This window comes from Lepisosteus oculatus, chromosome 14 (assembly GCF_040954835.1).
Source record: "Lepisosteus oculatus isolate fLepOcu1 chromosome 14, fLepOcu1.hap2, whole genome shotgun sequence".
Classification (NCBI taxonomy): Eukaryota; Metazoa; Chordata; class Actinopteri; order Semionotiformes; family Lepisosteidae; genus Lepisosteus; species Lepisosteus oculatus.
Window position 1 is genome coordinate 56,745,552 of NC_090709.1, and position 144,179 is coordinate 56,889,730.

The 144,179-nt window shown below is 41.5% G+C and overlaps 3 protein-coding genes and 6 non-coding genes across 9 annotated transcripts; 3 read left to right on the forward strand and 6 right to left on the reverse strand.

The window, feature by feature from the left end:
• Nucleotides 1-14,778: 14,778 nt before the first annotated feature.
• trnak-uuu (transfer RNA lysine (anticodon UUU)) lies at nucleotides 14,779-14,851 on the reverse strand. The gene has a single exon. It is a non-coding gene; the product is annotated as a tRNA-Lys (tRNA).
• Nucleotides 14,852-16,402: 1,551 nt separating this feature from the next.
• trnaa-cgc (transfer RNA alanine (anticodon CGC)) lies at nucleotides 16,403-16,474 on the forward strand. Its single transcript has one exon. It is a non-coding gene; the product is annotated as a tRNA-Ala (tRNA).
• A 1,287-nt stretch (nucleotides 16,475-17,761) lies between these two features.
• On the forward strand, nucleotides 17,762-17,834 carry trnak-uuu (transfer RNA lysine (anticodon UUU)). The gene has a single exon. It is a non-coding gene; the product is annotated as a tRNA-Lys (tRNA).
• Nucleotides 17,835-25,183: 7,349 nt separating this feature from the next.
• On the reverse strand, nucleotides 25,184-25,265 carry trnas-gcu (transfer RNA serine (anticodon GCU)). The gene has a single exon. It is a non-coding gene; the product is annotated as a tRNA-Ser (tRNA).
• Nucleotides 25,266-27,801: 2,536 nt separating this feature from the next.
• trnal-caa (transfer RNA leucine (anticodon CAA)) lies at nucleotides 27,802-27,912 on the reverse strand. The gene is made up of 2 exons: nucleotides 27,875-27,912; nucleotides 27,802-27,847 (listed from the first exon to the last, which is right to left on the reverse strand). It is a non-coding gene; the product is annotated as a tRNA-Leu (tRNA).
• A 16,683-nt stretch (nucleotides 27,913-44,595) lies between these two features.
• trnar-ucu (transfer RNA arginine (anticodon UCU)) lies at nucleotides 44,596-44,688 on the reverse strand. The gene is made up of 2 exons: nucleotides 44,652-44,688; nucleotides 44,596-44,631 (listed from the first exon to the last, which is right to left on the reverse strand). It is a non-coding gene; the product is annotated as a tRNA-Arg (tRNA).
• A 15,176-nt stretch (nucleotides 44,689-59,864) lies between these two features.
• On the reverse strand, nucleotides 59,865-84,041 carry LOC102696098 (antigen WC1.1-like). Its single transcript, XM_069198226.1, has 15 exons — nucleotides 83,901-84,041; nucleotides 82,176-82,526; nucleotides 81,170-81,484; nucleotides 79,544-79,858; nucleotides 78,004-78,225; nucleotides 77,769-77,855; nucleotides 76,663-76,977; nucleotides 75,579-75,881; nucleotides 74,758-74,811; nucleotides 74,278-74,583; nucleotides 73,467-73,613; nucleotides 72,833-72,922; nucleotides 72,016-72,087; nucleotides 63,460-63,531; nucleotides 59,865-61,095 (listed from the first exon to the last, which is right to left on the reverse strand). The coding sequence occupies exons 1-15, from the start codon at nucleotides 83,965-83,967 to the stop codon at nucleotides 60,935-60,937; spliced, it is 2,877 nt and encodes a 958-aa protein (XP_069054327.1). The 5' UTR covers nucleotides 83,968-84,041; the 3' UTR covers nucleotides 59,865-60,934.
• Nucleotides 84,042-101,209: 17,168 nt separating this feature from the next.
• On the forward strand, nucleotides 101,210-105,752 carry LOC138242671 (uncharacterized). The gene is made up of 9 exons (XM_069198227.1): nucleotides 101,210-101,332; nucleotides 102,320-102,387; nucleotides 102,718-102,804; nucleotides 103,036-103,098; nucleotides 103,746-103,838; nucleotides 104,127-104,207; nucleotides 104,766-104,912; nucleotides 104,966-105,121; nucleotides 105,567-105,752. Exons 2-9 carry the CDS (start codon nucleotides 102,346-102,348, stop codon nucleotides 105,750-105,752), a joined length of 855 nt encoding a protein of 284 aa, XP_069054328.1. The 5' UTR covers nucleotides 101,210-101,332; nucleotides 102,320-102,345.
• Nucleotides 105,753-136,609: 30,857 nt separating this feature from the next.
• Nucleotides 136,610-140,427, reverse strand: LOC138242672 (zinc finger protein 551-like). The gene has a single exon (XM_069198228.1). It carries the CDS (start codon nucleotides 140,425-140,427, stop codon nucleotides 139,441-139,443), a length of 987 nt encoding a protein of 328 aa, XP_069054329.1. The 3' UTR covers nucleotides 136,610-139,440.
• Nucleotides 140,428-144,179: the final 3,752 nt, after the last annotated feature.

Consider the following 144,179-nt stretch of genomic DNA (forward strand, 5'->3'; position numbering starts at 1 on the left):
ACTTTTGTGTAACATTTTCCTTTGATAGGGCGGAGTTGTTTTTAAAATCTGGATTAAATAAAAAGGAGTGACGTCAGTGTAAAACAGCTTTCCTTCATGGGGAACAACAGTTGTGTTCCATATTTCTAATTATTTTGGTTTCAAGATAGCAATTTAGTATGAAACATAAAAGCCAGCTGGATAAATCTGTTACACGTCATTTACAATGGTCTTTCAACTAATAGCCCGTGCAGGGATCAAACCCCAACTGTTGTTGCGAGTTGCATAAGGCTCTGCAACATGCAGATGAGAAACTAACCTCCGCTTCTTCATTATATACACAGTGAGCTATATTTGCGAGCCTACTGCCCCCTGCGGGCTCTGTATTTGATTGCGGTACAAGACCGGTCGTGGAGGTAAAGTGAGATGGGTGTGTATATTAAAAGGCTCATAGCGTCCCTGGGAAGGCTCAAACCACCACCCTTTTTGTTAACAACCGAGCCACAAAGACTCATGTACAGCTTAACACTCCTCGGTCTCAGTGAAAGTGATACACTCCGTAAAATTTCTGGAGAATCATTTGTCAGTTTCCCTACGGGATTAATAAAGTATTATCTATCTCTCTTAAAGGAAAATCGCCAACAGTGGCCGATATCTATTGGAGTTTTTTTCATTCTATACTGCAATTTCTGAAGGGTACAGGCTTGGGGAATTGGACCTTATGGTGAAGGCTGCGGGCTCAGCAGCAGCAGAACCTGATCAGTATTGGTTGACTCCGATATACTTTGACAACTTAACTTCTGGATTTAGAGACATTTACCTTAGTGTCGGTATACTAAGATGTTTTGGTAACGAGGAAGGACAGACAAAGCAAATTGGCAGAATGTGTGCTATTTTGTTGACTACAAGTCCTCACATGCCAGAGGGTCAATATTAAAAAAAAAACGTAACAGTACTTTAGAGGGTTCTGCCATTTTAGATGTTATGCTGTTCCTGTCTGATTTATCAAATGTGTCATTTAAATCTCCCGTCATTTCTATATCAGCCTGAAGGCCTTGAAGTAAAGATTGCAATTCATCCAAAAATGCAATTCATCCAAAAAAAGTTTCCCACTGGTGATACATACAAGGAAATTAATGTACATTTTCCCCCAAAATCAACAAATTTAAAATCAAATACCTCCCTCATCTGCAGGTGGAGAGAATAATGTCAGAATAAATACAGGTTTAAAAGTCAGGAGCATTGATCGTCCTATTTTAAAATGACACTAAAATGCTCACAATATATTAAAAAGCTCTGTAAAATAATAAAAAAAAAATAAAACAAGGTAAAAAGAAATAATACACAGTTATAAAGCTCAGGAATTATCAATGGGAAGTTACAATGGGTTGATATGATTTAAAAAATAAAATGTTTGAAAAAATCCACTTACAATATGCTAAAAATGGCAAGAATACTTAAAACAGGTGTGTAAAATTAAAAAAAATAAATAAAACAAGTTAAAAATAAATACTAAATGGGTTTAAAATTCAGGAATGTGATTGGTCAGATGCTTACAATGAGTGTTGCTGGTGTTTCGTGTGATTTACCGAAATGAAAAAAATATTCAATTTAAAAACGGCAAGAGCTCGTATGAAAAAAAAGTTCTTAAGTATCTTTGTTGTAACAGCTGCGCCAGAACTAGTGTATTCATATACATCAGAAAAGTAGCTGAACTTGACTGGTTTATATTCAGTTATATGCATTGGGGACGAAAAGGAGACTTACATGGATTTTATTAGGTTTGAGGAATCAGAAAATTAATTTTTACATGTTTATGCCTACGAGCAGAAATAACTTCCTGCTTTCAGCACTTTTATTGTTTTTGCTTGTAACCTCGAACAGAGAAACCCAGTACTGACTCATAGAAACGCCCCGGAGTTTCTGTGTTTCTGGGATTTAAGAGGGATGTACTGTATGAAGACAGTAAAGGGAGTTTTTTTTTCCCGCTGTAGAGTATGAAGGCGGTTTGATGAGTCTGGAGGGAGGAGACACGCATTCCGCACGGGGAGCGCAGAACAACGAGTTTCACCTGCAGCTCGCCGAGTCCTGTCCTATATAACCGCTGAGCCTGGGACACACTGAGTCTCTAACCAGTGTTCGAGATGTAAAGGGTTGAACCCAGAAGTCGAGAGTGGAGGTTTTGTATAAGTGTAAGATTAATGGAATAGGGTTTTGGTGGGTTTGGTGCACAGATGAGGTTTCGGTTTAGGTTTAGTTTGCTTTTGACACATTTGTAACGGCCATGGCGGCCTGTAGAGTCGGCATGTGCTGTTACTTTTGCGCACGTTTGGTGTATAAGGGTGGTGAGGTTTCGGCTCACTCGGGTGATATTTCATGGTTGGACTTTTCAAGGAAGGTGTTACAGAAAGTCAAATGATGTCAAATGCTTAATCACTTTGCTGAAGGGAATTGGTTTTGACATTAGTTTCAATCGGTGAAGTTACTGGAAGAATTTTGGATGAAAATAGAGGAGGAAAAAAAGATGTGGGCCTGATTAGAATGTTTGAATGGCAGAAGCTGATGGATCTTTCTAATGTGGTGTGAGCCTGGTCAGTACCTGGATGGGAGACCTCCTGGGAAAAACCAAGGTTGCTGCTGGAAGAGGTGTTAGTGGGGCCAGCAGGGGGTGCTCACCCTGTTGTCTGTGTGGGTCCTAATGCCCCAGTATAGTGACGGGGAAACTATACTGTAAACAGGCGCCGTCCTTCGGATGAGACTTAAAACCGAGGTCCTGACTCGCTGTGGTCATTAAAAATCCCAGGGCGTTTCTCGAAAAGAGTAGGGGTGTAACCCCGGCGTCCTGGCCAAATTTCCCATTAGCCCTTACCAATCACGGCCTCCTAATAATTCCCCTCTATGAATTGGCTACATTACTCTGCTCTCCTCCCCACTGAAAGCTGATGTGTGGTGAGCGTTCTGGCGCAGTATGGCTGCCATCACATCATCCAGGTGGATGCTGCACACTGGTGGTGGTGAAGGGGAGTCCCCGTTACCTGTAAAGCGCTTTGAGTGGAGTGTCCAGAAAAGCGCTATATAAGTGTAAGCAATTATTATTAATTAATAGGACTGTGATTGTTCGCATGTTTAATGAGATGGTGATGAAGGAAGATGTTGTGACATGGTTGTCTAAGTATTGTTTAGTGAAAGGTGAGCTTCAGAAAGTCTTGGATGATAATGGCATCTGGAACTGTGCATGGAGAGTACCTGTTTCATTGCATGAAGACAAAAAATGGTTATGGTGGATTTAAACACATTCCTTCTTTGATTGGATTAGGTGAAAATAGAGGCCTTGTGTTCTACCAAGGGCAGCCAAAACCGTGCAAGAGATGTGGGGAGCTGGGTTACTTTGTGGATGCCTGTACAAAGGTGGTGTGTGGTATGTGCAAGGAAATTGGACATGCATATACTGAATGTACAAGCGTGAGGAAATGTAATCTCTGTGAGTGTGAAGGTCATGTGTTTAAAGACTGTCCAAATTCCTTTGCAAATAAAACAAAACTGGGAAGACCAATGCAAAAACGGGAAGAGTTTGAAGAGGCATTTAGGGCTGGAGCAGTGGTTATGGATCATGAACTGGATGTGGTTGATGTTGAAGAAAGTGGTGAAAAAGAGAGCGAGGGTTCAGAATGGAGTGAAGGGGATGAGGGGGAGGTAAAAGAGAATGATGATGTTGCAAAAAGTGAGGTGGAATCTGAATTGATTGGTAGCATCTCTTCCAATAGCCTGCCACCTGTGGAGACTGAAAGTGCTCAAATGAAATGTACAGAACAGAGGGTGCAGTCTAAAAGAGACATTAGATTTAGAAAATGATTTAACTCTGAGCAGAAGAGTGAGGGAAGATCATTTTCCGAGTCCTCAGGTAGGTTCTCCCATGGGTTTAGATGTCTCCAATATATGTGATCTTACTGACCAAGCTTTAGAACCAGAGACTCAAGGAGGGCAGGTGGTGAAATATCCTATGGATTGTGAGGGTGGTGGAGGAGGAGACAATTAAAGCAAAGGGGGGGGAGGCCTGTTGGGTAGGTGTCACCTACTGAATGATTGTAGCCAGAGCTTTTAGTCTCCCCTGGTCCTACTTTAAGTATGGCTCTTAATATTGTGTCAATAAATGTGAGAAGCATTCGCTCCAAGTTAAGGGCAAGGAATATACTATCATTTGTGAGGAAGGTAAATGCTGATATTGTGTTGTTACAGGAGTGTGGGTTACCCTTTAAAAACTGCTATAAGGATATGGATGAACTGTGGACATTGGGCCCATCAATCTGGAGTGGGTCCAAAGAAAATAAATCTGACGGTATAGCTGTTCTAATTTAAAATAAGATGGTAGAGGTACGTCAGCACCTTGTAGTGAAACCAGGGAGAGCACTGGTGGTGTATCTGGGTTTCATGAATGTCTAATTTAAACTCTTAAATATATATTGTCTGAGTTGCTCACATGACAGATATGTCCTAATTCAGGAACTGAGTATATTGATTGGGATGGGATTTTAATTCTCTTTTAGAAAGAGAAGGCAGAATGAGGGGCGAGAGACGGGTCTAATTTGATAAATCATCAATATTATTGCAAACATTATGTTAAGATTTTAAACTGAAAGATGGCTTCAAACTTCATAGTCAGGGGAGGGCAGATTTCACATGGCACTAGTCTAATGGGACCCAAGCCTCACGCATTTTGTTTTGATACGTGATTTTACTTGCACGACCGCAGGCCTAACCCCTGTTTTTTTTTCTCTGACCATTGTCTGCTGTCATGTACAATTTTTATTCCAACAGCTGTTACTGTGGGGAAGGGTGTGTGGAAGCTCGATATTTTGCTTCTGGAAGGTGAGGAAGTGACGCACAGGTTCAGGGAAAGATATAAGGAATGGCGGTCTTTGTATGACCTGTTTGGCACAAGAGCACAGTGGCTGACTCTGCGCTCTGACCCCCAGCTTCTCTCCCTGTCTGTGTGTCTCATGGAGTTAGAAAGACTACAAGCTGTGCAAACTTCCAAATCTGTAACATTTCAAGGGTGTATGATAGATCATTCACAAGATCAAATGGCTGTTTATTATTGTAAGAACTGTAGTTCACTACTGTTCTTTTGACTCTTGAGCTTGCATTATACAGCCGTTGAGTGCATTTTGAACCTAAGAGATGTCCAACTGATTCAACCTGTCTGATGAATGTTAAATGGGTTGTGAGTTTTGGCAAAGTTTTTTGCAACATTATTTGTTTCACGAATACCATTCATCTCTATAACAACTTTCCTGTACCCTGAACATGTTTTAAATTGCTTGATCCCATTTGGTGCAACCTTTCTGTTGTACTCGTAATGTGTTGTTTGCATTAGGAGTGTGTTAAATAAGCAGAAAAGCAGCCCGTTTTTCTACTGCTTCTGATCTTATACAGTGGTCAGAATCTCTCATCCAAAAGCTGATGAGTGGGAGGGGGGGAAATTAGTGCGTAAAAAAACATTAAAGAGCATAAGGGTTTTCATCACATGGACTTGTTTGACTGTTTAGGATTAATGTTTTGGTGCCAGATCAATTAAAGGACAACAACCAAAAACACTGGTTCTCAGACTGAACGCATTCTCCTTCAATAATCTTTTTTACCAACAGGTGAGTGGAGTTGCCATGGGCACCAGAATGGGACCCAGCTATGCCAATATCTTTGTTGGCTGGGTAGAAGAACGCTTCTTCGCTTCCTACACTGGCTATGTCCCTGACCTCTACAAGCGATATATTGATGACTGCGTCAGTGCCACCACATGCTCCAACGATCAGCTTAAGTGCTTCCTGCACCATTTCACCAACTTCCACCTGTCCCTCAAATATATGGTTAACATATCTTCCACTACTCTTCCGTTTCTGGACATCAACTTCTCCATCAACTACCCCAGACTCTCCACTTCTGTTTATTACAAACCCACGGATTCACACAGCTATCTCTTGTTTTCACCCCAAACATACTAAAAATGCTCTCCCTTTTTCACAGTTCCTTCGGCTACAACAAATATGCAGCGACGACATCGACTTCCAGAATCAAACCCTCAAAATCTACTCCTTTTTCATCAACAGAGGATACCCCAGCAGTGTTATTGACAGGGCCTTTGCCCGAGCCAAAAACACCCCTCGGACCATCAACCCAATCAGGAACTCCCACCATAACAACCGCATTCCTTTGGTGCTTCCCTAACACACTTCCTATCCCCAGGACTGTTAACGACAACTTTTCCATCCGACAGGATGATTCCTCCATTGGGGCCCTCTTTTCTGACCGCCCCATCATCTCATATCGCCAATCACCTAATCTGCGCAACCTTCGTGTTCACAGCTCCCTTGACCGCTCTCAGCAACCATCCACACCAGGTACTTTCCCCTGCAACAGAGCTCGCTGTATCGCCTGCAAGTACACATCCAACACCACACTCATTCAAGGCCCCTCAGGACAATTCTGGATCACCCAGATGGCATCTTGTACCTCCAGCAACCTTATTTACTGTATCTCTTGCAGTAAATGCCCAGTTTCTCTCTATATTGGAGAAACAGGAAGGAGACTTGGAGACCGCTTCAGAGAACATGTCAGGGCTGTGAAGATTGAAGATCTCTCCAAAAACCATTGTTTCTCATTTCACCTCTGATGGCCATGACCACTCTAATCTCTCCGTCTGTGTTCTCAAAGATGGTTTTCTGAATTCATACATTAGAAAGACTACCGAAACCAAACTTATCCTGCAGCTAGGATCACACCTTCCCCCATCTCTAAACAACAGACTACTATTCTACTAAATTTTCTCCATTCATTGGAAGTTGTATTTCACACCTCTCAACACCTATTCTGACTTCACACCTCTTGATTGCCCTCTCTTTCTGTCCCCTGCTCCCATCTCTCACTCCTCCTCCCTCCCAGCCTTTGTTCTCCCACTACATTACCTTTGCCTACTGCCTTCTCTCTCTCACACCTGAAGAAGGCTCCACAGCTGAAACATTGTTTTCTCTCTTCTTTTTTTTTCAGCATGGAATAAACCTATTACTTGTTCCTAAACAACCGGAAACAATATCTTCGGACTTTCCAGAGCTGTAAGTAGTCATTCCAAGTTTATTAACTTGTCTCTGTGCTTGTATGTACTCTTCAATAGCCACTGATGTTATTTACAGCAACTATTTTTAAAAATAAATTCGCATTTTTTTGGACTTCCTTTAAAGAATTGGCACATTTGGCAGAGCGGTGGCTCTGTGGCTAAGGATCTGCACCTGTGGCTGGAAGGTTGCTGGTTTACATCCCACAGTCGGCAGAGGAATCCTACTGTCACGGACGTCCAAAGGGACTCACCGTGGGGAGCAGGAGAGCGGAAAAAGACCCATAAGCGTAGTGGCAAGACGGGAAAAAGGCCCGGGCTCATTAGTGCAAAGAGTTCAGGAATGCCGTATAGAAACCTATGCCCTCAGGGAGCGGACGTGGGGCGCCCTGGTGCTAGGCGGGTCTCAGGACATCCGAACATCAATGCTGAGTGAGGACAGAGTGCAAGACCCGGAAATATATAGCCCAAGGGAAAGAGAAAGACCGGAAGGACAGCAGACCGGAAACTAGGGACGGGACAGGGCTGACACCTACTCCATTGGGCTCCTGAACAAGGCCCTTAACCCCAACTGCTCCAGGGGTGCCGTATAAATGGCTGACCCTGTGCTCTGACCCCCAGCTTCTCTCCCTGTATGTGTGTCTCAAGGAGAGCAAGCTGGGGTATGCAAAATAGGAATTCCTAATGCAAGAAATTGTATATGGTCAATACAGTGATCATATCTTATTGGCACATGGTAATCTCCAAGGAACAAGTAATAGGTTTATTCCATGCTGAAAAGAGAAGAAGAAAACACAATGTTTTGACCATGGAGCTTTCTTCAGTTATGATTTGATTTTTTACAATCATACCCACACAAACTTTGCAATTTTTAAAAATCTTGCAAACACAACCCAGATATGTTGACTTTAAAAAAAACAAAAACAATTTGGGGGGTATTTTTTTTTAAGAAACACATACTTCTTTTCTAGTTTTTTATGTGGCTGTGACTGTCAGAAATCCTCAGTGAAAAGGTATGCAGATCCTGTGCTGATGTAAGTAGTTATTGAGACAGGCGAACAATCCAGAACGTCAGGCGAGGTCCAAGGTTGAGAGGCAAAAGAGAGTCCATAACCAGTAAGCGAGATTCAGAGTAAACGCGAGGTAGAGCTCTCAAAGAGAAGACTCAATACCGAGTAGCGGGAAGCGGGTTTGAATGGTTAAAACAGTGCTGCTTGCCGCACAGTAGAGCATGTGCTGGTGGATTAACACATGTTGATCTCCACCAGTTGGCTGGTGGTCTTGACATTGACAGAATGCTGTTTTGTGATTGATGCTATATCAAAATATAGGGTCCCTCAAAAATTAAACACAGAAATAAAAACATTGAATGGATTTGTACATCTGTTGCACTCCTACACTATTAACATCCATTGGGAGTTGAATTTCAATTATGTTTCCACTTCATTCAGATGTGTTCCCTATTTTTCAGATTTTTGGCAATGCCACATGTTAAAGGAGGACAGAGGAGTAGGATGCCAGACCTGTGGCTGGTGGAGTAGGGAATGAGATCAAAGAATTTCTGAAGTTTTTTAAGCTAGAAAAAAAAATTAGGTGGCATGACAATATGTGGTCAACACTGTCAAACAGAGTCCTTGGAGAGGATTGCTCCAGCAACAGGAAATGGTTATCAGTGATTTGGCATGAAGATAGAAAAAAAGTAAGAATCCAAGTGCTTAGGGCGCAGAAGGAGGTGAGTATTGGTAAGGATTCAAAACCAGATGACAGTATACAATCTATAGTCCATATTTCAAGTCAAAGTGAGAGACATAGTTTGGAAGGCAACACAGAGCTCAGAAGTTCATCAGGAGATACAGAAGATGCATGGGCTGCACATGGCAGCACAGACAGTGGTGACATGTTAGAGGGAGAAAAAATCTGTGTAGAATCAGAAAAAAAGCCTGAAGAGCACAGTGAATATTCCCAGGGGGAAAGCTTACCTGGGACATCACCTCAGGATAAAAGGGGATTAAGAAAGATTATGTCTGTGCCTAAAACTTTCCAAGTATGTCTGAAGGCTGAACAATGGAGAATAATACCACCTTTAAAAGGTACATCTAAACTAAGATGATCATGGACCCATATCTTATATAGAGAGTTCAGGAAGATAAATCCTTGCTGCCCAATAGCCTTCAAATACCAATACATCAGGAAAGAGAGCAGCAGAAAAAAAACTTTCTTATAATTAAAGCAGTCTGTACTTTCAGTTCCTACCTTCAGTACCTTCAGTTCAGTACTTTCAGTTCCTGTAATGTAAAATACACAATGACAACAAGACAAACCAATGGGCAATGATGACATCACAACTGATGTACGAGTAGGGCAAATACAACACAGTGAAAGGGAAACACAATTTCGACAGGCACGTCAGCCTTATCGTTGAAAGATTGCCCGTGCCCTCACAAAAGGAATCAGCAATGTGTACTACAGGCAGCTGAGCAGAACTCCGCTTGCTGAAATTGCAGCAGCCAATTTATCTAGGGCTCACAAGCAAGTATTAAACTTGCTTGGCAAGTTCGGCATTTAATTTATTCTGCGGAAACATCGTATCGGAATGAACTGCCCGAGATAAAAGAGTAATTGCGGCTTCAGATCGTTTTTACAGAGCATTGCGTTGTTCTGTTCATGCTGACTACACGCTTTAGATTTGTCATTTACTGCAAGCGTTGCTTTTCCAGGTTTTTCTGAAATTCCTCGCATTTGAGCCAGCACTAAAATATTTCATTCCCGTCGCTGAATACATCGTGGAAACGGTATTTGCAACGGAATGCTGTCACACATGAAACCTCTGTTATTCGGTTCTGAAGTTTGAAAATGAAAATAAAACGGGGGTCACTTCATAGGCTTGAAAGAAGTCCAAGCAGCATAAAAACCCGCGAATTCTCACAAATTGCATTGTGCTGCACCTTTCTTCTGCTGCTGTTATAAATAAGCCTTAAACATTTGAATGCATACCTTACTGCTGCTAATCACATTCACGTGTTTACAAAGCTTTTTTCTGTCTGTTATGTTTTTGCTAAGCAGTTTCTCCGTTTCCCTCGTACTGTGATTGTCAGTGAGCACAACAAGACAACAAGACTGAAACAGTGTAAAGGCAGGTAAAAAAGACAGGGTAAAACGCCTGACTGTCGGGAGTGGGATTTGAACCCGTGCCTCTATTTGGAGAGTGAACACAAAGCTTAAAAGACACGAAGCTGTGAATTTGCTGTTTTAAACCGCTCGACTATCCTGAAAAAATGGGTACTGATTGCACCAGTCGCATCCGATTTTTCGTAACTTTAGGACGATAGATACGACTGGACTAACACAATTTGTGGCGTTTAGCATGACATGGAAAACGGTACCGGAGCATTCGGGTCCGGACTACAAGACTCAGAAACAGTTTTTATCCCCGCACTATCAAACTATTAAACTCCCAGCCTCTCTCACTCTCTCCTCACCTCTCAGCTATGATCTGAACCTCACAGTGCCTTCTTTCTTACCAAAAACCCAAACACACATTGAAAATCTACCTCTCCCATACATGTCAAAAGCTCACTCCCCATCATTTCTATCCCTTTATTTCATTCTTTTGATGCATGTTTTTGCACATAACCTGTTACCTTTTTGTTGTTTTGCACACTGCCTGTTGTTGTTTTTTGCACATCAGCTGTTCTCTCTGCCTTTCTTTTGTTATACAATTGTATTGTTGTTGTGTTTTTTTCTTTGTACTACTTATGTCCGAGAGCTAGCTAAATAGCATTTCGTTATACCATATACCTGCGTATGAGTATAATGACAATAAACTTGAACTTGAACTTGACTTAGTCTTGCAGGCAGTATATTATTTTATATTATTTTATTTACTTGTTTAAAAAAACACGGTCTTCTCGTTCCTAAGTCAGATTCTTAGTGCTTTAGTTACTTCCAACCTGGACTGACAGCTCACCAGATCTGTTTGTGATCAGACAATGGAGTGGGGGGGCTGTACCAAGCGCACGTTCCTTCCCAATGCTGAGGCGATCATTCGGAAGATGGGTGTGAAGAGAGACAAGCTTTGTCGACTAAAAAACAAGGCAGGATATGCAAGAATACTAATTACTGGCGACAGTTATGTTCTCTTACTATTGAGACTCTTACATTGCGAGTTTTTTGAAGACTTTGAAACTAAAGGAAAGCGGAGACAAATGAAACAGCAACTTGGCCACTGCGCCATAAAGTAAACATGGGAATAACGTTGTTCAAATTATTTTTTTCTGAATCTGGTTTACACCGCCTAGAGGCAGCAACAACAAAAAAAGGGATACTTAACAAGGAGATACGCTGTAGCAGTGCGACTCCAACAGATGCTCTTGAAGAGACTGGAGGTTTAAGCCAGCTCCTTAGAGCCCTCGGCCGCGTTACTCTCAACAGCGGCACTTCAGCTCTTGTTGTTTGACCTAGTGGTTTTATAACGCGTGGAAACGACCACAACTTCGTTTTCTGAGATGCTTTCTCTCTCGTGGTGAAATCTCGACCTCTTTGGCATCTCTGGCTATAGTGCTTCTGTAGAGCAGGCTTTCACACCTCTGCTTATAGTGCCCTTGAAGTCATTTTATTTTTACAGGAAGACGCATTCCCTAACGAGCTCTCCTGTTTTAGAAATGCTTCATAAGGCGTGTTTGATTCAGGACAAACAGTATACTAATTGGACAATGCAGATTTATGCGGCATTCGTACTGGATTTGAGTGGGATTCTGAAATACTTCTTGCAAAGGTATTCAGACTTTCTTGAACCTATAATAAAAACACAGACCTGAAACACCCTAGCTTCCAATCTCTGATGTTGCTGTCCTTAAACTCGGACGTGATGTTCTGCAGACGTGTGCATAATGTCCTGTTTTCTTGCAGTGTAGACATCTTGGTGTTCACGCTCCGCATTCATCTGCTTTGTGCATTGTTAGTCCGCACCTGTAACATGTAATGTCAGCCGTCCCCTGTTCTTCTATATCTCTTGCATGACTGCGTCCTGCTGCTCGGCTTTTGTTTGTAAAGTTTGAGCGAGCGCCCCGTTCAGTGTCACTTTGTCACCGTGGTCAGAAAGCATTCTTGATTCTGCTTGAGCTGCTTCATGAATTCTAGCGACTGTAAGAGCTCTTTCTAAAGTCAGCCCTTCCTCCTGCAGCAATTTATAGTCTCTTATGTGCACATTTTTCCACAAGTTGATATCTTAACATGTCAGTTTCCAATACTCCAAAGTCACACGATTTAGCCAGTCCTCTTAGTGCAGTCACAAAAGTATCAACAGATTCGTCCTGAGACTTCTCTGCCTAAATTTATGCCGTTCCAAAACCACATTTCTCCGCGGTGTAAGCGTCTAAGGCAGCTACAGTCTGTTCATATGTACCTTTTTCTCCAGGGAGGTTGGCGAAAATCCGCTGCACGGGAGCCCCGATACAGTGCAGTAATGTAGCATGTCTCACGGCATCCTCAGCTTCTGTAGATCCACTGGCTATTTTAAAAAAAAAACTGTACGGCTCCATCCATATCTTGTATTCCGTATACAAATCCGGTGCTCCGAGGTTCAGTAGAAGCGGTGGAAAAAGCTGGGCATAAGCAAAGCTTCTCGGCACGGCTGCCATATCTGTAACAACCACTAACCAGCCCAGACCAGCTCCGAAGAGGTCTAATCAGTCCCAGCAGGTGGGGGATAATTACAAACGCCGCCGCACGTGTTAATTCTCTTCAGACGTCTTACCGTGCGGCAGGCTGCATTATTTAAGCCGCTCTTACTCGCATATCAATGCTCGGTATTGAGTTCCCTATTTGTGGCTCTACCTAGCGTTTCTTGCACTTTGCCTTCTGGATTTTCTGACCTCATCGTTTTGCCTTCGGACTACGTTTCTTGCCTTGCCCCGTGGATTGTTTACTACCTGTGATTATTTTTGGTATCGACCCTGTTGCTCTTGTCCCGACCACGTATCTGTCTCTCGTTTTGGATTGTTCGCCACCAGTGCTGTTTACTGATCTTGACCTACCTTTCGCCTCCGGATTACGACCCAGCTCCTGGATAGCTCTGTCCGCCTACTCACCGCCCCAGGAATCCTGCATCTGCATTGGATCCTTTCATCACAACCCAGCCATCGTTACAATATCTTCCATGGCGCAAGCTAAACGAAAAGTCCGAAAATTCAAAAGTTCGTTTCTACCAGCAAGAGAACTAAAATCTGCAGTGTTCTACTAGCTTTGAATCCGTCAAGCACTCATCTCTCTTCGCCATAAATGTTGTGTATCTTAATAAAGAGACGTTTTTATATTATTTTAACTATTATATTAACTACACAGATCACACCCTTACACCATATATACCTGCCTTCTACTCTCGTTCTGTTGTCTCGCGATGTCTACTCACTATACTACATTTAGCAGGACTTCTTGTTGCAGTTGAGCTCGAAGCTGGAGATGATCTCCATATTCTACCGCAGTAACTAGTCCGAAACGTAGGACACAGTACACACTTTTTAAGTGAACTCAGGTTGTTAAAAAATTAAACAAGCGATCTGTCACAGAAACGTACCCCGGTCTCCCGCGCAACAAGCGAGAGTACTCAGCACTATACTAAAGAGGAGCGCTTGTCTGCAGCTGAGCGTCAGCTCTGTTTACTGTCAGCAGTCATTTCCTCATTTCCAAAGACTTTTTCACCTGCCCTCAGCTTTTAAAGACGGTCATAAACGCTCAAAAAGTAATTCATGTCAGTTGGAAGTCTGTTTCTGTTGTCTCAGCTCTTGATAAAGAAAAGCCGTGCGTGGGAGACTCCCTCTCTGAAGAAGTGTGCCATCACCCTGCGAGGGAGAAGAGCCATCAATCACCGAGGCAACCACTGAGACAGTTAACATTAAACACGTGAAATGCGAGATGTTGTGATTTTTTTCCCGCTTAAGGCTTCTATCGTTTCTACTCTAACGAGAAAGACCTCTTTATTAGAAGTGAGATTTTAACAAACGTCTCCAGGGTTAACTGCGACCTGAACGCAACGCCTAAGACCACCAGCCATCTTGCCTGTGGTATTTAGAGCAGCGCTCAATAAAAATGATCAGAAACCGAAAGCGCTTCTTATCCGGATCAGTATATTCCGATACCACTGGTTCTACCGAAGAAATAAGAAAAGCCGAACTCAAAGCACTGTGTTGCCATTACGGGTACTCTGTCTGCAGCTGTTTTAAGATCTACTCACACCGTGTTGCCATTAAGGCTACCTAGTTAAAAAAAAACTTATCGTCACCTTTTTGAACGTGATTATTGGACACCCGTTAAATCTCCACCGAGGTTTCTTGAGAGATCGTTCAGCGAGCGAGTAATAAAAAACTACGTCGCTTCCAACCTCTGCTGTCACTGTAAACTCGGACGTGATGTTCTGCAGATGTACAGTGTGCCTTTCCTCTTGTCGTATTCAAGAGTACTCACTGTGTGAGCTCCTCACTGCGTGTTCTGTACTCTACTGTGATTTAATTTAGATGATTACGTGGAGTAGAGTGACAAGATCTACTTGAACATTTTCGGTTTGTGAAATGAAACACTAAATACACTACTGTAATGACGAGTAATGGACATTTAAAATAACCACAGTAAAGCTAGAAGAGTGAAAGATAAAAGACTATTTAGAATGACATTCACAATAGAATTAAAAACGGCACAGCCGCCCGAACAGGGACTTGAACCCTGGGCCCTCAGATTAAAAGTCTGATGCTCTACCGACTGAGCTATCCGGGCTCTGCAAGAAAGCCAACACTGTCGGGATCCTCGCAAGTCACGTGTCTCTTGTGCCGAAGAGCAGTCATACCTGACCCGTCTGGAATGACCACTGACAGACTTTATCCAGAAGCGACGGCACCACTCCCAGTAGAATGAGTGAGAAATACAGCACGACATGGGTAGTTAAGGGGCTCCCACAATCCATCTTTCCTCACATTACTGATTTTTTTCAATAGCATTTTGACCTTTTTTCACATTCAGATTTTTTTCACATTTAACAAAATCTTTTAATCAACAACATTAAAAAGAAAACAAATGGAACATTTTTTGGAACAATAATTAAAAAAAAACTTTCAATGCCTTGGTTGTATATGTGTGCACACGCTTTATAAAGGGAGTTGCAACAGTGCTGAAATGTAAAGAGCATTTCTGTAGAGAAAACAGCATTTTTTCTGCCTCGATGTTAAGCTTAGGGAGCCTGTCTTTTAGAAATTCTATTTCTTAACACCTTGCACAGCCTCCCGGCAGACTAACAAATATTTTTTTGGAGAAATTGGCTCACACACCGGAAGACACTAACGTTTATTTACGTTAGAGTATGTAAAACTCAGGCTTTATCAGATGTTCATGATGTTTCACACGGGGTGTTACCTGTTGTAGTGTTTCAAAAGATGTGTTAGCGGACCACAAATTATCTTGAAAAGATTTGGGTTTGTACAGGCTGGGATTCAAACCCGACTCAATTATTTGGAAGGCGCCTGTACCACCAACGCAGTTCCGAGAAGCACCTGCAAATTATCACAATCCTCTCTCTCACCTATAAAGTTATGGAGACACAGACGTCCAATGAAATCTAATTTTATTCACTCAAGGCTCCACTCTTTTGTTGTGATGTCATTTTAATTAATATTAGCTTTGATAAGGTGTCGTTTTTGCCTCTTAAAGTTAAAGTCTGCTCCTTTCTTCCTGGTATAGAAATAACATGTTCCATCTTTGTTTAAAAACACCACTAAAAGTAAATTATTCAGCTCTAACGCCTGTGTGCATTGACAAGACATCTCAAAAGGACTTATCAAATAAGAACACGATCCTTCCTGTTACCATTCCTGTGGTTGGGGCGTTGTTTCACCCTTTTATTTTCTTCTACAATATTTGCAGACAGGGCTTTATCACTCGAGTTGTACAGAACAAGTGTGCATCGGTCCATGAAAATAATCAGTAGTGCTGTTTTTCTATGCATAGTTTAATCAAGAGCACTTAAAAGATGCAAAAAGCTTTCAAATAAAACAGAATTGAAAGACAGTCGAGTAATGAGGTAGAAAAAAGCACTCCCCCGTCTGGGAATTAACCACCGTCGCACGTGTGACTGGATACAAAAATCATAGATTAATTTGTGCCCAGTCTCTTGAAGCTTCAATGCGATTATTTTTCCTTTCTTATTTCTTCATTCCCATGCATTTACTCTGTAGTAGAGGAAACGCGAAAGTGGGAAACTGCAGGCATTCTTCGTGAGTGGTGGATTGTGATCAGTGAGCATCTGGACAAGTCTGTTCCCTTGCGTTTTTCATCGGGGATGTAGCTCAGTGGTAGAGCGCATGCTTCGCATGTATGAGGTCCCTGGTTCAATCCCTGGCATCTCCAGGTGCTTTATATTACAGTACTCACATCGCAATCTTCTGTTGAGTGAGAACTCTTTGCTTGTGTTCAGAGAGAGCCAGGTTTACACAACTAAATGCAGGCACACTCGACGTGCTGCAGAATTGCGCTGCTGTTTTAAATGTACCTCATTTAGTTCTGTTAAATCCTAAATTATTTGAACTAATCATTTAGTTCAAATTCAGGAAATCCAGAGATTACTTCACACTTGCCGTGGCTGTTGCAGAAAACACCTCTAGGATTCAGCGAGCGAATCCTCCTTCTGAACTCCGCACTAAACTGAAAGCTTCACGAACTCCTCACTGCGTGTCCTGTACTGTTACGAGTGCTCTCGTGTAGATGTGAAGCACAGCCATAAACACACTTTGAACTTTGAACTCCGTTTGTTAATGAAAATGCAAAAGAGCATGACAAGTATTGATCGTATAAAATATCCATGGCACAACTCGAGAAAGTACTGAAGGACTACACATCGACTTTTGATGATTACAAGAGATTCAATAAACACAACCGTCCGCACCTGGGTTTGGATCCTGAACGCTAGAGTTAAAAGAACATAAGCGACGTTTATGACCTATAAACTCTCTAATTTGTCTTATAGTTTATGAAATAAAACAATTTCTTAATAATTACTTACTGATGATAGACGATTTATTGAATTTTAACAAAATCACAATTACAGACTTTTTTGGTTAAACTGTTATTCACATACTCTAACGTAAATAAACGTTAGTGTCTTCCGGTGTGTGAGCCAATTTCTCCCAAAAATATTCGTTAGTCTGTCGGGAGGCTGTGCAGGGTGTTAAGAAATAGAATTTCTAAATGACAGGCTCCCTAAGCTTAACATCAAGGCTGTTTTCTCTACAGAAATGCTCTTTAAATTTCAGCACTGTTGCAACTCCCTTTATAAAGGGTGTGCACACGTATACAACCAAGGCATTGAAAGATTGTTTTAATTATTGTTCCAAAAAATGTTCCATTTGTTTTCTTTTCAATGTTGTTGATTAAAAGATTTTATTAAATGTGAAAAAAATCTGAATGTGAAAAAAGGTCCAAATGCTATTGAAAAAAATCAGTAATGTGAGGAAAGATGGATTGTGGGAGCCCCTTTACTACCCATGTCATGCTGTATTTCTCACTCATTCTACTGGGAGTGGTGCCGTCGCTTCATGATAAAGTCTGTCAGTGGTCATTCCAGACAGGTAAAGTATGACTACTCTTCGGAACAAGAGACACGTGCGAGGATCCCGACAGTGTTGACTTTCGTTCAGAGCCCAGATAGCTCAGTCGGTGGAGCATCAGTCTTTTAATCTGAGGGCCCAGGGTTCAAGTCCCTGTACGGGCGGTTGTGCTGTTCTTAAGTCTGTGAATGTCATTCTAAATAGTCTTTTATCTTTCACTCTTCTAGGTGTACTGTGGTTATTTTAAATGTCCATTACTTGTATTTACAGTAGTGTATTTAGTGTTTCATTTCACAAACCGAAAATGTTCAAGTAGATCTTGTCACTCTACTCCACGTAATCATCTAAATTAAATCACAGTAGAGTACAGAACACGCAGTGAGGAGCTCACACAGTGAGTACTCTTGAATACGACAAGAGGAAAGGCACACTGTACATCTGCAGAACATCACGTCTGAGTTTACAGTGAGAGCAGAGGTTGGAAGCGACGTAGTTTTTTAATACTCGCTCGCTGAACGATCTCTCAAGAAACCTCGGTTGAGATTTAACGGGTGTCTAATAATCACGTTCAAAAAGATGACGATAAGTTTTTTTTTTTTAACTAGGTAGCCTTAATGGCAACACGGTGTGAGTAGATCTTAAAGCAGCTGCAGACAGAGTACCCGTAATGGCAACACAGTGCTTTGAGTTCGGCTTTTCTTATTTCTTCTGCAGAACCAGTGGTATCGGAATATACTGATCCGCATAAGAAGCGCTTTCGGTTTTTGATCATTTTTATTGAGCACTGCTCTAAGTACCACAGGCCAGATGGCTGGTGGTCTAAGGCGTTGCGTTCAGGTCGCAGTTAACCCTGGAGACGTTTGTTAAAATCTCACTTCTAATAAAGAGGTCTTTCTCGTTAGAGTAGAAACGATAGAAGCCTTAAGCGGGAAAAAAATCACAACATCTCGCATTTCACGTGTTTAATGTTAACTGTCTCAGTAGTTGCCTCGGTGATTGATGGCTCTTCTCCCTCGCAGGGTGACGGCAAACTTCTTCAGAGAGGGAGTCTCCCACGCACGGCTTTTCTTTATCAAGAGCTGAGACAACAGAAACAGACTTCCAACTGACATTCATTACTTCTTGAGCGTTTATGACCGTCTTTAAAAGCTGAAAGCAGGTGAAAAAGTATTTGGAAATGAGGAAATGACTGCTGACAGTAAACAGAGCTGACGCTCAGCTGCAGACAAGCGCTCCTCTTTAGTATAGTGCTGAGTACCCCCGCTTGTTGCGCGGGAGACTGGGGTACGTTTCTGTGACAGGGCGCTGGTTTAATTTTTTATCAACCTGAGTTCACTTAAAAAGTGTGTACTGTGTACTACGTTTCGGACTAGTTACGGCGGTAGAATATGGAGATCATCTCCAGCTTTGAGCTCAACTGCAACAAGAAGTCATGCTAAATGTAGTATAGTGAGTAGACATCGCGAGACAACAGAACGAGAGAGTAGAAGGCGGGAATATATGGTGTAAGGGCGTGATCTGTGTAGTTAATAAAATAGTTAAAATAATATGAAAACGTCTCTTTATTAAGATACACAACATTTATGGCGACGAGAGATGAGTGGTTAACGGACTCAAAGCGAGCAGAACACTGCTGATTTTAGTTCTCTTGCTGGTAGAAACGAACTTCTGAATTTTCGGACTTTTCGTTTAGCTTTCGATATGGAAGATATGGTAGCCGCGCCGAGAAGCTTTGCTTATGCTCAGCTTTTTCCACCATTTCTACTGAACCTCGGAGCTCCGTATTTGTATACGGAATACAAGATATGGATGGAGTCGTACAGATTTTTTTAAATAGCCAGTGGATCTACAGAAGTTCAGGATGCCGTGAGACGGGCTACACTACTGCACTGTATCGGGGCTCCCGTGCAGCGGATTTTCGCCAACCTCTCTTGAGCAAAAGGTACATATGAACAGACTGTAGCTGCTTTAGACGCTTACTTTACACCGCGGAGAAAAGTGGTTTTGGAACGGCATAAATTTAGGCAGAGAACTTAGTCTCAGGACGAATCTGTTGTTGCTTTTGTGACTGCACTAAGAGAACTGGCTAAATCTTGTGACTTTGGAGTATTGGAAACTGACATGTTAAGATATCAACTTGTGGAAAAATGTGCACATAAGAGACTATAAATTGCTGCAGGAGGAAGGGCTGACTTTAGAAAGAGCTCTTACAGTCGCTAGAATTCATGAAGCAGCTCAAGCAGAATCAAGAATGCTTTCTGACCACAGTGACAAAGTGACACTGAACGGGGCGCTCGCTCAAACTTTACAAACAAAAGCCGAGCAGCCGGACGAGAAGAACAGGGGACGGCTGACATTACATGTTACAGTTGCGGACTAACAATGCACAAAGCAGATGAATGCGGAGCGTGAACAGCAAAATGTCTACACTGTAAGAAAACAGGACATTATGCACACGTCTGCAGAACATCACGTCCGAGTTTAAGGACAGCAACATCAGAGATTGGAAGTTAGGGAGTTTCAGGTCTGTTTTTTTATTATAGGTTCAAGAAAGTCTGAATACCTTTGCAAGAAGTATTTCAGAATCCCACTCAAATCCAGTACGAATGCTGCATAAATCTGCATTGTACAATTAGTATACTGTTTGTCCGTTGAATCAAACACGCCTTATGAAGCATTTCTAAAACAAGAGAGATCGTTAGGGAATGCGTCTTCCTGTAAAAATAAAATGACTTCAAGGGCACTAAAAGCAGAGGTGTGAAAGCCTGCTCTACAGAAGAACTATAGCCAGAGATGCCAAAGAGGTCGAGATTTCACCACGTGAGAGAAAGCATCTCAGAAAACGAAGCTGCGGTCAATTCCACGCGTTATAAAAACACTAGGTCAAACAACAAGAGCTGAAGAGCCGCTGTTGAGAGTAACGTGGCCGAGTGCTCTAAGGAGCTGGCTTAAACCTCCAGCCTCTTCAGGAGCATCTGTTGGAGTCGCACTGCTACAGCGTATCTCCTTGTTAAGTATCCCTTTTATTGTTGTTGCTGCCTCCAGGCGATGTAAACCAGATTCAGAAAAAAAAAATTTGAACAACATTATTCCCATATTTCCCCGAAGGTGCGGTGGCCAAGTGGTAAGGCGTCGGTTTTGTAAACCGAAGATCGTGGGTTCACCCCACCCGTGCCTGTTTCATTTGTCTCCACTTTCCTTTAGATTCAAAGTCTTCAAAAAAACTCGCAACTCAATAGTAAGAGCGCATAACTGTCGCCAGTGATTAGTATTCTTGCATATCCTGCCTTGTTTTTTAGTCGACAAAGCTTGTCTCTCTTCACAACCATCTTCCGAATGATCGCCTCAGCATTGGGAAGGAACGTGCGCTTGGTACAGCCCCCCACTCCATCGTCTGATCACAAACAGATCGGGTGAGCTGTCAGTCCAGGTTGGAAGTAACGTTCGAAAGCACTAAAAATCTGACTTAGGAACAAGAAGACCATGTTTTTTTAAACGAGTAAACGATAAAATAATATACTGCCTGCAAGACTATGTCAAGTTCAAGTTCAAGTCCAAGTTTATTGTCATTATACTCATACACAGGTATATGGTATAACGAAATGCTATTTAGCTAGCTCTCGGACATAAGTAGTACAAAGAAAAAAACACAACAACAATACAATTGTATAACAAAAGAAAGACAGAGACAACAGCCGATGTGCAAAAAACAACAACGGGCAGTGTGCCAAACAACAAAAAGGTAACAGGTTATGTGCAAAAACACGCATCAAAAGAATGAAATAAAGGGATAGAAATGATGGGGAGTGAGCTTTTTGACATGTAAGGTAGAGGTAGATTTTCAATGTGTGTTTGGGTTTTTGGTAAGAAAGAAGGCACTGTGAGGTTCAGATCATAGGTGAGAGGTCAGGTGAGAGTGAGAGAGGCTGGGAGTTTAATAGTTTGATAGTGCGGGGGTAAAAACTGTTTCTGAGTCTTGTAGTCCGGACCCGAACGCTCCGGTACCGTTTTCCATGTCATGCTAAACGCCACAAATTGTTCGTCCAGTTGTATCAATCGTCCTAAATTTACGGAAAATCGGATGTGACTGATACAATCCGCACCCATTTCTTCAGGATAGTTGAGCGGTTTAAAACAGCAAATTTACAGATTTGTGTCTTTTAAGCTTTGTGTTTCGCTCTCTAAATAGAGGCACGGGTTCAAATCCCACTCCCGACAATCAGGCGTTTTACCCTGACTTTTTTACCTGCCTTTACACTGTTTCAGTCTTGTTGTGCTCGCTGACAATCACAGTACGAGGAAAACTGAGAAACTGCTTAGCAAAAACATAACGGACAGAAAAAAGCTTCGTAAACACGTGAATGTGGTTAGCAGCAGTAAGGTATGCATTCAAATGTTTAAGGCTGATTTATAAAAGCAGCAGAAGAAAGGTGCAGCCTTTGTAAGAATTCGCGGGTTTTTATGCTGCTTGGACTTCTTTCAAGCCTATGAAGTGACCCCCGTTTTATTTTCATTTTCAAACTTCAGAACCGAATAACGAAAATGTTTCATGTGTGACAGCATTCTGTTGCAAATACCGTTTCCACGATGTATTCAGCGACGGGAATGAAATGTTTTATTGCTGGCTCAAATGCGAGGAATTTCAGAAAAACCTGGAAAAGCAACGCTTGCAGTAAATGACATATCCAAAGCGTGTAGTCAGCATGAGCATAACAACGCAATGCTCTGTAAAAACGATCTGAAGCTGTAATTACTCTTTTATCTCAGGCAGTTCATTCCGATACGATGTTTCCGCAGACTAAATGAAATGCCGAACTCCAAACATGTTGTTGCCATTATTGTACTCCTGCTGAAAGAAGAAAGAAAGAAAGGTGTCGTAAATGAACTTTGTCGCCCGTGGGAGATGTCAAGCGCATTGGACATGAAAAGTGCCGGATAAAACCCATTTCTATACGTTTCTCTTAGTGTCGGGGCTCCTATTGAATGTAAAGGAGGCAACGTGCTCAGCCAGCCGACTCAGCGCTTACTGAACGCAGGTGTCTGAGCGGTGTGTCCAAGTCGCAGTAAAAGAGGAGGATTCTGTCGGCGCCGTGTCTTAGTTGGTTAAAGCGCCTGCCTAGTAAACAGGAGATCCTGGGTTCAAATCCTAGCGGTTCCTTTCTTCCTGTCTTCTCGCACCGTTTATTGTTATAGAGAACATGCTTCTGCATTACCTCAGTCAATATCACCGGGAATGTGAATAGAAATGTAAACATCAATATTTCTGCTGTCTCCTGAGAAACACAAGTATAGAGTCAAAACACAATAAATAATGCTAAAAAATTATTCAGTTAACACCCAGATGTGACAAAACACATTTAAGACTTACATCCCCTTTAAATATGTATTTCCTTAATATCAGTTCTCTTCCCTCCCCAGGACACCTGCAAATTCACTAGAGCATATTAAAGGCTGTGTGTAAGTCTTACATGTGTTCTGTCACATCTGGGTGTTAAATTAATAGATGTGTTGTGTCATTTAATATGATTTGACTCCACGCTTGTGTTTCTCGGGAGACAGCAGAAATATCGGGGATTTGCGGCTACAGAAAATAATGTGAACTTTACAGGCAAAAGTAAGGTTAAGTTAAAGAAACAAAAACGTATTGTCACCTTTTTCAACGTGATTTTTTAAGACATTTGTTCGGAATAGTATATCTTCTCGTGTCTGTGGCTATCCTACAATAACGGTGGTGAAATAGCAGGAATGTGCGGAAAGAATCGGAGATTGAACAGAAGACTCATCCAGTCGATAGTAAGGTTGTGTAGGACCGCACACCCTACGATGTCAGTGTTGAGTAGTGAGGTTTAAAGGCTTCTTCACGAACCAGGAAGGAGTACAAACCTAAAGTCTTCTGATCCGTAATCAGACACGTTATCCATTGCGCCATTGGCGTTTGTATTACATTCAGAGCCGCTACTATTCATGTGTCTTGTATGTGTGTCTAGTTACTACGTCTTTCATTATGTCTGGTTTAAAATAATGTATCTTTAAAACAGACAAAGGGTTTATGAGTCTCCCTGAAATTCAAGAATAAAAAATATCGCGTTTAAAAAGAATACAGAGATGCCAGCGATAGAAAACGGAGCGTCTTAAGTGCGCGCTATCACTGAACTAAACTCCCGATCGGTAAGTTTGTCGGCGGCTTTTTAATTGTGTTAGGAAGAGCAAACAGTCCACAGTGTACATTTTAAAGGTCTAAGCAAAACAATCAGACGTGAGGATTAGGATTAGGATCCAGAACAGGAGCCTTTACTTCTTTATATACTGAGGTTTCGGGTGAACGTCAAAGTGAAAGACAAATTCGCAATTTTCACTTTTTGATTAAGGAACAAGAAAACACCATCCTTCAAACTGGATTCAGACCAGGGACATAAGAAATGCCCACTGTTTTTGTCTATAGTCTTAAGATCCAGCAATTGAGCTATCGAGAGGTCGGAAAGCAAACGCTTTGTCACACGTGTAGCCCAATGTAGTGTAGTGTTCCTCTATTTAAATCCCAGTTCGACGTCAAAATACTCACTCCCATAGTCTCGTTCAGAAGAAGAAATGGACCAGGCTTCCACTGTATAAACGTCCAGAGTTCTTATAAAACGTTTGAAGGGACATCAGTGCAGGCTGAAATTGACCCTTTTTCTAGTGGGATCAGGATCATATAAAACCTTTCTTTTGGATTGAGAAGAGGATCATGGAGACACTCAAAATATCCCTGTCTTTGCTTCTTTCAAGGATGAATGGAGTATTGATCTGCAAGCATCGGTTTAAATCAAAACTCTCTGCTACTGCAGTTGCTTGTTTGAGAGTTTCTTCAAATCTTTCAACTGAACGTTGATATCAAGATATATTGACGGTAATATCATAGGGACTTTGGTTTTCTTTTGATCGAAAATTGTATTAAAATACAAGCCTCTTTCACAGTTGTATAATACTTTCCCTTGCATCCTCAGATAAAATTTCTAAATACCACAAAGTTACAACATATGGAATAGCATTTATTTTAAAATGTATTTTAAAATTTGCATTTATTTAGAGCTATATTTAGAGCTTAGTAAAGATAGCATTGCTAATATTGATGGAGTAGAAATGTAAGATGAATTGATAGCTTTTTCTGAACTAAAAAAGTCCTACAACGCCTCCTGTAACAGGTAAGGACTCATAGCAAGACATTGCTATTGCATTGCGCATTTTGCAGATACGACCAGTTTCTGCTTCTGGTGAGTGCATCTTTTCCAAACTGAAATTAACAAGAACATTTTCAAGATGCGCCATGTCCCTAAATCGTTCATCAGGACTACTATTAATATCAGGTGAAAGCAGTACAAAGCATACATTTAACCTAAATATTAAGAGACTATATCTGTCAGCTACTGCTGTAAGCCATGTTCAGCCAACGCTAGAAATATTACTGCTCTACTACAGTAGCTAAAGAAAACAAGTCCGACTTAGAAACGGATCAGAAGTCGAAAACACAAACCGACGAGGATGGGATTCGAACCCACGCGTGCAAAGCACAATGGATTAGCAGTCCATCGCCTTAACCACTCGGCCACCTCGTCACGAAAGCTACCCCCCTCAGAGCGGTGTGTCCAAGAGGCTGTATAAGAATAGGTAATAGGTTTATTCCATGCTGAAAAAAAGAAGAACGAGAACACAACGTTTCGCCCGTGGAGCCTTCTTCAGGTGTGAGAGAGACAGGGCAGTAGGCAAAGGTAAAATAGCGAGAGAACAAAGGTTTGAGGGTGGGTACCCACCTATATAAGAATAGTATTCTGCCAGTGCTGTGGTAAAGCTGGTTAAAAGACCTGTTTCATAAAGAGGAAATCCTGGATCCGAATTCCAGCGGTACCTTTTTTTTCCTGTCTTGTTTTACAGAACATGTAATTTGGGACACTCAAAGAGGTCTTGATTTGGTTTAATGCGTTTATTCATTTCCTTTGCAGAACAACTTGTTTTTTTTAAATCATACAGCTTGCGAAAGATGAAATGCGAGCGATTTTTTTTGTTCACCAAAAGTATGTAAATGAAAAAAAGCAAGGTGTAAGCATTTCTGTGGTGCAATCGGTTAGCGTTTTCGGCTATTAATCCCCAGGTGGGTTTTTTGATCCCACCCAGGGACGCACTTCTTCCTATAGTAAACATCATCACCGCAAAAATTTAATTGTTCCGCAAAACCTGAACTATTTTGATATTTGCAGTAGTAAACAATTGAGTACCAGAGTCAACATTACCGGGAATTTCCAATAATTACCGACATTGGCAACTTGCAAGCAGTTAGTATTCACCCATAGAATTATATGTTCCAGTGAGTGAGGGAGAATTCACTTATGCTCCCGTTGCATCTTCAGCTAAAGTAATTTAAAAAACAATGCAAAATTGTTCGAGAACTTGTCAAGCAAAAACAACAGATCGCCGGAGTTCTATTTTAATATTTTCGTATATTTACCTTAATTTGAATATAAATGTTAACATAAACGCTGTTCAATATAATGTAATGTTGTTGTACTTTTAAAATATTTTAGCTGAGGGTGAGAGGGGGGATATTACGCCTTGCCAAACATCTAAAATAACTGTAAAAGGGGATGGCATTTTAATAAAACTGGCAATCAAAAGAAAGTTACAATTTGTATGGTATTATGCTCAATATCCCTCGATATTGAAGGTCAGATGAGGAATTTGAAGAAATTATCAATGAAACAACGGCAATAGCAGAGGGTGTTGATTTTGAACCAGTGTTTGCACCTCAATAATCCATCAGTCTTCGCTTGACAGGCTTCCTCAAGATATTCGGTGTTCTATACAAAAAATCGACAATTAAGCACAAATGTGACAAGAGGCAAAGACTGCGGCAGAGGAGGAATAAACTCCACACGATGACTGTATGTATACGTCTGTCTAATATTCGGCCCCTGCAGGGGCATCATATTCGCTGAACTGCCTGCCAGCGTGTGTACGGTGTTATAATTCAAGAATATCAATGGTCAGACGCTTACAACGGGTGTTTGTGCTTGTATTATTTAGAGAATTGAAAAAACATTTTCAAAACTACAGCTCGAATGAAATTAAAAAAAGTTTATTTGTCTCTTTGCTGTAACAACTGTGCCAAAACTATTCCGATACATCAAAATAGCATCAGAATGTAACTAGATTTTATTGGATTTTAGGAAATGTATTTTTGCGCATTTCTCTATACGATCAGAATACCTTCCTGTTTTCACCGTGTTTATTGTTTCTGCCTATGATCTCGGAAAGAAAGATCCAGTATCTGTTCACCGAAATATTCCAGGAGTTTGATATGGTTTGAGAGGAGTGTATGAAGGTAATGAAGGAGGGAGGACACGCGCATTCCGCACGGGGAGCGCAGAGCAATGAGCTGCGCCTGCAGCTCTCCGAGTCTTTTCTTAATCAACCTCTGAGTCCGGACACACAGCGTCTCCAGCCAGAGATTTACAGTTCAGAAAACGGCTGTCTCGAGCAGAAACTGATCTTCCTGCTTTAGTTAAGGTTTGGTTATTGTGGGGGTTTAGCGCTTGTATCTCTCTTCTCTTACTAAACACTATCTACTGTAAAGTATATAAATAGAAGCTAAAATGCAGCTAAAATACTTCAGTAAGGCCGAGCAGATAGGAAAGTTTAATAAAAATAATAATAAATGATCTATGTTCTAATTGCCCATATTTTTTTTAACTCTCTGTTCGAGCTCTGATTTAATCCTCTCGGCTCCTGCCGCTGTCACCGGGAGAGTGGCTGCATTCCGTAGGGCTACAGGCTGATTTCACAATGCCACATTTAATGAAATACAGGGGAAACCGCAAGGAAAACAATATGTTTTAATACATCTTCTTCTGGATTTATATTTCGGTCTTTCACCTTTGAATGCATACCTTGACCGTAAATCTTTACTCGATTACAGGCACCCCAAACAGTTCTTAAGGGAGAAATCGAAGCCTATTTGACTTTCTGCTAATCACATTGAAGTGTTCACGAAGCATTTCCCTGCCCATCATGTGCCCGCAAGCCTGTTTCTCCGTTTTCTTCTTTCTGTCGTTGTCAGCGAGTACAAGAAGACAGGAAAAATGCAAGAGAGGGAAAAGCTGTCAGGAGTGGGATTTGAACCCACGCCTCTATTCAGAAACCAGAACACCCAAGCAATGGAAAGACAGGAGTCCTTGAGTCTGGCGCCTTAGACCACTCGGCCATCCTGACGAGTTGTGTAAGTTGGTGTGTTAAAAGCACCAGTAGTTCACAAAACTGAGAAATGCTTTGCTGGAGAAGCGCCACGTTGCCTAATGTTGCCTAAACGGATCGCGGAAATCAAATATTCGGATCGATTTAGAGTGTGCTTTACAGCCTTTGTGTAATATTTTAAATTGTTTTTAAAAAGTGTGTACTGTGTACTACGTTTAGGACTAGTTAGTGTGGTAGAATATGGAGATCATCTCCAGCTCTGAGCTCAACTGCAACAACAAGTCGTGCTGAACAAAGTCAGAGTTCAGCTGAACCTTTGCTCGGTGTGGTGCTCAGGACTCAGGAGTATTGTTGTGGTTCTAATTAGCACGAACTGCAGGGGCTCTGAATCAGAACATTTCAATTTATCTGTTCAGTAAGTTAAAATGCAGGACATGTTAAAATCAGATTATCACTGTGTCTCTGTCCCGTTTGTATATAACCGAATGTTTAAAAGATACCAGTAAGGACACACAACTACTAATGCGGTACTTATTGGAAATAGTCCCAAAACAAGTACGTCCGGCAGCTGGTAGACTCCTGTAATAATTTTGCAGTGACACTTTGAAGATTTACGCTCTATTTAAATATTAATTTACTAAATTTCAGTTCTCTTTTCTCACACTCCCTGGCATAACTGAACTCTCACTCTCGCATACTAAAGGCTTTACATTCATTAGCTGTAATACAGATTCTAATAAAGACAGAATGAAACTGTTTGTTTTGTGTCTCATGGTGATCCTCTTCTCGATCCAAATGAAATGTTTAATATGATCCCTCGAGAAAGAAAAGGAGTCAATTTCCGCCTGGAAAGATTGATGCTCCATCAAACATTTTGTAATATCTCCGGAAGTTTATACAGTAGAATCCTGGTATGTGGCTTAAATTCAAGGTAAACAAGACTAAGGAAACGAGTTGGAAACGATGTCGATCTGGGATTTAAATCATCCGGAACATTTCACTACATCGGACAGTATGTGCCAGAGAGCATCTCCTGACATCTGTTGGTAGCTCAGTTGGTAGAGCGGAGGACTGTAGTGGAAACAAGAGGGAATCCTTAGGTTGCTGGTTTGACACTGGGTCGAAGGAAGGTACCCTTTGTGTATTTCATTCAAACAGTTAAAATAGCCGATCTTTTTCCACTCAGACTTTGATCACAAGCTCAATAAACGACGAAGCAGAGGCTCTTGTTCTGAATTCAGCTCACGTCTGATTGTCTTGTTTTGGCCAAGATCTGATCTTTGAATTCAGGGAATACTCTGTCTGCTTTGTACAGTAATTCAAAAGTAGATACAAATGTCACTTTTTTATTGTAGATATAAAGGTGTTCTCTGTTTTCAAAGGATAGGTACTTAATTGGCTTTATGATTTGGTTTTGATTTTGTATCGTTGTATTATTAAGTTTGTGCTTTTTGTGTTTTTAACATATTGTGAACTTATTTTTGAAACAAATGCTTACAAAAGCAGACATGGCACACATCTGTTTATACCAGCGGTGAATTGTATATTTTATTAAGTAGAAGCTACTGCGCACTTCTGGGAGTATAACAGGTTCGATATAAAGTGGCAAAAATATAAAAGGGGAAAATACCCCAGACTGGGTGTAAAGGCCTCGTTGTGACTGTTGTTTTATTGTTGAATACGGCATACTGTGCACGAAATGTTGCAGAAACACAATCTGATAGTTAAATAATTAGTATGAGGCCACGGATCCAAATATTAATTGCTGATTTTTTTAAGTGATATCTTCCTATCCTCTGGTAGAAGTAACACGATGTGAGCAATTGTTTTTTGTTCTTTTTTTTCACGTTGCGATCCAAAAAGCCTCAGATGCACAGTCTGACAGCAACCAAACCAGAATGGATTCTGCTGGGAGCCGGACTGAGCTCATTCTTGCTCCCTGTGCTGAAAACAGAATTAGCTCTTCCTCGAACATCGTCTACAGCTGCTGGATGGTGCTCTACGTCCTGCTGCTCCAGCAATTATTTGGACGAAAGACAGATCACTTGTGCGCTTTTAACCTTCTCGCAGCTACAGGCGAGACTGAAGCTGGCGATATAAAGGCACGCGCTGGTACACCTTCTCGAACTTTCACAATCATGATAAACATTTTTTAAGACCTTTGAAAAACTAGATATAGATATAGATAAAACTAGATAAAAAACATGAGCTTTATCGGTTTTTACATTAATCGATTTTGAATCAAATTTGATCTTTTTACATTGCATTTTACGTTGAAATGTAGCATGCATACCTAATCCACCAACGGACAGAGCAATATTTTACGTTGCCTTCCAGAGCTTCCAACGTTTGATGGATTTGTATGGGTGTCTGTATGAGACCACTACAGCACTGGCGCAGGTGCAAAATCCACTTTCACAAGACTTTTTCAGTGTCTTCTCTCTCAAATGGACCGAAGCACAGGAGCCAATATAAGAGAAAATGACAGGTGTTTAAACAGAGTATGTCCCAATGTCTGCGACAACGCATTGTGATTTTGTATAAACGCAAATGGTTTATCATTTAAAAGCCAACATCATTCTTTTTATCCCTGGCGCTAATACGCTACCATACATGCGAGCTGTTGTGTGAAAGAAAATTCATATGTGCGTAGGAAGGCAGAATAAAATCCAGAACTGTGTTGGTGACATCGATAAACAGGGCTCATGTTCACAACAAAACTTTACTGTATAAAAAGTTAAAATTCGTAAATATATATTTTTTTAATTATGCAAGGTGTCTGTTAAACCATTCATGAAGGATTTTTAGACAAAAAAACACACCATTATATGAGAAAATATATTTACTATATCTGCATTTAACTCACTTTTTAACAATTTTCAATTTCAAGGCCGATATAAATTGTTGCCTTGCTTTTTTGTCATGAATACACAAGCTTGTTATGTCTTGTGTCAGAAATAAACTGCATGAAATTTGCTAAAGCAACAAAAAGTAAGCGCCACAAAGAAGACAGACATTTGCGTTTATAGTGCAATGTTATCTCGAGCCTTTAAAATTACTTTAAATGCAATTTGTTTTTCTCTGTGGCTCTAAGGCTTTGTCATTTACTGTAGTTATTGAGGAGAACATTATGTTAATCGTATAGATGAAACGTTTAATATATTCAAGTGGGTAGCTACGTCAGCATGCGTATCTGCAAAGGAACAAGTAATATTGTAGGTTTATTCTATGCTGAAAAGAGAAGAGAGAAAACAAACCTGAAGAAGGTTTCACAGCTGAAACGTTGTGTTTTCTCTCTTCTCTTTTCAGCATGGAATAAACCTATTACTTGTTCCTTTAATATATTGTTCGGTTTGACTCAAAATGCTTTACTACTACAAGAGAGAATTATAATATGGAGGATGAGACAAATTTATGATTTCTTGGAAGAAAATGTTTTTTCTTTGCATTCGAAATGAATCGAAACTTTAGCGCGACACACAAACCCTTTGTCATTTTTAAAGATATAATATTTTTAAACAGACAGTATAGAAAACGTTTTTTTTTACTAAGCAATTTTGGCTGGGGGCGACGCATTACTAGGAGTGGCGCTGAGGTCACTATGGTGCAGTTGAGCACCGTAAGATTAGGGCCAGTGACGTAATGTATAACGCATCTGACTGTCTGAAGATCAGCTCCTCCTCTGAGCTCAATAGCAATGCAAAACTGTGCGAAACAAAGCTGGAGAGCAGCTGATCTTGTGCTCAGTAGTCAGTACGGTGCTGAGGGTTCAGTTCTGGCGTTGTTCTAATTAGCACGAACTGCAGTGGCTCTGAATCTGACCATTTCTATGGAAGCCCGTTTCAGCCAGGGAGTAAAAATAAAAACGCGCTATGGTTTCTCAGAATTCCGACTTAGTAACTGAGAATTGCGACTTAAAAACTCAGAATTCCGACTTTATATCTCGTAGTTGCGACTTAATATCTCACATTTGGAACTTCAAAATAACCCATATTTCATTGTCTGTCCTTTTGTTATTGTAACGGATTCGGGTTCAAGGGCTTGTGCCCTCGCCGCTCCCACCCTAGTTCGTGCCTCACTGCATTGGCTTGAACCCAGGCCTTGCCAGCTGAGCTAAAGAAGAGTTTCTTTTTTAAGTAAAAAAGGACATACAATGGAAATATTTAAAAAGTATAAGTTTCAGCTTTTATAATTGTGAATTATTCTGGATGTGAAGTGTCTATTTCTGTATCTTATTTCATATTCTGTCTTTGTTTTTGTATTTCTGGTGTTTAAATAAAAAAAGAATTTAAAAGCCCACCGTCCACTATTCCATCCGTGTACTATGGAAGCCTCACTACCGGAAATGGGATTCCATAAAAATTAGTGGAATTAATTTGATTTTTATCAGGGCACTGTACAAGACAAGTCTTCAGGCTTATAGATCCTATGATCTTGTACGATTCATCAATATAGTGTAACGGAACGGCCGACATACAATTTGTAGTTCAGGTGGGTAGCTGCGTCAGCATGCGTGGGCTGCAAAGGAACAAGTAATAGGTTTATTCCATGCTGAAAAAAAAGAAGAAAGAAAATATGTTTTGGCCGAAACGTACCAGTAAACTTTACATTAACAACACCAGCCAACGATACTATCATTTCACACCGGTTCTACAGGAATCTACAGCAGAGCCCTGAGTTGACTCCCAGAGTCCCACTGAGCCCATAGAATTCCACATCACCCATCACTCCTGCGCACAGTCCGCTGAGAGTGCCTGTCCATAAACTACTGGATTAAGAATGGGATCAAATAATTCCCCATTTTCTTAATTCTACATCAAAGGACTGTTAAAGGTCTATTTGAAGGCATCGATTTGTATTCTTAAACCAGATGAACGCCTGGAATAAGTTAATATTACTTTAAAAAATAAACAGTCGTGCTACAGTACTCCAGTTGAAGGCACGCTTCTAGCTTTGCGGTACTCTGGTGCGTCACAAATTTATGTTTGAATTTCTGTGGATGAACTACTATACAGTAGGTGTACCCTCGCTCACTTTCTTTAGCAACAGTCGTTGCTCCTCATCTGAGTGATGTATTTGCCTTGTTTACAGTTCACTTCCCTGCAAGGAATATTTACCTCAGAGCTCTCTTTCACAGACTGCAGGCGCTGTTTGTTAACAGGTATTATAGTGATGACATCTTTCTGTATGATCAGGACAGGAGCTGCAAGTCCACTGTGTTGTGGCTGCAGTACAATTTTAGCTTATTATTATAATACTTTTTAACAGCGACAGATTCTTAAGATCACGAGGTGTTTACGATATTATTTCAGAATTAAGCTGTTACTACATTCGGAACTGTCCCATAGGATTCAGTGTTCCATTAGTTTGGCACTAAACTGCTTAGTCTATTGCAGAAATTGTACTTAGTCCTGTCCTGTAGTGTCCTCTAGAGAGCAGCAGCTGTTTCCTTGGGCTCATTGCAATTGTGATTACTGAGCAGGGGACTAAAGTCAGCAGACGAGCGAGTTGCAAATCGGTATTAATCTGGCGTACAGAGCTGCATGCTAATCTCTGGAACATCTCCAGTTAATGTGATGCTGTTCTTACCTTGCAATTGACCCAATCTGACTACTGGCACCAACAACCCTGTTATTACAAATAAACTTCTTGTGTACCTACCGTGATACATAAGTTTGCTGGAGAGGTTTGGCAGCCTATATTCAGTCAAAGGTGTGTGTGCAGATCACTGTGATATACAGGCATCAACAAACTGACATACAATATTAAATGTTTAACTGATAAAACCCAAATGAACCAAACCTGAATAAATTAGTGGTGGAAAGGAGTCTTTTTATATAGCAAAAGGTCTCTGAGCCTTTGGTAATAACGATGGGTATATAACCCATTGTCCTCAATATTAGAAATGAATCCTTGAGCACTGCTGTTGTACCAACGGTCCTCAAAAGTGCTGCCATTACCCCCGTCCCATAAAAGCCTAACATTACCCTTTCTTGCATAAACTGTAGAACGTGCCTTCACATTTCAGTTGCAGTTTAATCTATTATCACCCTACTCTCCACTTCATAACCTTCACTCTAATTCTGGTCTCCTAACTGTCCCCCAAGCCCGTCTACAGCGCCTTCTCCTGTTATGCCCCCAAGCTCTGGAACTCTCTGCCCAAGGATAGCAGAGTCAGCTTCCCTAAACTCCTTCAAATTCAGACTCAACACCTTCTTCTGTAGAAGAGCCTTTACTGAACTGGTTCCATTATTTACCCCTCTGCTTCTACTTTTCTCCTCAATCTATTGGAATTGTTTTATCCTGTGTATTCTTATTGTAATTCTTTCAAGTGCTTTGAGAAGCCACCTTCAGAACCATTATATAAAATAGTTTATCCTAAATCCTTGAAGCTTTAATAGGGCACTGCAGTAGGGCTAAGAATTGACAGTGTTAGTGGGCCAGCAGGATTTGTGCAGATTATAGGTAGGCACAAAGGAAGACTAGGATTCACTTGAAATTCATGACATGGGACACTGAAACAGGGGAGAGGCTTTGTGTAGTAAGCGTTCAGTCCCAATCTACACAGTCTGTGCTGCTGGTAGAAGTGGTTGTGAACACCCGCCTTCCCAGTCAAGTACTGGGATGTCCAGTCTCAATCCTAATACTTCCCCATGACTGTCCAATACCACTACTGTGAAACCAACACCCATAAGACAAGATCTCAGATTTTAACTGCACAATTATTCACTGATGTTTGTGCACCAGTATTGTTCCTCTGCTAAGGATGGGAAGGCCTACTTTACACCAAGCCCCTGTTGACAATCCCTTCCTTGCGTTTCTTTTAGTCAGTTTGTGCAGCCTAGAATAGGACACCAGATCTCACTCTTACTGGGCACTACAGTAGCAACTCACACTCCATAAGCACTACCCATCTCGGAAACAGGAGGATTTCCAGTATATTGAACACCTCCGTCTCTCTCACAGTAAAGAAAGTCACACTGCCCTGCCCAAGGAATAGTGCGGCCATCTTCCCCCAGTACAACGCTTTATTACTCCAGCCATTTTCAGTCCTCATTGGCAGCAATACAGGAAGCATTCCTGAAAGGGGAACCCCCACAAATACTTCCATTGAATTCCTCCACCCCATTCAAACCATAAAGAAACAAGGGCAGGCAGAAAGGTCTTTCACAGCTTTATTGAGATGTTGCCATTACAAGGCAAGTGGAGGCAGGAGAGTCACAAGGGCCAGGCTGTAGCCTTCATTCAGGCACCTGGGGAGAAAGAAGGAGAACAATCCAGCTGAACTGCAGGACACCACACCTACAGGAGCTCCTCCTGCCAGACCCTACCTGTCCACTGGCCAACATCTCCAAAGTCCTCTGTTCCCTCCACATCCTCACTGGTGCTCTCTGCATCTTCACTGGAGCTCTGAGGGTCTCCCTCCTCATCCTCAGTCCAGTCAGCTCCCACATCCAGAGGAGCTTCTACTGGTGCCACAGCCATCCGACTGCTGGTCACCAGGCTCCTGGTACCTGTGGACAAGCAGCACCCAGGAGTGAGGGATCCACTATACCCAGAGACCCACAGTCTACTCATCTAAACAGTCCCTTTGTCCAGCATGGGATCATTCCTCAGTTGTCCAAGCATGGTTGTCTCTTGAGCAGAGATGCATCCACAAGGGATAGAGAACCAGACCCACCTTCATTCCAACTGCCAGCACACCTGGACTCACAGCAGGCACAGACCTCATGGTCACCATACAGCTCCTCCCACCTGGAGGAGAGGAAGACAGGTGAGGCCTCCACCTGGCATGTCCCAGAGCACCCTCAGCAGGCTCCTTGCAGAAGTACCTCTTCGCCTCCCTGTTGTAGGTGCAGGACTTGGTCCCTGGTGTTGCTTTAGCAGGAGCCACAGCCATGACACAGTGCATGTACAGCTCAGTCACTTCATGCTGCAAGAGGGAAAGTCACAGCATTAAGGGATCAAGGCCAATAGAGGGACAGAGAAGGACCTTCTGCCATCAGTGAAGGCAAGCTGGCAGCTCTAGGCACTACAGCTGCCACAGTCTGGTTCACATCTAGATCATGGATGTGAAAGCAGACCATGGATCAGTAGAGCAAGAAGGCTGAGCAGCCTTTGAGAGCAGCACCTTCCTGGACAGCTTCTTCTGGAAGAGGAAGGCATCAATTGTGAAGCGGAGCACAGCCTTCTGCTTGGAGGGGACAAACCTGGACAGGCAGCCATCTGCCTTGCTGTCCACCATGCACCTGGGGACAAGGACAAGGATGAACCCCTGCAGGCTCTCGGGGCTCCTGCCCACCTCTCCTCCCAGAAGGGGCCGTACCCCAAGTTGTCGATCACAGGGAAACGGGGCTGGGAGTGCTGGTCTGGTTTCTCCGTTACGTAACACGAGTGGATGTACAGCCTCTGCTCTGCTGTGGCAAAGTAGGCAGTGGCCTGGAAGTACATGGGCTGACCCAGGAAGTACTCATCCTTGGGAGAGAGCCAGACCCAGCGGGCTGGAGAGAGAGAGGCAGCATTACACCTGCACACAGCACCCCCTGCAGGCAGGAGGAGCCACTCACTCAAGGAGCTTACAGTTGGTGGTGAGTAGCACAAAGCTGTGTTTGTTCTTCAGGTCCTTGAAGAAAGTCCTTCTCCTGGCCCACGTGGGGACATAGCCAACCTTGTAGGAGTAGTGGAACCTGCAGGACAGAGGGGATGAGGGGCATCTGGACACTTTCCTAGCGGCTTCTCAGCAGCAGAGCCCTGCCTACCTGTTGTAGGAGCACTTGACCGGCACAGAGAAGGGAATGAAGCGAAGCACAGGTGCACTGGAGGAGGGCGGGGCATAGCGGAGAGTGTTGGAGTACACCAGGCGGCCCTGGACAACCTGCAGGGTCACAGAGGAAGGGATATTCCCAGGAAAGGCAACCCCGACACTGGCCCTACAGCTCACGTCGATACACTGCCTGTAGATGAAGACCTGCTTACCGATCGCTCGGTGCCGCACTCGTGAAGCCCGTAGATGAAGTAGAAGTAACTGCGTGTGGTTCGGCTGACGCTGCAGTTGCCCAAGGTCACCTCCTATGGCCGACAGCTGAAGCCGAACAGGAGCCGACTGACCCTCACATACATCCTGCTGGAGTCACACCACAAAGCCACTCCTCGGGTGCCCCCGATGGCCGGGCGAGCCGGCTGCCGCCCTCGCTGGGGAGGAAACAGGACGCTCTTGATATAGGCGGGTAAGGGGCGGCTGCCGGCTTCGGGCTTCATCTTCTCCTTGTCGAAGTAGGGCGAGTACGCGTCTCTGGACACGGGAAGGCGGCGAAAGTCGGGAGCCAAGGACTGCGAGTCGTTCTCGCTTGCAGACAGGTCTTCGGAGGGCGCATCTGCCAGGTTCAAGTCCTCCAACTGGGCTGCGTCTCCAGGAGCCGGGAGGTCGGCCTGGAGCGCCAATTCCCGAGAGTCCCAGCCAGCCGGCCCGGCGGAAACCAGTGCGGGGAGCCCGGCCCCTGTGCACAGGCACAGCATAAAGAGAAACGAGCGCATCACCAAATTAACGTCCCGCTCAATTGCTACAGGAGTAAAATAAGTAAACCACAAAACTGTTGAAGCAAGAAAGCATAAAGTGTGAACGCGGTGACTAGGTTTTTATACTGGCAGGACCTGCTACCGCACACCTGGTCACACTACCGCTCAATCAACACAATCAATTACATACAGAGATCCGGATTGTTCTCAGCGTCTAATTAGAACCTGATTTCAGTCTGAGGCGGGACTCCGTGAAGCCGCCTGAACATTTTCCCGTGTGTATCTGACCTCAGCGGAGGAGTTCCACGCAATTTCGACAGAATTAAATCACCCACACGTGTAAAATTTGCTCAGATTCATTTATTGTTCAATTAGTTTCTAATTTCCGAGGACAGTGTGTTAAACTCGCTGTCAGACAGAGTACGGAACATGCGACACGTCCGTCCACACTTTCTTTTATCGAGGGGGCTGTTCTATCAACACGTACCGCAATGAAAATAATTTTACTATTTTTCATGTGTAATTGCATGTCATATTAAAATGTGTAATACAAGCATTTCTTTGCTTCCCAGTTAAGAAATACTGATCAGCTTTTGACATGATCTGATAATAATTTGTCTGATTTTCCAGAGATTGCTTTTGCTTCGCAGCACTGAGAACCTATGGAAACCCGTTTCCGCCAGGGAGTAAAAAAAACGCACTATGGTATCTCAGAATTGTGACTTAGAATCATATAATTGCGACCTAAAAACTCAGAATTTTGACTTTATCTCTCACATTTGCGACTTCGAAAAGCCCATATTTCATTGTCTGACCTTTTGTTATTGTAACGAATTCGGGTTCTAGGGCTTGTGCCCTCGCCGCTCCCACCCTACTTCGTGCCTCACTCTATTGGCTCAAACCCAGGTCTTGCTAGCTAGAATCCGAATCCGTTACAATAACAAAAGGACAGACAATGAAATATGGGCTATTTCGAAGTTGCAAATGTGAGATATAAAGTCGGAGTTGTGAGTTACTAAGTCGCAATTCTGAGTTACTTAGTCGGAATTCTGCCATACCATAGCGCGTTTTTTTGTAACTCCCTGGCGGAAACGGGCTTTCATACATTTCAATTAGTCTGATCAGTGCAGGACAAGTTAATGTAGAATCATTACTATGTCTGTCTCTTGTTTGTATATAAATGAATGTCTTTGACAACTTAATGTTAGTTTTTAATTTAGTTTTACGATGTAGGTCATGTGTTAACATATGCACGAGCATACGAAATGTCTCACTCCTGATTCAGCTCATGCTCCATAGGAGAGAAGAGATTCCTCCTGCTTCTCGTACAATCATATCAGAACAGAAGCCCGTGTCGCCCAGCTCTGATTCAAGAGCGACTCGCATCTTCAGCCCTTTTTTATTCGTGATCCTAATTTTCTTTAGTTATGATCAATATTGAACTTTTTCTAAATAAAACGACAATAATCAAACATGCAGGCAGACTTTTAAAAAGTATTAGGAGCTGACAGGGTGCCCCTTTGGAATAGTTGTCAGAAAATGTGAGAAAAGGAAAGGTACGTAAGCTCTCACACACAGCATTAGAGATTGGCATCTGATGGAAAAAAAAAACTACCTGTCTCCCCAGCATTTAACGGTGCTGTTGTTTTGATTTTACATATTGTTAGCATTTTAATGAATTGTTAAAAGATTGATACACAAATCGCTAAATAAGAAAACGTAAAAACCCTAGCTGTAAGCAATTGGCCATTCATATTCCTGAATTTTAAATCCCTGTGTTCTTCTGTATCCGAATGCCTGGTGCAGCTCATTTGAAAGCAGAGTCTACCATTTACAGAAGCGTATTGTTGCCACCAAGGAAAAAAAGTCCTGAGTTTACAGGAGTAAAGAGGAAACAAATGCAAACACCGTTTAGAAAAAACACACACGTCTCAGGCCTTAACCATGACAAGGATAGGATTTGAACCTAGACGAGCAGAGCACAATGAATTAGCAATCCAAAAAGTGACTCCTGTTTAATTTTCTTTTCGCTTGCTCGATTTGTAGTACGCTCCTCAATCCTTACAACCGATAAACAAAACGGCTTCATGTGCCACAGCATTCTGCTGCAGGTACGGTTTGCACCGTGTATTAGGCGAACCCGAATTAAATATTTCAAATATGTGAAGAATTTCATGAAACCTGAAAAAAGATCACAGCCAATGTCAGCAATTCAGAGCCTGTAGGCAGCTTCAACAGAACAAAACGATCTTAAGCCGCAATAATTTCATAGAGTGTATTGTGACACTCTAACCACGTTGTTGCTATTACTGCTACTTCTGCTGCCGTTGCTTTAAACTCTACTCAGCGGGCAAGTAAAGTTGCGTGCTCAGAAACCTTACTTATTAGCTTATGAAGCAATAGTGTTTCGACAATTTGCGGTCTTCAAAAAGTAAACGCTGAAGTTTTTATACTTCCTTGTGAGCAGATCACCTTTGATTTAGAAAAGGAAAACTTACTCCCCTGTTGCTTTCATTGCAATATCTGAATCGAGACCCAAGCGCTAAGAAAGCTGAAAAACGCAGAAGTCATAAACCCGATTTTAATTTAGACACACATTTTCTAATGCAGCCTTCATTACAAGACAGTCTATTTCTCGAAAGCGTGTTATGTAAAAAAGAGAAAAACGAAAATATATGGATGACAATATTTAAAAGCTGAAGATTTTACTTTTGAGAAACTGTCATTTTATGTATCTAAACGCTTTTCAACCACTGCTTTTAGAACTTTGCTGTGCTTCCTGAATCATTTTCAGCGTTATAAACTGGGTGTGGAAGTAGCGATCACTTTGTAGAGCAGTTGATAGACTGGAGCTGTTCAGACTACTCTTGTTATTTCTCAAATGCTTCCATCATTTTTCTTTCAGGCTAGGACGCGAGTGTGTACATGTGTTTTGTTTTCGTTTCACTGATTCCCATTGAAGATTTGTGAATTAACAAGGAAAGAATCAGTTGCCTCGGAAAGCAGAAGGTTTGGTTCTCAACGATCTTGAAGACACGCCCATGTAGAGCAGCGTGTGATGATTCGTACTATAAAAGACCAAGTGCTCAAAGTGACGTCTGTGTTTGCCGTTGAAACTTTTCATCTCGGGCGCACTTTTAGAAAGCAAAGATAGAGCAGTTGTGTTGAATCACACTATGACAGCTGTCAGCAGAGTGGCGCAGCAGAAGCGTGCTGGGCCCATAACGCAGAGGTCGATGTGTCGGAACCATCCATTGCTATACACACCGTCAGTCTAATGAAGTGAATTTAAACTGATCTTTTTCTCTCGTGTATGTGCAAGCTTCACACTTACTGTATTCGTTAATCTTTACCAATAGCAGATGCCCAAATGTATCTTTGGTTGTTCTGCGATCCTTCATGGTTTCCTCAATTCCTTCAAATGAACATCCATATCAAAGCAATTATATATATATATTACAATTAAGGTACATATTAAAAATATCAACGCACATTTCTATAATGCTCATTTAATAATGATTGTCAAGGATTGTCAAGTTCTCCAACAAATCTGTGTTCTAATTTTAAAATATTTTTGCTAAGGATACAACGGGTGTATAAATGAATTCTCCCAACAGCCAGTTAAAGAAAAATTCCACACGTGAGGATGGTTTTCTTGGACATTGACTTAGGTACTGAATTGTTTACTTGTTTTAGTTGCACACGAGTAAAACACGAAGATTTCCTGCAACATTCAAGAGGGTTTGCGAAGAAATCCCTTCAATTTTTAGCAGAGATTATGTTTACATCATCACAATCTGAAGCGCGTCCCTGAGTGCGTTTGACCCACCAGCCCTTTGTTTAACAGCTGCACAGGGACACATTCCCGTTGCTTTTCACAAATCACTGGCATTTTTTTGCAGCATTTCTTCTGTCCTGAGAAGCAAGATTTGTATTTTATCTTTCAGAAGTTGTATGAATTTCTTGAAGTTCAAAAACAACTTGTTCCTGAAAAGAAATGAACACTTGCTTCAAAGTAAATCAAGACGTATGTGTCTCTTGCTGTGTGTGCTCTTATCTGTCCATCTCTCGCTCCTCTTCTCTCTGGCAGTCTGTGTAGAGTATCTGAAGGGGATGTAACACCACTTGGAAAAGAAGAAAAATTATCAGGAAAAATTATCAGGAAAATTCTCAGGCAGAATAAAAAATCATTATTCTTTTCTCAGTCAGATTCATTGCTCAGACTCACACTCAGACAGAAGCTCAACTCCGTACTGCTCTCTATCCTCACAATCCAGAACCAGAAGATATTCAGACAATCAGTGCTGCTACATGAACAATATCAGACAGAACAGCCTGGACTCATGTCACATTTCCCCCTTTTATACTTCCTCCCAGCCCTCTTAGAGACATAGAAGAGCCCCTGGTTCTCCTCTCTGTGAACTGGGCTCAGGGGTCACTGATCTGGCAGTTGTGGGCTCTGTTCCAGGTCGAAAGCAAGAAGGTTCTATTAACGCTTTCCAGGACTTCCAGCCCTTCAGTATTACTTTCTTTACTGTATGTCAGCCTCCCAAAATGTTTATAAATGTTTTATAACACACATGAGTGTGGAATTATCTTATTATTTATATATAGTATTTATGTAATAAACACCAGTAGTGACAATATGATCAGTATATTGATTATTTGTAGCCGATTGTCCGATGGTCGTGTCTACAATAGTGACCATTTGACCAGTCTGTAGCTCTGGGCAGTGGGATTCAGATCACACAGAAGACCTGTCTGTGTGTGATTCCACACCAGCCCTGGGATTCAGCTACTCTCACAAATGTCTCACAGACTGTCTTATAAATTTACAATTAGATGAAGTCATGTTACAGTTTTACAGATAATTTAAATAATCAGACAGCAGTTTTGGCAGTGGATACATCTCCACATGGGGGAAAGGGACAGTAAAATAGTAAGGAAAATACAAAAGAAGAAACTGAAATATATGCGCTCACTGTAAAGTACGAAGAGGTGGTCAGACAAGCAAAACAGCTTTGCGGATAATGTGAAGTGACATTGTTTTGTGTCAATCAGCTCACGGATTCAGCTTCATGTGCCTTAAGCTGTGCATGCCTTCATGAAGACTCTCTTTAAGATGATTGCACCTTTCATTGTCAAATCGCCTTCTTTGCATACAAAAGTTGCACCAATACTAAGAGAAAGGATGAGGAATGGCTTTTATCAAGCGATTGCAGTGTTTGTTTGACTGAGGATCCTTGTGTGCTGAACTGGCCTCTGGAGAAGTGTAGTGCAGTAAAACAGAAGGTTTGTGTCACTCAAGATTGTTACAGAACAGAACAATACAATTACAATACTTTTGTGAGAGTAAATATTACTGGTGCATCACAGTTCTTATAATGGTGAAAACAGGAGCACCTTCTCTACATTTTTGACTGAAGTATTTAAACGGAAAGAAATACTATCACTATGCAATTCATAAATGCAATTGAGCTCCTATAAAAGTTCTAGTCTGATGAAACAATGTATAGAATTAGGTGACAATATCGGAATTCATTCAAATACACAAGATTAATTTTCAGCAACAAAAAAAGTGCTCGGAAATATTTTACAAGAATGAAACCTTACATTCACCTAAATAAGCATTCACCCTCTACATTAGCAGAGAACAGTAGGACAGAAGGTTAGTGTCACTGGACACTGCATCAGAGAGGCTGATCTCTTCTCCCTCATTATGCAGGCTTACCCACTCATGATGAACTGTCCTCCAGCGATACTCAGCTGCCATCATCGACTCAGACATGACGTTCATGTACATATTATACCTTAATATGGCACTGCGTTACAATAATTTGATCAAAACAACTGGTGAATAAATAATAATCAAATATTTTTTTCCTTTCTTTTAGTAGCTAAAGACCAAAAAAGAAGCATTTATTCTTTTCCTCTCCTACCAGCCCTTACAAGTCACCCAGTTTTTAGTTTAGAGCTGGATTAAAGCTCCAGTCTCTTTGAGGGTTGAGTTGGAATCCCACAGCTGCCAAATATCTCCAACTATCTCAGTGTTAAGAAGCAAAAAAACTCACATTTGCTGCAGAAGGAACAGGAGAATTCGTGCCATTCAGCCTTATAGCGTGATGTCATTTTCTCATTCTCGTTTTTAGATGCTTGTGATCGAATCTATGATCCTTATGAGTGTGGTCACCCTCCGTAAAGGTAGCACAGATACAACGTGCCACGTTTTCAGAGAATCACATTAATTACAGGTCAGAAGAAGGCGACAAAGTGTCCGCTAGGCAGTCCAGCGATTTCAATGGTGTTCTCTGTTGTTTAGGTCCAGAATGACACCCGTTACAACCAGGAAACACACAGTGTCAGGCATCAAAAAGACTTCCCAAAACCCTGATCCTCTCCTTGATCCGGTGATGGCATCCAGACATTTCCTGCAACACAGCCAGGATACGGTCTTCAACAACACGAGTGAAAAGCTAATTCCCAACCTTTGCAATCCTTTGCAAAGAAGGACCACATGTGCTCAGTGTTAAATGCACTGTTCATTATTAATAATAATAATAATCTTGACATTATATAGCGCTTTTAAAGGTGGCTTTTCAAAGCACTTTACAGAATGACAATAATAAAGTTAAAAAAATACACAAGATAAGCAGGATGAGAATACACAGTTAGAGGAGACAATAGATGGTGGTATTAAATACAGTAGGAACAGAGGGGTAAAGAATAGTGCATTAAAAGCTCTTCTAAAGAAGAGGGTTTTGAGTCTGGATTTGAAGGAGTTCAGAGAAGGTGACTGATATCCTTGGGGATAAAGATCCAGAGCTTTGGGGCAAAACAGGAGAAGGCCCTGTCACCCATAGAGTGTAGTCCAGATGGACTGGGGGACAGATAGGAAAACACAATTAGAAGAGCGAAGGTTGTGAGGTGGGGAGTAGGGCGATAACCCAGACAGGTACTGAGGTGCCAAGCCATGGAGAGCCTTATAGCTGAGCTTGAGGATTTTGAAGTTGACAGGAAGCCAGTGCAAGGACTCCAGGACAGGAGTGATGTGATCACAGTCCAGTGCTAATTTCTTTCTTGTGGCTGCTGGTTCATTTTCAATTGTGGACTCTTAAGAAGTCCTGTATTTGACTTGATCAACACCAATCCCTAGGGGATTTCGAAAGGTTCAATAAAAATGATACATGACTCTGGTGGGACTCGAACCCACAACCTTTGAATGACTTCATTTTATCAAGGCCTAGAAGTCCAACGCGCTCTCCATTGCGCCACAGAGCCAGCTGTATGAAAAGGTGTTTGCCCCCTTCCTGATTTCTAATTTTTTGCATGTTTGTCACACTGAAAGTTTTAGATCATCAAACAAATTGAAATATTAGACAAAGATAACACAAGTAAACACAAAATGCAGTTTTTAAATGAAGGTTTTTATTATTAAGGGAAAAATTAAACCTACATGGCCCTGTCTGAAAAAGTGATTGAGATTTATCAGTCTGGAAAAGTTTATAAAGCCAGTTCTAAAGACCAAAATTACCCCAAGAGCACAGCGAAGACTCATCCAAGAGGTCACAAAAAACCCCACAACAACATCCAAAGAAATGCAGGCTTCACTTGCCTCAGTTAAGGTCAGTGTTCATGACTCCACCATAAGAAAGAGACTGGGCAAAAATGGCCTGCATGGCAGAATTCCAAGACGAAAACCACTGATGAGCCAGAAAACATCTTGATGACCCCCAAGACTTTTGGGAAAATACTCTGTGGACTGACGAGACAAAAGTTGAACTTTTTGGAAGGTGTGTGTCCCATTACATCTGGCGTAAAAGTAACACAGCATTTCAGAAAAGGAACATCATACCAACAGTAAAATATGGTGGTGGTAGTGTGATGGTCTGGGGCTGTTTTGCTGCTTCAGGACCTGGAAGACTTGCTGTGGTAAATGGAACCATGAATTCTGCCGTCTACCAAAAAATCCTGAAGGAGAATGTCCGGCCATCTGTTCGTGACCTCAAGCTGAAGCGCACTTGGGTTCTTCAGCAGGACAATGATCCAAAGCGGGCAAACTTCTATGCCCACTTTGATGCTCTGAACATGGGCAATGCTGAGAAGACCCCAAGTGTGCAGGGTGAGTTTGTTCTGAAACTCTCAGAGCAGGACGTGCAGAAGACTCTGAGCAGGGTGAAAATCCGTAAGGCTGCAGGGCCTGATGGGATACCACCTCACGTCCTGAGGACATGTGCAGCCCAGCTGACCACAGTGTTTACTGACATCTTTAACTCCTCCCTGTCACAGTCCATGGTCCCCACCTGCTTTAAAAAAAACACTATTGTTCCAAACCCCCAAAAAGACAAAAGTGACATGCCTGAATGATTACTGCCCAGTAGCATTAACATCTGTGGTGATGAAATGTCTGGAGAAGCTGGTGTTGTCACACATCAACTCCTCCATCACAGAGTCCCTGGACCCCTTGCAGTTCGCCTACCAAAACAACAGATCAGTGGATGATGCTGTCTCCCTGGCTCTGCATACAACCTTGGAACACCTGGACACTAAGAACTCGTATGTGAAAAATGCTGTTTGTGGACTACTGTTCAGCATTCAATTCCATCATACCCAGTCAACTGGTGACAAAGCTCAGGGGATTAGGTCTGTGCAACTCTGTCTGCAACTGGCTGCTGGACTTTCTTATTGAGAGACAACAGGTGGTGCAGATAGGCAATAAAACATCAACACCACTCACCCTGAGCACTGGAACCCCACAAGGCTGCTGTCTGAGTCCAAGGTTGTACTCCCTATTTACTCACGACTGCACAGCAAGACACAGCAACAACCGCATCATTAAGTTTGCCGATGACACCACTATAATAGGACTGATCAGTGATGATGACAAGTCCACTTACAGGGATGAAGTTGTACAGCTGCTTAGGTGGTGTCATAGCAATAACCTGGACTTGAACATAAAGAAAACGAAAGAGCTAATAGTGGACTTTCGGAGACACAGGCCATACACTCACAGCCCACTCAGTATTGATGGAACGGAAGTGGAAACAGTCACCAGCTTTAGGTTTTTGGGAATTCACATCTCTAAAGATCTAACCTGGACTGTGAACACTGACTCTATCATGAAGAAGGCTCAGCAGCGCCTTTATTTCTTGAGGTGCCTCAAGTGATGGGGGATGCCAGTACATGTGTTGGTGAACTTCTACTGCTGCACCATCGAGAGCATCCTCACCAACGGGATCACTGTGTGGTATGGTAACACCTCTTCGCGAGAAAGAAAGGCACTACAGAGAATGGTCAATATGGCCCAGAAGATCATCGGCTGCGGTCTTAACGAGATTAAACAGCTATATGAGGACCGCTGCCGTGGTAGAATTCTGGCCATCACAGAGGACAGTCACCACCCCGGGCATGAGCTCTTCACCCCACTGCCCTCAGGCAAGAGATATAAGAGCATACGGACACTTAACACTAGATTCTTCAATAGCTTCTATCCACAAGCAGTGAGACTGGCGAACAAATTTAGCCATCCCCCTCGGACCACGCCTACACCATCACCATCTACCTCTTTATGATTTCTTATCTATTGCACATCTCCAGTCATTGTTTACACGTCTGTATTGTTTACATTCAAACTGTCTACATGTTTACTTGCACATTGTTTATTGTTTGTTTGTACATTGTCTTGATGCACTGTTTGCACTTTGTCTTGTTTTTTACACTTGTTTTACAATCGAGAGACTTTCTGTAAGTAAGAATTCCATTGTACCAGTACCGGTTACATATGGCAATAAAGTTCAAGTTCAAGTTCAAAACACACCAGCAAGTCCACCTCTGAATGGCTTAAGAAAAACAAAATGAAGACTTTGGAGTGGCCTAGTCAAAGTCCTGACCTGAATCCGATTGAGATGTTGTGGCATGACCTTAAAAAAGCGGTTAAGGCTCGAAAACCCTCCAATGTGGCTGAATTACAACAATTCTGCAAAGATGAGTGGGCCAAAATTCCTCCACAGCATTGTAAAAGACTCATTGCCAGTTATCCCAAACGCTTGATTGCAGTTGTTGCTTCTAAGGGTGGCCCAACCAGTTATTAGGTTTAACTAAATGTTATCCACAACTTCAAACACCTGTGAGAAATGGGCAACTGCAGTGTTACGCCTGCTGGCTCCACAGATAATCCTTTTTTGAAGTTTAAGGAGAGGATTTCTTTGTCAATTCAATTAAACGTTTCAGAAATGCTGAACTATTGATGTGTTTCACACGCAGCACGGGCTCTCCTTTGCTTACAAATATTTTTTTTACACCAATTTACTCAACTACGATTTTGCTGAGCATTTTGTTTGCTTGCTTCCTATTGTATACTGCTCTGATTTCTGTATTGTTCAATTTCCCTGTTGATTTTAATTTCTTGTTTTCTAAGACAATCAGACCAGCTGTTCTGACCTTACCCTGCACTGGAGCCACTCTTTTCTGTCCAAAGGCGTGGAGAGAGATACTACTGCAGGTAACACCCCATGAGAAACATCATGAGTTTCTGGAAAAGCTCTCTACCTGCCCGCTCCCCACACCGACGTGTGTGAGCAGGGATTTAAAGGGACATTCTGAAGTGTAGAAACATTTTATCGTTACATACTTTTTCTGCCAGTTAGTTCTCCTTCAACTCCGCCCGACAACAGAGGTCATTTTTAATACAGGAGTAAAAGCACACTGCACATCTGCAAAACATCACGTTAAGGTTTAGGGAGTGCGACATCAGTGATTGGAAGGTACAGATGCAGCCATTCAAAGTGCGCAGTACAGACACATACCGGAGGTAATTGGCTACGGCGTCGCGCATTGTGACGCGCGATGACGCAAAATACCGCGGTATGTGATTGGTTGACCAACAGGGGCACTCGTAGTCCGTTGGTCAGTCGTAGAAAGATTTACAGTAAATGTCTTTACTGTGCCCATTTTAGCATTGAATATTCATATGTAATTTTACCACTGAAGGGAAATCTTAGTACCTGAGCATAAAAAGAATAGGAGCATACTGTAACGCGTGTGAAGGCCATAAACGATATTAATTTTGGAACATAAACATACAGTATATGGCTGGTCTCTGTACTTTAAATAAAAAATACACACCAGTATTCCATTACTCCCTAAACATTTTAAGCTTCGAAGTCTTTAACTAATGTGATACGGGAGTCAACAAGCATACTTTTAGAATTTGATTAAAAGGGAATATAATATGGAATCGCGTATCTAAAGAAATTAATAACGATATAATTATATTCATGTACCGCAACACAAGAATAGTACACGCTGTACATTGTCTGTTGATAATGTTTCTGTAGTGCTTTTTCAGCACTCTGCATGTGACCTTGCTGGTGGCACTGTGGGTTAGGTTCCTGACTCCTACCTCACATGCTGTGTGTTTGAATCCCACTGGAGTCATAACTCTTTTTTCAACAAACATTTCTTTGAAAAAATAAAACATTTCCCTGGGTCAGAGATTAAATAAAACCTCACTCGCACCAAACAAATTTATATTTCTAAATATCACAACATGATCGAATTTAAGTCATTTTAATAACAATGAATAGTCACCTATGCGTTACAATATAAACATTTATAATGATTTAAATCGCGTTTTGATTTAAATCGCAAATGCGGGTTTAAATATATGTGTTTTTTGATTCACAATCAGACAAATGCAACATAAATTGATATCTTTGTCTTCTAAGTATCTTAATAAACTTTCAGCATAGCTTTCTCCCCGTTTAGATGTATTTTTCTTGGGATCTTGGGATCAAACATGGAAAGATTTGAGCTCTGGTTGAATGATAAGTGTCGCAGTTTAAATCATTTTCGTAGTTAGAAATTATGAAACGCCCTGTTAAAAGCAAGGGAGTTTTTATGTCCGTTGCAGTAAAAGAGAATGCCTGACAAAGTAGGGCTTGGACAGATTCCAAGTGCATTTTTGCAATTTACGTTGCATTGTGCTGCTGTAATACAGTTTAAAATAATTAAAAGTCTAAACAGTATCAGCTTTATTTATGGGTTGCAATTTAAAAAAAGTCAAAAACCGCACTCAAAATGCAATTTAGAGCTTTCTGGCAAGAGGAGACACCCAAATTAATAATGTAACATGCCACTGCATGAACAAGGTTATACTGCTATTTCCTGAGTCTGAGTTCTTGTGTCCGTCCTATCCGAGCCCGAAAGTATTACAATATGTATCTTTATAGCAAGGTGGTGTACAGCTTTTTAGTATAGATTACACTTTTCTAAAATGGATTTAAAAAATAAAAACGATTACAATCTAATCTTTCCACGTTTGATCCCAAGATCCCAAGAAAAATAAATCTAAACAGGGAGAAAGCTATGCTGAAAGTTTATTAAGATACCTAGAAGATAAATATATCAATTTATGTTGCATTTGTCTGATTGTGAATCAAAAAACACATATATTTAAACACGCGTTTGCGATTTAAATCAAAACGCGATTTAAATCAATATAAATGTTTATATTGTAACACATAGGTGACTGTTCATTGTTATCAAAATGACTTAAATTCGATCATGTTGTGATATTTAGAAATATAAAAGTCAATTAATTGTCCATAATATTGCTATTCTATTTTTTCAAAGAAATCGCAGTACACGAATATAATCATATCGTTATTAATTTCTTTAGATACGCGATTCCATATTATATTAGCAGAAAAGCTTAAAACTACCACTTTTTAACACGCTATTTCACATGTTAGTTAAAGACTTCGATGCTGAAAATATTAAGGGAGAAATGGAATACCGGTATGTATTTTTTCTTTAAAGTACCGATTCCTGGAATCTGGCTGGCTGACATCCTACTGAAGTGGTTCCATAATATCTGGTATACGGAAAAGAAAGCGTTGATAAAAAAGCCTGGATTCTCATGTATCTGATACAAGTATCTTTTAATACAGTCTTTGCTGTGCTCTTGAGGATCCTTGTGATATTTTGAGCTCTGGTTGAATGATAAGTGTCGCAGTTTAAATAATTTTCGTAGTTAGAAATTATGAAACGCTCTGTTAAAAGCAAGGGAGTTTTTATGTCCATTGCAGTAAAAGAGAATGCCTGACAAAGTAGGGCTTGGACAGATTCCAAGTGCTTGTACAAATGTGCTAAAGAAATTATACTTTGAGTTTACAGCTTGTCCAAAGTCATTCATTATTAATACTATTAGTAATATCTTCGGTAAAGGCTTTAATGCATAAATATTTCTGATAAAGGTAGGTTGTGTACTTTTGTCCAACTGAGCAATCTTGCTTTCATAAAATATACCAGCTTTTTAATGACTGATGATTAACATGCTGTAATACACAGTTTAAATTTAAAAGCTCAAAATTTATACCACGAAATACCCCACCCATTTTGAATGGCTGAATCTGTAGGAAGTTTCGGGTCACTTTTTTTGTTATAGATTCAAGCAACCCTAAATACCTTTTCAAGAAACATTTCAGAATCCATGTCACATCCAGTACGATTGCTACACAGGTCTACAGAATACAATCAGAATACTGTTATTCTGAATACAATCAGAATACTATATAAAACACACCACCCAAATATTTCTAAAACAGGAATTACATGTTTAGGAATGCGCCCTCCTTTATACATTAAATAAAAGGTCTGAAGCCTGCTCCAAAGAAGAACTATATTCAGAGCTGACAAAGAAGTGATAGGAAACATCTCGGAAAACGAAGGTGCTGTCGTTTTTCAAGCGTCGGACACCAAGAGCTGAACCTGGCGTTCTCTGATAAAAGTAAGGTGTTGGGAGTGTGGCTGGGTGGTCTAAGGTGCTGGGTTTGTGCTCCAATTTCTTCGCAGGGGTAGGTTTGAATTTCACTGCTGCTAAGTGTTTGTGGGTTAAGACCATCCTTCTATTGCAAGTTCAATGAGTAATAAACTTTGCTTGATAGTCTGTTGAGAGACTGAATTAGGTGTTTCAAGATAGTCTTTGTTAGCTTAACATCAAGGCAGAAAAAAGCCTCATTTTGTCTTCCCAACAGCAAAGCTCTTTGGTCCCTTCAGCGTTATGCAGGGAACAACATCTGCCGTGATCACTTTTCAGAGTCAGTGCGAATCGTAGTGTGCCGTAGTTGTTTTTAAAATTGGTTTTGTTGGCATGCTGCATTTGTTTGTGAAACTTTAATGCTGTGTTTTTTCGTGCCGAATCGTTGGCAGGAGCAAAGCTTATTCAACCTTTGCACTCAGCGCTCAATCAGAAATACAGTATGTATTACTATTAGTGGCACTGAGGTCACTATGGTGCAATTGAGCGATGTAAGACCAATGGCATAATGGATAACGCATCTGACTTCAGATCAGGAAATTGTATGTTTGGCCCTTCCTGGCTTTTGTTGCGTTAAAACGATTTACCTTCCTTTATATAAATTAACTGCACCTGAAAGCTATAGAAAACACTTTGGGTAAATTGTCGAAATTTGCATGAGGCTGCAGACAACTTAACACTACTGTCTGGAGATCAGCTCCTTCTCTGAGCTCCATTGGAATGAAATCCCGTGGGTAGCAAAGTTGGAGAGCAGCTCAACTTGTGCTCAGTAGGGTGCTGAGGGTTCAGTACTGGTGTCGTTCTAATTAGCACGAACTGCACAGGCTCTGAATCAGACCATTTCAATTAGTTTGGTCAGTGTAGGACACTTAATGGAGAATTATTACTTTGCCTGTCTCTTGTTTGTATATAATTTAATGTCTCTGATAACTTAATGTTAGTTTTTAATTTAGTTTCAGTTTTGCGAAATGTCTCACTCCTGATTCAGCTCATGCTCCATAGGAGAGAAGCGATTCCTCTTGCTTCTCGTACAACCATATCAGAACAGAAGCCCGTGTCACCCAGCTCTAATTCAAGAGTGACTCGCATCTTCAGGCCTTTTTTTGGTTCGTGATCATTAATTTCTTTAGTTATGATCAATATTGAACTTTTTAAAAATAAAAATAATCAAACATGCAGGCATGTTTTTGAAAAGTATTAGGAGTTGACAGGGCGCCCATTTGGAATAGTCGTCAGAAAATGTGAGAAAAGCAAAGTTACGTAAACTCTCACACACAGCATTAGAGATTGGAATCTGATTGTAAAAAAGCTACCTGTCTCCCCGTCGGTAATCAAACCCCAGTTTCCCGCATGACAGGCAGGGATACACACCATGACACTAAATAGGAGTGCTTGCTAGCTGTTAGGAGGCATTTACTCTTATGGCTACTACTAATTCGGGTTTCGACTTTTATTTTCATTCCTTCCAGAGGAGCGCATGAAAACGAGTTTCCATCTGCGCCATCCTCACTCCTGCTCTGCTATTGTCACAGCTCCTCCTTGTGCACGACCAACACCCATGGAGTCGGTTCTTTCAGCTTTTCTAATTAGGTTTTCAAGGGCTGGAAGTAGGGCACAAGACACACGAACACTAAAAGCATCCTTCTCTGCTTTCAGCTGCAAAATGTCATTCATGGACGCTGAAGAATTTGTTTCCAAGGCAGCGGTTTCAAGCAATTTTGCACTTTAAAAGTAGAGCAGTGTGTTTCCATTTTTATGCAGGCACACGATGACATAAGGAGATTGTCGTAGTCAGCAGGACTTGAACCTGCGCGGGGAGACCCCGATGGACTTCAAGTCCATCGCCTTAACCACAAAAACACAGCAGAACTCTTCAAACCAATTGAAGTCCGATTGAACCGGTCCACCAACCTGTCGTTCTGGGGATCCAGCGGGGTGGTCCGCGTCTTAGAGATCCCCAGGCGCTGGCACACTCTGGCGAAGACCTGGGATTCGAAGTTACGCCCCTGGTCACTGTGTAATTCCTCCGGCACCCCTAGCCTGGCAAACATCCCCTCCAGCAGTGCATCGGCCACGGTGGGGGCACTATAGGCCCCCGGCCACTTTGTAAAATAGTCCACCACCACCAGGACATAGCAGTTTCCAGCCTCAGTGCGCGGAAACTGGCCCAAAACGTCAACCCCCACCTGCTCCATAGGAGTCCCCACCTGGTGTTGTTGGAGGGGGGCTCCTTCTGGGCCACGCGCACCGCACACGTTTGGTAATACTGCTCCATGTCCCGGTGGCAAAGACCCCAATAAGAAGTTTTTTTTCCAGCCGAAATGCCCCACGCCCGGCTGGCCGTGCACCACTCGTGCAGGACCTCCATCTATCACACCATCTGCCCCTCTGGCTCCTTAAAGTGGAGCAGCCAGGTGAGGGACACATGGTCGGTCCTCAACCGGAATCGGGTCCTGAACAGGCACGGACCGCCACCATCACCGCCAGCAGCTCACGACGGGTCACGCAGTAGTTCCGTTCAGCCTTATTCAAAACCCGACTGTAGTAGGCAACTACCCGCTCCCCATCTGGCCCCTCCTGCGCCAACACCGCGTCCAACTCCGAGACACTCGCGTCGGTATCCAGGATATACGGTAACCACGGATCGGGGTATGCCAGCAAGGGGACCCCCACCAGAGCTTCACGTAACCGGCTGAAACCCTGGGCATGAACCAGCAGATTGTCCAGATACAGCACACACTGGTTCCACGGGACCGATGCCAGCACCCTCTCCATCAGCCTCTTGAAAGTCGCCGGGGCATTGCACAGGCCAAAGGCAGTAAACTGCCAGAGGCTTCGAGCGAGTGGTACCTGCCAGTAGCCACAGCTGAGGTCAAAAGAGCTGAACCAGGTCGACCCGGTGATGTAGTCCTTGGCATCGTCTATCCTCGTCAGGGGGTAGGAATCCTTCCAGGTGACCTCGTTCAGCTTGCGGTAGTTTACGCAGAACCTCCACGAGCCTTCTTTTTTTTGGACCAGTACAGCTGGCGCCGAGGGCTCGCGGAGGGCTTAATCACTCCTGCTGCGGCCATCTCCCGGATCTTTTCCTCGGCGGCGGTCCGCTTGGCGTGAGCCATGCGTCCCGGTGGGATGCGGATGGCAGAGGGTCACCAGTCTCGATGTCATGTTGGTAGAGGTCCTCAACGCCGCGCCTCGCTTCCACGCAACCGCCACCGCCTTGTCTGGCCCCCCAGCCGACTCGGGGGCAGTATCCGGCACGCTCGCTCCCCGGCTCACAGGCCCGGTCTCCCGCCGCCGCCACTGACTCTTTTTCCCCCGGCTCCGGCAAGCCCGCGTCCCTCAGCCTTCGCCGGGCCTGCCCTCCACCAGGTGAAGTTGCTCCCCCTGCCACACCAACTCCTGCCGGCCCAAGTCCAAACTGGCCCCCACTCGCTGCAGTAGGTCCAGCCCCAGAATGCAGTCCTCCTGGATGGGTGCGAGGTAGCAAGGATGGCGCACCATCGCTGCACCTAGACGAAAGGCAAGCACCTGTTTCCCCCGCACTGCGGCGAGCTGTCCCATCACAGTCCTTAGCCGCAGTAGGGCCAGGCAGGGTTGTTCCTCGATTCGATTGGCACTGGAGGTACAGGCTACCTCCACTGGAGGTAGCCGACTCGCCCCACAGTGGTGTGAGGGGTGCCGGTCTTCACAGCGCTCTCCGGAGAGGGGGTTGAGGTGTTCAAGGGCGGCCGTCCCCGCGCTGAGTCGACCCGTTCCGGTTTCCCGACACTGATCGCGGAGTGCGAGGTTTGGGTGCCCAGCAGAACCGGGCTCGGTGTCGTCTCTTCCCGCTGCGGTCGCAAAACAGCGTGCGGGGCTGTTCCGCGGGGGTTGCTGCACGGGCTGGCTTCTCTTCCCCTTGCTGGACTCCTCCGTCGGTGTGGGAATCGCTGGTCAGCTCCGGCAGGGAGGGTATCTTCTCTTTGGGGCATCCACTGGGCGGGAGTAGCAGGCAGTCGCCCCAATTCTACCGGCAGGACCACTACTGGATAGCCCTGGTAAGGGCTGTGGCCACCTGTCGCACCCAGGAGTTGCTCAGGCTCCCTATGTGCGCTGCCGATGGGTTCTGTCTCTTTTAGAGTCGGACAGCACTTGACAGAATCGGCTAATGTCTGCCAAGATTTGTCCATCCTGCCCGCTCTGACACCAATGTAGCATTTACAGGTTTTTCTCAGAACAAAGGACCAGTGGAGACGCGATTAACAAACCAAGCAACAGCTTTATTCTTTAACAACCACAAAACCAAACACAGCATATACACGCACATGAGGAGACTGACGGAACACGTACACATCTTTAGGGTGGTAATTACTTAACAACACGCTATATACTTATAAGACTACACAGGACACTAGAACTATGATATTATTAACACAGGTAGGGTCAGCCGCTGGTCACCGTGCTGAACCTCAGACTCTCCCTGGCTACAACTCCCAGCATGCCAAGCTGTACTATGAGCTCCTAGGGGCGCTTCCTCCTAACCACCAGGTGAGGGCGTTACAATATATATTTTTTTTTCTCTGGTTCTCAGCAGTATCATTGGGCTGAACTCAAATGCTTGTCTTAGAAAGATCAAAAGTGAGCGAGGGAAGATGGGTGGAGATTAATGGAAGTTACAAAAGCAATGGGTTGGCTCTGCTTAAGCTTCATTCAGACCTTATTAGGGCAAACTCTATGGGTCAATTGCATCGAACGGAAAGTAGCATACTAACAGGAGTTCAACCCGTGCTTAGAACGCAGATGCCGTCTAAACTTGTGCTCCACCTTAAGTCCAATTGCAACGAACTTTGATGCTGTGCTTAGTCCGCAGTGCCAAACTTAACCTGTTCTCAATTGCAATGAACACAAAGTAACAACTGCAGCACTCCAGAGTAACTAAAGTAGCGGACTAATTTAAACTATGTCTTCATATGGCTTAGTACCGTACTCGGTGTAACGCAGGATTGCATTAGAAGGCTCCCAAATATAGTGGAAATAATCCGTTGCTTGGAAATGTATTGGAATATTAATTAAAATTGCTTTACACTCATACCATATTTATTAATAATGAAGTTTATTAATGTGTGTATTTACAGAAGTGTCATTTACTATTTATGTTTAACGTCAATCATTACTAGTAGCTGTGAGTTTTAAGATATGCTAGGAAGTGAAGAGAACAGAACAGAGCAAATGGTTATATAAATGGAGTGGGAGCCTTTAATATGTTCTATAAAATTTGGGAGTCAACTGAATAGATTTGCTAAGTATTTTATTATGATGGGTCTCTGTATTTGTGGTTATCAGTGGAAAGCAGGGATAATAAGGAAATGGGTGGCACCCAAGCACATGTTAAAGAAAAAAACTTGGCTTCTTAAAAGTGATTATGATAGCCACAGGACAGAAGAGACAGTGCACTGTGGTCCAATAATGACTGTGTTGAAACAGCCAGAGTGTGCTGCATGCCATGGAGATGGAAAATTTAGCTCATTCCAGTCAATCGCAAGGTTGTGTAGGACTGCACATGACCTGATGATGATGGTGCTGGCTCTTGATGGACTGGTATACAAACCAAATGACACCCAAGCAAAGCGTTAGTTGTTTTACAATTCCGAATGATTGTTCAATGTGGCCTCTTGCACTTTTATGACTCCTGTTATAGCGCTTCTCTTGTAATGTTGTAGGATTGTGCACAAGTGTCAGAAGATATAGTCATAACGAATACCCACAGGCAAAACAACACGCCAGCTTGCTCCTCCCTACTTTGAAAGGAAGATATTAGAACTGATTAAAGAACTTAATTTGAAATGTAAGTTCCTACTGACACAGGAGAGAGAGAAAATCAAAGTTCTGAAAAGTAAGCACAAGGCACACCGTGGATAAATAAATTTATTAATTTAAAAAAATGCTGAGAAGGTCATAATTGTTGTATTTATTTGCTCAGGTAATTTTATAAGTTTAACTTTCAGTAAAGTTCTGTTAAAAATAAAACTGGTCATTAGTTGGCGTCTTTTGTAACGATTTAGCAATAGTGACATGTCTGCTTGTTTGACTGGAGTGTTAAAATTAATACGATGGCATCCTGTCTCAAGTGCACAGCTGCAGTTCTCATTTGTTTCGTGACAAATTCCAATTGCATTAGTCTGTGTAAAAAGAGACTTCTGCAGCTCCGGTGGTGTGATTGAACTCATGCTGAGATTGAGTTCAAGCCTCACCTGGAGCAGTGTGGCCTGTATCTTCAACTATTTAAACTAACTGACCAGTTTAGGTCCTGTTAAGTATTTGCTGGAGATCAGGTCTAAATTAACATCAAAGGAACAAGTAAAGGTTTGTTCCTTGTCAGACCTGAAGAAGGCTCCAAAGCTCAAACGTTGTTTGCTTCTCTTTTCAGCATGGAATAAAATTTTACTTGTTCCTATGTAGTCCACACATGGTGACACAGCTCCCTACTTAAATTACCATCAGCAATGGACCTCCAGCTGACCAATACACAAATATATGAGAGAGGTCTACTGAGACGAGAGGAGCACAATGGAGTACTGAAGACTTGAAAAGCTCTCGCATTAGATTCTGTGTTTTTGTTGTTCCCCATATTTGTTTTTAATGTTCTTTTTCTCTTTGTTTTGAAGTTGTTCTGTTTTTTTTTTCTTTTTTGGAGTTGTTAGACTACTACAGGGATTTACCTAGGTTCTATGAAGACTTCTTTTATCAAAACATATTTTATTAATAAAAGCGTAATTTCTTAATAATCAACTTTAATGTTATCTTTATTAGTAGCTGTATTACAGGTAATGCATGCACAGCCTTTATTATGCTATAGTGAATTTTCAGGTATCCCATGGAGGGAAGAGAACTGAAATTAAGGAAATACTTATTTAAAGGGGTATAAGTCTTAAAAGTGTTCTGTCACATCTGGGTGTTAATTGAATAGATTTGTTGTATTATTTCATATGATTTGACTCTACACTTGTGTTTCTCAGGAGACAGCAGTAATATTGGGGATTTGCGGGTACAGATAATAAATTATACTATACAAGCAAATGTAAGGTTACCTTAATAAAAGAAACTGTTATCATTACCCTTTTCAGCGTTACTATTTAAGACAGTCTTTTGGAACAGTATTCTCATATTAGGGGCCATAGTCTAATGATAACGGTGGTGAAACAGGCGATATGTGCAGAAAGAATTGGAGATGGAACAGGAGACTCATCCAGTCTATAGAAAGGGCTGCACACGTTACAGTGATGCGAGGCATGTGCTCTACCACTGAACTAAACTCCCGATAGGTACTGTTACCTGCAGCTCTTTGTGTTAGGAAGAGTGAGCAGTCGACATTTTAAAGGTCAAAACTAGACGTGATGAGAATTCAGAACAAGAGGCTGTGCTTCACTCAGCTTTTGATGAATGTTTAAGTGAATGACAAATTTGCTATTTTCACTTTTTGATTAAAGAACATAAAAAGCACCTTTCTTCCAGCCAGATTCAAACCAGAGGCCTGAGCATTCCCAGCTGTTTCTACTACGGTCTTCCACTCTAACAGCTGAGTTATCAAAAACACAGAAAGCACAACTTTTGTCATACAGAAAGCACAATGAAGTGCAGTGTTCCGATTTATTTCAATCCCAGTTCGACATCAAATCTCATTCCAATAGTCTTGTTTAGTTTGAATTTAAGCATTTAACCAGGCTTCTACTGTACAAACTTCCAGAGATATTACAAAATGTTTGAGGGGACATCATTTCAGATGGAATTTGACTTTTTTTCTAGCGGGATCACATTAAACCTTTCTTTTGGTTTGAGAACAGGATCTTTGTGAGACTCAAAACATTTCTGTCTTTGCTTCTCTCGAGGACGAATGGATTATTGAGATGCAAACAATGGTTCAAATCAAAACACAATTGCGCTATACAGTACTTATGTTTTGATTTTTCGCTACCAAAATTTAGCCTTAGTTGTAAAATGTCATATTAATATTCAATATTAAATGGATTTAAACATGCACATTAGAGAAACAGATTGAATGAAGTAATCGTTTTAATAACATCTAAGTGCAACTTATTGATTGTCTTTGGCCAGTGAAATGCATAAGGCACCGCACAACTTTTACCATATCTAGAAGAAATACCATGTGTTCTGAGAAGCTGCATCTGTATATAATGTTATTCAGACATAAATTTAGGTGGAGGTCAAATTCTAATCTGGCACTTCTGCTTCCCTGCTGATAACAGCTCCTTGGCTGCAGAGGGCACTGCGCACCTCTTTTCTATCCCCTCCCTCCACCGCAACACCACTGCAGCAGGATTTTCTCCCTGGAGAGGGGATGTGAAGACACTGATCTCTGACCTGCACATTATTTCTACAGTTCCATCACCATGGAAACATTATTTGTAAAAGTATGTTGTGGAAACACAATGTACTTCCTTTCAAAAGCTCACAGCTGTAGTGCTCTAAAATGTCATTCTAAATCATTGCTAGAGAGAAAAGAAATCTCAGCTTGATACATTGTTGTGCAAGATTCTACTGTCATTTTCACTATTTTATTACTGACCAGGAAAATGACTCTTACCAGATCAATGAAAGTAAAGCTTTATTTAAAATGTTAATCCAAAGTGATACAGTACATTCAATGTGTAGTAAATAATGAAGATTACCAACATATTAAAAATTTCCTCTGCAAATATAGAAAGCTAAACTGTATCAGAACCAGAAAAGTCAATAAGCAGGAATGATACTCCGATTCTGTGTGTTCAGATGCCTGCTCAACAATCATCTTATCAACACTAGTCTAATAGTCATATCCGAGTCATTAAAAACATTTTAAAAAGACATTCAGCAAAAAACAACAACATATAGGTTACATTCAGTCTTCCAAAAGCTCATTAGAAAGGAAGGATCATCAGTTCAGATTGAAAAATCTAGAATTTGAGCCTCGCTGCTGTGTCCTGGGTTGGATGGTGGTAAGACTTATTTTTCTTCATTTTTCTGTGTGTGAGATGCTTTTATTTTTTCTTTTATCTTGAACTATTAATCTTCCACTCATTCTGATTGTTCTTATGCATCTAGGTATACAGATGCACATATAATGTACACAGATTGTTTAACATATGTAGCACTCCGTAAGGGCAGTGTTTATGGCAAGTGCTACATGAAATCAGGCCAGATAAACTGGTCATGAATTGATGTTGTATCTACGTGTTCTGATAATGACACACTTCTGGGAAACAACAATCACAATGTTCAGTTCTGGTCTCAGAATTGCTGGACAGGTAGACCTTCTGTTGCAATGCAGTGTCTCTCAATGTAAAGGTATAAATGTGCAGGTCAGTCTCAGCCTTGTAGACACAGCAGGAGACACAGTAACAAGGTCACACTAGGCCAGTGACTGTGTGATTACTGTACAGGGTCTCAGCTGTACAGTGACTGAATAATCTCAAATCAAACACTTCATAACATACTGCATAGAACTACACACATTAAGGGAAAGTAAACAGTATTTTAACAGTATTTTAATCAGAAACACAAGGCATATCGTTATGGTGTTACTCAGTTAAAAACTCTAATCTGACTTGAGGATGAATCCTCTATAAAACTGCACAAACAGGCTCACAGTGCTCTGACATAATCATACTCAGATCCTTCTTCAGAGGGTGGTGTGGTCAGGAGACTCTGACATCATCATAGTCACATCCTTCTTCAATGGTCTGTGTGGCCAGGAGACTCCAACATCATCATAGTCACATCCTTCTTCAATGGGCCATGTGGCCAGGAGACTCCAACATCATCATAGTCACATCCTTCTTCAATGGGCTGTGTGGCCAGGAGAATCTGCACTCCAGGAGAAATGGGGGAGACACCTGCCAGAGACACACAGTCAGCAGAATAGGTGGACAGGGTACAGAAAACTGTCACGATATTAGTCCCCCCTCCTTAAGGGTGCTCCAGCCCTTTTACTTAAGACTTTATTCTCTGCACCTGTTTCCCATTCCCAGCCCACCTTAAAAGCCAGGCGCTGACGCTCAGCCGGGCTCTGCATCTGATTTCCATATCGTGCGAGTCCGGGACCTGGAAGCGCCTGGTCCCGTTTAGGTTTTAACCCCTGTTCCTGTTCCTTGTCCCCTGTCCGCTGGTTTCGACCCGGCCTTCGTGGTTTTAATTCAGAGTTTTGATGGGTCTCCTGGTTTTGGACTTACTCATGTGTTTTTGGATACTCTAAGGATTACTCTTTGGGATTGTTCGCCTCAGCCACACCTCCCCCTTGCACCAGCGCACCTTGGACATGCCCCCCTGTCTTCAGCCCCGTATTCCTGCATGACATTTCCCCAGTGTTTCCCCACTTCGTCAGATTGTGTTGTCCGCATAGGGTCCGGAAAGAACTGTTCGTTACAAAAACAGAGTCATTCATACAGAAACTGACCATATGTCCATATTTTCTTAACACACTGTAATTTTCTTTTTTAACCATTTACCTTATTCATCAGGATAAATACCAATAGCTATCTCATACTATCTCATACGGGCTGGTTCTGCCTGCTGAGCTGGTGGTAAAGTTTGCTGAGGCAGTGACTTGTGGAATAAAATAAAATGTGTTAGAAAGGCAAATTGAGACAGAAGTTTCCCTTCAATATCTCATTACTCAAAGAAACAAGCTTGTGGAAAATATATAAAATACATGGAGTGTGAAGATACAAAATACATGTGGCACTATCAATGCTAAGAACTTTGCAATGGGAATCCTTCCCATAATGTGAAAATGCAAGTGAAAGAAGTCAATTTAAGTCACTAGAATTTAATAATTATTAATTCTTTACTGAAAGGATATGTAGAAATTTATAGGTATTATTCCAAACAATCACTAGTAATTAGTGGTTGGTAGTGCTGTGCCACAAAAAAGGCCATCAGCTGAGAGTTTGTGTGTTGAAAGTCGTCTTTATTTCATATGCATATGGAAGTCTTGTGTTGTGTGGCACAAGACTTAAATACCAATGTTTACAGTGCTCCTTTATATAGCGAAATAAACAATACAAGATACACTCCCAGATGACTCTCTGTTTGGCTTATGGCTATATATAGTCATTTGAAAAAGCTGACCAGTACATACATATATATATATATTATTTTCTTCCAGCTTATGTGACAAGCAGCCCCTTCTGCTGAATAGACCATTTGTTCCAGCAGAGGTCACTCGGTCATTTCCCTGAGAACTATGCCAGCTATTAGTAAAGACATTATGTAGCTATGTTATCTTTTGAGATGGAGATGGATTTAGTAAAATATAAGTAAAAAGATACATAGTTAACAAGATATAATACAAACTTTTAGTTAATTCCCTCAGTAGTAATTAATTGATCTAGGATATTAAATAACCAGTTCTTCAAAAAGACCAGGGCATTGGCACTGAAACATAGTGTAGTTTGCCTCAGAGCTCATAACCATTTATGCAAAAAGTCCCAGAAATGTGTTAGGGCAAGATTATATTTAAAAAAAATACTGAATATGTGAACAGTGCATCCCACTAAAATAGATAAAAAACATCAAAAACAGATGTATGTCTTCGATGTATTTTGTCATTTTTATAGTACTGTAAATAAAGTCCAGTAGGAGTCATATTACACTTATGGGACGCCTCCTGTAATGGAATATGAGATTGTGGTACTTCTGAGGGGAGATTGTTTGGTGAATAACCTTATATGCAGTCTTCAGAAAGTTCTCTGACTTTATCCATGATGACACATTTGTTGTGTTTAATCCCCTATTTCAGATGAGTATAAGTATTGTTACACATACCTCAGGGTTTTCAAATGCTCAGGTATTACCTGCTGTATTAATTGTGAAAACATCCCAATACATACATTTAAATTTAGAAGAACAGGAAGTGAGATTAGGATCTAATCTTTCTTCCAAACATGTGTTGTAAACTCTATAGGAAACAGAATATATGAATAGGATACACTAATAAACTAATATATGTTTATGCAGAAATGTAATGTTTCTCAGCAGGGATTCCAGGTGGGACTCCAAAAACTGAGTCAGACCCACTGTAAGAAACCCTCTTTCTAAATGTGCTGGGATTTAACCCTGAAGACCCCCTGACAGTTGAACCACAGTTAAGGTCTGGTTCTGGGTCTAGTTGACTTTGGAATGGTTCCCTGTGGACTATCTGAAGACCTGCTGAACCTCCCACGCCCACTGTGAGCTCCCCTGGCTTCCACAGCCCTCACCTGAGTTGGGATCATTCTCATTGTTCTCCACATCATCATATTCAGACTGCAGCTCATCACAGAGGAGTTTTCCTGGGAACATGAGATCAATTACTTACAGTGTTTCACCTAGAAAATTGATGCAATTTTCTTCTTCTGCTTCTTACTTCTTGTGGTTAGATTCTTTATTATAATTCCTTTATTTACTCCTAACTACTTCAAAATAACTATTTCATCCTCTAAAATGAAAAGTTTACTCTTCAGTAGATACAGCTATCTGTTCCCCACTATATCTCAATAGGTTATAGGAAACCAGGAAAAAAAGGTTTGTAGATAAACTGTCCATTATTCAGACTAAAAATATTTTAATATCATTACTTATATGCAAAAAAAGTGTTACACACTTAGTACTGTCTTGACACATATGAAGGCAAGTTGTCATCATTTGTGTGTGTGGCTGTATAATTGTGTGTTTGTGGAATTGTGTCTAGGAAGAGACAAATGAGGAGGATCTGGGGAAAAATGTATTATGTTGACCAAAGAGTGGCACTGTTTCAGTTTGATTTCATAGAAATGAAAATGTTTTAGATTATATTAAACACATAAAAGATGGAATGGTATCAATTTGTTATTTTAGCTGTGTGTGACACTTTTTCATGAGTAGTTATTTAGTTTCTTTGAAATGGACTTTCAAGACCTACAGATGCAGCCATTCAAAATGAGCGGTAAAAACCCGCGGTACAGTAACCTACCCGCAGGGCACCGGAGGGCACCGCGGTAAGTGATTGGCTGGCCAAAACGATCGACAGGGGCACTCGTGGTGCATTGGTTGGTAGTGAAAAGGTTTAATCATTTAATGTCTTGACTGTGCACGTTTCAATCCGCTTAGTTTTGAATATTTATATGGAATTTTACCACTAAAGGGAAATTTTAGTAGCTGAGCATAAAAAGAAGAGGAGCATAACGCATCTGAAGGTCATAAACGATATTAATTTAGGAACATAAACATTACTGTATGTACATAAACTGTACTGTGTATGGCTGGTCTTGATAGTTTAAAAAATAAATACACACCAGTCTTCCATTTCTCCCTAAACATTTTAAGCATGAAAGTTTTATGAAACGGTACCCAAATATGTGATTGCTGTATAGAATTAATTTTAATTTTTAAAAATTATTTAACAAGAAAATTAAGCTGTTTACATCTTCCGCCTGAGAACAGTCACCCGTTGCTACCCAACGCAGAAACACAGCCACTAACTAGCAAAGAGAGGACATTAGCTAGCCAATATGATAAAGAAATAAATGATTATTTTGTTTATTTCTTTTGCACATTTATTTGAACATTTCCATCGATTGTACAAGCACTTGGAAACTGTCCTATCCCTAGTTCATCAGGCATTTTACCGGTCTGGCGCCGGTCTGTGTCTTCTAGGATATAATGCCAGCGAACTCTTGTTTTTATGTCCACTATAACTACGCTGGGCAAACGTTCTGAGGTCAAATTCTTCCAGCACGGGGGAACCTTTAAAGCGGAGACGACGGCATCGAAATTTTTTGGCGCGCCTTCTCTTTAAAGCCCTGGCCAAATATGAAGACAGTACGTACAGTTATAATTCAAACGGAATTAAAAACTACACATCCCAGTTACCATGGTGGTGCTTGTGATCCTTGCGTTTAACCAACGAAACAGGGCGAAAAATCAGTCACATGACTTTGGGGCAGAGTTTCGAAAGCTTAACCTATCAGCAACAAAGTGAAATTTACACGATAGGCTACCTCAAACTGTCAGTTACACGACTGTGTATGTCGCTTAAGCCACTCCTATTTGGCATTTTAGTTATGGAGGCGAGAAGACGCCCCCCCCCCCCCTCTGGGTGTCTGATTTGCCGCCATCTTTAACTGTTCGGTGTCCGAATCGGAGTAGCTACGCGTGCGAAATAAAGTTAATCCCAACTACAAAACATATATTTTTGTGGTAAGAGGGCGTAAAACATCAGTATTTACTGCTATTAATTACTGTACGATTTATAGTTGAAATCTGAGCCTAGATATAAAGTTAGATATAAAGTTAAAATCTCGACAAAGCAATGTAGGAAATACAGAGAAAATAAATCCTTTCTGACATCTAAAATTATTTTCGATCAAGGTCTCTAAAACGAACAAGAAAAAGAGGATTTTCGGAGGGCAATAACACTGTGTTTATATAGAATAACTGATTTATGAGCAATCTAATTTCTTGTTCGTTTAAAACAGTGAAATGTCAGCTGCAAAAGATCGCACCAGAAACAGCACTCTCTCTGCCTGTCATAGACGTTCAGGAAAGGCTGAATGAAGTCATGTCAAGTACAATAATTCGGTGATCAATAATAACAGTTGTAGGACAAGAAACAAATGATAGTGAAAACTTAAGGCTAAAACTCAAATTCATTCTACAAATTAATGCAAATGAAAATTCAGGACGTTAAAGTGCACAAAAATGCACATGGGCAAAAAGTTTTAGAAATGGAGCAGGTGTTGCTTTGAAATAAACAAACAGAAAAAAAGCCATGACTATAGTGCAGAAGAGGGATGCAGGAACACTTGCTTAGATATACAAAAAAATCACAAAAAGGTGTATGTTACAAAAGAACATGCAAACATGTTCATCATGTACATGAACATGTACATCAATTTCCCTTCGCGATCAATAAAGTCTTATCTATAAACATGAAACAGAGTGAGGAATCAGAAAATTATCATGCATAAAAAACAGCAATTCTGTCAGTGAGCCCTAAATGAATTAATAGCAACCATAGTTTCATGGAGAGCTTCTCAGATAGTTGGGCATTCATGTAGATTGGCAGGTGAAAGGATTTGTAAACATATTTTGTTAAAGCAAGTCATTTTTTTCTGCAACACATAAAAGACATTTTTCCAAGAAAGTTTAGCCTTTGTCACTAATGAAACCACTAAATAAAGACATAAATATAGAAATCTTAAGATTTTTTTTATTCAATGTTGGTAGCAGGATGAACTGTCAGGTTGAGCTAAGTGTATATTTTGTCACAGAGTTGCTGCAAGATGTTAATAGTGAAAAAAGTTATTTAGAAATGAGTTATTTCAAGAAGAAAATTTTCAGAATAATTGCAAATCTAGCAGGATAGAGAAAGCACAGAAAACAGGCAGTTAGATTGATCAGATTAGTATGAAAAGTCATTTAGCAAAGGGAATGAGAAGAGTGACAAACTAGTATACTTTAGATATTTTATCTGAACCAGGGCAAATCTGATCATGTTTCTCTATAACAATAATAAAAAACTTTATTTTATATATCACCTTTAAAAGTGGCATCTCAAAGCAATACAGTAGATGTAAAAACAGATAAAAGGACCACAGATTACAAAGTAAATACATATAAGAAAGACAAGCAGTTAGAGGTGCTACCAAAATTAGAAAATGAAGCAGATACAGACACTAAGTCTTCTGAAAAGAAAGGTTCTGAGGTTAGATTTAAATGCACTCAGGGTACGTGACTGATATCACTGGGAATAAAAATTGAGAGCTCTGGGGTGCATCTAGAGAAGACCCTGTCACCCACAGAATGTAGATGTTCTTGAGGACAGCTAGAAGACCAGAGTCAGACGGACAAAGGTGGGGAGTAGACAGATAATAAGCCATATACTGTAGGTACTGAATGAGGATAAGGATTTTGAAGTTGACTCGAAATCTGATAGGTAACCAGTGCAAGGACTTGAAAACAGGTGTAATGCATCCCTGATAGGATTCTTGATGTCATATTCTGAACATATTGAAAATTGCTCAGTGTGGATTTAATTTCCCCAGTGAACAGGATGTGCATTTATTAATTCTAGAACAAAAAGCCTTTCTTGATTTCTCTAGTTCTTAGTTTCTCTAGTTCCCTTTAAAATAAACTATTATTCCACAATGCAGAGTATTACATGGCCAGTATTTACACATTATATTTGTGATTTAAAGAAATTAACACAAGCAGCTTTTGGAGATTTAAGTGTTGGCTGAGTTATTGCAAGATAAAAGACTAGAGATGTTGGCAAGAAGAAGATAATTTGGGGAAAGCTGAGGAATACACTTATAACAAGAACACTTCCTAATGGGGTTAGGCATACTTTTGATGAAGATGATGAAGTTAACAGACTATATGTTTACATAGATATTGAAATAAGGATTGTATTTTAGATTATGTGTAGTTGCTGGCATTGAACTGTGTGTTGGATGCACATGAATTGAAGGAATGGGCAAACATAGCTGATGCGGATCCACAGAGCCAGCATATTAAGATGTTTATAGTTTGTATATAGAGGCAATTTGTTTAAATAACTAGGTATGGATACTGATGTGCAAGAGAGGTGGAAAGGCTGTTTCCTTAAGCCAGCACTATAAAATATTTTATTCTCAGTGAGATGCTGCCATTTCATAGTGGGTTTCTAACACTGTGTATAGTTCCATCCACACAGTGCCTTTACTTCCATCCATTTCTAATCTCTTTATCCAGTACATAGGATTTGGAGCCTATCCCAGCAAGCAACGGACACAAGGCAGAATACACCCTGGACATAGCGCCAGTCCATCACAGGACAGACAGACACAAACACACACACACCAGGGCCAGTTTTCCCATAAACCAATTAACGTACCAGTATGTTCTGGAGGGAGTCATATCACACATATGGAGAAAAACCATGTAACCCAGAGAGAACATGTAAACCCCACACACACAGGATGGCAGGAATTGAACCTAGGACCCCAGTGCTGCAAGATAGCAATGCTAACCACTTCGCCACCATTATAAATCGATGGATATCTTAGTTATCTTTCTAGTTCACAGGTTTGCATGCATAATTTAATTTTGAAAGCCACTGAGACATCAGATACTACTGTTGTATTTATGAAAAAGAAACAAAACAAAAAAAACATACTAACAACTGTGCCATCCTACTCCTTAGTTAATACATTTTATTATTCATAAACAGTTAACATTGTTAGCAAAATATTTTGAATTATATTTAACCCTATTTTTTCTTTAGTTTTGTATTTAACTTATTATATGATAGTCAGACTTAATGTATATTTGAACAATGAAAATATATTTTTACAAGATGCGGGGGAAAGTGCAACAACTTATTACAGTGCTAAATTTAATATTATTGATTGCTAATAGTTTATGCTAACACCTAACTTTCTTAATTAGATGTATTTAAAACAGTGAACTAAGTGTAACATACTATTCAGAAATACAATCGAAAATAGTTTTGTGGTGTTTGTATGGATGAAACGTTTCTAAAATGTATAACGTAACAAAATTAAAGACGATTAAAATCTGTAATCTTTCCACTTGTAATGTCATTAGACAGAACAAAACGTTTCTGGTTTGACTAAGGATGGTATCAAAAAGTAGTCTAAGTGGTGAGAAAGCTGTGCTTAATGATAATTAAGTGACTTAAAAGTAAAAAGAGATGCTTCATATTGCTTGATTAATTTTAAAAACTAAGTTATAAATGCAGACGCGATCGCTGCCATAAGCGCTCCAGGCAGCAGAACATTCGTTCTGTACTGCTGAGCTCCGCGCCTCCTCCCTCTCTCAGTGCAGCGCCCCTCTCTGACGGATCGCAGTGGGCGGTACGCTATTTTCAGAGCCTCCGATTGGGAAAAAAAGACCTGCTGATGAGTTTCACACAACAGGAAGAGAAAAGAATGGGATCAACATAAAGCATTACTGCTTACTGGGTTTTTGAGGGGGGGGAGGTGTCTTTCGCTGGAAATCTCGCCTGCTTCTACTTTACGAGTACAACCTCCTCTCTGCCGGAGTGCTGGCTGTGACGAATTAAACTGGTTTCACAGTTATTTTCAAAGTAGGAAGTACAGTGTTAACTGGTAGCTGGGCTCCTCAATGGAATCGCTTTAACATGCTAATGCGTTGGTTTAACAGTCCAGGAGTGGCAAGCTTCCAATGTCAACTCGACTCGATTGGAAGACAATGAATGTATTTTAGCCCTAAATGAATTAATAGTTTAGAATACAGTTAGTCTAAGCTCTATCAGCTTTATTTATGGGTTGCAATTTAGAAAAAGTCAAAAACCGCACTCAAAATGCACTTTAGAGCTTTCTGGCAAGAGGAGACACCCAAATTATAATGTAACATGCCACTGTTTGTGCATGAACAAAGTTATACTGCAATTTTCCTTAGATACGTGATTAAAAAAATATTTTTTATGAATCCCCGGCGGAACACACTCCATAAGAATCAGCGCTTTTATACAGTATATCGCCTTTAAACACATATATTTAAACACGCATTTACGATTTAAATCAAAACGCGATTAAAATCAATATAAATGTTTATTTTGTAACGCAAAGGTGACTATTCATTGTTATTATAAAGACTTAAATTCGATCATGTTGTGATATTTAGAAATATAAATTTGTTTGGTGCGAGTGAGGTTTTATTTAATCTCTGACCAAGGGAAACGTTTCATTTTTTCAGAGAAATGTTTGTTAAATGTGACATGGGAGTCAGGAAACTAACACACAGCGCCACCAGATTTGACAACACTATAAAAACGCTATAAAATAATGTGACTAGGCACAGAACACGTTTACAACACAGTACAATAATAAATGCTGACCATGACTTTGGAAGCATAAATTACCTTACACTCAATTTAAACACAAGCTGTCTTTAGCCCTCAAAGCTGGTTCATACAGAAATGTAGAGATCCAGGCTCAGAACACACAGCTTCATTAGCGAATACATATGCAAGACAACTAGAGAAGACGTTTTACAGAGAATGGATTTTTAGAAACATCCAATCAGTGACATCACTGAAGTCAACTGCTATGTACTGTAACTGTCGTGTGGATAGTTTCACAAGAATAAGACAAAGGTTTAAGCATCGCTTGTTCTAGATAAAACTGCACAAAAAAAAACAACAACCTATAATGTACTTCTTTGCGGCTCTGTTTGCCCAAATCATATATTCACAACGTGAAATCTAGAAAATAATATTACGTAACCAAAATCCGCAATATGGAAACAGAACCTGTGTAATTGTTGATAGATGATGTACTCGTAACATTTTTACAAGACGAACTACAACATTTAAAAAATGACTTGTATGTACTTGATATCTCTAATCAATCCACGGCGACATTGTTAAAAGCAGAGTCCCAGCACAAAACGAAACTAAAACGCATACCGTTTCGCGCTTCTTATTAGTTGCTCAAAAGTAATTTGACCGTATGAAATGCATAATATAAATCTAGAAACATGTACGTGAGCAGTATTTATGCACTGTAGTATCGGTGTTAAGACATACCTCTCAAATACTGTAAATCAAGTTAAAAATATCCCAAGACCGATTCTGGTCACAATGAAACCATGTTTCGTGTATGTTTTCTTTAAAGTACCGAGACCAGCCATATACTGTATGTTTATGTTCCAAAATTAATATCGTTTATGGACCACACGCGTTGCAGTATGCTCCTATTCTTTTTATGCTCAGCTACTAAGATTTCCCTTCAGTGGTAAAATTAGATATGAATATTCAATACTTAAACGAGCACAGTTAAGACATTAAATATACATACTGTATACAGTACAGTTTTCATACGGTAATATGTTTATGTTCCTAAATCAATCTCTTTTATGAGCATGTAAAAGGCATGGTGATTCGATTCTCTAAAATTACTGTACTTTGCATGATTGGAAACAAATCCGTGATTGCGAAATGCTGTGGTGTTACTTTTACAAAGACGGTCAATGAAAAAAAGAATGTTGACCTTGGCAATACTTTGAGTTTACACTTACAGCTTGTCCAAGGTCATTCATTATTACTACTATTAGTAATATCTTCGTTAAAGACTTTGATGGCCACAGCTCAAACATGAGAGGTTGAGTTTATTAGCTCCACCTTGCGGAAATTCCGGATACTATTATTTTGCTTGTTGTATTATAGGAGAATTTACCGTAACTCGCGGTATTTACCGGTAGCTTGCGGTAGACTGCGTACAGCGTACCAGAAAATAATGCGGTATCGCCCGCGCATTTTAAATGGCTGCATCTGTAAATTATTGATGTTTAGTGCCACTGTACTGTAATGCTTGAAACATTCTCATGGTGTGGGAAAATTTGGAAGACAGTGCATATTGGCCACAGCTGATGGGGACAAGTCATCCCTGTATGACAAATATATGATTCGGTGATATAAGACTCACTAAGCCATGAGTGACCCATATCATGTACTGCAATTTTAAAGAATTGTGACATTGGGGTTGAATGTGGGATTTTGACTCTGACATAGGGTTTTTTATAGCACGGAGTGAAAAACAATTTTTAATATGTGATCAAGTGAAAATGACAGCAAAAATTAACTAACTATTGAAGATGGCATTAATTTACCAACAACATCATACTACCACTGCTCTGACATAACAAGCATGTTATAAAGACATCACTGAGCCTTTTGCATTGCCAAATTGATTTACCGAGATTTCGAACAACAAACGTGATTTCTTCTAAGGGTGTTGATAGAAACACATGTGCAAGGGGGCTATGTTTACCTGGGACTGGGTCTCCCTTACTGTCCTCCAAATCGTCGTATTCAGAGGGCAACTCATCAGAGAGGAATCTCCCTGTGAAAAGGAGGACAGAGCAGAGATACCTGCAGTCAGACAGCAGCCTCACTGCATCTAATGTCTTTTCCCACTGGGGAAAAGCCAGGGTGTGAACACTAACTCAGAGTTTGTGCTTTTAAAAAGTGACAAATGCTGCACTGAATTATTTCTATTCAGTTAAACAATGATAAGAGTAAATTCACTGTTGCTATGAGGTGTGATATTCAAATGTGTTGCATAAAAGTGCTGTGCATCCATTGCTAATCAAGAAATTCACATCCAGTTATTAAAATAGGGAAGATTTTTCTCCAGCTGCTGCGAAGGCTTTGTGGTGGCTCTGTGGCTAAGGATCTGCACCTGTGGCTGGAAGGTTGTTGGTCGAATCCCACGGCTGGCAGAGGAATCCTACTCCATTGGGCCCCTGGGCAAGGCCCTTAACCCCAACTGCTCCAGGGGCGCCATATAAATGGCTGACCCTGCGCTCTGACAACAAGCTTCTCTCCCTGTCTATGTGTCTGTGTGGGGTATGCGAAAAGACAAATTCCTAATACAAGTAATTGTATATGGCCAATAAAATGATCTTATATTATCTTAAAATAATTGGTCCACAGAGTCAGTAATGACAACCTGGGCACACACATTCTGCGGCAGTGTGTTTCTTCATGTGTTGAGACTGTAGTACTGAGTGTTGAGCATGTTCTCTTGCCTCCTATACAAGAGAGGGTGCTGTCATGGTTGATGGCCAATGTGTGTGTCCACTCACCTCTCCTGAGGGCTCCCTCTGCAGTCAGTGTGAAGTCAATTTCCTGGTACAGAGCTTCACTCATGGGCTTGACCTCTGCTTCAGTTAAAGCTTTGGAAAAGAACAGAGAAGTAGACACATTGCTGCATATCTTAAGAAAAAGTTAATTTATTATTATTATTATTATTATTACTATATTTTTATGGGTATTTTTTTATCAGAAGGGAGACAAACTCAAAACCCCGGAACCTTGGCCTGTCACCTCACTAGACTGCAATCCCTGGACCATTGTTTATTGTTTATTGTCAGGTAAGAGCTCTGTGAAGGCCAGCACACATCTCACTGCTTGATCGTGAAATGATGAGAGCTGAATTCTGAATAGCACAGGTCTGGACACCCAGTCTGGAAGTTCTGATTTCCTGACCTCACCTGGGAAGAATCTCTCACCTTGTAAGGTTGATGTATAGTTTGAAATGCAACGTGAATATATTATTTCTCATTAAGATTGAGCATCCTTTAATTATCAGGATATACAGTGGCAAATAAATGGATGTTATAACTCCAGATTGGACATACACAAGCTCTTGCATGAGCTTATCACTGTAATAAACACAAAGCTCTTCTCAGGGTTTTCCCAATTGGACTCACTCCTTACCTTTACGCAGTCTCCTGTTCCATATCAGCTGCCCAACTAGCAGGACCAGCAGCACAAAGACCAGAGCTCCCAGCAGGAAGAAGACCACAGCTGGGACAGTCCAGCCTCCTGGCTCCTGCTTTGGCTGTCTGGGTAATTTAGTGACCCCTGGTAAAGCCAGAAAAGGAGAGGAGCTCAGAAGAGGAGATGTAGTGTTGGTTAAATACAAACACTCGAAGCTTAGATCAGACGTCTCTTACTATCTGTTAAGAAGTTTCAACTGTCTCGGTTTTGTAAGTGTAAGTGATGTCAATAAAACCCAACAGAAGGTCAACCCACGACCTCCACCAGACCAGTAAAACTGTTAGTGTCATGCCAAGAAGAGAGAGAAAAGGTTTCTGCACTGCATATGCGAAGACGCATAAGTATGGAGAATAAGGATTATTTGGAACAGGAAAGCCTTGTAATTTACTTGTTGCTGCTGCTGGAGTAGCTGTTGTAACTGTTGTCAAACCTGGGGAAGAGAAAAGAAAAGATTGTTTTAGAGAAATCAAGCATGTGGTCTAGCTGTCTGTCCAGATTTAAATCCCTTTACATTTGTCAGAGAAGTCAAGAGAATTCACAAATTGAGATCAGAGCAGGAGAACCTAGATAGGCCTGGGCTTGAATCACTTCCTGCAACTAAATTAATTGGCTTAACAAGAGCTGAATGTTGCCCCTGCTTAGAATGATCATGAAATAAAGGAAATGACATGGCAGAATACGAAACTCCTGCAGAGATAAGAATCCCTGTTTGTAATGTATTGAAAATCCTCCATCCCTCCAATCTTACCCGTACAAGTAACCCCTGCATCCTCCTTGTGCTGACAGTCACTGTGATTCAGTCCAGAGTGACAGCAGTCCCACAGGAGAAGCTCACTGCCCCTGCAGTTCACTTCGTCCAGCCAGATGGCACCACTCCCTGGTCCGAATGAGGCCTCTATTGCTGCACTCACTGCGTCCCCACAGCCCAGCTGTCTGCAGACCACCTGGGCATCCTGCAGGTCCCAGGAGTCGTCACAGACTGTCCCCCAGGAGCCCTCATACCGCAGCTCCACCCGGCCAGAGCAGTTAGTGCCTCCAGCCAGGCGCAGAGCCTCTGATGATGAAAAACCAGAACAATGTAAGAACCCCAGAGATCTGATTGGATGCAGACTTTAAAGGAGCGGTGCCTGTTGGTTAATCATGGGGAGTGTTTGCTTTGCAACATTTGATTGAATCATCCCATGCTGAGATGATTACGCTTCTGGAGTCACAGCGGCTGTAAACTAACCTGTGCAGTGCTGCTGAGTGGGGTCCTCAGAGCAGGGCCTGTGGTTGCTGGAGGCTGGAAAAACAGGATTTTGTTGAGGCTGCAGAATGGAGACCTGGAAACTGTACCTGACAAGACCTTTTATAATACTTCAGTTATTACTGTTATACTACATTTCATTACAATACATTACAATGGCAACATGTACATAATAAATGAGGGTTAAACTGCTGCTGACACACACATTAGAATGAAAGTTTTGCTACAGCTACAGGTGACTAGGAAGTGTTTCTTCTTTAGATACACTTTTGTGATATCTGGCAGAGTAAACACTTCTAGTTGAGATGTGGACGATCCCCTGATCAAAAATAATTTCAAATTTTAACTTGGTATACCTAGGTAATTAAGTCATGGGTTGATGATTGTCAATAAGCAGTACAAAAACACACCGTATAAGATCACATGAAGACCACAGGGAGACAACATATTACTATTCAATATGACATATGACTTCTATGTGGTTAATTCTTCTTTGTGGTTAATTTGTTTATCATGATTTCTTGACCCTGGATAGGCTACAGCTCCTGTGTGACTATAAATTGGAAGAAGTGATTAGAAAATGGGTGGATGGAGAGATGATTTATTGAAGTCTGCTTTTGATGAATTATTAAAGCAGAAGGCAAAATTGTTTATTAAATTCTTAACATGTTCTTTGAATTGCAAAGCCTTTATTCCAGTCCCTCATTACCCTCTCATTCCACACAGTTCATATACGTTCTAGCACTCTGGTAGAATCAATATAGACTTCTTTTATGACAAAGAAAAGCATGAGATCTTTTTACCTGAGCAGGTGATCTCAGCCACTTCCCGGTCTTCACACTCATTCTGACCCCAGGGGGAGGAGGGACACTGCCACAGGGTGGAGTCGTGTTTGCGACAGGAGACAAAGTCCAGCCATTTGGGATCTGGGCTCAGCCTGGAGTTTGTCTCTCTGATGGTGCCCTTGTCTCCACAGCTCAGCTGTTTACAGATCACTGCAGCTGTGGTGTCTGTCATGCCGTTGGCACAGATGCTGCCCCAGGTGCCATTGTAGTAAACCTCTGCCTGTCCTGAACAACCTGCAGACAGCCTCAGCTGCTTGTGCTCTGGGAAGAAAGTGAGAAACCAAGAAAGAAATCACTCTTACATAAACAGCTTAACCTTATTTTAATACAACTGTTAAAATTCTCAAAAACAATATTGCTCTACAATATATTTGGGTCTGATCTATAGCATTTTTTTTCAACAAAGAGCACTCAGAGTCAGAAGACTTTTATAGATAAACATTTTCACACCTATGAACATAATGGCAAATGTAATAATATAATATTGTAATAATATTTTTAGTTCTCATAGTGTACATGTCGGTGATTTATTTCATGAAGTGGCACAATCAATTCTTGATATCCAATCCAAAATGTATATATATATATTTGTCACTTAGCACTGACACCAAATATAAATGATCTCCAGAGTGCGTCTGTGCCAAGATTGCCTCCATCATCTGATATTCTCTCCCCACTCACTCCTGTCAGCACTGGTGGCTCCACATTGACCAAGAGTCCACTTTCACACATTACTCTCCACCTCCTCAGCCCCAGAAGCTTCAGTCTGTTTTTCTGAGGCCCAAATGAAATTAGAATTTTTGCCCCAGTTTTAAATCTTCAGCAGATGGAAACATGTTTTCCTCTAGTATTTGTTGTACTTGGCTCTGTCCATTTTTCCTAAGGTCTTAATGATTTCCTCATAGTCCCCGCTGAAGATCTATCTATCTATTAAACTCCAGTTCTTTCAACTTTGATATGTCTATTTTTTAAAGACTAAAAACATATAATAACAATTTACATCTTTGCACAGATTTCAAACAAAAAAATATAGCCCTCTAACCTGAACACAGGATTCTCACATCCTCCTTGTGTCCACAGTCATGCTGTCCCCACCCTGCTGAGGGACACTTCCACAGAGACGACTCGTTCCCCATACAGCCCACCTCGTCCAGCCAGATGGGTCCAGTTCCCTGGGTGAAGGAGGCCGGAACTGGGGCACTGAGGGCCGTCCCACACTGGAGCTGCCTGCACACCACCTGAGAGTCTGCCAGGTCCCAAGAGTCATCGCAGACTGTCCCCCAGGAGCCACTGTGATAAACCTCCAGCCTCCCAGCACAATCATCTCCTCCCCCAACCAGCCTGAGGGAGCGCTGGACTAGGAGCAGAGAGTCAGAGGTTAGGGGTCAGAGATGTCTACTACTAAGACGTGAATATGACCTCTAGAGGGACACAATTTGCTAAGAGATTTATGGTCTAAGAGGATCAGACAGTATTAGCAATAATACCTTTCTTTCCAGTATTAGAATTAATAATAATAAAATTTAAAATGCAATAAAACAGTAAATTACAAATATAATTTTCTAACTACTTGGGAAGGAATGATGATTTTTTATACTGCCGGGTGTGTATTTGGGTGAAATATTAACATCTGTGAAAAATAGACCCTTAATAAAAAAAATATTTTAAAAAGTAACGAAGGCTAGAAGTTATGAAACAGTTGCATCACTGAGAGGAAAGAAAACCGACTGAATTTATTCAATAAACACAAAAAAGGGACTGTAAACATTAAATCTCATTCATTATTAATTGGTTTAAGAATTTATCAACTTTTTATTTCCATCACCTTGTGCAAACTGATGATTAGTAAAGGAAGGATTTAACACACAAAGCCTCATGTGCATTGATATAGTATACTATAAATGCCAAACAACTAAGATCCAATCCAGTGCTACAATCCAATTTGCTTCTAGAACACAGCTTCTAGGAAAAGATTTGCCTCTTCCTTTAAATACTGCAAGTTCATAAGTAATATTAATTAAATGGGATCTCTGATATTTGGATGATTTAAACCAACATTCACAGTCTCAAGCCATTTCAAAGTGTACTGATTAAACTGTTCCCACCTACAGCTCTAGATTGCTAATGAACAATGAGCTTAGCACTCACTAGAGCAGAGCAGGACCACTTCCTGTCCAGGGCTGCAGATGACTGTCTGTGGAGACAGGTCAGACTCATCCCCCGAGCACTGAATGCCTGTCAGACACACAGCACTGTTACAGTCCCAAACAGAGAGGAGTTATAGACTTGTAGTACAGAGCACTGAATACCTGTCAGACACACAGCACTGTCACTGTCCAAAACAGGCAGGAGTTGTAGACTTATACTACAGAGCACTGAATACCTGTCAGACACGGAGCACTGTCGCCTGTCCCATACAGAGAAGAGTTATAGATTTGCACTACAGAGCCACAGCCCAGCTGTCTGCAGACTACAGAAGCCTCCTTGTAGCCCCAAGAGTCCATGAGAATGGTCTTCCAAGTCCTGTTGTATTGAACCTCCACCCTGCCTTCACAGTGACTCCTTCCTCCAGTTAGGCGGACGACCTGGGCTGAAAGCACTGGTCCTGAGATAAAAGATATCAGGTAAAAAAATATTTATTCTCTTAATTCTTGTGATGCTGTAGATATTTAGTTAAAACAAAGTATTTCCTTGTTCTGGAAAAAATATTAAAGGTGATGTATTCTGACAAATTATATTATCGATTCTGCTTCTATTTTTCTAAAAATAAATTCAGTTGTATATCTGTCACGGATCGGAAGGAATGAGCCGTGGAATGGCAGGAGAACAGAAAAAGACCCTATGCGAAGTGGTGGAACGGGGGGTTAGCCCGGGCTCAGCAGTTCAGGAGTTGTATAGAAACCAATGCCCTCAGGCAGCAGATGGAGTGGCGACCTTGTGCTAGGCGGGTCTCTGGAAATCCGAACGTTAATGCTGAGCGAAGGGAAATGAGTGACCCGGAAATATATAGCCCCAGACAGAGAGACACCGGAAGGACAGCGAAGCACAGAAAACTAGGGACAGAACAGAGTAGGAGCACCCTCTTGCTACAGAGGGCGTGACAATATCATTATGTGAGAACCATATTTACATACAGTAAGAATAGATCAGAATAAATCAAAGACCTCTTTAAAATAATAAAAGCATGCTTTGCCATTATGATTTATTTTGCGATTTAATTCTTCTTTTGGGAATAAAATATGTAAATATGTTAATATCTTGTGATGCCACAAGGGGCATAATCCTTGAAGAACAGTACTTCCAGCCCAAAATATCGTCCATTTTAGACAGGCATTTGCCTGTTCTAGGTTGGCCGCAAGTGAACTCAAGCATTCAAAGTGGTGTCTGCTTGCCCATATAAATTAACTTCTGAGGTGGAGAAGGGCTGCTGCTTTGGTAGAAGTGCAGGGTGACAGAAGGCTGCTAAACTGAGAAAGCTAAGGAATTACTTCGGAAACTGTGCAGACCTAATAGAAAACTGGACTGTAGGAAAACAGAAGAGTAAGGACCTGAGGAGAAAACTGAATTGTGGAATGAACATCGCTCATGGACTGAGAGTGTGGAAAAACCTTATTTTGCTCATAAAAGACAATTAAACACACAAGTTAGCAGGATAGCTGCCTGGTGTTTAGTTAGGGAGATCACTAAGTCAGTTAGGAGCTTGAACATGAGCTAGGATTATTTTAGCTTTATTTTATTTTTGATTATTTAATAAATAAATCAAACAATGTTTAAAATAACAGTCTTTCACTGGATGTATCGCTGAGTTTGATCTGCCTATTTTGCATGTCCTGTGATCACTGTGCCACTGCAGAATCACAATCAACATTTATAAACTCTAAAAAGTCTATTCAAATACACAATTGCCACCCTCCTGAACTCACCAGAGCAAACAAGTCCTGCATCGTCCCTGTGAGAGCACAGCACTCCCCCCAAGGCAGATGTTGCACACAGAGATAAGTGAGCCTCACTGCCATCACAGAGGAAATGATCTTTCCACACTGAGCCCTCTCTCTCTCCAAACCAGGCCTGTCCTGGAGCGGCTACAGCCACCCCACAGCCCAGCTGTCGGCAAAGAACACTGGCGTCTCTCGGGTCCCAGTACTGGTCACACACTGTCCCCCACTTGCTGTCGTACTCCAACTCCACTCGGCCAGAGCAGGGGTTCGAGCCATTTGCCAGTCTAAACCCTGTGTATCCTAAAAGGAGAAACAACAGGCAGAGTGAGACTCATTGTGAAGGAAAGGAACTATGTGTGGAACTGGCCACTCCTTTGGGCTCAGTTACAGGTCTGTATAAAAAGCCAGGAGGAAACGGGTCTTGGTTTGTGTGTGGGAAGGAGGGAGAGTGAGAGCTGCATGAGTAATTCTGATTAGTGATTGCTGTTTCAGGAACATGTGAAATGCATTGTTAAAGACCCTGTGTGACAGGTATAATCCGGAAGTGACTGAAGTTAGCCATCACGGAAAACATAGCAAGTAGGAACACAGGGGTGTGATGACGACAGTCCAAAAGGAAGTCCAATGGGGGAAATCAGGGCACAGCCTGAGGTCCAGGTGCAGGGAGATCCATCCGAGACTAACACAGAAAATAGGGAATGAGGAATACGAATAGTTAAAAGCATAACGGGACAAGGTTCTCCGAGCCCTGGACTCAGTAGGTCAGGAACTCCAGAATAAAGGCCATGCACTTGGACTGCTCCTGTGCCTGGTGGATAGGCGGGCTTAAAAAGAGAAAAAGGAATAAGACACAGCTAGGAGAAATAAAACTGGAAACACAACAAAAACGGTAGGAGCGCCCTCTAGAGAAGGGATGACGACCGTGTCAGTGAACTCAGTGTGGCTTGAGAAGATACAGCTTCAACTGCATCACAGGTGCTGGACGGGTGAGCTTTATGGTAGTTTGTTTGCCAAAATCAGTGGGGTTAAATTGAGCTGCCAAGTAACTGTCCAGCTGGACCAGGGCTGTCTGGAGGTTTTGCAAAGTACAGGGTGAGTACTGATTTGAATTGATTCCCTGAACTGTACTGAATCATAGGAATCTTACTGAGAAGGATCAAACTCCTCAGCTCTACCCAGGACAGCAGCTGGTAAACTTCCTGTCCTCTCTTCTGCTGACCTCACTCTTACAGAATCCACACAGAAAACACCCCCCCCCCCCACCCCCAGATTCCAGCTGGGTAAAACTAGAAATATGCAAGAACTCAAATATTGATTCGATGACTCAGGGATCTATAGTGTAATTTGGCATTCGGAGAGACTGGTTATACTTTAGCAAGAACAGCTCCAAGTTGTACTCATTATGTCTTGAGCCTCACCAGTACTCCTGTGCTCCGATTCTAGTGTTTCTCCACTGATCTCCAGGGAAAAATCATCAGAGGCGTTTGGACCAAATCATTGTTTATAATAGAAAAAATTCCAGCAAGCACAAAACCTTGTAGTCTTGAAAATTCTAAATGGCCTCACAAATATTTTTTTATTTCTTCAGCAAGTGTGAAATGATGCTCTCACCTGAACAAACAATGCTCACATCATTTTTGTGGGTGCAGTTCTGGTGCTGTCTGGTGGAGGATGGACAAAAGGTTAGGTGGGTTTCATTGCCCTGGCACTGGATCTCTTCCGAACAGATTGGACCCTGCCCCTCTCCAAAGTAAGCTCCGCCCAAGACAGCTTTGGGAATCCCACAATTCTCTTGTCTACAGATGACCTCTGCATCCTTCCAGTCAAAGTCATTCTCACACACTGTGCCCCAGGTCAGATCAGACATGACCTCAACACGCCCTGAGCAGGGATTACTACCATCCACCAGCCTCACTCTGTAAAGATCTGTATTTACAAGCAGAAACAGAACTGCCATTAACTCTTTACCACTGAAAGATGACAAAAGAAGAATGAGTAACATTTTGAGATAAGAAGCTGCCACAGCAATGGTGAGCAGTGAGATATATGGGTTGTGAAATAAGTTTAAATTGCTGTGTGACCGAGGTGTGTTGGTGTGTGAGGAGGTGAGGTTTGTTAATTAGTGATGAGGTGAGGTGTGTTGGTGTCAGAGGAGGTGAGATGTGTGAGATGTGTTAGTGAGTGATGAAGTGAGGTGAGGTGTGTTGGCGTGTGAGGATGAGAGGTGTGTTGGTGTCAGAGGAGGTGAGGTGTGATGGTGTGTAAGGAGGTGAGTTGTGTTGGTGTGTGAGGAGGGAAGGTGTGTTGGAGTGTAAGGAGGTGAGGTGTGTTGGAGTGTGACAATGAGGGGTGTGTTGGTGTCAGAGAGGGTGAGATGTGTTGGTGAGTGATGAGGTGAGGTGAGGTGTGTTGGTGAGTCAGGAGGTGGGGTGTGTTGGTGAGTGAGAAGGTGAAGTATGTTAGTAAGCAAATGAGTCATGAGCTGGTGATTGATGAGTTGCGGTGGGTTGGTATGTGGGGAGATTAAATGAAATGATTTATTGTTAGATGAGAATTGTAATTATGTTAGCATGTGAATTGAATCTCCGTAATTATTTCAAAAGAACTGTGAACTCACCATCATAGCAGATGAAAGGAGCACGGTAAGTGCAAGTACTATCATCCCATTTTCCCCTTTTACTGTCCTGTAAGTACACAGCACCACAGCTCTGAATTCCATCAAAGTTGTTTGGTTCCCCTGCGTTCCAGTTCTGGAATGAAAAGCTCTCCTGGTCTGACCATTTCCAGTTCCCCCTGTAGAGGCCGATCCATACTTCATTGCCCTTTGCCGTATTTTTGATCTTCTCATTCTCCCTCTGGCTCCTCACACTGACCAGATCTGTGTGCCTCTCTCTACAGAATCTCTGAGCCTGTGGCCAGCTTCTTTGTTCCCGGATCAGAATGTATGTCAGTGCATCGACTGTTTCATCTGAATAGACAAAGGGTATTTGTAAATATTATATTTAATTAGATGTTTAATTACTATTTTTTTAAATTGTGTTACAAAAATCATTTCTCATTTTGTATGTTTGTTTCTTGAATTCTTTTTTAAGTAGCCTTAAACTTTATTTATTAAATCCTTACAAATGTAGAGATTTATGCAGATGCTATCATGGTTAACTCTTCATCTCTCATGTTATTGTCACGCCGTAATGAGGTCAATTGTTTCAAGTGTAACCAGGTGACAAAAAGTGTGTGGTGCATGAGTAGAGTATATTAGCATCATCAAGCAGGCTGGTAGATAGTTCCAAAGTATAAATAATAAGTTGCTGTCTTTGTGTCCTGTGCATTTGGAAACTCTGTGACAATCGCTGACACAAGCACTTCCCTAATTCCAATATGGCCAGCCTGTCACCCTGTCAGGGAAGACCACATGGTCCTCTTCCTCCTTGGCTGTTATTCACTTGATTCTGGTCACACAAGCCACCAACTCTTCAAATTATGTCTTCAATAATCATCAGGCACTGGAATATTCAAACCCATTAACTTTATGTTGAACAATTCTTGACCTACACTTCGCTAATCACTACTCACAGCCAGGCATTCAATAGACTATCCAATTAGATTAGCCATGCCACCCAGTCCCAATCTTCACTTCAACTCAGCTCTTGAGTTCATAGTCTACATCAAGCACCAGTTTTTCACTAAGCAATTAGTAACTTTGCCCATCCTTATTTCTCTCTGCTCATCGTGTTTGGAACACAGCTCTATAACCAGGTTATTTGTTGTTTTCTATCTCACACACTCTGTAATCTCTCAGCTGGCTGCTGATGTCAAGACAGAGTATTCAGGACTCAACCAATGTCATCTAGACTCCTCTCTCTTTTCTGTTGGAGGAAAATGCACTGTCACACTTACATGCAATGCACACTTCTTGATGTCCAGTTTCAGGACCATTTTTCCTCAGGCCTCCCCTGTTTCGTCCCCAAGGTCTATAAACCAACCCAATCCATTCATAATAAAAACTCACTCTTCCTCCTTCCAGCCTGGAATCATATACACAGACTCCCTCCTACCTAGTTTTATAATCCTCTTAGTTAGCACAGAGGAGTGGGTACTTACACACAGTCTTTATCCCAACAGCTCCTGTATCTCACATGGACTAACATTGCTAATGGGAAAATGTATCATCCAGGCAACTCTCAGCTCTATGTGGCAGAGACTTCGAGACAGGTTACCTGGATTGATATGGATGTGTCATATCATATTTTGTAACAGAGGACGAGTCAACCATGACTACAGCTGTGTGAAACATTAATCATTTTTAGGGTCTTAGTAATTTAAAAGAGAAAGGGGTGGTTACCTTGATAGCAGATGAAGTATTTGGTGTAACTGCAGGGCCTATCACTCCATGTACCTTGACTATCCATCGCTGCACAATCTTCATTCTTTGACTGGTGATTGTTTGGTTCCCCACTACGCCAGTTGCGGAAACTAGCCTCACCCTCACTGTAGAAATAATTGCCTGTCAGGGACCACTGCCATTCTACATACAGTCCTATCCAGGCCTTGAATACTGTGTCTGCATTACTGAGAAGCCTGTCTAGCTGTTCCCTGCTTTGGATGGAGGCCAGGTCAATATACTTGTCTCTGCAATAACGCTGAGCATCGGTCCAATTCAGAGGTGTGCTCACAAAGTGATACTGACGTGTGCGACACAAAGAGAGTTTAAGGAGCCCTGGAAACACACAACACACAGAAAGTTTCAGATAAGCATTGCAGCCACACAAAAGTCAGGATGACATCAGTGGATAAGGTTGGTGCAGGGCAGAAATCAACTTTTCCACTTTTCCACCAGTCTAATACTGATTGTTTTCTTTCTAATACTGTGTTTTCTTTCTTCTCTTGTCAGCATGGAATAAACCTATTACTTGTTACTTTGCAGCCTATGCATGCTAACGCAGCTACACACCCGAACTAATACTGAGTCATGTCAATGGGCTTTATATTTGCCTTCCACAGAAAGAAATTTGATATCTGATCTTTTGAAATATTTGTTTAATGTGTTCTTCACAAACACATTGTTTGGTGTATTGTCATAATCTTTTCCAGCTGCAGATGGTTGTCCATTAATGGTATTAGTGCTTTTTCATTGCCAAGTAATTCTAATCTTCCTGCTTTTAACCTTCATGTTGGCTGTTGTTTGTATCTCTTAATTATCTAACAATATTATCTATATTGTATAAAGGGAAATATATTTTTAAGTAATTAAGAATTAATTTTAAATAATGTATTCTGTATTTATATAATTTAATAGTATACTTATTATTTATTCAAATAAATAATCATTATTTTGAAAGTATTATTTAAAGTTAATAAACAGATAATGGAAATCAAGATATGCAGCAGAAAACACTGACCTGAGAACAGCAGGATGAGAAACACACTCTTCTCCATGCTACTGGATTTCCAGTCTGGAAATGTATAAAGCAATAAAGATATGGGGAACATAGAATGAGGGAAAAAAAACAATAACATTTTGACTTCAGAATCTTAACCAAATTCCTTACAGGATTACCCAGGTTAACTGTGTTTGTATCACAACAATACAGGAGATGATGCTGATACCAATAGGCACTGGTATCACTCCAGAGCTGCTAGTCTCCTGCTGTCATGAACACTTGAAGGCAATGTGAGATGTTTATAGTGTTATAAAGTAAAAAAGAGGTTTAGTAAATTCATTTAGCAAAAAAAATATGCATGGTTTGTAAAGATACTATAACAATGGACTGGTTGGATAAAAGTTGCACAACTTAATTGGAACAATGAATATACAGATGTAGCCATTCAGAATGCAGGTAAAACCCTGTGATGTGGGAGTGGGGCAGCAGGTTGCCAAAGCACGTGATTCGCTGGTCAAAGGTGATTGACAGGTGGCACTAATGGTGCATTAGTTGTTAGTGAAACGATTGCTTTATTTAATCTCTCTACTGTGCATGTTTAAATGTGCTTAATATGGAATATTAATATGGAATTTTACAACTAAAGAAAACCTTTGGTAGCTGAGCATAAAAACAACATGAGCATAATGTCTCTGAACATCAAAAACTATATTAATTTAGGAATATAAATATATTACACAAACTGTATATGGCTAGTAGTGTTACCTAAAAAAAGATACACAACAGTATTCCACCTACTTCATAAACATGCATTTTTGCATCAATGTCTTTAACTCAATCACTTACTGTACTTATTTTGAAAAATTTTATGTGTGCTCGTTCAAACTATATTACATTGATATACAGATGCAGCCATTCAAAATGAGCGGGGTACGCTGCAGTAAAACATGGTGGGCATTCTGCATCACAACGCATCATATCGCATCAAACCATACAATACCACAGTTATGATAATAGTATCAGGAATAACCATGATGTTGTGCTAATAAAGCTTAACCTCTCATGTACAGCAGTCGAGCTGTCGCCAGAAAACATGTGGTTTCAAATCCTGGTCACTGCTTAAGGACAGTCTTATCCAATTAAGAATTTAAGTTGTATGCTCTTTAGACTTTTAATAATTTTAAACTGTGTATTACAACATGTTAATCATTAAACATTAAAAAGTTGGTATATTTTATAAAAGCAAGATTGCTCAGTTGGACAAAAGTACACAACCTACCACCTACCAAAGACCTACCAAAAGTCTTTAAGGAAGATATTACTAATAGGTTTAATAATGAATTACCTTGGACATGTTGCAAGCTCAAAGTATTACAGTGGTCCACTTTCTTTGTAACTGTCTTTGTAAACTAAAATACTTTATTTTTTCATTGACAAAAAGTAACACCATGATAAACCACCATAAACAATATTAATTTAGGAACATAAAAATATAATGTAAACTGTAAATGGTTGGTATTGGTAGTTTAAAGAAAAAAATATTCGGAAATGTTTTTTATGTGCTCCTTCTGAGCATATTTAGTTTATATACTTTGTGAAAAGTCATGATGTTTTAACCTTTTCTGTGAATACGCTCATTATCGGAGAAAACAAAAGCATATTTTTAGAATTTAATTAATAGGGAATATAATATGAAATTGCGAAGAAATTAATAACAATATAATTATTTTCATCTACTGTAGCTCAAATAGTAGTATAAAACACTTTCTATGGATATGTGTGCTTCTACGCAACGCAGAAACACAGCCACAAGTAACATTAGCTAGCAAAGAGAGGACATTAGCTAGCCAATATGATAAATATAGTGAAAACAAGCAATTCGGAAAAAAGACCTGCTGATCTGTTCTACATACCAGGAAGAGAACAGAATATTATTTTTGTGTTCTAAATGTGTGTTATCTTTATGAAATTCATATATTTTAATTAAGAAGAAAAAAACGTACCCCGTACACAAAGATTCTAAGCTGATCACGAGGAAGAAAGATCACCCGTTTTTCGCGCATAAAAAGTGGTTATTAAATGGGTGAACTGTTAATAACTGGAGTGAACTGGGTGAAAACCCAGCTGCAGCTGAATCCCCAAATTTAAATCCAATAGAGATGGTATGGCATTCCTTGAAAGACTGTATTCGGAAAACGGCTAAACCCGATTTACAAGTTCTGGGAGGAAGAACTGACAGAACAAAGTTGCAACAATTTTATTAACAGGCTGTTTCGTGTTCTTCCTAAGATTCTTGATTAACGGAGGGGGGACATTCAGGAATGTGAGTTCTGTCGTGCATTGTCATATTGTGAATAAATAAAAGCATTTTAGGAAACACACGTTTGTGATTTTAATCAAGATGGGGTAAATGGGGACTCTCTATTATACTCTTTTATAAAATTAACAAGAAACAAAACAAAAAATAAAAAAAGATACAATCTACAGACATATCACAGATATTTACAACAAAGACATATAAAACATTTACATATACTGTTCATTTATTACTTTAAATATATACTTTAAATTACTGTAAATATATGACAAATATATTACTTTATTTTGTATAGCACCTTTAAAAGTAGCATTTCAAAGCAAAACAGGATTCTGGCTGTCAAATTCTGAACATATTGGAGATTACCAATTGATTACCAATTTTGTGGAGTGGTGTCATCTTAACCATCTCCAGCTTAACATCAGCAAGACCAAAGAAATGATCTTCGACTTTTCGAAGGAATAAGTCTCCGCTGAACCCTGTTTCCATCCAGGGTGAGGACATAGAGGGCGTACATTCCTACAAGTAGTTAGGAGTACACCTGGATGATAAGCTGGAGTGGTCTGGTAACACTGATGCCCTGTACAAGACAGGTCAGAGCCAACTCTATTTTCTTAGGAGACTCAGGTTCTTTGGTGTGCGTGGAACACTGCTACACATTTTTTTTTAATCAGTGGTGGCGGCGGCCATCTTCTACGCTGTTGTGTGCTGGGGCAGCAGCATTATGACAAAAGATGCAAATAGGCTCAATAAACTTATCAAGAAGGCTGGGTCTGTGTTGGGGCTGTGTTGTTGACCCCATGGAGGTGGTGGCTGAGAGGAGAATACTGACCAAGCTCACAGCCATCATGAACAACACCTCTCGTCCGCTTCATGGGACTGTTACTGGGCAGCGGAGCACTTTTAGCAAGACTGCTCCAGCTACGGTGTTCAAGGGAACGTTTCCGCAGGTCTTTCCTCCTGGCGGCTGTCAGGGTGTATAACGCTGCCCTAGGCTAGGACTGTTAGCCCTTCATTTGCTCGTCTATGGAAAGCGTGTTTGCTCCATTGTACTGTTTGGACAATCAGTCTGTATAAACCTATGCACATTTTGCACATATTTTGTTGTTTTTACAGTGACTATGATCAGCACATTTTGCACACACCTATGTATTTATTTATTTTTATTTATTTTGTTCTCTTTTGTTTTATAACTATTCTGATGTCTGTTTTGCTTGTCTTGCACTGGACTGCTGTAACACATCAATTTCCCTACGGGATTAATAAAGTATTATCTATCTATCTATTACTCAGTGTGGATTTAATTACCCTAGTGAACAGGATGTGCATTTATTAATTCCTAGTTTCTCCAATTCCCTTTAAAAGAAACTATTATTCCTCAATGTAGAGTACTACATAGCCGGTATTTGCATGCTGTATGATATTTGTGATTTAAACAAATTAACACAAGCAGCTTTTGGGGATTTAAGTGTTGGCTGAGTTATTGCACGAAGTAAGACTAGAGATGTTGGTAGGAAAAAGATAATTTGGGGAAAGTTGAGGAATACACTATTAACAAGAACACTTCCTAATGATTTTAGGCATAGTTTTGACAAAATGATGGGAGATGTTATAGACTGCAGAGGAAGATGATGAAGTTAACAGACTGTATGTTTACATAGATACTGAAATGAGGATTGTATTTTAGATTTTGTGTCGTTGCTAGTATTGAACTGTGTGTTGGATGCACATGAATTGAAGGAATGGCCAAACATAGCTGATGCTGATCCACAGAGCCAGGATCTTAAGATGTTTATATTTAGAGGCAATTTGTTAAAATAACTAACTAGGTATGGATACTGATGTGCAAGAGAGGTGGAAAGGCTTTCCTTAAGCCAGCACTATAAAATTATTTATCCTGAGTGAGATTCTGCCATCTCATAGTTGGTTTCTAACACTGTGTATAGTTCCATCCACACAGTGCCTTTACTTTCATCCATTTTCTAATCTATTTGGATCCTATCCCAGCAAGCAATGGATGCAAGGCAGAATACACCCTGGACATAGCACCTGTCCATTACAGGACAGACAAACAGACACAAACACACACACACACCAGGGCCAGTTTTCCCATGAGCCAATTAACCTACCAGTATGTTTTGGACTGCAAGAGGAAATCATATCACACATATGGAGAAAACCCACGGAAATCAGAGAGAGCATGCAAACCCCACACACACAGGACGGCAGAAATTGAACCTAGGGCCCCAGTGCTGCAAGATAGCAACACTAACCACATTACCACCATTAGAAATGACTGCATAGCTAAGTTAACATTTTAATTCACAGGTTTGCATGCAAAATTTAATTTTGAAATCCACTGAGACATCTGGTACTATTGTTGTATTTATGAAAAAAAAATACAAAAAGCATGCTAACAACTGTGCCATCCTATTCCTTAGTTAATACATTTTATTTTTTAAGAACATTTTACATTGTTAGCAAAATATTTTGAATTACATTTTACCCTATTTTTTATTTAATTTTGTATTTAACTTATTTTCTGATAGTCTGATTTAATGTATATTTGAACAATGAAAATATATTTTTACCAGATGCAGGGAAAAGTGCAACAATTTATTACAGTGCTAAATTTAATATTATTGATTACTAATAGCAAAACAACCTTCAGTGTACACAAAGATCCCCAATTCAATTGCAGCCTAAATGTTAGGCATAGTTTTTGCCTTATCTGTCTGCTGCTAAAAAATCATGCCCGGCTTTCAATAGCAGCAGACAGCTCAGCTAAACAGGGAAGAAAACAATTATCTTCTGTCTGCTGCTGAGGCTGGGAGAGAAAATCACTCCTGGCTTTTCAATAGAATTGCATTAACTTGCTACTGCGTCTATCACATTTCCTGGCGTATTGTGTTAATTTTCAGTATTTTATATTGTGTTCGATTCAAGTAAAGAAACATTTCCTAGATATTAGCTCATCAGTATAGTAGACATTTATCTGTACGATTGTTGGAACAGACAACTTACTACACTATAGCTTTGGTAAAGAGATGGACTATGGCCAAAATCAAGAAGACTCTCTCACACCAAATAATGAAGATGAAAAGAAATGGGAAGTCAACAAGAGACATTGTACAGCATTTTTCTTCCATGGACATCTTTGTTTGTGAAAGCACAGTGAGACGACATTAAAAGGGGAAAGCAGACAAAGGATCTTTGGATCAAGGCATCGTTTCTTTCGGGACAACGATCCGAAACACACAGCAGCAAAGGTGAGGCTTAACGCAGAGGGAGTAAACTGGGTGAAAACTCCAGCTGAATCCAATAGAGATGGTATGGCATTCCCTGAAAGACTATATTTGAAAAAAAGGCAAAACCTAGCAAAAAGTGAGAACTGATCAATGAGATTTACAAGTTCTGGGAGGAAGAACTGACAGAACAAAGTTGCAACAATTTTATTGACAGACTGTTTCATGTTCTTCCTAAGATTGTTGAGCGCAGTGGAGGACATTCATGAATGTGATTTCATAGATGCTTTTGTAGTGTCTTGCATTGGCAGATTGTGAATCAAGTATTTAATTAAACATGTGCTTGCGGTTTTAATCAAAATGGGGGTAATGGGGACTCTCTGTTATAAACGTAAATGTAAAGCCCAAAAATAAATACACAGTAATAAATAACATGTTCTACATTGACCTTGTTATTAAGTGATAGACAAAAAGCAGGGCAATGACTTTCTCTGCAAGCTAGTCAAAGAAGTAAGTAGGCAACTCAACGCTCGAAGCCCAGCAGCAACAATAATTATTACAGTGTGTATTCTCCTTTCACGGCATAAAATAGTACAATGCAGGGTACATAACATGGTTATGTATCAGGAATGTTTGCAAATGTTGAGATAATTGTGCAGCATATGTTTTTGGGAACACATAAGTTTCCGAACAGTTAATTGCTCACTTCTGCAGCCGTACAGTGGTTTGGAATCTACATGCTCTCCCCTCATCGTTATCGACAATGAAAATGTCTGTGGAATAAGCATAATGTATAAATGATAAATAGGAGTATATGAATATAATTATATCATTATCAATTTCTTTAGATATGTGATTCCATATTATATTCCCTATTAATCAAACTCTAAAAAGTATGCGTTTTTTTTACTGTGATAACGAGCGTAAGCATTCGCAGAAAAGGTTAAAACGTTATAACTTTTTACAAAGTATATAAACTTAGTACAGATGCAACCATTCAAAACAAGTGGGGTATGCTGCGGTATAACTCGGTGGGCGTGTAGCAGTATACCGCATCATACTGTATGCAAATTAGATCATGTTAATAGTATCTGGAATCACCTTGTAAAACTGGCAAGTGGAGCTAATAAAGCTTAACCTCTCCTGTACAGCATTTGAGGTGTCACCAGAAAACATCAATTTCGAATCCCGATCACTCCTGAGGGACAATTTTTATTCAATTAAGAATTTAAGTTGTATACTCTTTAGACTTTTAAATTTAAACTGTGTATTACAGCATGTTCATCATTATACATTAAAAAGTTGGTATATTTTATGAAAGCAATATTGTTCAGTTGGACAAAAGTACACAACCTTCCACCTTCATCATATTACTAATAGTATTAATAATGAATGACCTTGGACAAGCTGTAAACTCAAAGTATTACCCTGGTCCACATTCTTTGTAACCATCTTTGTAAACAGAAATACTTTATTTTTTCATTCACAAACACCACCGCATTTAGTTTATCCGATCACGTATTCGTTTCCAATCATACAAAGTTAGTCTTGAGATTCTCTGATTCACTTTGCCTTTCACATGCTCAGAAACGATAATTTAGGAAATTTAATTTAATTTAGGAACATAAACATATTATGTAAACTGTACTGTATATTGCTGGTCTTGGTAGTTTAAAGAAAAAATACACACCAGTATTCCATTTCTCCCTAAACATTTTAAGCATCAAAGTCTTACATGTGGTTATTTCGGAAATGTTTTTATATGCTCCTTCTGTGCCTGTGGGCACTTTTCCTGTCCGTGGGGGAGGGTGGACTGTCTTTCATTAGAAGGTTAGCCTATTTTACACTGAGAATATAGAGGGGGTGGAGGCAGTCTTTTAATTAGTATTACAATTTGCACTGATTCCCTTGCGAAGATATGGACATAAGAATATTTGTGCATGGTAAAAAAATGGCATTAAGCACTTAAACTTAATATGGTCAGTAACTGTAAACAGTAACATGCTCAGAAGGAGCACGTAAAAACATTTCCGAAATAACCACATTTATTTTTGATTGGTTTATTATTCTGGCTTTGATTTGAATGTGTGATCAGATCAACTAAATGCTGTGGTGTTACTTTTTGTCAATGAAAAAATAAAGTATTTTTGTTTACAAAGATGGTTACAAAGAATGTGGACCAGGGTAATACTTTGAGTTTACAGCTTGTCCAAGGTCATTCATTATTAATACTACTAGTGATATCTTCGGTAAAGACTAACAACAGGAACATTTCTATTCTTTACTCAGCAGCTTATTAAAAACAGGGTGTTCAAACCGTGTTTTTACACAGAAGAGTAACACAGCTTCGCGTTGTGAATCTATTTTTCTGTGTTTACAAAAAAAGTGGAATACAGTAAAACTACCTTCTATATAGATACATATTTTTAGATATTTAGATACTTAAATTAATATCATTAGTAATTTCTTTAGATACGTGATTCCATACTATATTCCCTATTATAAAACTGATAATTCCGGTCCTGAAATCTGATTGGCTGACACACATTCGAAGAAGTGCTATATTCTCTAATATACCCAGGAATTTTGACTTCACTGTGTGATACAGAAAGTTTAAAGACTACTTCGTAGCGTAGATAAAAAAGCTTGGGTTCTCATGTATCTGATATCTTTTTCTGCTGTCTTTGTTGCGCACTTGAGGATCCTTGTGATATTTTGAGCTCTTGTTGAATGATACGTGTCGCATAGTTTAAATCATTTTTGTTGTTAGAAATTATGAAACGCTCTGTTAAAAGCAAGGGAGCTTTTATGTCTGTTATAGTAAAAGAAAATACCTGATGGACTAGGGATTGGACGTTTTTTCAGTGTTTGTACAATCGATGGAAATCTTCAAATAAATGTACTAAAGAAATAAACAAAAAAAGTCATTTATTCCTTTATCATATTGGCTAGCTAGTGTCCTCTCTTAGTTAGTTACTTCTGACGGGGTTTCTGCATTGCATAGCAACGAGGGACTATATTCTCAGGCGGAGGAACGTAAACAGCTTAATTTTCATGTTAAATAAATTTTAAAAATAAAAATTAATTCTATACAGCAATCACATATTGGGGAAAGTTTTATAAAACTTTGATGCTTAAAATGTTTAGGGAGAAATTGAATACTGGTGTGTAATTTTTCTTTAAATTACCAATACCAGCCATATACAGTACAGTTTACATACAGTAATATCTTTATGTTCCTAAATTACTATTAGTGATATCTTCTGTAAAGACTTTGATGCATAAAATATTTCTGCATAATTAAAATATTTATGATAAAGGTGGTAGGTTGTATACTTTGTCCAACTGAGCAATCTTGCTTTCATAAAATATACCAACTTTTTAATGTATAATGATGTATAATGATGAACATGCTGTAATAAACAGTTTAAATTTAAAAGTCTAAAGAGTATACAACTTAAATTCTTAGTTGAATAAAGATTGTCCCTCAGCAGTGATCAGGATTTGAAACCAGATGTTTTCTGGTGACAGCTCAAATGCTGTACAGGAGGGGTTAAGCTTTATGAGCTCCACCTGACGGTTTTACAAGGTGATTCCAGATACTATTAACATAATCCAATTTGCATACGGTATAATTTGGTATACTGCTACACGCCCACCGTGTTATACCGCAGCATACCCCACTTGTTTTGAATGGCTGCATTTGTAGAAGGGAAAGGAATTGATTAACGTTGGTTTATTTTAAACACTAAGTTATGAATGCAATTGGTGCTTTAAAGCCATTGTGCATTACTGAGCTCGGCACTTTTTCCTTTCCAATGCGGGCAGCACGCTGTTTTCAAAGGCTCTGATTGGGGAAAAAAGACCTGCTGATCTGTTCTAAATACCAGGAAGACAACAGAATATGATTTTTTTTTTCTATTCGAAACGTGTGTTGTTTTTATGAAATTCGTGTATTTTAAACGTTTAATTAAGAAGTAAAAACCTTCCAGCATAGACAGAGATTCTAAGCTGATCACGAGGAAGAAAAATCACCCATTTATCGCGCATAAAAAGTGGTTATTAACTATCGAAACCTGTTTTTATAGCTTTTAAAGTCGTGCAATGCCTAAGTAGGAACACGTCATTATATCTTGTTTTTTATTTATTTTTTAAGAACTAAAATAATCGTTTGCCCAGACTAATTTTAAAAACCTCTACTTGTAAAACTTTTCACAGCCTGTACATAAAATTATTATTAAAAAGCTTTATTAAAAACAGCCCCCATGGTGTTCAAACCAATTTTTTTTTACACAGAAGACTGACACAGCTTAGCGCTGTGAATCTGTTTTTCTAAGAAAACATGTGTCCGTGGGGGAAGGTGGAGTGTCTTTCGCTGGAAGACTTGTCCTATTCTACTTTGAAAATACCTGTGAAACCGGTTTAATTCGGCACAGCCAGCACTCCCAGAGAGAGAGAGATGAAAACCGCACAGCGCCAGGCGAATGCACAACATTAATGTAGGGTTTTCGGGCTCTCGTGGATTTACGCCCTACAACCTGCGGTACCACTGTGTACATACAGTACAAACATGTTGTGATATGTAGAAATATAAAAAAATGTCAATATACTGTAGTGTCCATAATATTTGCTATTTTAGTTTTTCAAAGAAATGTTTATTTCATGTTAAATGAAACCTCATAGCAACTTCTGGATTTGAACACTTGACCTCACGCTTATAAATCAGTCACTTAAGCTGTCACGCCACCTGACACATACCAAAACAGCAATACACATATCAATATAGAAATATAGTTATACCGTTATTAATTTATTTACATACGCAAATCCATATTATATTCTATAGTATGCTTTTGTTTATTCCGATAACGAGCGTATTTGCAGAAAAGGTTAAAACGATCAATTTTTCATGAAGTATATAAACATACAGTAATATGGTCAGAAGGAGCAGGTAAAAACGTTTCAAAATAACCACATGTACTGTAAGACTTTAATGCTTAAAATTTTTAGGGAGAAATGGAATACTGGTATGTATTTTTTCTTAAAAATACCAAGACCAATCATATACAGTACAGTTTACATACAGTAATATGTTTATGTTAATAAATTAATATCGTTTATGACCTTCAGATGCATTATGCTCCTATTCTTTTTATGCTCAGCTACTACAATTTCCCTTTTGTGGTAAAATTCCATATAAATATTCAATACTAAGCGGATTAAAATGTGAACAGTAAAGAAATTAAATGATTAAATCTTTTCAGTAACGCCCAATGCACCACGAGTGCCCCTGTGTGTCATTTTTTCCAGCCAATCACATACTGTGGTATGGGGCGGTGGCGCACGCGTAGATGCCCGTGGTATGGGTTTGTATCGTGCATTTTGAATGGCTGCATCTGTATAGTCAGAAGGAACACGTAAAAACGTTTCTAAAATAACCACAGTATATAACTGAATAAAAGACTTTGATGCTTAAAATGTTTAGGAAGAAAGTGGAATACTGGTGTGAATTTTTTATTTAAACTACCAAAACCAGCCATATCCAGTTTTTATAATATGTTCTTGTTCATAAATTAAAATTGTTTATGACCTTCAGATGCATTATGCTCCTCCTCTTTTTATGCTCAGCTTTGAAAATGTCCCTTTAGTTGTAAAATTCCATATAAATATTCAATACTAAGCGGATTCAAACATGCACAGTAAAGAGATTAAATTATTAAATAATTTCACAAACAACCAATGCACCACGAGTGCCCCTGTCGGTCGTTTTGGCCACCCAAGGCACGTGTGGGTAACTGTGGGTAATTTAGCACAGTACGGGGTTGTACCGTGCATTTTGAATGCTTGCATCTGTACTGTGCCTGTCCTCTTTGGACAGCCATGTCTGTTTGATTCCAATTTCAATGGCCAGGCTGTGGTCACTGAGCCTGTCCTCTCCGGGCAGTCACATCTCTCTGTGTCCAGTTTCTATGTCCAGGCTGTGGTCACTGAGCCTGTCTTCTCTGCACAGCCAGGTCTGTCTCTGTCCAGTCTCTATGGCCAGGCTGTTGTCACTGAGCCTGTCCTCTCTGCACAGCCATGTCTGTTTGTGTCCAGTGTCTATGGAAAGACTGTGGTCACTGAGCCTGTTCTATCTGAACAGCTAGGACTGTATGTGTCCAATTTCTACATCCAGTTTGTGGTCTCTGAGTTTGTCCTGTCTGGACAGTGAAGTCTGCCTGTGTCCAGTCTCTATGTCCAGGCTGTGGTCACTGAGCCTGTCCTCTCCAGATAGCTGGATCTATCAGGTCTTGTCAGTGTCTGTTTCTCCTTGTTTTCTCTTTCACTAGTAATATATCTTGACTTTGACTTTTTCCTACACTGACAGGATAAGGGAACTGAGTCTCTTTAATCTGAAGGGAGTGTCTCACACTGACATGCTGAAGGAACTGAATCTCTGTCTTAAGGAATATTGTTCACTGACAACTTAAATACACTGAATCTCTTTAGTCTTGAACAGAAAATACTATAAGTACATCTTATACAAGTATATAAGAACTTCAAAAGCATTGAGACAGTCAACTTAGACAATTTCTTCACAACTAACAATAACACACAAACCTGAGGCTGCCTGCAACACATTTAAAACTAAGAGGAGGTAGGTTCTTTTTAATGGCAATAGTTGACACCATGACATGAATACAGTAAGAACGAAATGTCAAAATTTGACATGATCTGTTATCCTTTTACTGCTTTGCCTCCTATGTTAATTTATCATCAATGCTGATAAATTTACTGTGGGGTTTACCATATTTTACATGTAGTGCATTTCTACAGACATCACATACAAATCTATTAGTGGATTTTGACCTTTAAATCTTTACTACAAGGTCTGGTTTTCTGAAACTGTGACCTTAACATTGAGATTTTACTTTTTTACTTTGCAAACAACGGTATCTGTCTGCCTTTTCACACCATAGCTAATTTTATAATCAAAAGAGTAGCTAAACTGAAACAATAATTAAATGTAAAAGCACCATAATATGAATGGAATAAAACTTAATGCATTTCTTGAATTTTAAAATAAAGAGTGATTCTTTGAATTGAGTTTGCACTTGTGCTGTAATAAAAAATGTTGAGATATTTTATGAGTGAAAATTCTTACATTCATAAATTGTACGTTATTTCCCATTCCAGGCATTACAGTAAATGCTCTGTAGCCTGTTCTCCTCTGTTTTAAAGAAGAAATACTATGTCTAGAAAGCTGCTAATAGTAATAAAAACAATGTTATAATTACTGATATACATTTGGTTCATACACAGTATATTTTTGCTAATTATATATAATTAGTATTATCAGCAATAGCTACAAAATACTGTAAAAAGAGCAAAGGGCTAGAACACAATAAAGCAATGATGAATTATTATTTTATATATAATACATAAAGTCAAATGAAATACATTTGTCAATATAAAATGTATAGTTGCATGTTGTGTAATATTTTGATATCTTGCTATTAAGTTAAATCTGTATTATCTTTAAGTAGTGCAGTTGAAATTTAACACCTGAGTTCTTGTAGAGCTGCAACACACAAATCATTTCACAATTTACTGAAACTGTACACATTTGAATATATTAAATCATTGTCTGCCTTAATTTAAACCCAGAACTCTACACAAAGATCAAATTCTGCATTTACTGTAGTAGTATCTTTAATTGAAAGAATAGCGAGTAGAACATCAGAATTTCCTAAAACTAGCAATATTCTTCTATTATTTTGAGCTCTTCTGATTCTTTTTGTATTTGTTTTGTGTCTCTAAAATGACTTTTAGAGTCACACTCAGAAAATTAAAATGGAAATAAACAAAGTATCTGTCTTATCTACTGTCACTGTTTCAAATAATGTGGACGTTCACCCTGATTCTCTATTTAATTTTACTTCAATAATTTAAGAGGCTTTACCCAAAAGCACACAGACAGTAATACATCAAATGTATCCTTAAAAATGGAACACCAACCACCTATGACACAACCTCTGGAGCTTATCATCCTGACTGCCTGTCTGAAACAGAATCAGTGCCTCCTTCTGACCAAGCTCAGAGGTCAAATAATAGTGGAACACTTACTAGCAAGAGAGAAGATGGACAGGCAGCTCTCCGTTGTCATCAGGACAGAGTGCAGCTGAGACCCCTGTCTTCACCCCTGAGTCCACAGGGCAACTGAGCTGCTGCTCCGCACCCCAGACCCCCAGTAACAACACAGCCCCCCCCATCCCGCCAATCACACACAGCACTGCCTTTTCAGACTGACAGCAGGAACCTCTCACACAGGCGGGACGGCCAATCACACAGGGCCCTTTCAGTCTTCTCCATATATATCAGAGACACATCACTGTTTCCTCTCTCTGAAGACACTCCCAGCAGCGCGGAGGAGAGGAGAGACAGGAGCAGCTCTGTGTCTCACTGGAGGAAACACAGATACAGATACAGACAGCAGGGCTGCAGGTGCTGCAGGGGCAGGAAGAGATCAGATATTAAACTAAGAAAAATTGTAGACAAGTATTATATTTTTTAATCAGTATCAAGATAATTAATTATGCATATATGGTCCTGTGATTCCTGCTGTCTGTATCAGGAAGTGTCTAGTGACTGGTGTCCAGAATGTGGTCCTTTGTGCTTTGCTGTCTGTGTCAGGCAGTGTCCAATGACTGGTGTCCTGCAGTGACTCACAGAGTTGTTGTGTCTCCAGACAGTACATGTCTTCTGGTCCTCTTCAAGGGCAGTGTGAGGAGAGCCTGTGCTCAAGGTGGCAGTGAGGTCATTCAGGTCAGCACAGGAATCCGGAGTCAAGGTGGACTGAATAAGAACTGGCTGTCCTGTGACTGTGATCAATAATTTAAATGAAAAAGAAAGAAAAGCTCAGCAGTGATTGTCCCCTATGTACTGAGCCTGTTGGACAGCAGCTCTTCCAGTTGAGTCCCTCAGACCCTGAGTCTGTCCCTGCGCAGCTCCAGTCCACACAGATGTTCCAGCCCCTCCAGCTGTGACCCCAGTGTCTCTCTGTGTGGAGCCGACTGCATGACTGAGACTCTCTAACAGCACAGTGGAACTGAACTGATACTGATACCCTGATACACCCCAGTCTGAACAGTGTGAGGGCACAGCTCACATCCTCTTCCTTATTATTATAGGTAGTAGTAGCAGTAGGAGCAGCAGTTAAATATTAGTAGTAGCAGTAGTATCAGTGGCAGCAGCAGTTGTGGTAGCAGTAGTACCAGAATGGAGGCTGACTCTCAGAGCCCCAGTGTCAGTATGAGGAGAAGCTCTCAGACCTGACTCCTGCCAGAGCCTCTGTGCCTGAGTGGCCATGAGCCCTGAGCTCCTCAGCAGCTGAGAAAAGCCTCTTGTCTCCTGTGGTCACAGTGTGGTTGAACACCTGCACTGTCTTCCTGCTCCTTCTCTTCTCTCTCCCCTTTCCTGTCTCTCTCGCTGTGTGTGCTCTTATCTGTCCATCTCTCTCTCCTCTTCTCTCACTCTGACAGTCTGTGCAAAGTATCTGAAGGGGATGTTACATTGCTTGGCAAAGAAAAAGACTTCTCAGAGGCAGAATAATAAAAAAAGCTTTATCTCCTCTCAGTCAGATTCACAGCTCAGACTCACACACAGAGCTCTGGGACCCTCAGTACTTTACACAAACTCCTACCTCCTGAGCAGACAGAAGCTCATCTCCATGCTGTTCTCTATCCTGACAATCAAGAACCAGAGGACATTGTGACAATCAGTGCTGCTACATGAACAATATCAGACAGAACAGCCTGGAATCAGGTCACATCTCACCCTTTACTCCTTCCTCACAGCCTCTTAGAGACAGAGAAGAGCGCCTGGTTCTCCTCTCTGTGAACTGGGCTCAGGGGTCACTGATCTGGCAGCTGTGAGCTCTGTTCCAGGTCAGAAGCAAGAAGCTTCTATTAACCCTTTCCAGGCCCTCCAGCCCTTCAGTATTACTGCCCTGATTCATTGTTTTTACTGTAAGTCAGCCTCCATCCCTCTGTCAGAAGTGTTTTACTGAAAATTGAGCAATATGTGATTATCTCTTATTATTATTTTTACTGATTTAATGAACAGCAGTATTGCTAATCTTATAAGTGTAATATGATTATTAGCAGCAGCAGACTGATGGTCTTGTCTACAATAGTGACCAGTTGACCAGTCTGTAGCTCTGAGCAGTGGGACTCAGATAACACAGAAGACCTGTCTGTGTGTTAGTCCACACCAGCCCTGGGATTCAGCGTCTCCCACACGTCTCTCACGGAGTCTTATAAATATACAGTTAAACAGAGTCTGATAACAATTATACAGTTAATTAAATCACCAAACTGAGTGGAAATAAAACCAGGAGATGATGCTCTTCAACCTTAAAAGTGTTTATTACAGGGACTTGTGCCCTTTCTCTTCTGCTCTACCGGAGTATGCTTTACAACGCATTAGTCTGTGAAGTAAACTATTTTTTTTGTTTAATAAATTGTATTCCTCGGTTTGTCGGTCTCCTTCTCCAGCTGTTATGAATCGCCTCTCTTCACAGCCTGGTGTTTTTTCTTTTGGAGATGATACAGTATATCTGTAAGAAAAGCCCCCCGGGCTCCGGACAGGAGTCTCCTCCAGCGGAGACGCGCTCTGCTCTCTCAGAAAGAGCGCTGTGACGTCACAGACACCAGCCAGAGCGCCGGGATCAGAGAGCGAGACCGCGGGAGGAGCGCTGAGAGCACGGAGGAGAGATATTGATAACTTATGTATCGACAACCACTTAATTCAACTAAAAAACCTTAGAATCATCAATTAACTTCACCGATTGGTGAGTACTGATTATTTTCTTTCTTTAAATATCTAGAAAAGAGTCAATACAGCCTGTATCGATCAAATACAAATACCAAATGCGTTTAGTGTTCATAATGTTCAATCCCAAATTAAAGAATGATTATTCAAATGATTGTTTAGAAATTGTATTCTAGAGCTTGAAAATTATATTCCAAGTTGATAAATTTGTGTAGGTAACAGTTTAAATGCATTTTTTTTCACTGTTTACAAATTATAAGTATGGTAACCACGGCGACACGTGCCACTTCACTGTGCCCAGCTAGGTGTCTCGCCTTCGTCACAAAGAGTGGTTTGACGTCACGGACTAATACTAATGCGAGTGTATTCATATTTAATATTAATGAGAGTACAATCGGTAGCTTTAATATTAATGCTAGTGTTCATGTCAGTATTAATGGTGATTGCGCTTCTGATAGTTTTGATGCCAGTATTCATGTTAATATTAGTTATAATTATAGAGTTACTGTTAGAGTATTTACACTAGTAGTCATGTTCGTTTTAGTGATAGCATTACTGTTATTATTAGTATTAGTAGTGTAGTAGTAGTTTGTGTCAGTGATAATGATAGTGTAATTCTTAGTGATAGTGTTACTGTTTTAATGTTAGTGGCATTTGTGTTAGTGTTAGTTATACTGTATTTGTAGTTATGAGTGTGTGTGTTTTTGTCTGTGTGTGTGTGTTGGTGTGTATATGAGTATTTGTAGTCTATATGTGTGTATGTGAATGTGTGCGAGTATGTGTGTGAGTGTCTGATTGTGTGTATAAATGTATGTCGTGTCTGTGAGTGTGTGTTGTGAATGTGTGTCTGTGAGTGTGTGTAGTGTATGTGTGTGTGTGTAATGTCTGTGTGTGAATATGTGTGGGTGGGTGTCTGTCAGTGTGTGATAATGTGTGTGATTGTGTGGGTGTATATCTGTGGGCTTGGGCTCCACTCGTGTGTCTGACAGAAGTGACCCATCAACAGGTGTTGAGGTCCAGAGTCGCCTGAGAATGGAACCACTTTCTAGATTCCAGACCAACGTCCAGAGAGCTGTGAGTGCTCTGTTTTTATCACTATTACTACTAATGACAGCAGTATTAGTATTAATATCAGAATTAGTATTAGAATTTATAGTCATGGTCATAGTAGTAGCAGCAGAAGTAACAACAGTGGTAGTTGGATTATCCAAGCACTTACTCCAGGAACTACAGTATTACACATTTATACTCTATTTTCCAGGTATGTTTTGTAAAGTGCTTTGATGTTCTGGATTAAAAGGCAAAATATAAGACAAAAATTGATTGATTGATTGATTGATTGATGAACTATGAGAGTGAAGTCTGGTCGAACTTGTTTGTCTAACTGAACTGTCCTGTCCACAGATGTCAACAGAGGTGAACAGAGAAGATGTCCAAACTCACCAGAGACTGGAGACAAGTTTGAGAGTCAGGCCCCAGACCCAGAGAGCTGTGAGTCCACTGCTGGTCTTCTTCATATTGTGATTCTTCCTCTTCTTCCTCCTCCTGAAATAAAAGCTCATCGTAGTAGCAGGGCTCTGTTGTCTTCTCTTGAGGAGGAGAAAGACTCTACCTGACAGTGTGTGCATCTGTTAGTGTGTGGGAGTGTGTGTCTGTGGGTGTGTCTGCTTGTGAGTCTAGTCCAGCCCGTGTCTGTAACAGAACTGTGTCTGACATCCCCAGATCAGGAAGGAGGTAACAGGAGACTCAGCCAACACAGGAGCCAAACCCAAGACCCCAAGAAAAGCAAGTCTGCATTATTATTATTATTATTATTATTATTATTATTATTATTAGTAGTAGTAGTAGTAGTAGTAGTAGTAGTAGTAGTAGTAGTAGTAGTGAGAGGGTGAGTGTGTGTGAGGTTGTGTGTTAGTGAGGGTGAGCATGTCTCAAACTCCATTCCTAGAGGGTCGGGTGAATCATCTGGTTTCCTGCCCAGAGGTTTTGGTTACAAAGTTGATCTAATTTTTTTTAATTAAACAAAAAATATTCTAATACTGTACTTTTATCCAGACCTTAAATATCCAACTGTGCCTTGAATATTTTGAGTCTTCAACAGTGAGAGACATCAAAATATATTATTAAACACATTATTTCCACATCTTCTTATGAAAATAATTAGATTAATTGTTTAATTGGCTAGCCCCGTTTGGAAAGAAAACCTGGAGATGCACCTGGCTCTCCAGGGATTGTGATTGGGCTTGAGACCCCTGGTCTAGCAGAACTGGCCCCTCAATAGGGATGTTGGGGATCATGAAGCTGGATAGCTGAGGGCTGGACACTGCGTCCGGATCGAGGATGACAGGCCACTGTCATGTAGGGTCATCTTGGCCCATGATGATGATGTGTGTTTGTCTGACTGGCTGGTAACTCTGTTTTCTCCTCCCCAGCACCGCCTGGAGAAACTCACTCAAGTTGAGAGAGGAATGGCCGAGCAGAGAGAAGGGTGTCACACCGAGACCTGGGGCAGATCCCACAGGAACGTGAGTATTGGCTTCAACAACATGGTTGGATAGCTTGTTCCACACACCCACCTCCCTCTACATACAGTAGTGCCTCCTGTCCTGACTGTAGGGTCTCATCCAGCTCTCTCTTAAGATAAGCCACCCTATCGGCTTCAACAACTTGGCTAGACAGCTTGTTCCACACACCCACCCTCCTCTATGTAAAGAATACTGTATTAATACTGTTAGACTAAGAATAAACCTGTACTGAGACACAAACTTGGTTGGCTTCTGCTGGTGAGACTAAAGCAGTCAACTTGCTGACAGGTCTTGACAGAGGTGGATGTGACCCTGAAAGGCCGCAGAGGGGCAACCTATACTGAGGCACTGAGCAAAGATTCTTCCAGTGTAAGACAACCAATGTGTTCTGCTCAGGATGATGATGGTGATGCAGATGGTAGTGTAGATAATGAAGGTGGTTATTATGATGATGTTGATGGAAAGGTGTTGATGATGATGATGGTGGACATGATGATTGTCATGATGAAGAAGGATATGGTGATGAAGATGGTGGAGATCATTTATTAGAAATGTGATGAAGATGATGGTGACGAAGATAGTGGAGATTATAATGGTGGAGGTGTTGATGATGGTGACACAGTCATGCCTGTGTGTGGCTGTGTGTGAAAGGGAAGGTGGGGTTGGATCAGGTCTGCTGCTGTCATCTGATAAGACTGTCAGAGGAAGAGGGAGCAGACTCCCCCTGCGTCTCACCCCGGGCAGCCGAGAGCTGCAAGTCTATGAGCCTGATATGTCTGTGACGTCTGTCGAAAGTTTGGTTTCAGCTGCAATGTTGGTGACTGTGATTGCTGGGAGACCAGGGGCAGGGCTTGGTCCTCCTAGAGAAGACCCTCTCAGTTTTCTCTCTGTCCTCCTCATGCCCTCTCTGTGCCCCTGTCCCCTCAGGCCAGCCAGCCAATCACCAGGCAGGAGACCGAGACCCAGCTGTGGAACTACCCTAAGGGCCCGGAGAGGGATCTGCAGAAGGACAGGGCATGGACCTCCTCCTTGGCAGCCCACATACCCCATTGCTCGCCCCCTCACCCACCCCTGGTACACCCGCTCACCCGGGCCTGACCCCAGCGGCCCTGTGGCGGCTCAGGGAGGGCCTGCAAGTCGAGCTGGAGGGGCTGCTCCAGGAGGAGGAGATACGGGTGCGGACCTGGGCTCAGAACATGATATCATCTATCCAGCTGGACTGCCTGGCGCTGTACAATGAGCTCCTCCCTGACTTTGAATCAGAGGGTGCATACGCGGGATTGGTAAGTCCCTTAAACCCCTCCCCCTTGCTTGAATCACACTGAGGTATGCAGGGGCTGGGGCGACTCACCTCTCCAAGACACCTGCGTCATCCCACTCCCATTTCACCTCAACATGGTTCTGAGAAAATCTCCTCTCCCCAAGGGGAGAGAGACAGGAGCCGGGCTGGGCCTCCAGCCCTCTGTTTATTCAAGATTATTGCCTCAGGAGGTGGGTGAGGTGGAAGACACACTGTCTACAGATCACCACTAGGGACAGCGTAAAGCAGGGGGTGAGACTCTTGATCATGGATAAGGATAACAGTGGGATGACTCCCCCTCTCTTGACTCACTGCCTACTGATGATGTTATGTCACTCCAGCTCCTCCTCATGGTGGTGTCTGCAGTCAGGCAATTTGGAGAATCGGTGAGGGATGATGATGAATATTCACCTTTCTTGTTCTCCCAGGGCACAGGAATCATGAAGCAGGACAACTATGAGGAGGTGAAAGAGGCACTGAAATCCTACTTCGAAAATACAATGGCCAGGTGTGACTTATCTGAGGTGGACAAGTGCTTCCGCCAGGCTGCAGCTGACCTTGACCTTATTCTGCAGAAGTACCTGGGAGATGTTGTGGCCGAGGTCTGTGAATAGCAGGTTTATTTTGATAAAAGACATTTCTCATCCCCTTCTATTGTTGGTGTCTATTTCATGTAAAGGATTTGACTTGAAAATGAAATGTTTAATCGACTTACAGGGAGTCTTCTTTAAGATGTGTATCGGATAGCTCTCCACTGTCACTTTACTGGACTTTTGAAGTAACCAATCTACAATGAAAATATATACTGCACATCTTAAGGAACATGAAGAGAAATCCGTGTGCTGATTGTCACCAAAAATGTCACAAATTAACCGCCAAACTGTTTAACATGTCCAGCCACCTCTTCCTATTTTGCAGTGATTATAATTCTTTCAGTTTCTTCTCTTGTATTTTCCTTACTGTTTCACTGTCCCCCTCCCCCATGTGGAGATGGATCCACAGACGAAACCCTGTTTCACCATTTGTTTGTTCAAAGTCTTTGGACTGATTTGTGACTTGCAAAGCCCCAGTGGCACAATCAGTCAGCGTGCACAGCAGAGTCATGGCGATGTTGTGTGTTCACACCTCACCTGGAGCAATGGCACCTACAGATCCAGCCATTCAAAATGTGTGGAGTACATGGCGGTAAAACGCGGTGGGCATGGCGAATCATACGACATTTGAATTGAAATATGATAATAGTATCTAGAAGCACCTTGTAAAATCACCAGGTGGAGCTAATAAAGCTTAACATCTCATATACAGCATTTGAGCTGTCACCAGAAAACGCCTGGTTTCAAATCCCAGTCACTGCTGACAGTCTTCTTACAATTAAGAATTTAAATTGCGTACTCTTTAGATTTTTAATAATTTGAAACTGTGTATTACAGAATGTCAATCATTAAACATTAAAAAGTAGGTATATTTTATAAAAGAAAGATTGCTCTTGTGGACAAAAGGACACAACCTTCCACCTTCATCATAAATATTTTAATTATGCATAAATATTTTATGCATCAAAGTCTTTAACTTGGTAACTTACATGGGTTCTGGTTTTAACATGCTTGTTCTAACATTATTAAGCTTATATTCTGTAATTCATAAAAAGTTATAACGTTTTATCCTTTTCTAAGAATACATAGTAAAAACACCACTTGCTGTTATTGTAAAAAAATACATGTTGTAGTGATTTAACATCACTTGATAGTTATATTAATATGGGATCGTGTAACTAACCAGCTAAAGTATCACAAGTGGACGTTTTGGAGACATTTTGACATTCGTTTCTTTTAAAAAAAACTTCTATTGTCGTTGTAGTGGTAATGAGCACTGTAATTCTCACGAAAGCTTTCTTTCCGGACCCTTTGCGGACGACACAAAACACAGGGAAAAAGTCATGCAGGATACGGGAATAAAAACAGGGGGGCGTGTCCATGGAGTGCTGGCGGTCAGGGAAGGTGTAGCGAGGCAAACAATTAGGGGACGAGTCCAAAGAGAAGTCCAAAAACAAGGCAAAAGTCCATGGCCAGGAGATCCATCCAAGACAGGAGATTAAAAACCAGAACCAGGTCGGGACCGGCAAGGGGAACAGGAACAGAAACTTAAAACCATGACGGAGCCAGACACATCCAGGACCCGGGCTCGCATGATACAGGAACCAATCCAGAGCCCAGAATGGCGTCTGCGTCTGGCTTATAAGGGGGAACAGAAAAGGGGCTGGAACAAGGGACAGGTGTGGGGAATAAGGCAAACAATGAAGGTGTAACGTTGCCATAGCCGGCCCAGGGACGCCAAAATGTAATGTAGTGGCTCTCTGAAGGCACCAGTTCTGTAGGGTTTGGGCATTTACTGGGACAATTATTAATTGTAGCAGTAAATCACAAAATTGATTCTTTTGATGGCTTTAGAATCCAACCATGCGATATAACTCAAACAACGCGCACACACAGGTACTAATACACGAGGATACTTTTATTAATACATAGAATATGCATGTAAACCTAACAGATCTTTTCGAGAGGGTTATCAGAATACAAAAGATATATATATTCAGTCAGTTACAAAGAGTTACATATATCAAGAGGACATACGTTCAGTATATCATTCATTAAGACTGTTTCGTAAATGCACTTGGTTATAACTTCTACATTAGATACTCAAAACAAGTACATAACTCTTAGGAATTAAATTGATATCAACTGGTTGGGATAACAATTGAATTCTCGAGCTGTAATGCATTGAAGTTGAATACTCATCCAATCTCTGGGGATCCAGATCTCCTGCGGGCACAAAGAAACAGTTGCAGGCTGTTGCTGTCCAATCCGCGCTCTCTGGCTCGGTGCCAGGCTGTGCTGTGCAGCTTGCGACGGTACGCTGCTGATGCTCACTGACCGGCTAGTTAGTGTTGGCTTTAACTAGCAAAGTTTGTGCACAGGAGAAAAGATGACTGTGAGTTCCAGCAAGTCAGGAAGAGGACCGGTTCGTTCCTGATGAAGAGCTAGTTCTGAGTAGTGATTCAGCTGTCCACAGTTCCGACCTGTTCACGAGACTTGCTGCTGGTGCTAACCTCGGGTGGATCCTCTGGTTACTCTCTGGCAACCTCCGCTCTAGACTCTTAGAACAAAGGAAAGTTCTGGCACTCGGACACACTGGCCGTTCCGTGGTTGTCCGGGCTGAGTCTCAGGATGGTCAGGAGGCGCGCTGCGAGAATGTCCTGCCCTTGGGAGCCTTCTGCTCCTGGGCCGTCCTGCCCTGGAATTCTCCTTTGAATTCCCTTTAGAAAAGTCCACAGAATTCTACACTGAATCCCTTCTGAATCTCCGTGTTGCCTGTTTTTACCTGGAGGAACTTCAGCTCGTTGATTGGCTGAAAGTTCCATGGGCATCAGAGTCCCACGTGGGTTACTCGGCCCTACCAGTCCCTGATTGGTTGATCAAGGTGAGATATGAGTCACTTACTCCTGACACTTAGGAATGCAGTCCAGATTTCCATCTGGCACACCCTAGACAGATAGGTGCCAATGGATGACCATTGATCATGATAGCCAGGCTTAGCTAAGTGCATCCCCCTCTGGGAGCTGTCCTAGGAAACCTTATCAAAGGAAACCTTAAATCAGCCTGCATGAATAGTTTCTCTGTGGCTGCACCACAGAGATGAAGAGAGAGATGGGGCCTCATTTGGGAAAGCTCAGAAGCACTTAATTCTGCCTTATTAATAAGCCTCGCCGCTACATATCCCCCCTTTTTGAAGGTCACGAGGTCCTGAGGTGTTGTTGCCTTCAAAACAAAACAGAGTTAAGACTCATTCATGCTACCCAGAGTACATCTTGATGTGAGAGTACATCATTCAGAGTACACTGTCAGTCATGATCCAGCTACCCGGCAGCAGTGTTACAATAACACCAGTTCCTGTTCCCAGCCCCCCGATAAACCGCAACACCTGTGTTGGGTATCTGCTAGGGTGGTTTGGAGGGTTGTTCCATTAAAGCAAACTCAACTACCTGTACCTCTTCAGGGCTTACTGTTTCTTGGATTTCTATCCAATTCCTTAGTGTGGCACCTGAAGGCATCCACGACTTCAAGTTTGGTCTTATGTTGTCTGGTTCCAGACTGTACAGTGTTAAGTTACCATGCTGTACAATGGCCTCCTCGGGAACTTGCAGGAAAACTGTTTGATTAGGTAGCTGCATTGCGGTAGCTGTATCATGCCTGTCACAAGTCATAGTGTCAGTTAAATGTGGTGTGCTGACCAGCCATTTACTTCCCACCTGCTCTTCATGGGGTTCATTAACCTCCCTCTGCTCGTTAGTAGCTTTACACCCTTCATTGGTGAATCGTTTAGACACAGCCAATGGATCGCTTTGGCAGCCATACCCATCTCAAGATTTGGAACCAAATTCAATCTTGGATTGCCTTCTGGGTGAGCTATGAGTGATGGGGTTAATGTCACATACTCCTCTACTGAGAAGAGTGGAATCAAGTGGGTTGGGATTTGTGCCTTGGTTAGACTGGCTACAGTGGCACTAAACTCCCTTAACAGGTCTTGTGTCAACATTCTGGCCTGTTGCACACAAGCATAAACCCACTGTATAACACCAACAATCATGTCCACTGTTTGGGGAATAAGGTTTAACCCTGTTGCATAGGAAGTTGCCTGTAGGGTTTTCCCTAAGCTTTCCAACTTTTGCTGCTGTTGATACAGTCTGTCACTACCCTCTGGCATCTCGGACCCCTGCCTTCTTGGGGCAGTCAGGGTGAGAGTGCCAGTAGCACACAAACCTACCAGAAATAGCAAATGTGCAACAGTGGCGGCAGCAATCAGTCCTCCCAAAAGTCTTTTCGGGTGGCTGATCCCAGTCATCTCCTTCTGAGTGACTGTTGCCTTTCTAAGCTGGCGCAGCATGTACATGGTGTTTTCCTCAGTATGCCCTGTGGCATCTTGGGCACCAACATCCTGGAAATCTGGGGAAATCTGACGCAGCTGCTGATGCTGCTCCTCCTTTTCCAGGGCATTTCCTTTTTCGATTTGTTCATGCTCGGCTCTAGGAACCCTGCAGGGGGCGGTGCAGCGGTGGAGCATGCCTGACCCTCGGCTGAGTGGTCATCTGGAGCACCTGAGTGATCTGGGATTGTTATCCCATTCTCACTGTTCAGGTCCACCCTGCACACTTCCTGATTGAGGAATCCCTCTATCGGCATGTTTACAATCGTTCGCTGGGGGTAGGTGTAGGACACCTGCTCGCTCCCCCCTTCCCTCGCTAGGGGTTCAGGGAGCTGCCCCAGCACTGGGATAGCTAGTTCACTGTCTTTGAACTCACTATCACTCACCAGGCCCATGTCAGTGCAGGTGGGGATTCTGACACCTCTCTTTGTGATGTCCTGCACTGGCAGGCGGGTGACTTTACCATCCAGCTCCAGTCTGGCTGAACCACTGTTGGTCAGACTCAGACTGACAGACTGAGCTGGTGGCTGTAAGAAAACCGGCTCGGCTTTCATTCCCTGTCCCTTCTGGGGGACTGGGTGTGTTGGCAACCCTGCCGTTGAGGCAGGAACAATCAGGTCAGTCTCACTCACTACCTGGTAGTTGTGAGAAATAATGTTACCTGACTGCAGGTTCCCTGGGTCAAAGCAGAGGGAATCGGCATCTGGGATCAGGTGTGTCCACAGCGCAGTAGTCTCAGCGTCCAGCTGGACCTCCTGTCTAACCTGTGAATGTTGCACCAGGGGCACCTGGCGGTGGCCCTGCGACAGCTGCTCAAGCAGATCCTCACTAATAGAGGACCTGTCAGGGCTAAGGGTGAGGGCTACATCACCAACCTGCTCTCCTACCATCTGGATCCCTTCCACCTCTTGGGTGCCAGGGTGCACAGGGAAAGCTCCTTCTCATCGCCAGGTGGGGAGATCAGTTCCTCTTTAGGGATGTAAAAGGGGTGTGCTTTACCTGGTGGATCAGGCGGCTGCTTGGAGCACCGCTCCTGTGGCAGGGAGGCTGTTGTGACCTCAGCCGGGACATGACTTCCCTGTATATCCGGGGAACAAGAAAATATTTTTATTTCTTGTCCAGAGGGAACAGAAGGAATCTCCACATAGGCTTCTGTGTTCGGTGGGCACTGTGTGAGCACAGTCTGCCTCTTGGCCCCCTTTTCGTTCTGTACAGAAGGCTTAGGAGCCTTGACCTGTTTCCACACTTTGCCTTTCTGGTGATCCACCAAAGGTTCCTCTCTGAGTCGCATGCCCTTTTCTTTTTCTACCTGTTTGAGCTTGCCGTGTAACATCAAACACCTTTCAACCTCAGTGTCAATCAGTGTCTCATTGTTCACGAGGCCTGGACCTGTTCACGAGGCCTGCTGCTGGTTACTCTCTGGCAACCTCCACTCTAGACTCTTAGAACAAAGGAAAGTTCTGGCACTCGGACACACCGGCCGTTCCGTGGTTGTCCGGGCTGAGTCTCAGGATGGTCAGGAGGCGCGCTGCGAGAACGTCCTGCCCTTGGGAGCCTTCTGCTCCTGGGCTGTCCTGCCCTGGAATTCTCCATTGAATTCCCTTTAGAACAGTCCACAGAACTCCCTCTGAATCTTACTGAATCTCTCAGGCACTCTGTGTTGCCTGTTTTTACCTGGAGAAACTTCAGCTCATTGATTGGCTGAAAGTTCCATGGGCATCAGAGTCCCACGTGGGTTACTCGGCCCTACCAGTCCCTGATTGGTTGATCAAGGTTAGATATGAGTCACTTACTCCTGACACTTAGGAATGCAGTCCAGATGTCCAACTGGCACTCCCTAGACAGATAGGCGCCAATGGATGACCATTGATCATGATAGCCAGGCTTAGCTAAGTGCATCCCCCTTTGGGAGCTTGTTTCTTATCAAAAGAAAACATCTTAAATCAGCCTGCATGAATAGTTTCTCTGTGGCTGCACCACAGAGATGAACAGAGAAATGGGGCCTCATTTGGGAAGGCTCAGAAAACTTAATTCTTTCTTATTAATAAGCCTCGCCGCTACACTATTCAACACTGCAGTCTTGTTCGGTACCTGTTTCGGTGTTGCCATGTTTATACCCGACACCGGCTGCTTTTCTTTTCCACACCTTCTTAGTGCTAGGTCGTTACCCGATTTTACTGTTCTTTTTAACAACACTGTACAGTAAACACTTCTAAAATGTCTGTAAGAGCCATTTCGTCCCCCACAGGATGCAGCACAAAGTTCGATTTTCAACGATAATGATTTTTATATCACAGAAGAAAACAAGGATTATTATTTTTTAAATGTTTCACGATTGATGAACCCTAGCTTTTTGACCTCACTGAAACTATGCTGACGGAAAAAAAGAAACACAACACCTCCTCCTCCAGAATCTGGCCCTCCTGCCTGCATGGAACAGGCTGGAGAGGACCTGATGCCCCTGCTGACGAGTCCATCGCAGCTTCTGTCTGGCCCAAGCCAGTCGAGTGTGACGTCTAGGTGGTGTGAGCAGAGGGCCTCTGACAGGTTGCCTTGCTCTAAGGCCAGCAGCATGGAGCCTCACTCTCCTGTCACTGATGTGGTCATTGTGTCTGCTGGCAGGTTCAGCAGCAGTACGGGTGGCAGATCTGAAACAATCTGTCAGATGGCTCTGTGTCTTGTAGAAAACTCCTCCTCGGAAGAACCTGACCAGACAGGGGTCAGTCCCTGTCCTTGCCTGACGTGCTGGACTCTTCTGCCAGTGTGTGGTCTGTGCCATCGTGTCCTCTGTCTGTGTTTTCTCCTGCATTTCACTTAGAAGAGGTAAGAGTGTCCTCACAGCTGTGTTTGTCTTTATTAATGAAAACAGAAATATAGTCTGCAGAAAAACTGCTTTATGTTAGGGAAACATTCAAACATGTAACTGTGTGAAGGCTAAATAACTGAGATAATCTAACATTTTGCATTATATTGTTGTTTCACAAAGGTTTCAGCAATATTAATGATGTATAATTCAATTGGGCTCTCTAGTCTTGTATGGCTGTGAGCAGCTGGTCAATCCGTTTAACTCAATAAAAAAACACAAGGAAAGGACTGAAAAACAAAAGTATCGGTTTAATTCTAACTTTATGGGGGCCGAGATTTTCATGTCCTAAACTGGAATGTCTTATTTCTGACTTCTTTTGCATAACAATGCTTTTAGTAGTTGCGTCAGAACAGCAGTACTTACTGAACATTCTACAGCTGTGTTTATACACCTCTTCTCCCTAAAGATAAAGAAACACATCTTTTATGGTGCCGTAAGGTAGGGCAAAATATTTATTTCCTTTTTTTCTGGTCATGTTTTGTGTGGGAAGACATCATTTTTTTAAACTCTGGTTCTCTGTACTGTAGGTTCTCAGTGTACTAAGTAATGTATTGTGATAAACATAGTACAGTCATTGTCATTTTTGGGGGTCACAGTGGAGTATAATTGTGTTTCCACCTTAAAAACCAGGCAGTAGAAGCTCTGAGAGTCGCCCCCAGACTGGAGGACACAGCAAGAGACAGGAGAGTCAGGTACCGACCAGATTTTTATTTCAGACAGGACACTGTGTGAGTGTCTGCCTCTATCTATGATATAACACATTCTCAGATCATATCTCGTTTCAACAAACAAAACTTAAAATCCAAGAGTGAATGTGTGTTATCCAGTTGTGTATCCAGTTGTTATTAGTAATTATTGTATTTGTGAAGGCAATTGTTTTATGGGCCGCTAAATGTTTTTCTGCAGTTTTGATTTTGACTGAAACAATTTGGCCAGTCTTATCAGTGTGTGTCAGGTGGGTCACAGATGAAATAAGCAGAGCGCACGCGCGCGTGCGCGTGCGTGCGTGCGTGCGTGTGTTCAGACTCATCCTCACCAGCAGCTGTGCTGTGTGTCTGAGATTAAGCAAAAAAAAAAGTGAAAGTGAAAAAGTGAAAGTAAAGTACACATAATACACAAAGAGCACTTAGCAGGACTGAAAAACATAATCAGGTTGAGTACTGGAAATCAAAATTGATAAATATTTAACAACCCATAAAATAAAGTTTTTTTATCAAGACTTCCAGTGGAGAACTAGTTAAACTGGATTGAATTGTCCTCTTACACAAAAATCCTGTGAAACTGTGATTTCTGTTAGTTTTATCATTTTTCTGTATGTCTGGTTGTTTTGCTCCATTGATTTGATGAATTGGAACCATGCAGACAACTTCCTCTGAAATGCAATTTAGGAGTCTTTTGTTAAAAACTGGAGTGATCCAAGAATTTCTAAAAATGTAGATTTTATTTTCTTCTGAGCTGAAATATCTCTATTTTACATTAAGAAATGTCTTCTTGGCAGATATCTTGTCAATTCTTTGAAATATAAATAAATAGATATGATGATAAAATAAATAATGCACGATATCCACCCATCTATTTTCTAAGAGCTCTATCCAGTACAGGGCCACAGGGGAGCTGGAGTCTGTCCCAGCAAGCAACAGGCACAAGGCAGGATTCACCCTGGACAGGACACCAGTCCATCACAGGACACACACACCCCCACGCGAACATGGGGAGAACATGCAAACTCCACACAGACAGCACCCCAGGTCCAGAAATGCAGAGCTCTGATAAAACCCAATCTTTTAATAACTGACTGTAAACAGAGTCATCTGTTACTAAACAGGTTTGCCTGTAGGGACAATTAATAATAATAATAATAATTGCTTACACTTATAAAGCGCTATTCTCTCCACTCAGAGCTCTTCCCAGGTCAGGTGCAGCCCCACCTGAATGATCCAACAGCAGCCATAGTGCGCCAGAACGCTCACCACACATCAGCTATCAGTGGGAAGGAGAACAGAGTAATGAAACCAATTCATAGAGGGGGGTTATTAGGAGGCCATGGTGGGTAAAGGACAGGGGGGGAATTTGGTCAGGGTAACACCCCTACTCTTTTCCAGAAACACCCTGGGATTGTTAATGAGCACAGAGAGTCAGGACCTCGGTTTTACGTCTCATCCGTCACTATACTGGGGCATTAGGACCCACACAGACTGCAGGGTGAGCGCCCCCTGTTGGCCCCACTGACACCACTTTCAGCAGCAGGAGCCTTAGTTTTTCCCAGGAGGTCTCCCATCACACTTGCTGAGCTTCAGTGGGCTGCCAATTGTGAGCTGCAGAGTGATATGGCTGCTTGAAAAAAAAAATGACTTACACCATACAGTAGATAAAGTACGATTTTCATAAGCAGTTAGCGAGAACGCAGCCAAACAAGATTATATTTCTCAAAGTTCCTGTGTGATGCCTTTGCTCATCCAAGCTATTGAGCCCTGAACTGTACCCCAGCGGGGAGATAAAGGGCACAGTGCAGCCTGTGTGCACCAGCCAGCAGCACTGACCGCAGCCTGACCTCACCTTCGCACAAGAGCTTCAGAGCGATGTTCAGTATGATGACCACAGATGTTTCCATGAGCTCAACCACTCTCTATATTTACTTTCTTAGGCGTATGATAGTCACACTGGGCTCGGGAGGAGAGGGGGCTGGTGAGGAAGGTGGAGAATTTGACAACAGGTTCACACTGACAGTTTCCGGTGTTGTTTCTGTTCCTGTGTCTCTGCTGGGCTGTGTGCTTGTTTACTCTTCCGCCTCCCTGAAATGAATCATCAGGCAGAATTCAGGTCAGAAAAGCCCTGCCCCCCAAAAAAAACATGAGGATGAGAAAGACAAGTGTGTAAAAATGGATACCACACAGGCCTGTGTACCTGTTTCCAAGACCCACAGACTGTTTCTCAAACATCAGACGCTTTTGATTCTGCACAGGACAGCTGCACCTGTTAGAAAAGCCATGCCTTCCTGGACAGAGGACACAAGACAGGTCACAAACAAGAGGCAGCTATAGGGCACATACAGAAGAGAGTATTAAAGTATTGGCTACACCTACAAAACAGCGACCAACTCCTATTACCACAAAGCCCTGCTGAGCCCAAAACAGAGTCCTCTGAGCCAGCTGGTCCTGGGGCTCACTGACCCAAGCCATACTGACACTAACCAGCCTCAGGACAGCACTGCTAGAGCACCAGAACTCAGACTCAACCACATCACAGCACAAATCAAACAGCAATATCTCACACACTGGGACACACACACAAACACAACATAAACTGGAATCCTACAGAACCCTAAACAGACAATACACACCAGCCGAACATCTATCCAAGCTAAATAACAGCAAAGAGAAACAGACCCTGACGAAGTACAGGCTCAGTGACCACAGCCTGGCCATAGAAACTGGGCGACACAGGCAGACCTGGCTGCCCGGAGAGGACAGGCTGTGCTCCCACTGCCAGCGAGGAGAAATAGAGACAAAGGTGCACTTCCCACTGCACTGTGGCAGATACTCCGTGATTAGAGAAACATTCTTCCCTAAATTCAGAATTGTATTACCACAGTTCCCACACCTGCCAGAATCACAACAGGTCCCAATCCTACTGTGAGAGGGAAGAGGGAACTCTGTTGAACTGGCAGCCCAGTGTGTGATCTCCTGTCCCAGCCCGAGGAACAGACAGTGAGCCTGTCTCTCAATAATAATAATACAGTGTGTGATCTCCTGTCCCAGCCTGAGGAACAGTGAACCTGTCTCCCAATAATGCTCCATAAATCTATATGTAAATATTTAATGATTGTGTCTTTATTGTAAATGTCTGTAGATTTTTGTTTTATGTTAACTGTATTTGTTTTGCTTTGGCAACATTGATTGTACTCATTGGTCATGCCAATAAAGCACCTTGAATTGCTGGCCTGATGGGTAGTTAGTAGTTAATCGATCCAAGTGTTAGCTGGAGATGAGAAAATCACAGTTTGAAGATTCTCATTCTTAAAAGAAATAAGGGTATTGGCTTCAATAACATGGCTGGGCAGCTTGTTCCACACCTCCACCCCCCTCTGTGTACAGAAGATCCTCCTGTCCTGACTGGAGGAGCTCACCCAGCTTTGGCTGGAGAGAAGCCAGGGTATCGGCTTCAACCACAGGGCTGGGCAGTTTGTTCCCCACCCCTGCCCCCCTCTGTGTGCAGAAGCGCCTCCTGTTCTCAGTTCTAAATGCCCTTCAATGTAGATTTCACTTGTCTCCTCTGGATCATGTTTCTGTGTTCATTTTAACAGAGAATCACTTTCTTCAGCATGTCAGTGTTTTTTCTGGAGCTTAAGCTTAGTATCTGGTTGTTTTTGTCTGGACTGATAGCAGAGCAGCAATATCTTTTCCATGCAAAATGATTTGCATTAGATATGGATAAAAAGGGGAGATGAAAAATATATATCTGGGCAACATATTCTCTATAATGGGGTGACCATAACTGGACGTAGTATTTCACTGTGTAAAGAAACGCCTCCCCGCCCAGTTTTAAATATACTTCTCTAGAAGTTGGAGAGGAGCTGCAGAATTATTTTGATCACCTTTGCCGATACCAATTTAGTATAGTATACCTAAATAAGAATAATAAATATTTTCAGTAAAAATCTACATTGTTCACCCGCCTGTTAGGACTAACACCTCATACCAGAAGCGCTGCTTGCTCACACACACACAGGTTCATCCCGACCTGGTCACGCTGACGAGATTCTTGGCTAAACCGCTGCTTCCCCCTGCTGGCCAGACGTGGTAGCGTCGCTTCACCGCACTGAAGAAATTAAAACACAAAGAGAATTCCCAAGCTGTCTGTAGCGCCTGAATTCACAAGCGTCATGAAGCCTTTCTGCGTGCGAACAAGAGCCCACATGATTCACCTCCTTTCAGCGTGCGAAGGAGGCCTGACTGATTAATCAACCTGTTGGCCAGCAGCCATATCACTCTGTAACTCCCAGCTGGCAGCCCCACTGAAGCTCAACAGGTGTGAGCTGGGTCAGTACCTGGAGAGGAGACCTCCTGTGAAAAACTAAGGCTGCTGCTGGGAGAGGTGTTAGTGGGGCCAGCAGGGGGTGCTCACCCTCCAGTCCACTCAGTTCTGAAGTAAACCGATCACAGGGATTCTAATGGGAGAGAGCATCCCAGCACCTACATTCAATAGTTTTTTTTTAATTCTTAAAAAATCCCCGGTGTCCTGGCCTAATCCCCCCCTCATCTTTACCCATCATGGCCTCCTAATAACCCCCCTCTCTGAACTGGCTTCATCGCTCTGCTCTCCTCCCCACTGATAGCTGATTGGAGCGGAGCGTTCTGGCGCACTATGGCTGCCGTTGCATCATCCAGGTGGGGCTGCACATTGGTGCTGGTGGAGGGGATCCCCATTACCTGTAAAGCACTTTGAGTGGCGTGTCCAAAAAAAGACAGTGATATTTAAACAGAACAAGAGCGTCACCTGCTGGATTCGTAGTGTACTGCTACACCCGAACCGTCAAATAGGTCTTCCCTGTGGTTCTTGAATCAAAGTCATTGCACAGGCGTCAGACATGAGCTACTGTTCCCCTGCAGCGTGACTCGTCATGAAGCTCTTCTGCAGTTTTCATTCAACACCTCAATATTAGGGCTGTCGTTTTTTTTAAAGGAACACATCTCACATCTAGAGGAATGAAGGGTCCTTCCATTTTTTACTTCAATTACATGAAAGCAGAGAAAAGCTGAAATATTCGGAAATCAAGTGACCCGAACTTCCAGCTCCCATCTTTCAAAGAACGGCCACTTTCTGATGTTTTGCAACATCTGATAGACACCCCAGTTTCCCAGTGATGATCCCCAGAATTCACTCCGCACCGGAGGCGAGCTGAAGCGAGTTCAGCTCAGCAGACAAGAACACCAGAATCAGAAGACGATCTAACAATTCACATTTTGTGTTTCTTTAGTGCAAACATACCGCTATAGTTTAGAAAATGACTTTTTACAAGTGTAATGTATCGTTGTACCCTGTATCGCTTCTTCCAAAGAGAAATGTTGGGCCAGTTTCAGAGTCTTCATAGCTTAACAGCGGAAACTTTTTCCTCATTCTCAACATGGGATTAAAATTTACTTGTTCCTTTAGAAACAAAACATTCCAGTACCTACAATAAGAAAATCTGCAAAAAGAATCAACAACAAGAAAAACTAAGACTTAATGCAAAGTGATATCATACAAAAATGTATACACTCAGCAAGTAAATGAGGTAGGAAAAAAAAAGTTTGTGGCACAAAAATCTTAATTTCTAGACCATGAAATAATTAGTCCTTAGAATGTCCTGACTGTTAAAAGACAAACAAAAAGGACATTGATTATACATTCACACATAAAAACTGTTTAAGTGCATAACTGAAATACTTAATGCCAACAGGAAATTTCTTAAAGTATCCTTTCTGTGATAATTTTGCTTCAGGCAGTGTCCATCAGGACTGTCCAACTCTACCTTAAACAAAACCATCTCATTTAATTCCAAAGGGGAGTTAAATTAAATTTGCCCCCCTCCCACCACCTCCAAAAGTGTTACTCCAGGGAAGCGCCATTAATACTGAGAACAGGAGGCACTTTTTTACACAAAGGGTGGTGGGAGTGTGGAATAAGCTACCAGCTTCTCTCCAGAGCTGGACAAGACCCTCAGATCAATTCACTACCCTCTACCAAATAAGCAATACTTATTTGGACTAAATGGCTCCTCGTTTGTAATTATTCTTATCGCCAAGGCATGATCGCTGAAGTAAAAATGGTGGCTTTCTCCTCCCCAGCTAGAAGAGTTACATTACTGCTGCCAAAAACGAGTTAAAACCTGGTTTCCCACATTCTCCAGTAGTACATTCCCATTTCCCGATGCATTCGCCAACAGCAAATGTAACCTGCGCATTTTTTCCCTCACAAAATGCAAAGTGCATTAATAGTGTCAACATAAAATAAGAAAATGCACAGGGAAAAAGGCCTTTACCTTGAATCACAAGACTTAAAACATAGCAGAAGAACTGAAGTTACTCTTCTTCACAAGAGTAACTATCTGTGGTTATCTGGAGCTCCTCCACTGCTTTTAAAAGGTCCGTTTGTACAATGTCAGGCTTCAGACAGGACCCTTCTGTTCAACCGGACGGTAGCTTCCCAACACTTCCTCAACTCAGTTCTGAAGAAAACCGATCACAGGGATTCTAATGGGAGAGAGCATCCCAGCACCTACATTCAAGAGTTTTTTTTTTTAATTCTTAAAAAAACCCAGTGTCCTGGCCTAATCCCCTCCGGCCTTTATCCATCATGGCCTCCTAATAACCCCCCTCTCTGAACTGGCTCCATCCCTCTGCTCTCCTCCCCACTGAGAGCTGCTGTGAGCGGACTGGAGCATCATCCAGGTGGGGCTGCACACTGGGGGGGTGGAGGGGATCCCCGTGACCTGGGAAGAGCTCTGAGTGGAGCTACAGTATGTAAGTGTAAGAAATTATTATAATAAAAATAAAACAAAATGTCTTGTGGGCTCTTCCTGATCATGTGAGCCCGTGTGCCTTCCTGCGTTTCCTTCATGGTCTAGACATCAGGAGTAACAGGGTCCCAGGCAGACCAGAGGGGATGAGGAGCTACCCATGCCTCTCCATCTGAAAGCCGTAGTAGGCTCTGTGGTCCTAAAGGATCCACTCGCGGGGACTCTGACTCAGTGAATTCTTCTGCTCTGTTGCCTCAAAGCACAACCTGATGCTGGACCCCCTTGAGGTCCAGCAGGCTGGTCTGTAAACAGCTACCGGGACACTCAGTCCCCTTGTATGATCCCTGTCCTCTGCAGGGTCTTCCGTCTCCTTTCCTCCTCCTGCCGTGCAGTGCTGAGCTGCTCCAGGCTGAGAACAGTGTGCTGCCGCCTGCAGAGGGCACCCCTGTGCCGCCTGTAGCTCCAGCACAGCACAGCGCCAGCAAGACCCACGAGGCCCAGGACTGCAGCCGCAGAGACCAGAAGGACTCTCTCTTTTGCAGGACTCTGGCCTGGAAAAGAGACAGAGAACAACATGGTACCATGGGAACAGTTACAGACAAGAGGTGCGGTTGGGCCCAGCTGGCCTGTGAGGTAGTGAGTAGCTCATTGATCTGGGGATCTTATCCTGCTCTGAGTGAGAGAAGCAACAACATGGCCTTGCGGCTTGTTCCCCACCTCCACCACTATGTGGGTAAAAAAGCACCTCCTGTCCTGACTGGAGGAGCTCATCCAGCTGTGTCTGGAGAGAAGCAAGATTATTGGTTTCAACAACGCAGCTGGGCAGCTTTTTCCCCACCCCCACCACTCTTTATGTAAGGGGCCTCCTGTTCTCTGTTTTAAACGCCCTTCCTGGTAGAGTGCTATGGTAGATGGGAGTAAAACCAGTCAAGCCTGCTTATCATCTAATTCATTAATTGATGAGGAAGGTGGTTGCAAAGAACTGACCATCTCAAAGGCTGACTGGGCTTGATCTGTTGCTGGTGGGTATTCTTTCCTTAGGTTAAGTCACAGCAGACATTTCTCAAATGGCTGCCTGTGTGTATATCCTATCGGCTCTGTTCACCTGTTTGATGTGAGAGCCTACAGTCCAATGCACTTCACCCCAGTGTGAAACACTGTCAGTATTCTTGTTGTTTACTACTCTGCTCTCTGATCCCCTGTGCTTTGACATCAAAAGGGGGAGGATTTGATCCATCATCAGAATTCCTATTCTCCTGGTGAGGGCCACGTCTCTCTGGAGCCTGTCTTGGCAGCGCAGGGACCGCGAGCCAGATCATGTGATCTGTCCTGTTACCTGCCATACTGATTGACACAGTGCTGATGGTGTTTCCCTGAAGGTCCCTCACTGTGTAGCTCCCCTGGTCAGCTGGAGTGAGGGAGCGCAGTGTCAGAGAGCCGTCCTGCACTGACATTCTCTGCTCGTACCCGGGGCCGGGGAGCCCTGAGCTGCTCAGGAAGGCTCTGGGAGACAGGCCAGATCCTGCAGGATCAAACAGCACCTCCACTGGACCAGCAGTGTGGAGAGGGAGAGACAGACTGTCTCCGGACCGCAGGGTGAGGACTTCTGATCGAGCTGAAATTCAAGGTACAGAGTAAGAAGGATGCACACAGCAATCAGTCAACTGTTGAGTTTGAGAGCAGACTATTTTTTTAATCATATTTAAGTCTGGAAACTGAAGCTAGTTTCATAACAGCATCACCGTTTCCAGGTTTTGTCCGAGTCAAAATGCATTAAAATGTTGCAATTCAAAATGTTTGATATAGCGCACAGTCCTTAGACTGTGACAGGGTACCTGTTTTTTTTTCTAAAAAAAAGGTAGAAATACTCCAACACCTTTCCTGTATGTTTGTGAATGTGTATGTGCTGAAAGTGTATCATTACACTTCACACTTGTCCCCCAGATCACTGCAGTGATCCCCACTGGAGTATGTTATTGTGTTGGACAAGATGGCCACCCGTCTCCTTTCTGATCAGTCTGGGCAGGCTGGTTTCCCCACACTGCAGTACTAAAAACAACTGCTGACCTTAAAAGGAAAGGTTGCTGAATAATAACTGACGGATGTCTATTTTTTCTTTTTTAAATTTATGAAAAGCCTCACATGACTTTCTTAAAGTTTATCCAGCATAAACATACAGACTTATCTGTATTAAGTTACTTTGTTTAAAAATGGTCCACCTCTGTAAAAGCTATGAGCAAGTCCCTTTAAGAGAGGATGATTAATATACTGCTTATACTGTGGTGCTTTCAATCTGTATATACCCATGCGCATTTTGCACATATTTTATTGTTTTACAGGAACTATGAGCATATTTTGCACACACCTAACTCTATTTATTTTATGTTGTATTGCTGTACTTATTTTATTTTAATTTTTAGTCTATTCTGATGTCTGTTTTTGCTTGTCTTGGGCTGGGCTGCTGTAACACCTCAGTTTCCCTTCAGGATCAATAAAGACTTATCCACAATCCTAGGAAAGGAGGAGCTATTGGAGGGACTGGGAGATGGTTACTTGGTGCAAACGTGGGCTGACAGGAGCATCTGTGAGGGTTTTCTGGTGATCACTGTCTGACAAATAAATCCAGTTTTGTTGGGACTGTTTGTTATGAAGTCCAACTTCGTTGCTTGGCTGGTCCTAAAATCAGTAACCAATCCCTTCCTAATAAATAACACCTAACTGCTCCTATTAACCCCACACATAAGGGACTGACACTCGTGAAAGAGTCACATTGTGCAAGTTCCCCACTGGAGCCCCACTCCTCACCTCCCACAGTGACGTGGACAGTGCTGATGGGGTTCCTCTGGGAATCCTGCACTGTGTAAGTGCCCCCGTCTTCAGCTCTCACACTGGAGATCTTCAGCACCTGGTCTTGAACCCACACCTTCAGCCTGCTGGAGTCTGAGATCACAGTGCTGTCGAGCACAGAGCACAGCCTGCGAGACCCTCCTCCCTCAGGCCTGAACCACAGCTCTACAGCCTGCTGTGTGTGCAGAGGGACACTGAGAGGGTCTCCACAAGAGAAACTGATGTTCTCCTCATGTCCTACAGGAAGACATGACAAGTGACCGGTCAGCAACACCCAGCAAGTCACATGGTTGTGTCCCAGAATTCCCTGTCTGTTCTAAAGAAAGAATTATAGTCATATACCCCAACATCGTCTGAGTTGATTTACCAAAGGCCCTGATCTGGGGTTTGGGATGAAGGAGATGGAAGACAAATTATAAACAGAAGATGCTGGTGCACCCTAGAGAAACTGAGAGAGAAAACAACTGTAGGTCAGGTTAGCGGACACGAGTCAGGAATCACTACACTGTAAACACCCGATTCCCTCAAACTGCTCAGATCACAAGGGAGAGAAAGGACATTACCTAGAACTGTGAGCTTCACACCTCCAAGGAATTTCCTCTCACTTCTGTCATTCACAAATTGACACTCATAGATATCTTCATCCGAGTACGTCACGTTACGAAGGATCAGGGAGATATCTCCATCTCTGATCCTCTCTCTGGACAGTTCAGCTCTGTTCTTGAAGCCAGGGCCAGTGAGGTTTAGCCCTCTGTTGAACTCCAGCACATAGTGGTCTGCTGTCTCCCACTGGACAATCTTTCTCTCCTCAGGAGTGTGTCTGTAGTAGCTCCCATCACAGGGTAGAGTGACTGTGTCCCCATAGAGCCCAGACACAGAGCAGAGCACACTGGGAGACAGAGGACAGAGACAGTGATCTCTTACCTTGAGAGCAAAACACTGTCAGGACAACAAACAGGACCGACATGCTGAGGGACCTGCAATATGAGTGAGGGAATTAAACTTAAAAGAAAACCCGTGTCCCAGGTGGTTTAAATAATAAGTTAGGAAAAATACAAGAGAAGAGAAATCTCTTTGTAAAATGATGAAAAGACACCAGGATCCAGCTACAAGGAGCACAGTAACTTGTACAAATAAAAACTGATGTTGTAATCATGTTCAATACGTTTTTTCAACACTAGAATAGCACAGGATTTATTAGCAGCTCAATCGCCTGAGAGGGTTTTGTAAATAAAAATGATGCTAGTCTGAAAGGTGAGGATTTTCAGTCTTAAGTGCAGATCTTCTCTATTATCTTTCCAAAATAAAGTTTAAAGAACTGTACTTACAGTCTATTGTCTGTTGACCATCTCCACCCAACCTGACACATACCAAGTAAGTTCAATACTGACCCGAATTTCACCAAAAAGACCAGCAGCTGAGAAAATACATTTTTCCCCTTCATATACAAAAGAACAAAGAAAATAAGAACAAATCTATCAGTTACTGAATGAAGAAATGAGGGGAGCATAAAGTATGTGTACAAATGATTGGGAATGAAACCAGGTTTCTATTGTTTTTTCTTAACCTCAATGCTTACATTGGATTTTCCAGGAATTCACAAACACGTGAACAGGGGAGAACATGCAAACTCCACACAGACAGCTACCCAAGTCCAGAACTGAACCCAGGACCCCAGCACTGCAAGACAGCAGTGCTGAACCACTGTGCCCTTGAGACTGAACTGAAACAAACTGTTTTCCATCTAAAACCATCTAGAGAGGACAACTCACTGTAATGCCAACCACTGCTTCACCCAGCTTTTTATGTTTTTAATAAAATCAACAATTCACGTTAACGATACTTCATTCTAAACCACCATTGCCAAACGATTTTTTACACAGACGTCTTCGTTCCTCGAAGGTGGGAGACATTTTTTTTTACATTTTCAATAAACGAAACTAACGGGAGAACATTTAACCAAACTACCACCGTAACCTCCAGAACAGACGAAACCGCAGGGGTGTGAAATAAGCAGCTTACACACTCTTTACATCGCTTTACTAATTTAACGAACCAATTTTTGGTTTGTAGAGCAAATAAAATTTACGACAGCACCTTAAAACTTACGTTATTAAGAGAGAAGAAAAACAACAAAATGGCGTAATTCAAGCTGCACTAAGAGCGCAGGCTTGGCAGCACCTTTCAAAATAAAGTCTCCTTAACCCTGTTTGAGAAAAACAAAATCCTGGACCAGGTAAAGTCACATTTATAGCACAACAACAGTTTGTACATCCTCAAAACTGGGTGGAATGTGATAAACAGACCCACAGGAAATAGACATTTTTTTTCTTTTTTGCAATCTTTTTGGTGTTTTTATATCACTTCCTCTTGCAAACTGACACAAAGCTGTGCTCTTCTATACAGGAAACAGTCTCTTTCCTGACAGAAAAAATGTACCTCTCCAAAAGTAGCTCGAATCTATTCTACAGACCCACGGCTAATAGGAAATCACCATGGTTTTGTCAAATAAGCGTCTTTGCAAATGTTGCTGGGGCATATAAGACCATTTTTAATGATCAGAAAGCAAGGTCGTGATAAATATGCAGAAAGTGCCAGTGAAGTCACGTTTTGCCTTTGACTTATTTACTCATTGTCTAACATGCCAGTTTGTGTTATTGTGAGTTTTGAAAATTGGTTTTCAATTTTCTGAAATGTGTTTCATACAAAAATGCAATTTTTACCTACATGTTCCCCTTTACTGAGGATACACCTGGGGGCACAGAGGTGTCTCCCAGATGGGAGAAGTGTGAATTCGCAATGGAGGAGGTGAGACACACACTTGTGAGAGACAGTAATCCATCCGGATTAGTACAATTAAAAAGGACTGGAGAGAGCCATCTACAGGCGAAAGGCGACATCACATCACAGCAGCATGTGAATAACTAAAGTATATAAAGGGTTAATTGAAGAAGATTTTCAGAAGCGCGCAGTGACAAGGGAAAAACACACTCGTGTGTAACAGTGTTGTGAATTCAGTGAAGTGTGGTTGCAGTGTGTGTTACCGAGTGTGAGACAGTTTTTAAACGGGAAAGTGTAACATCTCCTGTAATGAGTGTAAAGATGTACGAGGCTGAGAGGAAGATCCGCGATACCAGCTGCAGCTCTCCTGTCCTGTAAGAACCTGTGGAATCGCTCACATATTTTTACTTTTTAGAAAATAAACCTTTAAAAAAGAGATCTCGTGTCAATTTATTCTCAGCACGCGTCTCTGACTATAGCCCCCACTGGAAGGGAACTGCGCGACGTCACCACGGCCAGGTTGTGTGGGACACGCGGTGGAGACGCCTGCAGTAAGTCTCCCAGGGGGGTTGTGGGAATTGTAGTTCGTAACTAGTAGCTATTGCCTGCTGTGGTGAAGCGTTCAGACAGGGTTACACATAGAGCGAACTACCTGCTTCCATAAACTTATTTAAAATAACAGTTAATATTTCCAGAAATTGATTAGTCTCATTTTATTTTATTAGAAAAAAATTTGATCTCCTGACTGTTACTCTCACTAATATAATACTGTCTGTGTTATCAGTCACAGTTACTCCGACACCGGGTCTCATTACAGCTCATGACATTAATTACAGTTAATTAACTCTTTAGCCTGAGTGTTTTTAGTCGTGAACAGAGGTCCGTCCAGTTTCTATGTGCTGTATCCAGTACAGGGTCGCGTCTTTCACACTAATGAAATGTAATGAATGAAAACTCTTTGAAATGAGCAGTAAAACCTGAATTGACCAGAGAAACAGGGGAATTTATTTAAAGGAGACTGTATTAAATACGAGTGAACTTCGTCAGTGTGAACTGTTTTCTAATATCACTTCCACCTTTCCAAGCTTCTTTGAGTCTGTAGTTTATATATACATTTATTAATACCTTATATTATATTTCGCTACCTCAGCAGTTATATGAGCCTGGTGTTTTCACCCATGGCTGTTTTAAACCAGTTTAAACTGGGACTGGGTACAACCTGTATCGGCAGAACAGAGATTCATCAAGCAGTTTCAGGACTCTCTACCACTGGTGTCCTTTTCTATCTCTCTGTCCTGTTTCCTAAAAATTATCTAAAATTAAAAACTGAGTTTAGAAATGCTACAGAAACTATTAGATTGAATAAAAAAATGGTTTCAAGCTGTTTTCAGTTTAGTAATAAATACAGAAGATCTACACATAATTATCTCTTAACATTTACTTTACTTTGTCATGTTATGCACACTGTAAATGTGCTCTAATACACCTACAATTTGTTGAGATGTTTTGTGTATACCTGTGTCACATGTCTGGTCAGGTCTATTTTATTAAATGTAGATGGATGTGTCCCTGACTGTAAACCTAGACTGAGATCACAACTAGCACGCCAGAGCAGAATGAGACATTTTAAACACACAGGGGTTTAACTCTTTAAATACTAGAAAGGAAACTAATAAGAACCTCAGTTTATGTTTTACACCCTCGTGACGATTAAGTGGCAACTTCTCTACAGTTAAAGGAGTGCGGTTAGCAGGGAGCAGGAGTCTCTACTCTGGCAGAGTCGAGGTTCTGTGAGGAACATCCTGAGGTACAATCTGTGAGGCCAACATGCAGGATGCAGAGGTCGTCTGTTGCCAACTAGACTGCGGATTTCGAGCAGAGCTGAGTGGGGCTCAGGTAGAGATGAGATAGAAGAGGGAAACAAGAGACAAATATGATAAAGAGAAGAGGGTTAAATATAAACTATAGTATTTCTATTTTTTACGTAAGAGCTATTCAATCTGTTTCTTTTTTTTTCTTTTGGTCAGGAAAACAATAAGCTTCTGTACTTGTGTAGTCTTTTAAAATTTTGGTTAAACCTATTTTTTTTCTGTAGTACATTCAATTGACATGAATGCTAGTCCTGAAAAATGATTTTGGGACATTTTATATTAAAATTTTTTTAACCAGTTTCAGTTTTGAAAAAAATCACGAGAAGCTACCAAACAGTGGCAATGCTCCTATAATATGTAATGCAATATCAGCGCATGGGGTGAAAAAATATTTGTGCCATGAATTCTAACTACATATTAATGACAATGTACAAATTGTGGTTTTCTTTTAATTGCCAATTGTATTCAAATTGTATTAAAATACAAGCCTCTATTAGAGTTGTCTTGGACGTTTTTGTAAACACAACAAAATTACTATAGAGTGAATAACAGTTATATTAAAATTAAGGTAAATATTGCAAAAAATATTAAAATAAAACAGTACAGTCCTAACATTATAATGCTGGCTGTTATTTTTACTTTTAAAATTTTCAAACAATTCTCCATTGCATTTTTAAAAATAATAAAAAATAATAAATTCTCCCACCCCCCATTTGAAGATAAAATTCCTTGGGTAAAAATGATTTTCATGTTGGTCATGTAACACTGCGGAGTGGGCGGAGCCGCAGTGAGAACCAGTAAGAAGTTAACGCCCCTAACTGAGGGTCAGAAGCACAAATTTGAGGATAGCATGAACCAAAAATAAAAAAGGGTGAAAATATAACTAAAAGGGTGAAACAAAAAGGCAAAAAGAAAAAGAAAAATAACGTATGTGGGTGCAATCCCCTCTGAGACTGCTACTGTAAAAATACTCCACCTTCTGGGGGTGTCCAGTGTGCCGTTATAGGACCTGCACATCTAGAAGCTGGGACAGCTGGGACTACAAAGGCTACGTGTCACCCTTCCTCCAGACTCCACACTCCACAGTCATTATTGAATATCGGACTTTGGTACTCAATTGTTTGCTTGTTGTAGTTTGATACATGCAACACATTTGCATTTTCTGCAAATCAGTAAGGTGAAGGGTTGCTGAGAAATTCATTTGAACTTAACCAGAGGAATATTTAAAAGGATAATCTTTTTACAAATATAAAACCCTCAGGGCTGCAAATGTATTTGAACTGAAAATGGAAGGCACAATGCCACTTTGAGTATCATATTCTTCAGTCTTTTGGTGGATTTGTCTGGAAAAAAAACAATGGTCGGAATTGCACTTCCAGAAATGTGCCACCTCAGTCATGTGTTTGGTTTGCTGATGTCAGTTCCAAAATAAATTAAATAACAGTATTGAAAAAATTAACAAATTTAGCATTAATTGCAAAACTGGGAACTTTGTGAAAGCACCGAATGGTTGCAGGCAGACAAAAACATTATGACCTCCCCACAAGCAAGAGCAAGAGTTTGCCTAAACTGTGACGTAAATAGTGTGACAGGCCATTTGTGCCCGCTGGTCCCTATGAGTGAATGAGAGATGAAAACTTGAAAATGAAAATAAAGTTTATACCTAAAACATATTACCTTATACAGATGCAGCCATTCAAAATGAGCGGTAAAAACCCGCGGTACAGTAACCAACCCGCAGGGTACCGTAGGGCACCGCAGGGCAAGTGATTGGCTGGCCAAAATAACCGACAGGGGCACTCGTGGTGCATTGGTTGGTAGTGAAAAGATTTAATCATTTAATGTCTTTACTGTGCACATTTCAATCCGCTTAGTTTTGAATATTTATATGGAATTTTACCACTAAAGGGAAATTTTAGTAGCTGAGCATAAAAAGAAGAGGAGCATAACGCATCTGAAGGTCATAAACGATCTTAATTTAGGAACATAAACATTACTGTATGTACATAAACTGTACTGTGTATGGCTGGTCTTGATAGTTTAAAGAAAAAATATACACCAGTCTTCCATTTCTCCCTAAACATTTTAAGCATGAAAGTTTTATGAAACGGTACCCAAATATGTGATTGCTGTATAGAATGAATTTTAATTTTTAAAAATTATTTAACACGAAAATTAAGCTGTTTACATCTTCCGCCTGAGAACAGTCACCCGTTGCTACCCAACGCAGAAACACAGCCACTAACTAGCAAAGAGAGGACATTAGCTAGCCAATATGACAAAGAAATAAATGATTATTTTGTTTATTTCTTTTGCACATTTATTTGAACATTTCCATCGATTGTACAAGCACTTGGAAACTGTCCAATCCCTAGTTCATCAAGCATTTACCGGTCTGGCGCCGGTCTGTGTCTTCTAGGATATAATGCCAGCGAACTCTTGTTTTTATGTCCACTATAACTACGCTTGGCAAACGTTCTGAGGTCAAATTCTTCCAGCACGGGGGTACCTTTAAAGCGGAGACGACGGCACCGACATTTTTTGGCGCACCTTCTCTTTAAAGCCCTGGCCAAATATGAAGACAGTACGCACAGTTATAATTCAAACGGAATTAAAAACTACACATCCCAGTTACCATGGTGGTGCTTGTGATCAGGGCGAAAAATCAGTCACATGACTTTGGGGCAGAGTTTCGAAAGCTTAACCTATCAGCAATAAAGCGAAATTTAAACGATAGGCTACCTCAAACTGTCAGTTACACGACTGTGTATGTCGCTTAAGCCACTCCTATTTGGCATTTTAGTTATGGAGGCAAGAAGACGCCCCCCCCCCTCTCTGGGTGTCTGATTTGCCGCCATCTTTAACTGTTCGGTGTCCGAATCGGAGTAGCTACGCGTACGAAATAAAGTTAATCCCAACTACAAAACATATATTTTTGTGGTAAAAGGGCGCAAAACATCAGTATTTACTGCTATTCATTACTGTACGATTTATAGTTGAAATCTGAGCCTAGATATAAAGTTAGATATAAAGTTAAAATCTCGACAAAGCAATGTAGGAAATACAGAGAAAATAAATCCTTTCTGACATCTAAAATCAGTTTCGATCAAGGTCTCTAAAACGAACAAGAAAAAGAGGATTTTCGGAGGGCAATTACGCTGTGTTTATATAGAATAACTGATTTATGAGCAATCTAATTTCTTGTTCGTTTAAAACAGTGAAATGCCAGCTGCAAAAGATCGCACCAGAAACAGCACTCTCTCTGCCTGTCATAGACATTCAGGAAAGGCTGAATGAAGTCATGTCAAGTACAATAATTCGGTGATCAATAATAACAGTTGTAGGACAGTATATAAGGAGGATAAGGATTTTGAAGTTGACTCGAAATCTGATAGGTAACCAGTGCAAGGACTTGAAAACAGGTGTAATGCATCCCTGATAGGATTCTTGCTGTCATATTTAATTTCCCCAGTGAACAGGATGTGCATTTATTAATTCTAGAAAAAAAGCCTTTCTTGATTTCTCTAGTTCTAAGTTTCTCTAGTTCCCTTTAAAATAAACTATTATTCCACAATGCAGAGTATTACATGGCCAGTATTTACACATGATATTTGTGATTTAAAGAAATTAACACAAGCAGCTTTTGGAGATTTAAGTGTTGGCTGAGTTATTGCAGGATAAAAGACTAGAGATGTTGACAAGAAGAAGATAATTTGGGGAAAGCTGAGGAATACACTTATAACAAGAACACTTCCTAATGAGGTTAGGCATACTTTTGATGAAGATGATGAAGTTAACAGACTATATGTTTACATAGATACTGAAATAAGGATTGTATTTTAGATTATGTGTAGTTGCTGGCATTGAACTGTGTGTTGGATGCACATGAATTGAAGGAATGGGCAAACATAGCTGATGCGGATCCACAGAGCCAGCATATTAAGATGTTTATAATTAGAGGCAATTTGTTTAAATAACTAAGTATGGATACTGATGTGCAAGAGAGGTGGAAAGGCTGTTTCCTTAAGCCAGCACTATAAGATATTTTATTCTCAGTGAGATGCTGCCATTTCATAGTGGGTTTCTAACACTGTGTATAGTTCCATCCACACAGTGCCTTTACTTCCATTTCTAATCTCTTTATCCAGTACAGAAGATTTGGAGCCTATCCCAGTAAGCAACGGACACAAGGCAGAATACACCCTGGACATAGCGCCAGTCCATCACAGGACAGACAGACACAAACACACACACACCAGGGCCAGTTTTCCCATAAACCAATTAACTTACCAGTATGTTTTGGAGTGCGAGAGGGAGTCATATCACACATATGGAGAAAAACCATGTAACCCAGAGAGAACATGTAAACCCACACACACAGGATGGCAGGAATTGAACCTAGGACCCCAGTGCTGCAAGATAGCAATGCTAACCACTTCGCCACCATTATAAATGGATGGATATCTTAGTTATCTTTCTAGTTCACAGGTTTGCATGCATAATTTAATTTTGAAAGCCACTGAGACATCAGGTACTACTGTTGTATTTATGAAAAAGAAACAAAACAAAAAACATACTAACAACTGTGCCATCCTACTCCTTAGTTAATACATTTTATTTTAACATTGTTAGCAAAATATTTTGAATTATATTTAACCCTATTTTTTCTTTAGTTTTGTATTTAACTTATTATATGATAGTCAGACTTAATGTATATTTGAACAATGAAAATATATTTTTACAAGATTTTACATTAAGCACTTAAAATTAATATGGTTAATAATAGTAAACTGTAACATGCTGTAACAAGATCGGTTAAACTGCGAAGAAAATGCTTTCAGAGAAAATGTTTCAGGTGTGAAGAACATAGATCTCCAATGCAATTTCAACCAAACCTATTCCCACACACCCTGCCCCCACTACCATTAGAATATACACAAAGCACTGAAATCTTTCAAGCTAATGATCAGGTGACCAGAGAGAGAGCGAGAGAAACTCCAAGGGGTGCGGAACCAGGGAACTATTACATGGAAAACGGGCGATCTCCCCAGACTGTCCGCCCGTTTCACTGTTACCTGGATACCTCTTTATTTAGAACTCACTAACACTGATTTTTAGTTTAGAAGGATTCAAGTAGGGTTTTAGATGAAAGGCAGCGACCTTAATCAAGCCCAAATCATAATTGAACCCATTCAGAGCCTACATTACATTTTAGCGTTTCATTCTGAGCAGAAGACCCTCACACCTGAAGAAGGCTTGCGTTTTCTCTCTTCTCTTTTAAGCATGTGTACAATGTGTAATACAATTACAATGTGTAATTACAATGCTGTAATACAATTTGAATCGTATGAGGGTGGGGGGGGAGGGGGAGGTGTCTTTCGCTGGAAATCTCGCCTGCTTCTACTTTACGAGTACAACCCCCTCTCTGCCGGAGTGCTGGCTGTGACGAATTAAACCGGTTTCACAGGTTTCAATCACAGACCATGTGACATGGGAGTCAGGAAACTAACACACAGCGCCACCAGATTTGATAACGCTATAAAAACGCTATAAAATAATGTGACTAGGCACAGAACAAGTTTACAGCACAGTACAATAATAAATGCTGACCATGACTTTAGAAGCATAAATTGCTTTACACTCAATTTAAACACAAGCTGTCTTTAGCCCTCTAAGCTGGTTCATACAGAAATGTAGAGATCCAGGCTCAGAACACACAGCTTCATTAGCGAATACATATGCAGGACAACTAGAGAAGACGTTTTACAGAGGACGGATGTTTAGAAACATCCCATCAGTGACATCACTGAAGTCAACTCCTAGGTACTGTAACTGTCGTGTGGATAGTTTCACAAGAATCAGACAAAGGTTTAAGCATCGCTTGTTCTAGATAAAACTGCAAAAAAAAACAACAACCCATAATGTACTTCTTTGCGGCTCTGTTTGCCCAAATCATATATTCACAACGTGAAATCTAGAAAATAATATTACGTAACCAAAATCCGCAATATGGAAACAGAACCTGTGTAATTGTTGATAGATGATGTACTCGTAACATTTTTTCAAGACGAACTACAACATTTAAAAAATGACTTGTATGTACTTGATATCTCTAATCAATCCACGGCGACATTGTTAAAGCAGAGTCCCAGTAAAACTAAACTAAAACGCCCTGGGCATACCGTTTCGCGCTTCTTATTAGTTGCTCAAAAGTAATTTGACCGTATGAAATGCATAATATAAACCTAATATAATGCATAATGCATAATATAAACATAATATAAAAATGCATAATATAAACATAATATAAACCTAACCGAATGCCACATTTTTACCATGGACATCACATCTCTGTACACCGTCATTCCCCATAATGACGGCCTTACAGCCCTCAAGCACACGCTGGACAAACGCACAGTGCTTGATCCACCCACCCACACCCTGGTACGCCTTGCAGAATTGGTCCTCACACTGAACGCATTCTCTTTCAATAATCTTTTTTACCAACAGGTCAGTGGAGTTGCCATGGGCACCAGAATGGGACCCAGCTATGCCAACATTTTTGTCGGCTGGGTAGAAGAACGCTTCTTCACTTCCTACACTGGCTATGTCCCTGACCTCTACAAACGATATATTGATGGCTGCGTCGGTGCCGCCACATGCTCTAATGATCAGCTTGAATTCTTCCTGCACCATTTCACCAACTTCCACCCGTCCCTCAAATATACGGTTAACATATCTTCCACCACTCTTCCGTTTCTAGACATCCACTTGTCTATCAACTACCCCCGACTGTACACTTCAGTTTATTATAAACCCACGGATTCACACAGCTACCTCCTGTACAGCTCATTTCACCCCAACCACACTAAAAACTCTCTTCCTTTTTCACAGTTCCTTAGGTTACGACGATTATGCAGCGACGACATCGACTTCGAAAACCAAGCCCTCGAAATGAACTCATTTTTCATCAACAGAGGATACCCCAGCAGTGTGATTGACAGGGCCCTTGCCTGAGCCAAAAACACCCCCCGGACCATCAACCGATCAGGAACTCCTGCCGTAACAACTGCATTCCTTTGGTGCTTCCTTACCACCCTAACACACTTCCTATCCCCAGGACAATTAACCAGAACTTTTCCATCCTACAGGATGATCCCTCCATTGGGGCCCTCTTTTCTGATCGCCCTATCATCTCATATCGCCGACCACCTAATCTGCGTAACCTCCTTGTTCACAGCTCCCTTGACCGCCCTCAGCTACCATCCACACCAGGCACTTTCCCTTGCAACAGAGCTCGCTGTATCACCTGCAAGTACACAGCCACCACCACACTCATTCAAGGCCCCTCAGGACAATTCCGCATCACCCAGACAGCATCTTGTACCTCCAGCAACCTTATTTACTGTATCTCTTGCAGTAAACGCCCAGCCATCTACATTGGGGAAACAGGAAGGAGACTCGGAGACCGCTTCAGAGAACACGTCAGGGCTGTGAAGATTAAAGATCTCTCCAAGCCCATTGTTTCTCATTTCACCTCTGACGGCCACGACCACTCTAATCTCTCCGTCTGTGTTCTCAAAGACGGTTTTCCGAACTCATACATCAGAAAGACCACCGAAACTAAAATTATTCTGCAGCTAGGATCACACATTCTCCCTTCCCTTAACGACAGATTACTGTTCTTTTAAATTTTCTCCATTCATTGGAAGTTTCATTTCACACCTCTCTGCACCCATTCTGACTTCACACCTTTTGATTGGCCTCTCTTTCCGTCCCCTGCTCCCGCCTCTCACTCCTCCTCCCTCTCAACCTTTGTTCTCCCGCTACTTTACCTTTGCCTACTGCCCTGCCTCTCTCACACCTGAAGAAGGCTCCACAGCCGAAACGTTGTGTTCTCTTTCTTCTTTTTTTCAGCATGGAATAAACCTAGAAACATATACGTGAGCAGTATTTACGTACTGTAGTATCGGTGTTAAGACATACCTCTCAAATACTGTAAATCAAGTTAAAAATATCTCAAGACCGATTCTGGTCATAATGAAACCATGTTTCGTGTATGTTTTCTTTAAAGTACCGAGACCAGCCATATACTGTATGTTTATGTTCCAAAATTAATATCGTTTATGGCCTTCACACGCGTTGCAGTATGCTCCTATTTTTTTAATGCTCAGCTACTAAGATTTCCCTTCAGTGGTAAAATTAGATATGAATATTCAATACTTAAACGGGCACAGTTAAGACATTAAATATACATATACATACTGTATACAGTACAGTTTTCATACGGTAATATGTTTATGTTCCTAAATCAATCTCTTTTATGAGCATGTGAAAGGCATGGTGAATCGATTCTCAAAAATTACTGTACTTTGCATGATTGGAAACAAATGCGTGATTGTGAAATGCTGTTGTGTTACTTTTACAAAGATGGTCAATGAAAAAAAGAATGTTGACCAGGGCAATACTTTGAGTTTACACTTACAGCTTGTCCAAGGTCATTCATTATTAATACTATTAGTAATATCTTCGTTAAAGACTTTGATGGCCACAGCTCAAACATGAGAGGTTGAGCTTTATTAGCTCCACCTTGCGGAAATTCCGGATACTATTATTTTGCTTGTCGTATTATAGGAGAATTTACGGTAACTCGCGGTATTTACCGGTAGCTTGCGGTAGACTGCGTACAGCGTACCACAAAATAATGCGGTATCGCCCGCGCATTTTGAATGGCTGCATCTGTATACAGCATGTCAGTTTCGTGCAAATATTTCAGATTAATGTAGTAGCAAAATGTGCTTGGTCTAAAGCATGGCTAAAATATAATTGGGTTGTTTTCTTATTTTTTTCAGCTATACTCCAGTTTTAGCTGTTAAATGACTAGCATTTGTATCCCCATGAGGAAGTGAAAGAAAAAGAGAACTGCTGTTGGTTAAACAGGATTGAGGAAAATGAGGAAGTACAGGAATGCAGAAAACAAAAGGTATGTTTTCAAGAATGTCAATTTTGCAATGCCATTGTCCTTTTAATGGTGTATGGGGTGCACTGGGTGTTGCAGAGTTACAGAAGTTCTGTCCATAATCCATAAAACATGCCTGGACTACCTGGACTATGGAGTCTTACCTGTACCTGTTCCTGGAGGAAAGCGGCAATGGCACAGGAAGAGAGGTAAGCAGGCAGGTGTCTTGGTTAGAGTGAGACAACACAGCAATCACCCTCCACTTCTCACTAATGTTCAGTCACTTGACAACAAGCTGGACGAGCTGAGGTCAAGGCTTGCTTTCCAGAGGGACATTAAAAACTGCAGTATGCTAGCATTTACCAAAACCTGGCTTTATTCATCTATTCCAGACATCGCTATCCTCCCGAGAAGTTTTTCTGTCCACCATCAGGACAGAACAGTGGACTCAGGGAATATCAGGGGCAGGGGTGTGCATCATGGTTAAAAACTCCTGGTGTACAGCTGTGGAGACTATTTCATCATCATGCTCTCCACACCTTGAACACCTGACAATAAAATGTTGCCCGTTCTATCTACCGAGGGAATTTACACAGCGGTGTATATTTCACTGCAGGCAAACACCACAAAAGCACTGGAGGAACTACACCAACACCTTAGCAACATAAAAACTCATACCCTGAGGTCGCATTCATCACTGTGGGGGGCTTCAGTGGTGCGAACCTGAAGAAAATCATGCCAAAACTACATCAGCACGACGCACGGAATACATACGTTGGACAATGTTTACACTCCCTTCCGGGATGGCTACAAAGCCTCCCCGACTTCCATTCGGCAAATCTGATCACCCCTCTATCCTGCTACTCCCTGCCTATAGGCAGAAACTCAGGCAGGAGAAGCCTGAGACAAGGACCACACCAGCGCTGCTCAGAGGAATAGTACTCTATTCTAAGTCACTGCTTTGCCACCACTAATCGGCAGAGTTTTCATGACATTACTTTGTGCGTGGACTATTCTACTAGCTATATCAGGAAATGCATAAAAGATGTTGTCCCCAGGATTACTGTTTGCACATACCCGAATCAAAAACTGTGGGTAAATGGCAAAGTACGAGCTAAACTCAGAGCTAGAGCAACCGCCTTCAACTCTGGAGACAAGGACACGTACAGAAAATCCAGATCTTATTGGCTGACACCTTGGACCCACTGCAATTTGCATACCGACAAAACAGATCAACAGAGGATGCCTTCGAAACTGCTCTACACACTACCCTCTCACACCTCGACAAGAGAGAAACGTACAGATGCAGCCATTCAAAATGCACGGTACAAACCCTTACCATGGGCATCTACGCATGCGCCACCGCGCCGTACCACGGTACGTGATTGGCTGGCCAAAATGACCAACAGGGGCACTCGTGGTGTGTTGGTCGGTCGTGGAAAGATTTAATCATTTAATCTGTGATAGTTTTAAGCTTTTCTGCGAATACGCTCGATATCGGAGTTAAAAGAAGCATACTTTTAGAATTGGATTAATAGGGAATATAATATGGAATCGCGTATCTAAAGAAATTAATAATGGTATAACTATATTCATGTACTTTTGCACAAACAGTAGTATAAGACTTTCCGTTGAGATGTGCTTGTCACATGACTGCCTCAGTGGTGTGATTGCTTAAGTGACTGAATTATAACCCTGAGGTTGAGTGTTCAAAAACAGCTATCACCTATCAGTAGGGCACGGTGCCGCATGCATAGGTGCCCGTGGTATGGGTTTGTACCTTGCATTTTGAATGGCCGCATCTGTACCCTTTACTGAATGAATATTTCTTGTATTTGATATATATCCTCTCTAGGGGTAAATAAACTTTAGATTGTGCAACAAAAACTATGAATTTTGTAGAATTTTGTTTAATCAGATGTGTGACTTTTTTTTTCCGTAAGAGTGACAGTTAAGGATCCAAATCTGTTCTATACACATTTCTTGCTTAATAAGGTAAGTTAAAAGCTGTTACACAATTACAAGCCTATCCAACAGCCTTAATTATAAATTAAACAGGACTAAACGTAACATTCCAAGACTATAAAGGAATTCAATTCAATTTAGACCTAATTCATTAAAATCGAATAAAACTAAAAACTTATTATACACATAAATTAAACTCCATGACAAGAACTGTTTCTGTTTTAGTCAACTGTAAAGAAATGTAAGTAAGAGTATAGTCAAAATTTAACAGACCAGACGAACTCAAAAGTGGGTGACTACAAAGTGACCATGACTAATAGACATTTTGGGAACAAGTAAAGGTTTGTTCCATGCTGAAAAGAGAAGAAAATAAACGTTTCGGCTGTGGAGCCTACTTCGTATGTCAAATGCTGACGCATCTACCTACTTGAACTTGGGCATTTTAGTTGACTTGACTAAGACTATGATTAAATAAAAAAACTGGTGAATAAATTGGGGTTTTTAAGTCACCTGACTGTATAAAACTCTTCCCATACTAACTGTAGCTGACTGGTCTCTCTCCTGTGTGAATGCACTGGTGGGTTATTAAGGTACTTGATCGACTAAAACTCTTCTCACACTGACTGCAGCTGAATGGTCTCTCTCCTGTGTGAGTGCGCTGGTGGGTTATTAAGTTACTAGATCGACTAAAACACTTCCCACACTGACTGCAGCTGAAAGGTCTCTCTCCTGTGTGAATGCGCTGGTGTGATTGTAAGTGGCTTTTCTGACTAAAACTCTTCCCACAGTGACTGCAGCTGAATGGTCTCTCTCCTGTGTGAATGCGCTGGTGGGTTATTAAGTCACGTAATTGACTATAACTCTTCCCACACTGACTGCAGCTGAACGGTCTCTCTCCTGTGTGAATGCGCTGGTGGGTTATTAAGGTACATGACCGACTAAAACTCTTCCCGCACTGATCGCAGATGAACGGTCTCTCTCCTGTGTGAATGTGCTTGTGTGATTGTAAGTGGCTTTTCCGACTAAAACTCTTCCCACACTGACTGCAACTGAACGGTCTCTCTCCTGTGTGAATGTGCTGGTGGGTTTTTAAGTCAAATGATTGACTAAAACTCTTCCCACACTGACTGCAGCTGAACGGTCTCTCTCCTGTGTGAATGCGCTGGTGGGTTTTTAAGTTACTTGACTGACTAAAACTCTTCCCACACTGACTGCAGCTGAACGGTCTCTCTCCTGTGTGAATGCGCTGGTGTGATTGTAAGTGGGTTTTATGACTAAAACTCTTCCCACACTGACTGCAGCTGAACGGTCTCTCTCCTGTGTGAATGCGCTGGTGGGTTATTAAGTTACTTGATTGTCTATAACTCTTCCCACACTGACTGCAGCTGAATGGTCTCTCTCCTGTGTGAAGGTGCTGGTAGGGTTTTGAAATGCTAGACTGACAGAAACGCTGCTCCTCCCTGTGCCATAATGGCAGTTTGTCCACTCCATCTGAGCAAGGCCTTGAGTGATTCTTCCTCATCCTCTGATCGTGCTGGGGTCTCTTATTCTGCAAATGCTCCATGGAATGGTCTTGCTCTGTGTGCTGAAAGTGAGATTTGTTTTCTCCACCGTGACCTTCAGTGTGCTGCTCAGCAGTGTGAATCATCTGGGGCTCCTTCTCCAGCTCTCTGAAACTGAAACCTTCCAGTTCATTCAGTTGTTGCCCAAGAACAGACATAGTCTCCAGTTCATTAAAACTTTCAACAATTTTCTCAGTAACCAGAATATGAAAACTGTGTGTAAAGTCATCAGATACTAAGGGATCATATGATTGTTTTAGACTCTGCAATGACAGTCTCTCCACTTGAACAGAACAAGGCCTAATTATTATCAAGCCCTGTAGGAGGTGTTGCTCCTCCCTGTCCTGACTCTTCTCTGTGTGCTGTGACTCAATACTGTTCTCTTCACCAAGTACATCAGCCTGCTGTTCTGCAGGGTCAATCAACTTGGGCTCCATGTCCTGCTCTGTAAGATTTAAAATATCCAGTTCTTCACTGTGCTCTTGTACAGAGACACAGCCCAGTTCATTAAAACCCTGTGTAATATTGTTTGTGTCCAGATTATTAATCTTCTCTGTAAAATCATCACATACTAAGAGCCCAGTTGTCTCACTCTCAGGTTCTGTCTTTATCATGGGCACAGGGTCCAGGTTCTCCACACTCTGTCTGCTCTCTGTGTGCTGCTCACTGAGTGTCTCTTTCCCTTCTGCGGCAGTGAGCCCTGTCTCCTGCATCAGACTAGAGCCCCACTCCTCCTCACTGTGCTGCTGTTCAAGAAGAGCCCTTTCCCCAGCGTCGGAGAGAGCACTGGCTTCTGAGCCTGTAAACACAGGACAAAAAGACAAGACTTTTATTAATAATAATCAACTTTATTTTATATACCACCTCTAAAGGTGGCTTCTCACAGTATTTTACAGAATGCCAACAACAAAAAATACACAAAATTAGCACGATGAGAATACACAGTTAGAGGAGACAATAGATGGTGGTACTAAGTACAGTAGGAGCAGAGGGGTAAAGAACAGTTAGATAAAGGCTCTTCTGAAGAAAAAGGTTTTGAGTCTGGAATTGAAGGAGTTTAGAGAAGGTGACTCTCCGATATCCTTAGGGAGAGAGTTCCAGAGCTTGGGGGGATAACAGGTGAAGGCCATGTCACCTATACAATGTAGACGGGCTTGGGGGACAGTAAGGAGACCAGAATTAGAAGAGCGAAGGTTGTGAGGTGGGGAGTAGGATGATAACTCGCCAGTGCAAGGACTCCAGGATAGGAGTAATGTGAACACTTGCACTAGACCTGGTCAGGATTCTGGCTGCCAAATTGTGGACATACTGGAGTTTGTTCAATGGGGATTTAGAAACCCCAGAGAGTAGAGCGTTACAGTAGTCGATTCAAGATTAGACAACACTTTTCAGCCACAGTTAGTGATAACATAGGGCGTAGTCGAGGAATATTTCTGAAGTGAATTAAAGATGTTTTGACAACATTCTGCGCATGTGGGTCGAACGTCAAATATCATCCCCAAGTTTTATTAGTTTAGACTGAAGCTCAAGTACAAGACCATCTACAGATAGGGTTTCTTACTGGTTTTATAAAGTTGATGGGTGGTGCCAATAAGCATGGTTTCAGTCTTGTCACAGTTAACATGAAGGACATTTTGAGTCATCCAAGTTCTTATGTCAGAGATGCAATTAGAATAGAGACAGCCACATCAGCATAAGATTTGGTATGGATGTATATATGAGTAACATTAGCATAGTAATGATAGCTGAGGCCATGTGATCTTAAAAGCTTCAAGCTAAAGCTGTAAGCTTTAAGCTACACAAACACACGTCTAGTATTCTCGCAATCAATTTGGGTTGTTTAAGCATAGAGGAATAATAGAGTTTAAGTGGGTTTCTGATAATACGTGATTTTAGATATACAAGCTTTGTCAGAAACCTAATTACAGTGTAAAAAGTAAGACTACAGAAATAATAATAATACATGACATTTACATTAACACTGCACTGAGAAAGAGAGGGGTTCATGCAGGCACACTGACTGCACACTACAGTACATTTACACTACACTGAGAGTGAGGGATTTATACTGACAAGGACAAACTGGAAATTACAGCATACTAACACTGCACTGAGAGAGAGGGGTTCATACAGGCACACTAACTGGACACTCCAGTACATGAACACTGCACTGAGAGAGAGGGGTTCATACAGATACACCGACTGGACACTGCAGTACATTAACACTGGACTGAGAGAGACAGCACATACGATGAAACTTACCTCATTCGTTAGTGCTGCGTTTGTGCCGGTTTGTTGAAAGTAGCGTTTGTGCTGCTTTCATTCCCGAGATATACAGTGCCTTGCGAAAGTATTCGGCCCCCTTGAACTTTTCAACCTTTTGCCACATTTCAGGCTTCAAACATAAAGATATAAATTTTTTATTTTATGTGAAGAATCACCAACAAGTGGGACACAATTGTGAAGTGGAACGAAATCTATTGGATTTTTGAAACTTTTTTAACTAATAAAAAAATGAAAAGTGGGGCGCGCAAAATTATTCGGCCCCCTTGCGTTAATACTTTGTAGAGCCCCCTTTCAAGTCGCTTGGGGTATGTCTCTATCAGTTTTGCACATCGAGAGACTGAAATTCTTGCCCATTCTTCCTTGCAAAACAGCTCGAGCTCAGTGAGGTTGGATGGAGAGCGTTTGTGAACAGCAGTTTTCAGCTCTTTCCACAGATTCTCGATTGGATTCAGGTCTGGACTTTGACTTGGCCATTCAAACACCTGGATACGTTTATTTGTGAACCATTCCTTTGTAGATTTTGCTGTATGTTTGGGATCATTGTCTTGTTGGAAGATAAATCTCCGTCCCAGTTTCAGGTCTTTTGCAGACTCCAACAGGTTTTCATCCAGAATGGTCCTGTATTTGGCTGCATCCATCTTCCCCTCAATTTTAACCATCTTCCCTGTCCCTGCTGAAGAAAAGCAGGCCAAAACCATGATGCTGCCACCACCATGTTTGACAGTGGGGATGGTGTGTTGAGGGTGATGAGCTGTGTTGCTTTTACGCCAAACATATCGTTTTGCATTGTGGCCAAAAAGTTCGATTTTGGTTTCATCTGACCAGAGCACCTTCTTCCACATGTTTGGGGTGTCTCCCAGGTGGCTTGTGGCAAACTTTAGACGAGACTTTTTATGGATATCTTTGAGAAATGGCTTTCTTCTTGCCACTCTTCCATAAAGGCCAGATTTGTGCAGTGTAAGACTGATTGTTGTCCTATGGACAGACTCTCCCACCTCAGCTGTAGTTCTCTGCAGTTCATCCAGAGTGATCATGGGCCTCTTGGCTGCATCTCTGATCAGTCTTCTCCTTGTCTGAGCTGAAAGTTTAGAGGGACGGCCAGGTCTTGGTAGATTTGCAGTGGTCTGATACTCCTTCCATTTCAAGATGATCGCTTGCACAGTGCTCCTTGGGATGTTTGAAGCTTGGGAAATCTTTTTGTATCCAAATCCGGCTTTAAACTTCTCCACAACAGTATTACGGACCTGCCTGGTGTGTTCCTTGGTCTTCATGATGCTCTCTGCGCTTTCAACAGAACCTTGAGACTATCACAGAGCAGGTGCATTTATACAGAGACTTGATTACACACAGGTGGATTCTATTTATCACCATCAGTCATTTAGGACAACATTGGATCATTCAGAGATCCTCGCTGAACTTCTGGAGT

What these genes read in the sequence shown, in the direction of transcription:
- LOC138242671 (XM_069198227.1), top strand. Translation starts at nt 102,346, where the DNA reads ATGGAACCACTTTCTAGATTCCAGACCAACGTCCAGAGAGCT. An exon ending in GGCCCCAGACCCAGAGAGCT is followed by an intron (nt 102,805 to 103,035) that starts GTGAGTCCACTG and finishes TGACATCCCCAG; the next exon opens with ATCAGGAAGGAGGTAACAGG. An exon ending in GGGGCAGATCCCACAGGAAC is followed by an intron (nt 103,839 to 104,126) that starts GTGAGTATTGGC and finishes ACTTGCTGACAG; the next exon opens with GTCTTGACAGAGGTGGATGT.
- LOC138242672 (XM_069198228.1), bottom strand. Translation starts at nt 140,427, where the DNA reads ATGAGGAAGAATCACTCAAGGCCTTGCTCAGATGGAGTGGACAAACTG.
- LOC102696098 (XM_069198226.1), bottom strand. Translation starts at nt 83,967, where the DNA reads ATGGATAGTCAAGGTACATGGAGTGATAGGCCCTGCAGTTACACCAAA. An exon ending in CAGTGCTCCGTGTCTGACAG is followed by an intron (nt 77,856 to 78,003) that starts GTATTCAGTGCT and finishes TGTGTCTGACAG; the next exon opens with GCATTCAGTGCTCGGGGGAT. An exon ending in GAACAGGAGACTGCGTAAAG is followed by an intron (nt 72,923 to 73,466) that starts GTAAGGAGTGAG and finishes TCTTTTCCAAAG; the next exon opens with CTTTAACTGAAGCAGAGGTC.